Source organism: Eumetopias jubatus, unplaced genomic scaffold (assembly GCF_037043125.1).
Source record: "Eumetopias jubatus isolate StellerSeaLion01/CBP00866 unplaced genomic scaffold, mEumJub1_p1.0 scaffold_8, whole genome shotgun sequence".
Taxonomy (NCBI): Eukaryota; Metazoa; Chordata; class Mammalia; order Carnivora; family Otariidae; genus Eumetopias; species Eumetopias jubatus.
The window spans coordinates 67,454,476-67,598,654 of NW_028274814.1; the positions used below are offsets into that span (position 1 = coordinate 67,454,476).

Below are 144,179 nucleotides of genomic sequence, written 5' to 3' on the forward strand. Positions count from 1 at the left end.
ACCCAGGAGCCCTCAGATGATTTCTGTACTCTTTTCTGTTTTCAGCCAAAATAGACCCTTTCTGCCTCTCTCGAACTTTCCCATTATTGCATAATCTAGGAGGTCCCTGCAGAGCTTCCCTTGTTGTTAAGCAGAACTGACAGAAGAGTGATATTTTCTAGTTAAGGCAGAGCTTGGAAGTTACCAGCTGATTCTCAAAGAGCCCTGAGAAACAAATGCTGCTATCATGCACAAGATGTTTTGTCCCTTTGACTTTTACTTTCTTGCCTCTTAATATCGGCTCTTAAGCAGCAGGTTGGTGGTTACTGACATGGGATCATTGGCATTGCTATTAGTTCTTTAGAAGGCAAAATTTAAGCTTTTATATTTTGTTTTCATTACATTTGAGAAAGAACGCCTCACGTCCGCATAAACAAACCTGGAAATCTCATCTTGGAGTTTCATATTCAAAATGTTATAGTATCTTTCTTCCTTTAAGAGGCCCCTGATTAAAAAAAAAAATATCTCTAAACAAACAAAGAAAGAAAAAACAGCCCACACCTCACAAGGTGATGAAGAGGTTCTGGACAGTATACAATTTTGATAATACGTCATTTTATAGAGTGATATCTGTTTTCAATATCTAACTGGCATTTTTTCTCAATTAACCTAAATTGTTTCTAATATTTTTCATAATTATTTAAAACATGTTCCTATCATCACATTTAAATCCTATGAAGGGCAAAGGGACTTCGCCTTTATATAAGCAAACCTCAGAGACACTGAGGTTTAGTTCCAGACCCCACCACAGTAAAGTGAATATTGCAATGAATTTTTTGGTTTCCCAATGCATACAAAAGTTAGGTTTAGTCTATTAAGTGTGCAACAGCATTCTGTCTAAAAGAACCCCAGTGTACATACCTTAATTTAAAAATATTTTATTGCTAAAAAGTGCTGACCATCATCTGAGCATTGAGAGAGTGGTTATCTTTCTCCTGGCGGAGGGTCTTGCCTCAGCGTTCATGGCTGAGGACTGATGAGTGATGGTTGCTAAAGGCTGGGGTGGCTGTGGCAATCTCACTCTTTCCCCCCCCTTTTTTTTTTTGATGTAGTGTTCCATGATTCATTGTTTGCATAGAACACCCAGTGCTCCATGCAATACATGCCCTCCTTAATACCCATCACCAGGATAAGCCATCCCCCCACCCCCTTCCCCTCTAGAACCCTCCGTTTGTTTCTCGGAGTCCATAGTCTCTCATGGTTCGTCTCCACCAGCAATCTCTTAAAATAAGACAACAATGAAGTCTGCCCCATTAATTGACAAATTCCTTTCACATTTGATTTCTATGCAGCATGTGACGTTGTTTGATAGCATTTTACTCCCTCTCAAAATTGGCTTCATTCCTCTCAAACCCTGCTGCTGCTTTATCTGCTAAGTTGATGTAATATTCTAAATCCTTTGTTGTTTTTTCAACAATCTTCACAGCATCTTCACCGGCAGTAGATTCCATTTCAAGAAACCACTTTCTTTGTTCATCTGTAATATAAAACTCCTCATCCATCTTATTATGAGATTGCTGTAATTCAGTCCCATCTTAGGCTCCACTTCTGATTCTAGCTTTCTGGCTATTTCCACCACATCTGCAGTTACTTCCTCTATTGAAGTCCTGAACCCCTCAAAGTCATCTGTGAGGGTTGGAATCTTTCAACTTCTTTCAAACTCTTGTTCATGTTGATATTCTGATCTCTTCCCATGAATCATGAATGTTCTTAATGGCATCTAGAATGGTGAATCCTTTCCAGAAGGTTTTCAGTTTGCTTTGCCCAGATCCCTCAGAGGAATCATTATCTATGGCAGCTAAAACCTTACACAATGTAATTTTTAAATAATAAGACTTGAAAGTCAAAATTACTCCTTGATCCATGGGCTGCAGAATGAATGTTGCGTTAGCATGTATGAAAACAACATTAATCTTGTATGTTTCCATCAGTTCTGTTGGGGGATCAGGCACACTGTCAATGAACAGTAATATTTTGAAAGGAATTCTTTTTTTCTGAGCAGATCTCAACAGTGAGCTTAAAATATTCAGTAAACCATGTTGCAAACAAATGTGCTACTATCCAAAGTTTGTTGTTCTGTTGATAAGAGCACAGGCAAAGTCGATTTAGTGTAATTCTTAAGGGCCCTAGGATTTTGGAAATGGGCAGTGAGCATTGTTTTCAATTTGTCACCAGCTACATTAGCCCCTAACAAAAGAGCCTGTTTTTTGAAGCCAGGCATTGGTTTCTCCTCTCTAGCTATGAATGTCCTAGCTTCTTCTAATATAAAGCTGCTTTGTCTACGTTGAAAACCTGTTGTTTAGTGTAGCTCCTTTCATTAATTATCTTTTTTTTTATTTCAAGATTTTATTTATTTGAGTGAGCGAGCAAGAGCATGAGCAGGGGCAGGGGGAGAGGGAGAAGCAGGTTCCCTGCTGGGCAGGAAGCTGGACCCCAGGACCCTGGGGTCATGATCTGAGCCGGAGGCAGACGCTTAACCAACTGAGGCACCCAGGCGCCGCTTTTTTAAAGATTTTATTTATTTGAAAAAGAGAGAGAGAGAGCATGAGCAGGGAGGAGGGGCAGAGGGAGAGGGAGAAGCAGACTCCCCGCTGAGCAGGGAGCCTGACCCAGGGCCCCATCCCAGGACCCTGAGATCATGACCTGATCCGAAGTCAGGTGCATAACCAACTGAGCCACCCAGGCGCCACTTTTCTAAAGATTTTATTTGTTTGAAAGAGAGAGAGAGAGAGAGCATGAGCAGGGAGGAGGGGCAGAGGGAGAGGGAGAAGCAGACTCCCCACTGAGCAGGGAGTCTGTCACAGGGCTCAGTCCCATGACCCCCAGATCATGACCCAAGCCAAAGTCAGACACTTAGCCGACTGAGCCACCCAGGTAACCCTTAGGTAGATCTTGATAACTTGCTGCTTCACCTTACACTGCTGTTATGGTGAGGGCTTCTTTCCTTAAACCTCATGAACGAAACTCTGCTAACTTCCAACTTTTCTTCTGCAGGTTCCCGACCTCTCTCAGACTTCACAGAATTGAAGAGAGTTGGGGACTTCCTGTGGATTAGGCTTTGGCTTAAGGGAATGTTGTGGCTGCTTTGATCTATCCAGGTCACTGAAACTTTCTCCATATCAGCAATAAGGCTGTTTTTCTTATCATTTGAGTTTCACTGGAGTGAATTTTCAGTTTCCTTCAAGACCTTTTCCTTTGTGTTCACAACTTGGCTAACTGGTGCAAGAGGCCTGGCTTTAAACCTGTCTTGGCTTTCAACGTGCTTTCCTCACTGAGCTTAATAATTTCTAGTTTTTGATTTAAAGTGAGGGACGTGCAACTCTTCCTTTCACTTGAACACTTAGAGGCCATTGTAGGGTTATTAAGTGGCCTAATTTAACCTGTGTCTAAGGAAATAAGGAGGCCTCAAGGTGAGGGAGAGAGATGGAGGGAACAGCCAATTGGTGAAGCAGTCAGAACACACACATTTATCAATTAAGTTTGCTGTCCTATGTGGGTATGGTTCACAGTGCCCTAAAACAATGACGATAGTAACATCAAAGATGACTGATCACAGATCAACCAAACAAGTATAATAAAAACCCTGAAATATTGTGAGAATTATCAAATATGGCACAGAGGTATGAAGTGAACAGAATGCTATTGAAAAAAAGTGCTGATCAACTTGCTCGATACAGGGTTGCCAGTACCTTCAATTTGTAAAAAGCACAGTATCTGGAAAGTGCAATAAAGCAAAGTGCAAAAAAGAGGTATTCCTGTAATCTCAATTTAACCAGTCTGTGGATATGAGTTTTCCCAGGGAAGGGGGCATGATCTCGGGTTTATGGCTGTCTTCAGTCAAAGGCAAGTCCCAGAGAGGGACTCAGCTCAGAGACAGTGATTGCTAACACTCCCAGAAGCTGGAAGTGTGTGCTCCAAACCTGAGGTAGGGGATGCTGGTGGTACACCCTGGCCTCTAAGTAGAGATGGAAGTGGGACAAGCATGCGCAACTCTGCTCAGAGTTCTGGCCCTGTCCATTTTTAAATCATGGCAGATCATCTTTAATTTTTTTTTAAAGATTTTATTTATTTATTTGTCAGAGAGAGAGACAGATAGCACAAGCAAGGGGAGCAGCAAGCAGAGGAAGAAGCAGGCTCCCTGCTGAGCAAGGAGCCCCATGTGGGACTTGATTCCAGGACCCTGGGATCATGACCTGAGCCGAAAGCAGACACTTAACTCACTGAGCTACCCAGGCATCCCGAGATCATCTTTAATTTTTAAATCAGTTTTAAACTTTCATTTTTTTGGTAAAGATTTTATTTATTTATTTGACAGAGAGAGAGATAGCAAGAGCAGGAACACAAGCAGGGGGAGTGGGAGAGGGAGAAGCAGGCTTCCTTCCGAGCGGGGAGCCCAATGCGGGGCTCGATCCCAGGACCCTGGGACCATGACCTGAGCCGAAGGCAGACGCTTAACAACTGAGCCACCCAGGTGTCCCCTAGTTTTAAACTTTTAATCGTGACATATGTCACGCTAGAGAACTCACAATATTTGTATTACTAAATAGACCATTTCCAATACCTTGGGAGCCCCCACATAAATCTCCTTAAATGTATCCTCTCCAGAGGTAACTGCTGAGCCAAGTTGGATGTTAATCATTTATTGACTACTCTTTATAGCCTTTTTTTTTTTAAATTAAGACACCAGTGGGATTGGGTTAGAGGAAACCATTCAACCTACATGATTTTTTTTTTCTTACAAACATTTTATTTCAAGTGTGCTTAAACACATCTCTACACCAATTACAGAATAGTTGTCCCATCCATTCACAGATATGGCACTGTTCTCGACATGGCAAACAGGGAGCACCCCTACAAATATCTTCTTTATATGTGTTCTTAAACACTTCTCTCATGCATTCTTTTTATGGCTTCTTAAAGACACATAATTATCTATTCCTAATCAATATTTTTTAGTTTAGTTTAAATGGAATCATTCTACTTTAGTCTCTTCCTGCTTAACATGATCTAATTTAGTTTTTTTATCGATTAAAGCTGCAGCTTGTTCTTTTTTATTGTATATTATTCCATTGTATGATGAGTTATTATGCAATGCCATTGATTTCTTTTGTATTGTTTGATGTTGTTGGTTGGAACTTTGGGTGCTAACTTATCTATGAGAGTTTGTTTTTTAAGAGAGGTTTTATATCTAACCAAAGCCTTAATCTCTAGTTGTTGACTTCCATACAATGGCACAAAACAGATATAAATATCCTTTTCAAATAGGAACTTTTTGTTTTGATAAAAATGTCTTCCATTTAATCATTAGAGTCTGTTGACCTATGATGGTTTGTTTTAGTTAGAGCATAACTAATATTATAAAAAATTCTCAAAAATAAAAATCAATGTTTTATAATTGATAAACTGTGATTCTACAGTAGAAAGACTAAAGAAATGCTGTCTTTAAAAATAATGATGTTAAAAGAATCAGCAAAGTCAATAATAACTGTGGTACATAAAAACAAATTTTGTGTATGAGCATCTCACGAATAACTCTGATCATTTGAGTTTTATTGCTGCGAATATCAAACATGGGGCCTCAGCCCCGAACACACCTATTCAAGATGATGAATCATGGGCAGTGAATTAAGAAATGTTGAACCCAGCCTACAACTCTAACAATAAGGAATTTGGCTAATTGCTTGGGTTTCTACAGTACACTAATGTGAATAGTTCTTCAAAAAAGATTAATTTGCTAAATATAGCATTGCTGGAAATGACCTTTCTCTAATGGTTTTCCTGATGAAGAAGCAATTCCTACAAAACACTTTGGCCCTCAGTATAATTTCAAGTAGCTAACGACAGAACAAATCAATGGCTTTAATTATCTACTTGCCAAAATTAAGCTAAAACTCTTGAGAGCAAAAGCCCCAGCAGGGGTTTGTTCAAAAATGATTTTAAAACATCTAAAACAGCGAAATATTCTTGATTCAGAAAAATTTCTTTGAAGGAGGATATAAATTCAAGATCTGGAAGTGCCTTTCATTTTCCATGAGTTCAGATCCATTAAGCTCTAAGGGGCAATGGTTTTTTTCCCCAGGAGGGAAAAAGGAAGGTGTGTGTGTGTGTGTGTGTGTGTGTGTGTTTCCCGCCCCCCCAAACGAATGCTGTTCTCTAATTTTTAATTATTTTATTTTAATTTTTTTAAAATTTTAATTATTGTAGACTTTTTGTATCAGGGCCAAAAGTCAGCACTGTCCTTACGATGTTTACAGAATGATGGCTTTGTAAGTGATAAACACATAAGGACATTAATTATTCTGTGTATGCTTGCAGGATTGTTTAATCAGGCAGGAGAGATTTGCTGCCATCCTGCTTGGCGTGTGAGACTCTGTGCGTGTGTGAGTAAGTAGTTCACCCCACCCAAGCAAGACAATAAAATGTTGTTAGAGGTTGGGGAAGGGGACCAGGTAGCAGAAAAAGCACGTGCTTCCAAAGTCCTATTACTGTAAGAAGGATAATCTGTGAGAAAGGGCAGAGGGAGGTCATCTGTGGTTTGGTGGCTCGGGTAGAATCAAATAGAACCAGCATCTAGACCCCTTGTCCACATCAGGAATCTCTGACTATAATCACACCTGAGAAAGCATTTTGGCCCTGGATTTCATACCAGTGAACTTAGGCATTCTGAGATGGTTGTCTGCTTTCTTTGTTTTTATTTATATAACTCATTTAAAGATTTTATTTATTTGAGAGGGAGAGAGAGAGAGAGACAGTATGCACGCATGTGTGATCACAAACAGGGGGAGGGGCAGAGGGAAAAGCATACTCCCCACTGAGCAGGGGGGTCCGAGGAGATGAGGCAGGGCTAGATCCCAGGACCCCGGATCACAGCCTGAGTGGAAGGCAGACGCTTAACCAACTGAGCCACCCAGGTGCTCCTATATAACTTATTTTATTATTTCTTAAAATTCTAGTATAGTTTAATACAGTGTTATATTAGTCTCAGGTGTACTGCTTTCTTTAGTAATACAGGTGACTTTGTAACCTTGCAAAGACTCTAGCCATCATAGAAATGATGACATAAATCAAAATAATTTTAAGGCTTCTATGTACACCTAGAGGTAAGTTTTAAAATCACATTATAATCTGCCTCTATTTGTTATTTAACACATTTAATACAATTAAGGAGATCTGGCATTTTGTACTTGTGATTTTATTTATTTTTTTAAGTTTTATTTATTTTTTAGTAATCTCTACACCCAACATGGAGCTCAAACTCATGACCCCGAGATCAAGAATCCCATGCTCTTCCAACTGGGCCAGCCAGACACCCCTGTACTTGTGATTTTAATTTGAAATGCTTAATTAATATTAGTCTTGTGATTTTTATGAGGAAGGTATTTGATATAGTTTGAAAATAGTATTTGACTATCTAAAGGAATTGGATATTTCAAGTCTTTATGCTCAGGTTTCCTTTTTTTTTTTTTAAGATTTTATTTATTTATTTGACAGAGAGAGAGACAGCAAGAGAGGGAACACAAGCAGGGGGAGTGGGAGAGGGAGAAGCAGACTTCCCGCTGAGCAGGGAGCCCAATGCAGGGCTCGATCCCAGAACCCTGGGATCATGACCTGAGCCGAAGGCAGACGCTTAACGACTGAGCCACCCAGGCACCCCTATGCTCAGGTTTCTTAGCACCACTTAACTTAGGAAAGTTTAAATATTTGGATCTAATATGTTGGATGTATGAAGCCCTTGAGATACACTGAATTTCTGCGATTATTATTTAACATGCTTAACTGAAATACAATTAGTTGAAGTGTTAATTATTTGGAGTAAATTACTGTTAAACTTATTAATTATTGGAATATTAATCAAAGATCAAGTAAAAATTTTATAGAAAAATTACATGTGTATTGAAAACCAAATATTTAAGTTGAGCTCAATGTTTAAGAAACACAAATCTTTATGATATGCCAAAGCTCCCTTTTTAACATGAAAGAACTAAGCAAACAATTAGGCTCTTCTGGGAAACTAATTTCCCTAATTCCTGGCAAATATGAGTGACTGGACTACTCTCAGCCTTCGGCACAGTAAACAGAATTCTAACAGAGTAGAATTTCTACTCGTGCAACAGTGTACGAGTAGAAGGGACTTTGGGCGCTCACACCGTTGTGCAAGAGCTGGAAGAGCCGAAGTCCGGAGGCCCAGCTGCTGCTGGTCCTACCATCACACCTGCTGCTATCACTGAGGGACTGGGTGCTGGGTGCCCAAAGACAAGATCTGTGAAGCAAAAAGGCCACAAATCTATGGCCTATTTATTACGACTCGGCATTATTTTCTAACACCACAGAATGCAGGTCAGAAATTGGATGCCTTTTATCAAATAGAGCTCCTGGGGGATATAGAGTATTGGTCAATCGTGGGTGGTTTTCCAGTAGAAATTTTATAAAATGCTTGTGACCTAAATTAGGCTACTTAATGGCTTTTTTCATTTTGTAGAGACTATTTCCTCTTGACATTGTAGAAAACAGGCTTCTCTAGTCACATAGTTTTACAAGGATTACATTTCAGGCACTACATTCCCCCCACCTCCCACCCCAGGCAATATGCCCGAGAGTGCGCTTCCCAGAGGAAATATGACACCATTAGGTCAAACCTGTGTCTTCCAGTTCCCTCTTGGAAATATATGTATTTTTCTATTGAGTAGAATTAATTTCACAATGTGCCTGAAGACTGCTTTGAAAAGTCTTATCAACAGAATAAATGGATCTGAAGTCCAAAATTAACTCACCAAATTTACTTCTCATTTTTTTGTATTCTTGCTAGCAGCTTAGTCTTCTAGTTGGCATTTTGATCTAGGACAGAAGCACTGTATCTTCTGATTTGGAAATTTTCTTAATTTGATTTTGCTCTATATAATAGTGTCAAGAAGTGATAGTTAGAATTAAGTTTGCGAGATATAAAAACTAAAATAATAATAGCTTACACCCAATAAAATTTTCTCTCTCTCCTGTGTGCAGTGTCTGAAGGTAAGTGGCCCTGAACTGGTATGACCAGGTTCCACTGAGATCACTGTCCTACCATACCTGAGTATGGCCTTCATCCTTGTGGCCCAGGCACGTAACGTCAGCTTTCCAGGCAGAATGGAGAAAGGGGGAAAATGAGGGCAAAGGGCATGCATGTGCCCATTGTGTTAAGGAAGGTTTTGAGAGGCTGGGGGCTTATACTTTACTTCCATGCTGCTGGCTAGCATTTACTCACATGCCTTCAACTTAGTTGCCACGTGAGTCAGGGAAATACAGTCTTTACACCAGGCACCGCGTGTCCTGTCAAAAATTCTGTGTTGGGAGATGAGAAAGGATGTAGTGGGGGCAATGAGCAGCCTATGCCACACCCATACTTTCATACACACACACACAAAACATATACTTCAGGAAAGTATCAGAATACTCTAAAAAAAACAAATCACTTTTTTTTCAGTAAATTAAGCTCTACCATTTGACCCGATGCATTATTTGCCCTAAGTAGCACAAATGCCTTTTTTTTTTAAAGATTTTATTTTTTGACAGAGAGAGACACAGCGAGAGAGGGAACACAAGCAGGGAGAGTGGGAGAGGGAGAAGCAGGCTTCCCGCTGAGCAGGGAGCCCGATGCGGGGCTCGATCCCAGGACCCTGGGATCATGACCTGAGCCGAAGGCAGATGCTTAGCCGACTGAGCCACTCAGGCGCCCCAAATGCCTTTCTTTAATAGAAAAACTTATTCAATATTTCCTCCTGGGTTAGCAAGAACATATTATCTCCCGCTGCAACCCTAGCAGCCCAGGGAGTCCTTTCACTTGTCCCCCTAGAAGGTTTCCCTGATTTGAGTTCTTCAGGAGGACAGAGTTTGGTGTGGATTATGGATCAGCAGAAGAAAAGTGAGCAGAACCAGGAGGCATGAGGAGGGGCCGGACGGGATGAGGAGATTCAGCAGGGAAGTTTTCTCTCTCTCTCTCTCATCATTTCCTGTTTCAACACTATGGAATCTGCTTTCTGAGCTAAGATGATTCCTGGGCCACTGTGAAAAGCAGGGGAATGAAACTGGAGGCAGAAGCTGAAGGCTGGGGAACCCCTGGGCTGCAGCCCGATCTACAGGAGGTCGTCAAGGCTACTTTGCGTTGAGAGTGCCCAGGCGCCAAGCATGATGAAAACATCACCTCATTTTATTCCCTGAACAATCCAATGAAGCAGTAATTGTCAACTCCATTTTACCAGGGACTCAGAAAGTTAAAATAACTCCCCAGAGTCACACAGCCAGGGAGAGGTAAAGTCAGAATTCCAATCCGTGTTTTAGTCTACTGGCTAAACTGATGGCTCACTGAGAAAATGAGATTATCCAAACACCTCAGGCACAGACCAAACGTTCTTCTAAGATGATATGGTCCATGAAGGTAAAACTTGGGTTCCATAATTGACTGGTTAAAGGTGAGGAATGGTAGATGTCAAGAAAATGAAAAAGAGGCACAGTACTTCTGAAATGATTTTATTCTACCCCTCCCGTGCAGCTGAGCATCATCTTCTTTCCTTATTCTCCTTGAAATCATGATTATTGGTTTAACTGCAGTTCCCAGCTCTTCCACCATTCTTTATCCACGAGACCTTACAGACTTTGTCCTAAATGCAATGCAACTGCCAAACTCGTTCTTTCCCCTGCGACATTTGAGACAACACTTCTCTTACAGGCCAAATGAAGTCAGGTTGCTAAAAAATGTTGAATTCTTAAAAAAAAAAGTTGAATTCTTTCTTCTTCAAATGTCCTTACAGACAGCAGGCGATGTTGGTTGACTACTCTGCAGCCCCTTTTGTCCTTGCTCAATAAAACCCCGACTTTGTTCAAGTATTCTCCATCCATGCGTCTCAGGGGAGGTAGGCCCAGCCTTGGGTGAAATGTGACTGGTTTGAGAAAGGAACAGTTTTATTTTTCTCACCAGGAGTTGATTTAGGAATGGACAGGTGATAGAATTCCAGGCAGTATGAAATGAGGGATATCTGATGGAGGCTTCTGGGAAATTTTTCTTTACTTATTAAAAAAAGGATGCAAGAAAGGATTGCTTCCTCTTCTGGTCTTTAGACACGGCACTGTAAAGGTGGCATGTTTGGAGCTGCTGCAACTATTTTGTCAACATGGAGAAATCAACCAGGGGACAAAATCAAAAATGCTGAGGATGGCAGAGCAGAAAGACCGAAGGAACCTAGATTTTTTTTTTAAAAGATTTTATTTGAGAGAGTGAGAAAGAGAGAGCACAACTGGGGGAAGGGAGGAGGCAGAGGGAGAGGGAGAAGTAGCCTCCCCACTGAGCAGGGAGCCCCATGCGGGTTTGATCCCAGAACCCTGGGATCATGACCTGAGCCGAAGGCAGCCAATTAACTGAACCACCCAGGCACCCCAGGAATCTAGATTCTTGATGACTTCAATGAGCTGCTGGAATAACCAAGCCTGAGCCTAAACCTGGTCTTCCTGTTACACAAAATAAATACATTTATTGTTTAAGCCACTTGAGTTGAACTTTTTTGTTACTCAGATGCAAATGAAGCATCTTAAGTGATAAACTAAAGCAGGAGAAACAGAACCATGGGATGAGGAAGTGGGTCACTTTAGGTATGAGCCACCACAAGTGGGAATGTGCTACTTTATATGTTCACACATAATTATAAAAAGCTGTTCAGGCAATACCACAAAAATAGATTACTTCTATTCTTTAAATTAGGAACTGCAAAAACCTCCAATTAGAGCAAGAGGCAAAACAAATTTGAGAAAAAAATTTTGTCAATTTTCTATATACTAAAATTTTCACACACTCTTATTAAAGGATATAAGTTCTAACTCCTTCTGGCTAAACATGCAGGTATCTTCTTAACAATCTTCTGCATCTCAGGCTAACCATTTCTTGTTTTAGGAGAGACCTATTCCAGAAGGTCTGTATGGGTCTAGAGTTACCAAACTCTCACCCTATCGGATGATGACGTTCATTTCCCAGGAAATGACTTTTCATTTCCCAGATAACGCAAAGGATACTGTAAACTGTACAAGTGTCCATCACAGAAACGTCCGTTTTGCTCAGACGTGTGAGCACTTTCTCATAAAGGTGCATCTCACTGGTCCTCAGCTCCAGGAATAAATGTTCAATACATGGATGTTGAAAGATAATTAAAAGTGGAACTCCCCCTTTTTTTCTAAAACAAAACTCCCAAAGGATTACTTGTTACTGGGAAGAACATCATACTACAGTTGTAGGAAAATCTGCAAGTTTGAACTTGTTTTTTATTCCTTGCCAGATGGATTGTAATGTTAGAAGCTTACGGTGAAATTTCGGCCTGTGAAAGATATAACTGCTTCTTGATGTGAGATTTATGACAAGGTTGATGTGAGATTTATGACAATTTTGATTAGCTGGATGTAGGAATGTCTGTTGTTGCCTCAACCTGCTCCTCTGGGCTAATAACTGCCTTCTGAGTTGCCTTCCTGCCTGTAGATGAGCACACTCCAGGTGGGAAGGAAACAAAATATTCAGGAACTAGTCCTTAATCTATTGAAATCATTTTCAGATTTCCCTAAATCATTGCTAAGCCCAGGTATGGTTTCTGAGTAGTCCAGGCCTCCAGAGATGAGCTGGACTAGGCTGCCAAGCAGATAAATGCCTCTTGTCCTCCTGCCTCTGGCCCAGATCACACTTGACTACAACAGAAGCATAGCTTCAAGCGCCATCTAAGAGAAAAGGGTGTATTGATTCAAACAAAAATCTCCCATTCTTGGGAGATTTCACAACGCACAGTGCATGTTAGGGACTCTGAGAAGTCTTGCACAGTCTTTGTATAACTCAGCCCTTCTCAAACTTACTGGATTTAGGGATATTTCTTTTCAGATAACACTTATAAATACCTCACAAAAGACTTGTTTCCTGAGGAACAGACATTCAGAATCACTTGATTGGGCCATATTTGTTTTCCCCATTTTTACCTGACCTTCTAAGGGATGAATGTGTGTGTGTGTGTGTGTGTGTGTGTGTGTGTGTGTGTGTGTGTGTGTGTAAAATGGGTAGCTGGGGGGGAAGGGGTTAGGGCATTTAACTGAACCAACCATATCTGAAAAGAGAAACTCAAGAGATGGAGTAGAAAGAAAAGTAAAGAAGTGTCAAGCCAGGGAATTCCAAGTAATGTAGTTAGCATTTATTGGGTACATACTGTCAGGCACTGTTATAAGTGCTTTGCAATTATGAAAACATTTAATCCTCAAAACCACCCAATGAAGTAACTACTACTATCATTCCCACCTAACAGATAAAGAAGGCTGAGACTCAGAGTAAGAAAGAAACTCACCTCAGAGGGAGCCTGGGTGGCTCAGTTGGTTAAGCGACTGACTTTGGCTCAGGTCATGATCCTGGAGTTCCGCGATCGAGTCCCAAATCAGGCTCCCTGCTCAGCAGGGCATCTGCTTCTCCCTCTGACCCTCCCCCTTCTCATGTGCTCTCTCTCTCTCTCAAATAAATAAAATCTTTAAGAAAAAAAAAAAAAAGAAACTCACCTCAGCTATTAAATGGAGAAATCACGCTTTGAGCTCAGACCGGCTGGTTCTAGAATCAGTCCTCTCCAACATTACGTCAGACTGCCCTCTTAACTCTCCAAAGAGAGATAAGCCAAAGAGATCCCCCACATTGCCCCAGCATGGTGACACGTCTTCCATTCTTGGTCTCCAAGGAGCCCCCTATGAGGAGCTATCCCACATGGCTTCCTAAGGCTTCTCTGCACTTTCTGGCTGTACTCCTTTGGAACGTGAGCTCTCTCTGCTTCACATTATTTTCATGTGTAAAATGTAAAAAAAGAGGGACGCGGAGCAAGATGGTGGAGGAGTAGGAGACCTGGATTTCGTCTGGTCTCAGGAATTCAGATGAATAGGGATCAAACCATTCTGAACACCTACAAACTCAACAGGAGACCGAAGAGAAGAATAGCAACAACTCTGAACAGAAAAGCGAACACTTTCTGGAAGGTAGGACGTGCGGAGAAGTGAATCCGAGGCGATATTCGGGAGGATAGACGGCGGGGGAGGGGGCCTCCGTCGGCCGCTTCTGGCAAGTGATAGAGCCGCGGAGCACAAAATCGGACCTTTTACAAGCTGGCTCCGCTGAGGAACGTCGCTCCAGTGGCTAAGTTGGGGGTGGAACCCTCGTGGGACAGTGTGGTCTCAGGACCCTCGGGGTCACAGAAAGACCGGGGGTGCCTGAGTGCGGCAGAGCTCCCAGGTATCGGAGCGGGGAAGCCGGCTGCAGAGACGGAGCCGAGTGGGCTCTCAGCTCGGGGTTGCCATAAACTGTGATCCGCGGCCCAGTCGGGCCACTGCTCCTCCAGCAGGGACCCAACAAGTGGCAGATCCAGGGAGACTCCCCATCCTCCCCCAGGAGGAGCCGTGCAGGAACACACCGCAGGGATCTGCTGGATTTGGAGACTCCAAATGGGGTCGTGTGCCAGAGATAGAAACACTCGGTCACAGGCGGGATGAGCACAGAGTGCGGCCGGAGACCGGGGAGACGGGAGTGATTGACTGCTTTTCTCTGGGGGCGCACTGAGGAGTGGGGCCCCAAGTTCTTGGATCCTCCAGGCAGAGATTGGGAGGCAACCATTTTCATTCTCATCCTCCAAAGCTGTACCGAGAGCTTGCAGGGAACAAAAGCTCCCGAGAGCAAACCTGAGCAGATTGCTTAGCCTGGACCGACAAGGGCGGGGCAATTCTGCCTCCGGCAGAGACATTTGGGAACATGGCAACAGGCCCCTCCCCCAGAAGATCAGCACGAACAGCCAGCCAAGACCAAGTTTACCGATCAATGAGAACGGGAGAACTCCAGCGCTAGGGGAATACTGCACATAGAATTCATGGCTTTTTTACCATGATTCTCATTAGTTTTTCAAAGTTAATTTTTTTAACTGTTTTTTTTTTGAATTTTTCTTTTTCCCCTTTTCAACCAACATCTTATCAATCCTTTTTTAAAAAAAAGTTTATTTTTCATTTTTAGAGTCATATTCTATCCCTTCATAGTAGTTACCCTTATTTTTGGCATATATATATGTTGTTCTCTCTTTAAAATTTTGAGATACAATTTCTTCTAACAGATCAAAATGTACCCTAAATCACTAGTGTATGGCTTTGTTCTAGTCTCCTGCCTGATTGCATTCTCTCCCTTTTTTTTTAATCTTCTTTCTTTCAACTTATCAATTCCTTTTATAAAATCTTTTATAATTTTCATCTTTACAGTCATATTCCATCCCTTCATTGTACCAACCCTTATTTTGTACATATATGTCTTTCTTTCTTTAAAATTTTAGGAGGCACTTTCTTCTAGCAGACTGAAATCCACCCAAAATCTATGGTGTGGCGCTGATCTATGCACTAGCCTGATCATATGTGATCATATTCTGTTTTTTTGTTTTGTTTTGTTCTGTTTTTGTTTTTATCTTTTTCTTTTTTTTCTCTTTCTTTTTTCTTTCTTTCCCTCTGGTTTCAGATCTTGTCTGATTTGTTTAGAGTATATTTGCTGGGGACGTTGTTAACCTGTTAGCATTTTGTTCTCTCATTCATCTCTTCTCCTCTGGACAAAATGACAAAATGAAAAAAATCACCTCAGCAAAAAGAACAAGAGGTAGTACCATCTGCCAGGGACCTACTCAATACGGACATTAGTACGTCAGACCTAGAGTTCAGAATCATGATTTTAAAGATACTAGCTGGGCTTGAAAAAAGCATGGAAGTTATTAGAGGCACCCTTCCTGGAGAAATAAAAGAACTAAAATCTAACCAAATCGAAATAGAAAAGGCTATTAATGAGGTGCAGTCAAAAATGGGACACTAACTGCTAGGATAAATGAGGCAGAAGAGAGAATTAGTGATATAGAAGACCAAATGATGGAAAATAAAGAAGCTGAGAAAAAGAGAGATAAACAACTACTGGATCACGAGGGCAGAATTTGAGAGATAAGCGATACGATAAGACGAAACAACATTAGAATAATTGGGATCCCAGAAGAAGAAGAAAGAGAGAGAGGAGCAGAAGGTATATTGGAGCAAATTATAGCAGAGAACTTCCCTAATGTGGGGAAGGAAACAGGCATCAAAATCCAGGAGGCACAGAGAACCCCTCTCAAAATCAATAAAAATAGGTCAACATCCCGACATCTAATAGTAAAACTTACGAGTCTCAGAGACAAAGAGAAAATCTTGAAAGCAGCTTGAGAGGAGATATGTAACCTATAACGGTAGAAACATTAGATTGGCAACAGACCTATCCACAGAGACCTGGCAGGCCAGAAAGGACTGGCTTGATATCTTCAGAGCACTAAACGAGAAAAATATGCAGCCAAGAATACTATATCCAGCTAGGCTGTCAATGAAAATAGAAGGAGAGATAAAAAGCTTCCAGGACAAAGAAAAACTAAAGGAATTTGCAAACACGAAAACAGCCCTCCAAGAAATATTGAAAGGGGTCCTCTAAGCAAAGAGAGAGCCTAAAAGCAGCATAGACCAGAAAGGAACACAGACAATATACAGTAACAGTCACCTTACAGGCAATACAATGGCACTAAATTCATATCTTTCAAGAGTTACCTTGAATGTAAATGGGCTAAATGCCCCAATCAAAAGACAGAGGCTATCAGATTGGATTAAAAAACAAGACCCATCAATATGCTGTCTGCAAGAGACTCATTTTAGACCCAAAGACATCCCCACATTGAAAGTGAGGGGGTGGAAAACCATTTACCATGCTAATGGACACCAAAAGAAAGCTGGGGTGGCAATCCTTATATCAGACAAGTTAGATTTTAAACCAAAGACTGTAATAAGAGATGAGGAAGGACAGTATATCCTACTTAAAGGGTCTATCCAACAAGAAGATTTAACAGTTGTAAATATCTATGCCCCTAAAATGGGAGCAGCCAATTATATAAGGCAATTAATAATGAAAGCAAAGAAACACATTGACAACAATACAATAATAGTAGGGGACTTTAACACCCCCCTGAGTGAAATGGACAGGTCATCTAAGCAAAAGATCAACAAGGAAATAAAGACTTTAAATGACACCCTGGACCAAATGGATTTCACAGACATATTCAGAACATTCCATCCCAAAGCAATGGAATACACATTCTTCTCTAGTGCCCATGGAACATTCTCCAGAATAGATCACATCCTAGGACACAAATCAGGTCTCAACCGGTACCAAAAGATTGGGATCATTCCCTGCATATTTTCAGACCACAGTGCTTTGAAACTAGAACTCAATCACAAGAGGAAAGTCGGAAAGAACTCGAATACCTGGAGGCTAAAGAGCATCCTACTAAAGAATGAATGGGTCAACCAGGAAATTAAAGAAGAATTAAAAAAATTCATGGAAACCAATGAAAATGAAAACACAACTGTTCAAAATCTTTGGGATGCAGCAAAGGCAGTCCTAAGAGGAAAGTATATAGCAATACAAGCCTTTCTCAAGAAACAAGAAAGGTCTCAAATACACAACCTAACCCTACACCTAAAGGAGCTAGAGAAAAAACAGCAAATAAAGCCTAAACCCAGCAGGAGAAGAGAAATAATAAAGATCAGAGCAGAAATCAATGAAATAGAAACCAAAAGAAGAGTAGAACAAATCAATGAAACTAGGAGCTGGTCTTTGAAAGAATTAACAAAATTGATAAACCCCTGGCCAGACTTACCAAAAAGAAAAGAGAAATGACTCAAATCAACAAAATCATGAATGAAAGAAGAGAGATCACAACCAACACCAGAGAAATACGAACAATTATAAGAACAGATTATGAGCAACTCTATGCCAGCAAATTAGATAACTTGGAAGAAATGGATGCATTCCTGGAGATGTATCAACTCCAAAAATTGAACCAGGAAGAAATAGAAAACCTGAATAGACCTATAACCACTAAGGAAATGGAAGCAGTCATCAAAAATCTCCCAACAAACAAAAGCCCAGGGCCAGATGGCTTCCCAGGGGAATTCTACCAAACATTTCAAGAAGAATTAATATCTATTCTCCTGAAACTGTTCCAAAAAATAGAAATGGAAGGAAAACTTCCAAACTCGTTTTATGAGGCCACCATTACCTTGATCCCCAAAACAGACAAAGACCCCATCAAAAATGAGAATTACAGACTGATATCCTTGATGAACATGGATGTAAAAATTCTCACCAAAATCCTAGCCAATAGGATCCAACAGTACATTAAAGGATTATTCACCATGACCAAGTGGGATTTATCCCTGGGCTGCAAGGCTGGTTCAACATCCGCAAATCAATCAACGTGATACAATACAGTAACAAAAGAAAGAACAAGAATCATATGATCCTCTCAATGGATGCAGAAAAAGCATTTGACAAAGTACAGCATCCTTTCTTGATCAAAACTCTTCAGAGTATAGGGATAGAGGGTACATACCTCAATATCATAAAAGCCATCTACGAAAAACCTACAGCGAATATCATTCTCAATGGGGAAAAGCTGAGAGCTTTCCCTCTAAGGTCAGGAACGCGGCAGGGATGTCCACTCTCACCACAGCTATTCAACATAGTATTAGAAGTCCTAGCCACAGCAATCAGACAACAAAAAGAAATCAAAGGCATCGAAATCGGCAAGGAGGAAGTCAAACTCTCTCACTCTTTGCAGATGATATGATACTTTATGTGGAAAACCCAAAAGACTCCACCCCAAAACTGCTAGAACTCATACAGGAATTCAGTCAAGTGGCAGGATATAAAATCAATGCACAGAAATCAGTGGCATTCCTATACACCAACAAGACAGAAGAGAGACAAATCAAGGAGTTGATCCCATTTACAACTGCACCCAAAACCATAAGATACCTAGGAATAAATCTAACCAAAGAGGCAAAGGATCTGTACTCAGAAAACTATAAAATACTCATGAAAGAAATTGAAGAAGACATAAAGAAATGGAAAAACATTCCATGCTCATGGATTGGAAGAACAAACATTGTGAAGATGTCAATGCTACCTAGAGCAATCTACACATTCAATGCAATCCCCATCAAAATACCATCCACTTTTTTCAAAGAAATGGAACAAATAATCCTAAAATTTGTATGGAACCAGAAGAGACCCCGAATAGTCAGAGGAATCTTGAAAAAGAAAAGCAAAGCTGGTGGCATCACAATTCCGGACTTCCAGCTCTATTACAAAGCTGTCATCATCAAGACAGTATGGTACTGGCACAAAAACAGACACATCGATCAATGGAACAGAATAGAGAGCCCAGAAATGGACCCTCAACTCTATGGTCAACTCATCTTTGACAAAGCAGGAAAGAATGTCCAATGGCAAAAAGACAGTCTCTTCAACAAATGGTGTTGGGAAAATTGGACAGCCACATGCAGAAGAATGAAACTGGACCATTTCCTTACACCACACACAAAAATAGACTCCAAATGGTTGAAAGACCTAAACGTGAGACAGGAGTCCATCAAAATCCTGGACTCCTAAAGGAGAACACAGGCAGCAACCTCTTCAATCTCAGCCACAGCAACTTCTTCCTAGAAACATCGCCAAAGGCAAGGGAAGCAAGGGCAAAAATGAACTATTGGGATTTCATCAAGATAAAAAGCTTTTGCACAGCAAAAGAAATAGTCAACAAAACCAAAAGACAACCAACAGAATGGGAGAAAATATTTGCAAATGACATATCAGATAAAGGGCTAGTATCCAAAATCTATAAAGAACTTATCAAACTCAACACCCAAAGAACAAATAATCCAATCAAGAAATGGGCAGACGACACGAACAGACATTTTTCCAAAGAAGACATTCAAATGGCCAACAGACACATGAAAAAGTGCTCAACATTGCTCGGCATCAGGGAAATCCAAATCAAAACCTCAATGAGATACCACCTCACACCAGTCAGAATGGCTAAAATTAACAAGTCAGGAAATGAGAGATGTTGGTGGGGATGCAGAGAAAGGGGAAGCCTCCTACACTATTGGTGGGAATGCAAGCTGGTGCAACCACTCTGGAAAACAGTATGGAGGTTCCTCAAACAGTTGAAAATAGAGCTACCATACGATCCAGCAATTGCACTACTGGGTATTTACCACAAAGATGCAAATGTAGGGATCTGAAGGGGTACGTGCACCCTAGTGTTTATAGCAGCAATGTCCACAATAGCCAAACTGTGGAAAGAGCCAAGATGTCCATCGACAGATGAATGGATAAAGAAGATTTGGTATATATACACAATGGAATATTATGCAGCCATCAAAAGGAAGGAGATCTTGCCATTTGCAACGATGTGGATGGAACTGGAGGGTGTTATACTGAGTGAATGTCAATCAGAGAAAGACATGTATCATATGACCTCACTGATATGAGGAATTCTTAATCTCAGGAAACAAACTGAGGGTTGCTGGAGTGGTGGGGGGGTGGGCGGGATGGGGTGGCTGGGTGATAGATATTGGGGAGGGTATGTGCTATGGTGTGTACTGTGAAATGTGCAAGACTGTTGAATCCGATCTGTACCTCTGAAACAAATAATGCAATATATGTTAAGAAAAAAAAAAAGAAGAAAGGAGGGGAGGAATGAAGGCAAGTAACTTGGAGGGGGAGACGAACCATGAGAGACAATGGACTCTGAAAAACACTGAAGGTTCTAGAGGGCAGGGGGCTGGGGGGATGTGTTATCCTGGTGACAGGTATTAAAGAGGGCACATTCTGCATGGAGCACTAGGTGTTATGAACAAACAATGAATCATGGAACACTACATCAAAAACTAATGATGTAATGTATGGTGATTAACATAACAATAAAAAATTTAAATGTAAAAAAAGAAAGAAAAAGGAAAAAGTATATCCTTCATGAGGAGACTGTGAGGAGCACTCAATATATGTTCACTATTGTTCAGTCAAAGCTAGTCTCACAAGTCTCTACCTATTGGCACTGGTCTGTCTTCTACTCAGAATAAGACTGTCATCTTTTATAGAAAGGTCCTTCAGATATTTAAAGACAGGTAACACGGCACCTTTCTTCCAGGATAACTATTGCTGGATTCTTACGTGTGTCTCCCAGACTATGGCTTCAGAATGCTTTCCCTTCCACTCATACTTTAAACAGCTCTTTTACCAACATACAGCATTTTGATATCTCTTTCCTGAATATATCATAAAAAGAGTGTTTTCCTTTCTTTCTGGTCCTTAAAAGGTTGAAGTTTATTTCCTAAGAGATGAAACTGTCAGTACCGCTATAAACTAAAACATTAAATCTAAAGGATTTTATTTTGAAAAGTTTGTTTCCTTTTTTATTTTCTCTTCCACAACAAATATTTTAGTGTAACAGTTACTGACTCTTAAAATGAGTGAATTACAGGGTTATGCTGAGCATCAGCTGAACGAATGATTGCAAATTTTCTCCTCTGTTCCTTTGATAAGAACTGCGTCTTTTCTGATGCAAGATGATACTTTAAGGAGGACTTGACCAGATGTCCTCTAAATTGTCCCCTAATCCTCAGATCCCGTGATTTGAGGCTTCTGCAATTTTGTTGAAAGTACAAACATACTGAAGTCGTCCTCATTCCAAAGCATAGTAAGTTCATGACACATTTTAGAGGAAATTTCATTTATAACTATAGTACAAATAAATTATATGTATATAGAGATATATTTAAATATATTTATATCCTATTTCCTTTTTTTATTCTAAGAAATTGCTTCTTCAGAGGGTGATTAAATTCATTTTAAAGTGGTTTATCTACTCATGCTGCTTATTTTCCCATTTGACATGTTAATCCCCTATCTTCCCAGATAACCCTTTGGTTATTTCCATCACGTATAAACAAATGTTCCCAGTGACAGAAAGCCAGGGCAGCGACCTCCCATATGCCACAACACCATTAAGAATTCTTGACAAGGAAGCAGCCCTTTGAAGCTCTTAGCCCAAATACACAAAAAGGCCCCGCTCAGCTTGTCAACTGTCCTGATGACATGGGCAAGGTTGGGACACATATTTTTTTAAAAAAAGGGCTTTTTGTGTGGATCTATGATCAAAAACTGATATTCAACACACAAGGACCTCCTCCCTCAGAGGTCTTCACAGATAGTAAAGTAGTGAGGTTTTTTTGGTAAGCAAAGTGAACAAAGCAGGACATGGGGATCAAACCCTACCTTATCAGGGTCACAGACCAACTCATTTCACTAAAATCTACCACATTTGTATGTCTCTCCATGGTTATATGCTTTAGTCATTAGCTAATTCCAGTTTTCTTACAGGAAGTGTTTCTTGGTAAAGAATTTAGGGCTTTAGGGAAGAAATAGAAATATTTACAAGGTATTAAACCCTTAGCAACCAAAGTTTAATCATATCACATATACCACGATACACAAATAAATCAGATATACACAGATACCAATGCAGGCAACATTATTTTGCCCTCTTTTTGTGTTTAAGATTGAAGGCTCTCCTAAGGCCTTAAAAAACACAGAAGCTTCTTGAACATCCATCAGTTACCTGGAGGAATAAAAATGTTCCAAATGTTATTCATCAAAACTCTAGAAAAAGAGATGATTTCTCTCTTCAGTATTTAAAAATTGGTATCTAACTAATTTCATTTTGAACTAGGTTAGTAATCTAAATCTTCTCCAACAAGCTCTTAAAATTCAAAGAATTTTATCTTCTAAATATAATAAAGACTTAAGTACACATTCAAATTGAAAATGGGAATTTATTTTTCTATTACACTTTTCTGGTGAAAAGGAGCTGAAGGATTTTTTCCTTCTTATTTTCTTATAGCAAACATTGTCAGATTTAAAAAAAAAAGCAAAATGTAACAATTGTAGTTGAGAAGACTAATTTTATGTAAATGGTATTAATCACAGCTCAGTTAAAAGGACACTTGATATAAATTCGCTTCAGCAGATGATGTCAACTTTTCAATATTAGTATTTCTCATATAATTTCTGGGTGGCCTTGACATATTTTTCCTCAACATAATGTCTTCATTTTTTTTTGCTCTAGAATTTCCTTGCCTTAAAATAATGGCTTGAGGAAGATCACATGAGATTGAGAGGCTCTGTGCTATTTTTTAAATGTTGGACAAAGTTCAGCTGATTGATATGTAATTCATTAAAATGAGCTGTATTTTCAGTGCCCTGGGCTCACGCAACAGTTTGAGAGGTTCTGGTTCCTTTTGTAGCTGAAGAGTGTAGAGTCCATTTTTCTACCAGCCCACAGAAGTTGCTGAAAAAGTCCAGGCAATAGATCACATTGAGTCCTACTATTCAGAAGAGATTTGCTTTTCATGGTATTGTCACAGGGCAGGTATTTCCTTGAGCAAGACTCATACTTACCCAGTGTTAGAGGGAACATTGAATTTCATAACCATAGTCTCCTTTGTCTGTGAAAAGATTTTTAAATTTGCTGTGATCGCTTCATTTCTATTTCATTTTCTTAGAGTCACGCATGCTCCGTGATCTAAATTTCTTAAGTTCATTTCACATCAGAGAAAAAAATTCAAGAGGATAAAAACAAGCACAAAGTAAACAAACATATAATTTTGTCATTAAATTTTCTCCTGGATAACTCTGCAAATATTTCTTGTCGTTTCCATTCTGTTTCAACACTGCAGAACAGTACACTCGTGGCTCAAAGGCGAAGCAATGTGCGTATGAGTGACAAAACATGGAAACCAGAAAAGGAATATAAACGTAAATAAAACTTTTAAAATCCTAGTAAGACAACCACCTCCTTCCTTACTTGTTGTTAATGTTCATTCCACATGAATTCACATTTTGGTTCCGGAAGGCCCCTGCACCATAAGCCCAGATCATAAGGACCACAATCTGTGGAGGGTAAAAGCGAGCCTGTTGCCAGTGTCTACTGGTAGCAAACTTGCAAAAGTTTTTTAGAAGACTAATAAAATTATATTCTGCGTATTTGTTTTCTGGATTCTAGGGACCTTGGAAATAGAAAAGGCTAAGAAACAGGGCATGCTTTTTTGAGGTTTCTTGGGCGGGGAAGTAGAAAAATAGGTGTTTTCCTTTGGAGATTTTTTGTGGCTGAGAATGGTGAGGTTGAGATTTCTGAGAGCATGATTTTTCATTTTCCTCAGTCTTTAAGGGAGTGGTAGGCTTTGGTAGTCCGGCTGTTGACAAAATCTGTCTTCTTAAACTGAGCCTTTGGAGTAAGCAAACAGAAATGTGAAAGGTAACATTTTCACACAAGAAAATGGAGTTTTGAGTGATGTCTCGCCAGGGGCAGACAAGCAGGACATTATGATCTGGTTGTTAACTGCAACCCATACCTTTTTAGTGTTCTTACCTTCTTGTAGGCATTATGGAGCTCCGTGTGTGTCCACAGAGAATAGAGGAGAACAGAAGCAGCTTTACTTGCTTTGTTGGAGGCATAGCTGAAAAAAGGAAAAAGGCATTCCGAGATCAGTGAGAACATGTCAGGCTTCTGGGTGCTGTCTTTGGACGTTCCATACATCTTCTTTAACTGCTGTTGCTCCGTGGCCATCCACTAAGTCAGGCCACTCACCATGACAAGAGAATTAGGTGGTGAGCCTTGAAGGCCAGGGGCCACAATGGGTTTAAAAAAAAAAAAAAATTATAAAAAAAATCTTTTAAAACCACTAGCACAGGCCAACAAATAGTTTATAGAGCATATTCCTGATATTTATAAGGAATATATCCTTAGATTTCATAGATCCTTGATTTATAGAATACAATTTGTATATTTATATACACTATTTACATTTATTTTGTATTACAAAAAAATAAAATTAAATATGTATATATACACTATAGAATAGAAATGTATTTGTACATTTATAATGCATATATGTAGAATACAAATTCAGGAAAGCATGACTGAAAAATATATCTATCTCCTAGACTTAGTGACTCTACGAGTGTAAGAGTAATATTTTCAAGCTAATATAATAAATTCTTGTTGAAATATTTGTTAAAATAGCTTCAAAGTTTCTTTGTTTTTGTATAAAGTGAATGGAAATGCACTCCTGTTATAAATCCAAGTCACTACAGAATTGGACACTATATTTAGTTTTTTTCTTCAATTTTTTAAAAAGATTTTATTTATTTATTTATTTGAGAGCGAGTGAGAGACAGAGAGAGGAGGAGGGGCAGAGGGAGGAGACTCCCCGTGGAGCAGGAGGCTGACATGGGGCTGGAACCCAGGACCCTGGGATCATGACCTGAGTCAAAGGCAGACTCTTACCCAGCTGAGCCACCCAGGCGCCTCTTATTTTTTAAGTAATCTCTAAACCCAACGTGGGGCTCAAACTCACAACCCTGAGATCAAAAGTCACATGTTCCACTCACTGAGCCAGCCACGTGCCCCGACACTATACTTAGTTTTTGATGTTTTGCTTTTAAATTTGTCCTAAAACAAGGTGAGTGGTGGGGATGAGGTAACTGGGTGATGGGCATTAAAGGAGGGCACTGAAGTAATGGGCACTGGGTGTTGTATGCAACTGATGAATCACTAAATTCTACCCCTGAAACTAATAATACATTATATGTTAACTAAATTGAATTTAAATAAAAAACAAAACAAGAAGTTTGTCCTAAAACATCCTATTTCTGGCTAAGGATCTATGGTTTCTCAGAATTCTTTCTCTTCCATCACCTGAACTAGCATACGGCTGGATTTTTTCTTTTAACAAGAAACAAAGATTTAATTTTTCATATCATAGGAGGTTATAAACAGGCAACCACGAATAAAAAATGCAATACTGTATGGAAAAGCACATCTTGAGTTCATTCATTAGCTAAAAGCCTTTCTCTTCCATGCCAGCCTTGCACTAAGAGTAAGTCGAATTAGCACTTTACAGATTTTTTTTTTGTACTTCATGGACTTTTCAAAGTCACCTGCTAATACTGAAATACTAATAAAGCCATGAAAGCTATGGGTCTCTAATATTTAAAATTGGAAAATGTTTTTGAATTGCAAGGGTTTTATATCACAGTTTCTTTATAAGTTGGTTGTTTGGCACTTGGAAATCATTTATTCAAAGAAAAAAATGCTATAAATGGCAACTAATTTCCAGGCTAGCCCCTAAATTACAGGTCGGCTATACAACACTCTAGCAAGGAAGGAATAGCGGCATGACTGGTAGACGCTCCTTTTGATTTTTTTTTTTTTTTTTTTTTTTTTGAGACAGGGCAAATGGACACTCAGGGCAAAAAAGAAGAGTAGCACATCCCCATATGTTACTAAGCTATAAGAAGTTTCCAAAAGTGAGGGCATATTCTCATGCACTTCTGATGCCTGAATACTCAAATAATTAAAATCATATGGTCTTACAGAGATTTGCTTATAAGCATGGATGACTACTTGAAATAGTCATTTCTGTTCTACAGCAATCATTCAATCTTTCCATAGAGATCGAGCAACCGCTCTCTGCCAGACTCTGGGGGCAGGTGAATATTCTGACTTGGTGACCTGACATTCCAACCAGTGCTCCTTTTAACCCTGACTCTGAATATGGTCTTCCTTCCCCATGAGGTCTGCCAGAGTGGGGCTGCAAAGTATAAGGGCCTGCCTGAATGGGGCTGTGGGGAAGGAGATGTGTGTTTACTCCAGGACACCAGAGACCGCTATGCTTTCCCGTGCGGCCAGGCACACATTTGTCTACCAGGGGTAAAGTCGTTTGCTTTACAACTCATTAGAATTGGGGTATAACATTTCATCTCTTTCTTAGTTGTTTACAAAAGTAACTTGTATTTAACAAGTCAAACAATTCAGAATTGTATAAAGAGAAAAAGATGCCCTCTTTGGATTCCATGTCTCTAAATTAACTAATAGTAATAATTTTGTTACACAAGGTTTTTCATTCTCTTTATCACTTTTTTTTTTTTTAAGTGGGGAAAAATTAAAGACACAGAAATAGGGATGTAGGATGACTTCTATACATTAGACCATCTATTCTCAAAAGGGAATAAGAGATGGAAGAGATGTGATAGAGAAAACCGAGAAAGCAAGAATTTCTGATTATGTTGCCTCCTACTTGTATTATCCCTGCTTCTTCTAAGCCACCTGGGGTGACACTGACTCCAGATCTAAGTGGGGAAAGGGGCAGTCCTTGTCCGTAGGGCTCCTACTTTGCCTACGTTTTGCTGGTTTTGATTCACAGCTGTGGCTCTGGGAAATAAATTAATTCATTAAGTTGATAAAAGGCTGGAGTGTACTACCCAGGGAAACTATTGAGTTGGACTACCTGGATATTTTAGAAGTGAATGGGCAACTATTTGGCTTGGAGAATTCAGTTTTTCACTTGCTTGATTATCAAGGATTGAACCAGAAGATCTGGCCCAACTTTACAATCTTGTTTTTTGGCCATAATACCCCTGGCACTCAATGTGTCGACGTTCAAAACTAGATTTACATATGGGAGTGGTGGTGAGGAATGAGCAGAAAGCCAACAGGCAGATACTACAGGACTTACACATCGCCTGAGCTGATGGTCATGATTTTCTGCAGGCCTCCAGTGTTTAGCAGATCCCGTGCATTCTGGTAACTATTTTGGATTATATTGTTCAGAGTGTAGCAGGCAGAGGCTGTCGTCTCAATAAGAAGATCAGTACTCGGGACTGTGTCAGGAATTATGGAAACCAGATCTGGTAGAGTTTCTTTGGCTACAAAATGAACAAAATCAACACTTGATTAGGACTGTTCCTTAATCTCAAGATCCCAATACATTTTGGGTAAAGAACATTTTTTTTTAAGATTTTATTTATTTATTTGACAGAGAGAGAGAGAGACAGCGAGAGAGGGAACACAAGCAGGGGGAGTGGGAGAGGGAGAAGCAGGCTTCCCGCGGAGCAGGGAGCGTGATGTGGGGTTCGATCCCAGCATCCTGAGATCATGACCTGAGCCGGAGGCAGATGTTTAACTGAATGAGCCACCCAGGCACCCTGGTAAAGAACATTTTAAAAAGAAACACAACCGGTTAATGAACATATGGAAAGATGTAATCTCTGATACTCAAATTTAAAAAAGATCCTTAAAAAGATGATATTCTTTTTTTTTTTTTTTTTAAGATTTATTTGAGAGGGAGAGAGCACATGTAGGTACACATGCCTGTGAGTGGGGAGAGGGGCAGAGGGAGAGGGAGAATCTCCAGCAGACTCTCTGCTGAGCATGGAGTCCAATGTGGGGCTCGATCCCATGACCCTGAGAGAATGACCTGAGCTGAAATCAAGAGCTGGATGCTCAACCAACTTAGCCACCCAGGTGCCCCCAAAAAGATGATATTCTGTGCTCAGTACATTGGAAATCTTTTGATAGAAATGACAATGACAATTTGACAGAAGTGTGAAGAATTAAAAAAAATTTTCACATCCTTTATTCAGTAATTCCACTTCTGGAAATTCATCCTAAAGACATTACTTTAAAAACTGAAAAAGCTTTATGCAGAGGCTTTTATAAGTAAAAAATTATAAAAAGCTTAAATAATTCAATAGGAATATGATTATCTAAAACACATCTGCAAAGATTATGTATCCCCAAAATATTTATGAAACATGTATAACAAGAAAATACTTATGTTAGTATTCTGTGGGAAAATTCAGTACAGTTATTTATAAAGAATATATAACATTTGGAAAAAAATATTCAAAAGAAACCTGAGAAGAAATACATTAAAATATTAATAGGACTTGTTTTTCTACAATACTATTGATGGTCATTTAAAAAGTCTTAAAAAATTATCTGTACTGCTTAGTTTCTTCAATGTACAAATAATACTATTATTTATTTATTTATTTATTTAAAGATTTTATTTATTTGACAGAGAGAGACACAGCGAGAGAGGGAACACAAGCAGGGGGAGTGGGAGAGGGAGAAGCAGGCCTCCCGCGGAGCAGGGAGCCCAATGTGGGGCTCAATCCCAGGACCCTGGGACCATGACCCGAGCCGAAGGCAGACGCTTAACGACTGAGCCACCCAGGTGCCCCCAAATAATACTATTATTTAAAAAAGAAAAAAACCCCACTATTTCAAATTTATGTTTTCACCCTATATGTAAGTTCTTGATTGTAGGGTTTTAATTTGGCTTTTTTTGTGGTAACAAAAGAGGTATTAATATTTGATGATTTGATTATAAATTGTCAAATATATTTTAGGCAATATGAATTTATACTGGATTTTTCGCAATAATTCTTTTCATGTATGTTTTCTTCTTTTTCTCTTACTACTTTGGACTCTTCTTAAATGATTGAGAGCATGCTCCTACTGCTCCTCACAACTCTTTAATACAGTGTTGTGTTTATCATGGTTGTATAACAAATATTTCTGCCTAATTTTATTGTTTCTTCATCTCAGTTTATGTGTGACGATGAACTGCACTCCTCTCTAGGGCACTGCATTGTAATTAGTCATGGGCCTGTCTGAATTCCAAAGGGGGCTATGGGTTCCTTGAAGACAATTATCATATTCATTTCTGGACTTCCAGCATCGATTGCTATCCCTAAAACGGAGAGGGATGCAATAAAAGGAACTGAGCAACTATCATCTTTTGATAATACGTGGACATGATTGACAGGAAAGACACACCTTCTGCTCAAAGACCTGAACTCTGGCTTTAACTCTCATTGAAACATCATGGCCCAGTGTTCAGAGCTCAGAGCTCAGCCTCTGAAGTCACACTTCTTCAGTTTCACTCCTGTCTCTGCCACTCAGTGGCTGTGTGGTCTGGGCAAGCTACTTAACCTCTCCATGCTGCATTTTCCTAATGTGTAAAATGAGGAAATAATAGTATCTACTTCAAGGAGTTGGTAATATATATACATGCATAATTGCATACACATAACATTAGGAAAGAAAATATGCAAAAGAAGCCTGAGAAGAAAGAGCATATGTAGGGGCGCCTGGGTGGCTCAGTCGTTAAGCGTCTGCCTTCGGCTCAGGTCATGATCCCAGGGTCCTGGGATCGAGCCCCGCATCGGGCTCCCTGCTCGGCGGGAAGCCTGCTTCTCCCTCTCCCATTCCCCTTGCTTGTGTTCCTTCTCGCGCTTTGTCTGTCAAATAAATAAATAAGATCTTTAAAAAAAAAAAAGAGCATATGTATGTATGCATACATACATATGCACATAACTGGGCCTGGATAAATATATTTATTCTGGGACAATTAAAATGGGATCTTTAATAGTGAAATATAAAATTAAAGGCCTTATCATCATATTGGAGGGTTAGAGCTCAATGTCATATTGTTGAGGGAGATTTTATTTAATCTTTAAATTCAATGCCTTAAAAAGTTAAGACATTAGTTGGATGTCTGAAAACATTTGTAACTATGGAAATAAATGGGAACTGAGAATCTAAAGATGTCTCCAAATACTTCCTTATAAATACACTATTTTATCTGATCCTTGTAAAAACACTGTGAGGTAGTGACTGGATGACTAGCCAAGGTGGTGTATGTGACGAATTGGCGTTGTAGGACGCAGATCCGTTGTCTTCTGCATGGGATCTATTATGCTGTCACCATACCAAGTGTGCCTATCTTTAAATTTGTAAGAAAATATAAGTTTTTAAAAAAGATTTTATTCATTTATTTGAGAGAGACAGTGTGCGTGCATGAGCCAGGGTGAGGGGCAGAAGGAGAAGCAGACTCCCCACTGAGCAGGGAGCCCAACACAGGGCTCAATTCCAGGACCCTGGGATCATGACCTGACCCGAAGGCAGATGCTTAACCAACTGAGCCACCCAGGCACCCCAACAAAACATAAGTTTTAAGTTTATTTCTGTAAATCTGAGTAATATGTGAGGATTTCATTCCAGGTCAGCATATGGAAAGTTTTAGTCTAGAAGTCTCTCATGAAAATGAGATTCATGTATTTCAAACTGATTTTCATTTATTCCTGGCTATGAATACTTTGAATCAAGATGGGTCCTGTCACTCAAATTACATATCTGACATAAAGCTGATTTGGAATTTAAAAATTGCATTTATCTTGCAGAAGCCTCTTCTTGATACTGTCTTTGAAATGAGAGAAGCTTTATCAGGGGATCATCTTATGAAAGCATGGGGCTACAGAGAAGTAAACCCATAATTATATGGTCAATTAATCTTTGACAAGGGAGGTAAGAATATGCTATGGGAAAATACCAGTCTCTTCAACAAATGGTGTTGGGAAAACTGGACAGCAACATGCAAAAGAATGAAACTGGACCACTTCCTTACACCATATGCAAAAATAAGATCGATTAAGGACCTCAGTGTGAGAACTCAAACCATAAAATTCCTAGAAAAGAGCACAGGCAGTAATTTCTCTGACATCGACTGTAGCAACATTTTTCTAGATCTGTCCATTGAGGCAAAGGAAACAAAGCAAAAGTAAACTATTGGGACTATATCAAATGAAAAAGCTTCTGTTCAGCAAAAAACAACTAGCAAAACTAAAAGATAACCTACTGAATGGAAGGAGACAGTTGCAAATGACATATCTGATAAAGGGTTATTATCCAAAATATGTGAAGAACTTATACAACTCAACACCCATAAAACAAATAATCCAATTAAAAAATGAGAAGAACAGATGTTTCTCCAAAGAAGACAGATGGCCAACAGACACATAAAAAGATGCTCATTATCACTTATCATCAAGAAAATGCAGATCAAAGCCACAATGAGATATTACCTCACACCTGTCAGATGGCTTAAAAAAAAAACAAACAAAAAAACCCAAAAAAACTCAAGAAACAACAAGTGTTGGCAAGAATATGGAAAAAAAGGAACCCTCGTTGCATTGTTGGTGCGAATGAAAACACAGTGGTGCAGCCACTGTGGAAGACATATGGAAATTCTTCAAAAAATTAAAAATAGGACTACCCTACCATCTAGTAATTGCACTACTGGGTATTTACCCGAAGAATACAAAAACACAAATTCAAAGGGATATATCCACCACTATGTTTACTGCAGCATTATTTACAGTAGCCAAATTATGGAAGCAGCCCAAGTGCCCATGGATAGATGAGTAGATAAAGAAAGTGTGGTGTGTGTGTGTGTGTGTGTGTGTGTGTGTGTGTGTGTGTGTGTGTGTATGCATTATATGGAATATTATTCAGCCATTAAAAAAAGAATGAAGGGGCACCTGGGTGGCTCAGTTGGTTAAGCAACTGCCTTCGGCTCAGGTCATGATCCCAGGGTCCTGGGATGGAGCCCTGCATCGGGCTCCCTGCTCAGCAGAGAGCCTGCTTCTCCCTTTCCCTCTGCCTGCCCCTCTGCCTACCTGTGCTCTCTGTCTCTCTGTCAAATAAATAAATCTTTAAAAAAAATAAAATAAAAAAGTAAAAAAAGAATGAAATCTTGTCATTTGCAACAACATGGTTGGAGCTAGAGAGCGTGACACGAAGTGAAATAAGTCACTCAGGGAAAGACAAATACCATATGATTTCCCTCATATGTAGATTTTTTTAAAAAAGATTTTATTTATTTGAGAGAGAGAGAGAGAGCACAAGCAGGGGGAACAGCTGAAGGAGAGGAGGAGCAGTCTCCCTGTTGAACAGGGAGCCCGATATGGGGCTCGATCCCAGGACCCTAGGATCATGACCTGAGCCGAAGGCAGGTACTTAACTGACTGAGCCACCCAGGTGCCCCTCATATGTAGAATTTAAGAAACAAAATAAACAAACAAAGGGGGAAAAAAAGGCAATCCAAAAAACAGACTCTTAACTATAGAGAACAAAGTGATATTTATCAGAGGGGAGGTAGGTGGGGGGGTGATGCATGAAACAGGTGAAGAGGATTAAGAGTACACATACTGTGATGAGCACTGAATACTGTATAGAATTGTTGAATGACCACATTGTACACCTGAAACGAATGTAACACTGCATGTTAACTACACTAGAATTAAAATTTTAAAAATTGCAAAGAATCTAATAAAGATGATCTCATTAGAATTTTATGGATAAAACCCCACTACAATAATAGGCTCCATAAAATAAATTGAACAAAACTAGACTTTTGGTGCAAAGTACTTCATTAGTGAGAGGATTTGGATCAGGCTGGTTATAATAAATCCTGATGTGACTGTACCATAATGGTCCTTTGGACCTACTCCATAATAAAGGAGAAGGCCAGACCTATTTAACAAAACACTGGCCCTCCCTATAATGTTGAGTGGGCATCACCTACAATTTACATGGCACTTTAATTAAGAGGACCACTAAAATGACAAACTGGAATACAGACATTGGAATAGAAACTTCCCTCTCTCTTTCCGTCTCTCTCTTCCTTCCCCTTCTTCTTTCCTTTCTTTGTTTCTTTCCATTTTATGTTTTTACAGGCTAGTGACAAAAATATATGTTATACATGTTACACACATGTCATACGCATGTTGCAAAAAAGGAAATTTTAGAGATCGAGGAGACTAATGTTGCTGCAGGGGCAATCAAGACATTTTTCTAGGTTTGGCCAAGAGTTGGAAATCAGGACTGAGACAAACTTGAGTACACATTACCACAGTCTCTAAAACATGCCTGAAATGTAGTGACAAATTTATCCAAAGTTCAGTGATTCTATATCATTTAGTTGCTTTTGTTAAAACTAACTCTAATGATTAGCCACTAGATGTAATATGATCCAATTTTAATATCATTTATCTTTCTGTTTGTCTAAACTTTTATGTCCATAGACACAAAGAGATGTCTGGAATAATATTCAACTAAGGTTAACAATGGTTGTTTTCTGAGTGGTAAGAGAAAGTACTTTTGCTTTATTTGTGGTGCTTTTCTTAATTGCTTGAATTTTTAAAATGAGCATATGTCTTTTAAAAACAATTGAAGTTGTTCTTTAATAAAATCATCCAAAACAATGATTTTCCATTTACCTAGCTTCTGGTTAAAAGTGACAAATATGGGATGAGAAGTCACATTGTTAAGCCATTAAAAATTAAGAGGAAAAAAAGTGTAATTATTATAATTATCAAGGTGAGCCAAGAAAATTTCAGATGTAATGTATCAAAGCCAGAACTCACTCAAAGTTGGCAAACAAAGAAAATAAACATTAAGTATAGTGAAATGCAAAAAACATCTTGTCTCTGCTAAGGCCATTTTCTGCTCAACTGAAGAATTAAATAGAGGGTTTATATATATATTAAAAAAAAAAAAAGAAAGTGTGGGGCTACATTTGTATCTTCCCAACAGTTAGAAGATGGTAGAACATGGAAACAACAGCATTTCTACCCTGAAGGCACGTGTAGAACGCGTCCAGTGCGGTTACCTCCATCAGCTCTGTTTAAAGATGGAGTCGGGGCGCCTGGGTGGCTCAGTTGTTAAGCGTCTGCCTTCGGCTCAGGTCGTGACCCCAGGGTCCTGGGATGGAGCCTCACATCGGGCTCCCTGCTCCACAGGGAAGCCTGCTTCTCCCTCTCCTACTCCCCCTGCTTGTGTTCCCTCTCTCGCTATGTCTCTGTCAAATAAATATAAATAAAATCTTAAAAAAAAAAAAAAAAAGGAGTCAACATTTCCTTTGGGGGCAAAAAAAAAAGTCAAAGGATGATACACCTGATTCAAGTGCAGCACAAAAGTCCACAAAGGACAATGAGGAGAACACTTCCATAATTTTCCGAGCGCCTAGGGCAAGGTTTCTTTTAGATTCATGAAAAATTTCCAGGCTCTTTCTATATTTATAATGGGCAGGAAACCATTGCATGAAACCACCTCTCCAATATCGTGCGGCTGGCTGGCTTTGGAAATGACATAATTAAAACATAACCAGACTTCAGTATCTCTGGTGCTGTGTGTCTGTGCGTGTATCCCAAATTCACCCAATCCCCTAAAACCAAACAAAAATTTGTTTATAATATTAGTGGAATTTTGTGAAAAACTGAACTTCGAGTTGTCAGGAATGACTAATTTATGGAGCATTAGGAAGCATGACTGATTTTGGTGTTACCTTCCTATTATCTCATTTTATAGTTTTTGACCTGATTCACATTTATCAGACATTTCTGTGTATAAAGCAAATGAATAAAACATTGTATTATTTGATAGTGTAACACAGTTATCTTTGTCAATAGACTCTCAAAAAAAAGGAGCAAATGTTTCAATGTATTCATTTTAAAACTGCCTATGCCAAATTTTTTTTTTTAATTTTTAAAATTTTTTATTTAAATTCAATTTAGTTAACATATAGTGTATTATTAGTTTCAGGGGTAGAATTCAGTGATTCATCGGTTGTATATCCCATCAAGTGCCCTCCTTAATGCCCATCACCCAGTTACCCCATCCCCACCCACCTCCCCTCAAGCAACCCTCAGTTTGTTCTCTATAGTTAGGAGTCTCTTATGGTTTGCTTCCCTCTCTGTTTTTATCTTATTTTTCCTTTCCTTCCTTTATGTTAATGTGTTTTGTTTCTTAAATTCCACATATGAGTGAGATCATATGATAACTGTCTTTCTCTGACAGACTTATTTCGCTTAGCATAATCCCCTCTAGTTCCATTCATGTCGTTGCAAATGTATGCCGAATTCAATATATATTCAGTGACTTCTCCTTCTTGTCTTTTTGCATGTCCATCCATTTTTTTCTAGTGCAACAGGGACAAAGACCTCATTCTAAAATGAGGACTGCCGTGTGTATATTTTCAATGTTTTAGAAGAGTAGTGCTTAAGCAGGTTAAACTAACTGCGTGGGTTAAAAAGACCCCTGACCGCACAGCCAATGGCTGAAAAACATCAGACACGTTACCTACCTTGTTAATTATAATTAGGTCTAAAATTTTTCTTCTGCAGTAATTAAAACAAACAAAAAAATGCTGGATATTAAGAAAAATCCCATTTAAGACCCAGGGAGAAAGCCTACCTGGGTGCCTGGGTGCAAAGGCCAGGTCTATTTCTCACATTTTGCTCCTTTTGTCATTTTCAGTTCATCATTGTAGAAAACATGATAAAGACAATGGTTCCCTGCATTTGTATTTTCAATATGTATTCACAACATCGAGACACGTTTGTTGACTCACCAATTTCATTCTGCAGAGAAAGATTCCGAGACAAATTTCTCAGCAGGGAGACCGCCGTCTTTTTCACACTTGGATCACCAACATGCAGCATCTTGCGGATGTGCTGAAGGCCATTTTCCTTCTGGACAACTGTCTGAGCTACTGACGTCGGCATCTGTTGCATGAGACAAGTCTTATCAGTACTATTGCCATTTGACTTCACGCTAATATTAAATTTCTGTAGATTATTAGAGACTGAGCAAGATGTTTTGAAAACTAGGGCTGTGATGAAACTAGTCTGAAGATATTTCTTTTAAATTCTTAGTGTGTTTTCAGGGGCAGCTGGGTGGCTCAGTTCATTAAGCGTCTGCCTTTGGCTCAGGTCATGATCCCAAGGTCCCAGGAGCCTGCTTCTCCCTCTCCTTCTGCCCCTCTCCCTGTTCATGCTCTCTCTGTCTCTCTCAAATAAATAAATAAAATTTAAAAAAATAATTATTACATTTTCAATTTTATTACAGGATAAAAACAGCTTATTTGGTATTTTTAAATAGAATACTGGATTTGGTTAGTTTCTATATTTTTGCATGTTTATAAATAAAATGGGCCTGTCTTTTCCTTTCTTTCCTCTTTATTCCCATTTTCAGCTCAGCATTGTGAAAAGGATATAAGGACGATGTTAATAGAATCAAATACTAGTGTCATGAAATTAGTTGCATAATGTTTTCCCTTTTTCTATTTTCTTGAACTATTTGTTTAATATAAGAATAATCCCAACTTTGTGGGCCTCATGGAATTTACCTATAAAGACAGGTAGAGCTGAGAAAAATTTTAAAGGGAGATGTCTTTAATATTTCAGCGTATTTGCTTGCTGTTGCTTTGGTCACCTTCTTGCTCACATTTTGGCATTTTACATATTTTAATAAACTTAGTCATTTCTAAGAAGCCAGCTTATTCTAAAAGAGATACTGGGCTTTTAAAGAAAAGAATGTATGGCTAGTTAGATTTAATTTTACATTCTCAGTCGGAGGTTGTATGTGCAAATCATATTTGGAATCAGGTTGGCCACCTACTTTCAGGGGGTCTGAGTACCGACCAGAACCTTCCTAGCATCAATATACTTCTAATACTGGGGTCTCAGCTTGTGTCTAAAACTTTATAGATTTGTATTTGAAGCTAACTTGAAGCCACCTGACAGAAATTCCTGTAATTCTTGACCATTCTTCAGGGTGTCTATCTTCTCTGTTTCTCTTATCTAAACACTGCTTATTTCCCCCACCTCCTGCAGACTGCTCTCCTTACATTCTCCAAGATACCTTTTAGAACAGGGGTTCTTAATATAGGGCCCAGGATAGGTTTCAGGGAGGAGACAGGAAGTCCTTAAAACTGTTTCAGTATTGGGGCACCTGGCTGGCTCAGCTGGTGGAGCCTGCAGCTCTTAATCTTTGAGTTGTGACTTTGAGCTCCACTTTGGGTATAGAGATTACTTAAAAATTTTAAAAAATCGGGGGTGCCTGGGTGGCTCAGTCGTTAAGTGTTTGCCTTGGGCTCAGGTCATGATCCCGAGATCCTGGGGTCAAGCCCCGCATCGGGCTCCCCGCTCGGCGGGAAGTCTGCTTCTCCCTCTCCCACTCCCCCTGCTTGTGTTCCCGCTCTTGCTATCTCTCTCTCTGTCAAATAAATAAATAAAAATCGTAAAAATCGTAAAAAACAAGACAAAAGAAAGCCTATTTTTGTGTTTATAATAAACTTTCTCAGGGAAAGGATATATAATTTTTATTAGATACTCAAAGTGTCTACAACTCCAAAGAAGTTTAATAATCACTATTTTAGAATGTTTTATTGTAAACAAGTTACACTTTGTCTTTCACTAATTTGCAGAGCACTCCATTAAACTATTTTGCTCAATTCTGAGAAGAATCCTTCCTCTGTAGCCATCCAGAGAGGAGGCTATTTATTCTCTACCACTCCTGTGACTTGGGTACAGAGGCAGGTTAGCATTCCTTTCTCTTCCCAATGGCCTGTCTAGATAAATGTCTTCCCTCACATGCAAAAGCTCTGCTCTTCTGAGTCACTGTCATCCAGCTCTACTACCTACATAGAGTTTTCTTTGTCATCTCAAGGCCTACTGGTCCTTTCCCAACAACCACTGGAGGCTTCAAGAGCCTGGCTCAGAGCCTTCTCCACCTCCCATTCACTGTAGATGACCACATCATAGTTCCTAGCCTTCCTAAGTGTCACTGACCTTCATCTCTCCCCTACATCAGGCATTCACTTCCATGGTCATACAAAACCTGTATTCACCCCAAAATACCTTGATTCTGAAAACATAAACTCCAATGTTAGACTCTGAACACAACTTCCTGTTCTCTTTGTTCTCTCTCCCTCACTCCTACCATACTACTTCTTCAGCCTCATCAACAACTCCAGGGCCTTTATCTCACCTTTACTCCCCATACCTCAAGTTGTCAATCCTCTTCTGCCTTACCTTTCTTTCTTATTTAGACTAAGGTACATGAACCAACACATCAAAAACCATCTTTCAATACCCTTAACTCTCTTATCATTCCAGCTTATTTCTACCCACCCATTAAAACTGCAAAACTCATTTGATACCTGGCCACCAAATACTGCTAGAGTAAATAGGGCATTCATGGAATGATCTTTTTCTGCAAATTTATGGTCTCCAGTCTTCACTAGAAACCAAATGTTGCCAGTCAACTTGCTGTTTTTTAAATGCCTGCTGGGGCTTCAAAGCCTTACACCAGAATGATCCTCTTAAAATTTAATCTGATTATGTTCTACCTCAGGAGTAAGCTGTGTAATGACTCTCCATTGTCTCCAGAATGTTCAGATGTCTTCATATGGCCTGGCATCCACTTTCCTCTCTTTCCTTATCCTTACTCCCTAATTCTCTAGGTTACAACTATACCAAGCTGCTATTTCTTCTATTAGAACACAGCTCCTTTAAAGGAGGACATGGATCTTATCCATCCCTTTTTCCCCCCTCAGGGCCTTGTATGGTGCCTAGAACATGAGAGGTCCTATGTAAATGTTTACTGAACTGAACTATATGAATAATATGTTATCAAGTTTTCCCAAAGATTTACTATCATCTCAGGAGATCAAGATGGAGTAAAAAGTCACAAGATATTTATTTCTTAAAATTTTTAAGACATAAGATGCTTTTAAAATTAAAAATCTTGCTTTGTATGTATATCATACTGTACCACCTAATGATATATTGTTATATATAATAAAGCACTTTGGTGTTAGTATATAAAAAAGATCATTGAAACATAGAAGTCCTGATGAAGTCTGGATCCTCAAATGATGTTTAATCAACCAGGGGAAAGCACAGCGTATTAGTCTTCTGATTCATTGAGGGAAATGACAAAGTCCGAAGTGAGATGACCTTTACAATTTGCTCAAAAAGGAAAGTAAACAGTCAGATTTACTAAACAGAGATTTTTGTATTCCAGCTCCAGGGAATATGTGAGAATGACTATTAATTAGTTGGTCAGCTATTTGCAAATAGCACTTCTAGTTCATACTGTTGTGATTACTAATGAGGTTTTAAGCACCTCTTCAAACGTTTATTGGCCATTTCTATATTATCGTTTGTGAAGGGCCTGTTCAAGTCTCTTGCCCGTTTTTCTATTGGGTTACCTTATGATTGTTAACTTGATGAGTTTTTTTAATATTTTCCAGACAATCTTTGTTACTTATATATGTCGCAAAAATTTTTTTCTACTCTGTGGTTTGCCTTTTTACTATCTTAACAATGTCTTTTGATAGCATAACAGCATAAGTTAATTTTAATGTAGTCAATTTATAAAATACGTATAGTACTTTTTGTGTCCACTTTAAAAAAATCTTCCCCTATTCCCAGGTCATGAAGATCTTCCACAAGCTTTACTGTCTTGTCTTTCATATTTAAATCTCATCGCTGTTAGAACTTACTTTCTAGTAAGGTGTGAGGGTAAGGGATATGTTTTGTTTTTTTTCCAACAGATATTAAATACTTTTAAAGTGTTTAGAGGGAGCCTGAGTGGCTCAGTTGGTTAAGCGACTGCCTTCGGCTCAGGTCATGATCCTGGACTCCAGGGATCGAGTGCCGCACTGGGCTTCCTGCTCAGCAGGGAGTCTACTTCTCCCTCTGACCACCCCCCCCTCATGCTCTCCCTCTCTTGTTCCCTCTCTCTCAAATGAATAAATAAAATCTTTAAGAAAATAAAATAAAGTGTTTTAGAAATTTGTTAAAGTGCTTATTTCAATGACTTTTAACTTTGGCTACGTGATGTTTAACTTATTTCTATTGATACATAACTGACAGATAACATTGTAATAGTTTTAGGTGTAAAACATAATGATTTGATATACCTATATACTGCAAAATAATTACAATAAGTTAATATTCATCACTGCACATGATTACAACTTTTTTTCTTCTTATAATGAGAACTTTTAAGATTTATTCTCCTAGTAACTTTCAAATATACAATACAGTATTAAGTATGGTCACAATGCTGTGCATTATATCCTTGGGACTTACTTATCTTCTAACAAAAATTTCTACCTTAATCTTTTGATTTCTGTACTTAGAGAGTTTGCTAAATGGGTAAATATTATTCTTTCTCTTTCCTCATTTATTATTAGAATGACCACTGTATCTAAACCAATAAAGTTTAATACTGACTAGAAATTACTGTCATAATTTTATACTTAAATTACATAACCAATCTTTTAGGATGCTACTCATTTCAGTTTAGCTTCTTTGCCATTTCAGGCACAGGGCCATCAACTGCTCAGCGCTATCTCAGTTATGAACACAAGGTTAATGGACTGGATGTTTTCTGAAACTATTTTAAATCTTTTTTTTTTTAATGAGTTTTATTTATTTATTGAGAGAGAGAGAGAGAGAATGGTAGAGAGAGAGCATGAGAGGGAAGAAGGTCAGAGGGAGAGGCAGACTCCCTGCTGAGCAGGGAGCCTGATGCGGGACTCGATCCTGGGACTCCAGGATCATGACCTGAGCCGAAGGCAGTTGCTTAACCAACTGAGTCACCCAGGCACCCCTGAAACTATTTTAAATGCTTTGCTTTTCGTGTTTTCCTATTCAATGATTCTTCTTGGAAATTATAAAAACAAGTATTTTTTATCATACAATTTAAGCATAACAAAATTAGGAAAAGTAATAATTAGAAGGGATATATATATAAGTCAAAAGTTTTAATAAAAAGCATCTTGTAACTTAAAAGAACATATCACTGTCTCATGGTGCTAATGATTTTCTCCTATAAATCTCCAGTCAAATTAAACTCTAACAACTTGAGTACAGATTCATACCAGTTCAGCACAGGCCTCCTTTCAGGGGACCAGACTGGTTTAACGTTAGGTATGATTTTAAATGCCTTGACACAATGAGGATAGTTATGAGGGTATCTCCAATGCTTGGATTCCTTTTGGACTTGGAATTGCCTAGTACCTTAGATTTCTGTTTATTTATTTATCCCCAGTTAGATTATTACCAAGCACAGGGATTTTGTCTTATTCACTGCTACATACTTAGCACTAGGCTAGTTAGTACTTGCTATATAGTAGGCACTCAAAAAATGAATAAAGGAACTTAAGATCATATTCAGAACTTAAGTGGCACAAATATTTCTATCCTTAGGAACATGGAAACATCTCTGGACTGTTTGGATTCCATGAGAGATCTTGGAATGGAAGAGGCTAAAATGCAGGCTTAATGGGTTAGCTCGATCTGAACCATACTCAGAGCACAGGGACCTCAGATACGCACACATATAGCTGCACGCCGCGTTAATTCCTGACGTTTTCTTTTAAGTTGGCTGGGAGTTAATAAGAGGGCTTCCGGGAAACATAGCCTGGGAAAATGGGAAGGTACAATGACTCTGAATCATTCAGGGCTCCCTGGTAGTTTCTTGTTCCCTCCTCTTTGTACACAAGTAAATTTTGCAGAAAATCAAAGAGATAAAAAAAAAAACTTTTAAGATTTTATTTATTTATATATATATTTTTAAAGATTTTATTTATTTATTTGACAGAGAGAGACAACACAAGCAGGGGGAGTGTGAGAGGGAGAGGCAGGCTTCCCGCTGAGCAGGGAGCCCAAGATGGGGCTCGATCCCAGGACCCTGGGATCATGCCCTCAGCTGAAGGCAGATGCTTAATGACCGGGCCACTCAGGCGCCCCTAAGATTTTATTTTTAAGTAATCTCTACACCCAACGTGGGGCTCAAATGTACAACTCCAAGATCAAGAGTCCCATGATCTACTGAATGAGTCAAGACAGGCGCCCTAAGTTTGGTCATATTCTTAACCACAGTGCTAAGATAAGAGAAATACTGGTTTTAGTATTTCACAGTTTTGTTCAAAACAGGGCAAGCTTCTGTGTAAACACATTAAAGAATGAATATGGTTTCTCAAGAATAAATAATATTTTTGTTATCCACAAGAGTATTCTTCTCTATGGGGATGGCTAATTGGAAACTGGACATATAATGACCAACTTTGTGTGTGTGTATTTATTCTAATAATTTTATGATCAAGACAAAGAATATAAGCTTAGTTCAAATAACTGAATATTTATAGAATCCCTAACTGTGTAGTAAGGTATAAAATACATAGGGAGAGGAATAAGCTTTTACTGTTTTATGTATTTTGACTTTGCTGGTATAAAGTAAATGCATCAGGAAGAGAAGCAGCTCTTTATTTTGTAGTTGAATTTCTGGGACGTAAAAGCACAGATGTCCTCTCCAACTCCATACACAGTGGACATCTGTTGTTTTTGCCTGGGCAGCACTCATTCTTCCTTCTGCTAATGAGCAGCTCCTTTAACCTTTCAGTCCATGTGGTCCCAGTGGCAATGACCCTGCCTGCTCAAACCCATGCCCTTGAAATTCACAGGTGGGCCTATCACCCAGACCTGGCCAGTCAGAACATCAACTGGCTCCTAGCCACAGGTTCAGATATGGGCAAGTGAGACTCTTGAGTTCCAAATGGAAGCTATTGAGAAAATAGGAGTTTCTTTTCTGTGGGGACATTGGGTGGATAAAATGTAAGTCTGAAATCATTGGTGACCTTTGCTATCATATGAGAAGAGCCTTTGAGAATAAAAAAGGGGAAGAGGGAACCAGAGATAGAGTTATAATTACAACTGCTAGGATACCCACCTACCATGACAGAAAGAAGACTCACCTTGACAGAAAGAAGACTCACCTTGACCTTCCAGTTAAACGGGCCAAAACATTCCTCTTTTTTTGCCCAGGCCAGTTTAGGTAGGATTCTGAGACTTATAACTGAAAGAGCTCTAATATAAATATCTAGGAGCCTTTCACTCACAGCCTGACTTGGCTCTGCAGAAACTGAGGCTGAAAGTCCCAGAAAGCTGGACCTCTTGCTGGCAATTACTGAGCACTGTCTTGACTGAAGAGAAAAAACTTTTGCCTTACTGCACTGTCTCATTTCTGAAACTAATGTAGGTATGTCCTACAATGTCATTATTTTTATAAAGCAGAAGAACAGGGGTGATACTCACTGGTCCACTTCCTGCAGTAAGATTCTGCAAAGCTCCCAAAGATGCTTCCTGAGTGTAGTTTCGGACACTCTTCGCGATCAAGGACAAATACATCCGTATCACGATGGAATGCCATAGCCATTCCACACCCTTCGGGTTGCTCTTTTCTTCCGGCATCGGCATGTCCTGATATTGCTAACCACGTACACAGTGAAATCCAGAATTAATGCCTTCAAGTGATTTCTAGAATTCCACACCCAAACTAAGGGACCAGAAAAACCATTTAGTCTAGAGAGACTGACAATTTGCCTAATAACAAGCCCCTGATATGGAAATGAAAAAGCAAATATGTATGATTTCCAAGCAGTTAACTTTTAGCTCATAATGTCTATTTCTCCTTAACAACACCCCAACTTTATATTTCATAGTGAGAGAAAACTCGAGAATGAAGCATAGGCTATTCTAGAACAGTTTTCAGGCTGCTGTTAAGCTAAAAGCTAAATTAGTCACAACCACCGTGGAGATAAGAAAAAGAGGCCTCTTCCCTCAGTCTTGTGAAGTTGTCTGGGATAACATCAGGATTCTAAATTTACCAGTTACTCTCCAAGTTCACAAATATGTACCATGATAGTCTGAGGAATAGGAGGGGTTACATTCTTCCAGTTTTCATGAATTGCCAGTAGGGACAGTATTCCTTCATATGGATGTACTTTTAGGATACCCAGAGCTAAACATCAGGGTTGCTTTTAATGTTAAACAATTTATACACCATTGGCTATGCTGTATTAAGCTTATTTCCTAACTTATAAAGCATACAGCAGTGTGGTACAGTGGCTAACAATGCAAATCTGCAGCCAGACCACCTGGGATCGAATTCCATCCCCTCTATTATAATTTCCTGGATTTTTTGGGGGGCAAATAAGCCATTCTGTACTTTTGTTTCCTTGTCAATAAATGAGGCTATTAATAATACATACCTCGTAAGGTTGATGTAAGGATTAAAACAACTTAAAAAATAGTGCCTGACATATGCTAAGTACTCAGAAATATACACATACACACTTTTTCTTTCAAAGTCCTTCCAACATACCTCTTTTATTTTCCTGCTTCGACTGCCAAAACACCCAATACTTTTGTTGTCAGTCTGGATAGTCCGGTTTTGAATATAGATACTCTGGGAATATCTATCTGGGAGCTCTGCCTCCAGCTGGTAGGAGAGGTTATGAAGAATGCACACACAGTTCTCTGTGGCCTGAGAAAACAGGAGATGAATACTGATCATATACATATAGACATCCCTTTGGAAGTGTGCTACCAGAGGATGTACTACGCTTTCGATCTTACACAGTTTAGTGGATGCAGTGGGGTGTGCTTGGACTGTGTCTAGGGGAGTGGAATGAGTGTGGCTAGATCATGAATGGTCATGAGCACAATGCTAAGAAGTAGAGGCTGAATTTCTTAAACCACTGGAGCCTTTCTAGTTTACATTGAAGAGTGTGTTCAGAAGATTCTATATTTTACGATACGTAATTTAGCAGCCACATGGAGCTGGAAAACAGAAGAACTGTTTGCAGGACCCGTTAGGAAGCTATTGCATGGTAAGTATGAAAGATACACAAACCAGGGCAGCAGTCACAGCATGAGGGAGGAGAAGTGGACCAACTGGAGGGCGTTTCCAAGGTGGAACGCATATGGTTTACTGCCTGATGGATACAGGATGTGAGGGAAGGCAAGGAGGCAGTCGGAGATTATACAGATTTCTGCTTTCATTTGGTGGGTGGGGATAATTATTAAGAAGGATTATTCAGGGGCGCCTGGGTGGCTCAGTCGTTAAGCATCTGCCTTCGGCTCAGGTCATAATCCCAGGGTCCTGGGATAGAGCCACGCATCAGGTTCCCTGCTCCGCGGGAAGCCTGCTTCTCCCTCTTGTGTTCCCTCTTGTGTTCCCCTGCTTGTGTTCCCTCTCTTGCTGTGTCTCTCTCTGTCAAATAAATAAATAAAATCTTAAAAAAAAAAAAAAAAGAAGAAGGATTATTCAGAGAAGGAGCAAGTTTGGGAATAAGGGAATAGATGAACTTAAGTTCATTATTGCACACGGAACTCTTGGGCTCCTTTCAAATACCTACATAGAGTTGTTAAACAGGTAGTTGTAAACTGGGGTCTGGAAAGTAGACAGAAAAATGGGGCTAGGTAGATCTTAATATTTCTAAGCATGGATGGGAAACTTTAAGCTTAGCAAGTGAGTTAATGAATAAAGCTAAACCCAAACAGAATACTTCCAGAATCCTCTGAAGCGTCTTAGTAAGACAAAGTAAGTAATTCAAATGAGAGCTATTTAACCCACGAATCACCTTGTCATCTGGCTGGTAGTCTGCGATGGTTCCTCTGACATAATGGACCAGCGAGTCGATCAGTCCGTCACACCTTCTCATCACTTTCCTCCCATCAGGGCCAGCCGAACTCATGTTTCTATCAGGAAAAACAAACCACCATAAGATTTAAGCTGTGTATCTAATAGGCCTTCGTTTCAAAGCTTTATTTGATTGATGCTTCTTCCAAGTGTTTGGAAAACTGAAAAATTTGTAAAAGAGTGGCAGACAGGTCCTGGGGTCAGTTCATTATCAATTGCCTGATGGTCATCAAATCTGGACACAACCTCTAACTATATTCCTATAACATGTCATCGGGTCAATAAAAGCTTTCTGTCTACTTCACTTCAAGCACCAAGGTCACAGCATCATTCACTTAATCTGCAATCTGTTTTTGAGAGGGTAGATATGAAGCAAACACTCTGCAACTAAAAGAACAAATGGAACATTCGACGTAGCACTATACTAGATGTCCAAGTCCCAACTTGTTCCGTGTCTTAACTCTACGTAAGTTAAAGTGACTTAAATTCTCTGGGCCTCAGTTTCCTCATTTGTAAAGACACAATGTTGGACTCTACTATTTTGGGGTTTTGTAGCTTTCAGTGTAAACAATTATTGACAAATATCAAACCAGATGTTCTAAAATGTGATGATTCTATAATTAAAATGGCAGAGAGATGTGACAAGAATGTAAAGTTCCACAGTGTGTAAGACCTAAGTCAAAAGCATGACCTATAAATATCTTTGCACTTAGTCTATTTCTAATTTTGCTAGTCCATGACACCTTTCTATAAACAGTTAACTACCTCTATAAGTGGAGGTTCCTTCCTTATAGAAAATTGAAACTTATCACATCCAGCAAAGTAATTTATTTGGGGATCAAATTTCAAATTCAGAACCTTAATTGCTAAGAACTATTCCTATAAAATTTATCAGACCAGTTTTGTTTTTGTTTTTTTTTTTTTTTTACTGGTAGGTAGAGTATTCAAAGTATATTCAAAAGTTTTTGTTTATAACGTCTCTGTCAGACTGAACATCAAAAGAACTACAATTCTGAGAACTTTTTGGGTCTTATTTTCATCTTTAAAACAATATATTGCATTAAGTAATTTCAAAAAGGCTTTCTGCCCCAAAATACTGCTTTCAGTACATACTATATGAGAGAACAAATGTACCCAGCATGGTATCAAGAACTGATGGGAACCAAAAAGGAACACACAGCATGGTACCCTGCTTCCCATGAAAATCACATCCATAGGATGAACTTGATGATACAAGACTGTTTTTAACCCACAGAAATGTAATTTCATGATTCAACCTAATTGTTGAGATGAGACTAATATATTTAAACTAAGGATATACAAAAATTTAATGGTTGTTGGACTGATGCAATGAATTTTTAATTTTAACAAAATCCTTTGTGACTTTGGTTTTCATTCGACTATTCCAATTAAAGATTTACCTCCTTAATTTTTACTGTACCTAAAAAACTGACACTTCGTCCATTAAAAAAAGATAATGCATAGGTTTACAAAGTAAATTGAACCATTTTCACTATAGCTTTTCTTCTCAAGAAATGATCATTTGAACCAAGATCCTGTATCTATTCTCTGAAGAAGCCTGACAGAAACTGAAAAAGCGTCTTTTCCAGTCATCTTCTTTTACACATTGGAGAAACGGAGGTCCAAAGAATTTAAAAGTTACTTTTCTCGGTGACAACATAGTGGTAAAGTCAGAATAGGAGAGCTGCTCTTTATTGTTGTTCTTAGGGTCAGCTCCAGAATAGAGCACACCTCTTCAACATTCATTCACTCCGTCATTTGTTTAGCAAATACCAGATGTCCCCCAACTCCAAGACAACGTTATCACATCTTTTAAAGCTTCCCCTTGATCTTTCAACCTCTGGCTTGGAGAAATGGCAGTAGTTTAAAACTGCTTTGACAAATCAAAAGGTTTCTGACTAGCTAAAGCTGCCACATACCTTGCAGATGGATGACCTAGCTTTGTTAAACTTCAGGGTGTTTATTTTCGGTGCGAATGATAATTCGCTTTGGTGGGACTGCCAGTTCACATGCACGGACTCTTGTCTCGTAGTTTGGTATTATCCAGACTCTACTTGCTTGAAATGGGACTTATCAGGGTTTTCTGGCACTTGACACCTTTGTTGACAGAAAGTGTAACCCCACTGCTTCAGTATTTGCTCCTGCATATCAAAAATAGTTCCTACCTTACTCAACTGCCCAGAAATATGAATGATAAGGGTGGATTATTTTATAGCACTACATCCATGAATAGAAGTCACTAGTCAGAAAGGAATTTGTTATTGTACCACTGTGAAAATAAGCAGTAATTATGAAAGTGATAGATCTATCTCAAGGGACTAAAACATTTTTTTCAACAGCTAGTACTTAAGTTTGTGGAAATCAGAGAATTACCATGGCTAATCTTAGGCAGAATGGAAGCTTTTACAATGTATCTCTCAAATCCTGAGAAATACCTATTTATAACTATTTCCTCTATGTAGCCCAAAAGAGGTTTAATATGAAAAATATCCCACAGTTATAAATGAAACTATCAAATATTGATATATGGAAACAATTATCTTATTGAAAAGTAAAAAAGAATGAGCATATACACACACTACTCAATAAAAATTGATTATCAGAGTTACCAATGAATATATTAGAAATGTTTAATTTAGTGTCTATGATTTTAACTCAGTTAGATGATGGTTTTACTTCCCCTGGTATAATTTGGCCAAAGGCTGAGTAAATATGTGGGTAACTTCCAGGAAACCAAAATATGCATGCTGTTGTACACTGAAATTTAAAAACCAGATCCCTGGACTGGGGGGTTGGAGGCTGGTGGGAGAAGTGGGGAATATAAACTCTTCCCACAAAGGCAGGATTGTTTTGGAGCTCTTCACCTTCCCTGAGCCAGAATAGGGGGAACACCAGCTTGATCAGTTATTTATGCTTAATATGAGGTAGAATTTTTCTGGTAATAGGACTTGTTAAGGGTGGGGGGGGGGAAGAGAATCTGAACCTCTGCATGTCTCTGAACAAAACTTTACAGATTTAGGAAGATTCAGGTGTTTTATCTAAAAGCAAATCAATGATTGATGACTGTCTCTAGGACCGCTTTTCTCACACATTCCTGTATGTCATAAAGAAAAGGAGAAAAGAAAACCAAACACCCAGGACTTTGCTAGAATTGAAAGAAGAATCGTATGTCTTTGTTGAGATTAATGACAGGGTGACTAAACCTTAAGGTCATAGGGCAAACCAAAGAATGGACAATGTCAAATGATAAAGACAACCGCAAGTCAAGTGTGTGTGATAGACAATGGCAGTAGGCACTTTACAAATACTGTTATCTGTAATTTTCACAAAATTCTCCAAATTAGGGCATGCTAAAATTTCATTTGGAATCCTGACCTGTGACTCTTGTTTCAAATCAGAATTCCCTGCTTCTAGTAGGCTTTTTACTGGCCCTTCCATAAAAAGTTATGTGTGTGTGGCTGCGTGCAGGCCGTTACAGCTACGTGGCCAGCACCGAAGGGAAGTTTGTCACAACACAGAACGGCCAAAGCTCGGTGTGTGCTGTACGGTCAGCTAGCGTGGGGAAATGAACACTGTATGTTAACTATCCTGGAGTTAAAATTAAAAAAAAAAAAAAAAAAAGTTAAAGGCTACAATTACTTACCAGATCTGAGAATGGCAGACAACACAATAATACGGTTAAAGTGAGTCTTTCCAAGACACTTCACCAACAAGTAATTCTAAGAGGCAGAGATTTTTTTTTAAATGGGGCGATACCTACTACTAATAGGTGTAGTTTCCTCCTAACACACAGTTGACATGTGTGTCACATACAAGACCTACTGCCTATGGGGCCAATCTTCAAGGTCTAGCTAGCATACCGAAAGAGTGATCACCCTGATGGTTTTACAAGTATCATAGGTACATCTTCACGTTCACCAACAGCTATAGGATTTCTAATATTGTGTATCGTAAACTGTGCAAAAAGGCCCCAGTCCACTAAGTGCTTGGTCAGAGTCCATTCTAAGACCCAATAGGCACTTGACAAAGAGATTGGTGGATAAGGAGGCATCCTTCTTCCTCTTGTTATTTGAGATTTAGGGCTGGGCTTTTGTTTATCTCTCAGCTGATATATATCAAACAGTTAGGCCTTGTCTGTGAGTAACCCAAAGAAAGCAGCAGAAGCAGCTTGTTATTGCACAGAACAAAAGGGAAGCCTCATTTGAACTAGCAGAGGGACAAAAACTCTTTGCCAAGAAAAGGGATTGTCTGTTACCCTAAAGTCAACATCAGTTCCTGAAGGTATCTGCAAACATCAGTCAAAGTCAACTGTTTGGTCTGCAAACAGAAGCATCATTGGGAGGTAGAACAAAGCTCTCCCACGTACACGTCTTGTTCCTTCCAAAACAAGGAACATTAACCGAACAAAGATATGTCAGCATCTATTACACATCAAGAAACCAGAAGGCAGAGGAAGAGAAAATCTATCCTTAAAAATCCTTTGGTTTTGCTTTCCTGTATTTTTCAGATCTTCTAAAAGTGTTCTGAATAATCAATGTAGCCAGCAATCATCTGGTTGGTAGGTAACAGTCACTTCCTTTGGATTTAGCTGGCTGTTCAAGGTAGAATGCCAAATTCCATTTCAAATCAATTATAAACAGCAAACTAATTTTTATAATATGCCTGGGAGCCACTGGAACTTGAACATTCTTGACACCTAAAGGAGATGTCTCAGATGCCAGACAAGGACTGATGAAGATGCTTAAAACTTAGAGTAAAATCATATGATGCTCAGATGGTCTGCACCTCCAATATAGGCACAGATTTTAACCACAGGATAGCAACAAAGTCATCAGCTACTTTATTCAAATATATCAATGTGCTCATTTTTTTTATCATGATGAATTACAAAATTTTTAATAGTTCTGTGAGAATAATCAAGCTTTTTTAGAAAAAGATTTTCAGTGACATAAGGTACAGTTAATAATAAACTACTTCCAATTTAAGTTGTACACAGATTTTTTTTTTTTAAACATGAGGATGTTAAGAGAGTAAATCTTAAAAGGTCTCACACAAGAAAAAAAATCTCTGTTAACTGTGTAAGGTGACAGATGTTAACTAGATCAACTATGGTGATCATTTCACAATGTCTACAAATATCAAATCATTATGTTGTAATGAAACTAATGTGTCAATTGTACCTCAACAAACATAGGATGCTTTTAAAAAAAATCTCTGACAAAGTCATTCTTGGGAATTTTTGTTCAGGACCCAAGTCACATACTGACTGATACAGAAAGACAAGCAAATACAGTCCTCTTGATATAATAGAAATTATCCTTCTGTCACCTTCATTGATTTTTCTTCCTCCATATTAGTCCTATTCATGTATCCTTAATAATTATCCCAGGGCTGAGCCCAAAGCAGGTAGCCAATATTTATGCATTGATTGATAAGAGTAAAGAGTTTCTTTGGCAAAGAGATATGTCATATAATTACTGAGAAGTACAACTCCTAATCTGAGCCTATCTAATAAGGGCATGAATAGGATATTAGAAAATTTAGTTTGAAGAACTGAGACATTTGCAAGGTTTGTAATTGTGCTGTTTGACAATTCTAATGCGACCTATACTCTTAAGAACACTGGGTTCAGGAAGATCAGAGAGAGGTGGGGTGATCAGGTAAGCACAACCGGATTTGCTTGGTTTGATGTTTGATTTGTTTGCTTTACTAACTTAATTACTGTTGAGAGATTTCAACCAGGTGACCTCAAACTCCTGAGATTTCACTTATAAACAATCATTTTTTTAAAATCAAGATTTTATATATCCATTTAAATACCACGTACATCTTTTAAATTTACTTGAGAAAATTACAAAATACTTTAATTCATTAAACATCTGTTTGTATTTTATTAGGGATCAAGAATTCCTGTCCCTGTTGAGGTCCTTCTATCTAGCTGGACTAAAAATCAAATTGACAAGATTAAGAGGAGAAAATCAAATAGCGTATGTACAGAGAGTCCACACAGTCATGGAAATTCTAAAGACAGGCAAAATGAGGTATATATATTATTCTAAACTAAGGATAGAAGGGTAGGGGTCTGGCACTTCAGAAGAAAGGAATGCGATTCACAGGGTGAAAAGAAGAGCAAATGTTTGGTAATTAGATGTTTGTCCTGCCATACAGATAGGACACTCAGATAAAATTTATCTCAGCTAATAAACCTTATTCTGGGAAAGAGCCCCCAATTTAGAGTTTTCTATGTAGTTAACGAAGGGGCAAAAATTTCTCTTGAGCACACAGGGTCTTGATTGCCTTCAGCTCAAAATAATCACGTCAAAGTGGCCCATCTTAGCGTGGCCTATCCTTGGCTCCCAAAATATCTAAAATACACAACATATAAAATACAATTATGATGGATAGTGTAACATTGCTAGAAATATTGCCAATTCCATTATTTATGGTGTAGGGAGAACAAATTTTGCCACCCCAAGATATGCCTCTTTGACATGTTATTTTAAGCTGGTTATTTTTAAGAAATAGCAAACACAGAAGAAGTTCTGAAAACCAAGTGGAAGTTACCCTTTTGTAAGAGACACTTACGTTACTTACGTTGTAAGAAGACATTTACATTCCCTTACAATTTGTAAGGGAAATCTCCATTCGTAAGGGTGACCCTCTGCTATATCAGGAAGAGAGGAAAGACTAAATCTCTAGAAATTTATCAAAGGAGAAAGCATGGATTTAAAACTGCCTAACAGCCTTATTCTTGTTTACTGTGCTTTGCCTGGTATCCTCCCTTAACTGACTCCCCACCTTCAACATCTTTGTCTTCAGCTGAAGATGATATTTAAGGTGATGGCTTGGAGCACTTGGGTGGCTCAATCTGTTAAGCTTCTGCCTCTGGTCCCGATCCTTGGGTCCTGGGATCCAGCCCTGAGGCAGGCCTGCTCATTGGGGAGTCTGCTTCTCTCTCTCCATCTGCCCTTCCCTCTGCTTGTGCTTTCTCTCTCTCAAATAAATAAATAAAATCTTAAAAAAATATATAAGGTGATGGCTTTAGTTATTTTGGGGAGTTACTCAGTTTTCCTGGTTTCTCCCATGTTTACAGGAGGTATACATATTATTAAGCTTTTGTTAGACTTTCTCCTGCTAATCTAAGTCAATTTGATTATTAAACCAGCCAGAAGAGGGCGCCTGGGTGGCTCAGATGGTTAAGCGTCTGCCTTCGGCTCAGGTCATGATCCCAGAGTCCTGGGATCGAGTCCTGCATCGGGCTCCCTGCTCCTTGGGAGCCTGCTTCTCCCTCTGCTTCTCTCTCTCTCTCTCTCTCCCTCTCTCTCTGTCTCTCATGAATAAATAAATAAAATCTTTAAAAAAAAAAAAAAAAAACCAGCCAGAAGAACTCCGAAGGGTAGAGAAAAAATTTTCCTCTCCAACAACAGACTTCATATTGCTTATGTTTACATATCAAATGAAGAGTTTAAATAATTAACCAAATAACTATGTTTGAAGTTGATGATCCAATTGTCTTTATATTTCTGGAAAAATCACTCTTTAGGTTGAATTATGTGAATACTTCTGTCGGGTTCTGGTATTGTTTACACTATTTTAATTAACATTCTTCTAGTTTTATATAAGTTATTTTCCAGAAATAAAAACTACATTTAGATTACAGTTTTAAAATGTAGTTCTGGCCTGCTTTGGACCTACAATCTGACAAAAAATTGTTATTTGATACTCAGGGAAATTATCAGACCCTCATTTAATTAAGTATCTTCTTAATTATTGAATTTTTAATTATTTAAATAGTCATCTGGCATTATGTGTATGGTTAAACCAAATAAATCCTTTTCTGTCATAAGTATTCAGAACAAGGGATGAATGAGCACAAGTAAATAGAATGAAAATATACAAATAAGGACATGCAGACTCAGGAAACTTCTGAAGTTTGATATCCAGATATGTGTAAAAAAATTAGATTTAGTAACATTATACATATACATATATATACATATATGCACATATATATGTATTTGTATTGGACAAGATAGAAGTATTTGAATATACTAAAATTTTACATGGAGACACTCTTTTTCCAGAGAGTGGGTATATTGATATTCAAGACCCCCTCTCCCACCCTGTGACATTACTCTTAAACCTGTAGCTAATTAGGAACAAGATTAATAGTTACATCTTTTTTTTTTTTACACCTTTTCTTTCTAAAGGTAGTTTGCTTTATCAGACCATTCAAATCCACCCCAGTTAGATTTCTAGTGATGACAATGGAAGTTTCTTTTAAGACAGTCATAAATTTTAGTACATATATTATATATTCATCAAAACACATTTACTACACCATGACATGTGGGGGGAAAAATGAAGTTTAAGTAACTTGCAAGAGAAATGTATTATCAATTGCTTTTCTTCTTTAACTGGCATCTATAGGCACAAAATACAAGAATAAGAAAAATCACCCTAAACAAAGTAGCAAAATTCTAGGGTGGCCTTCAATTATGGCAATAAGATGAAGGTGCCAATTTTATATGCATTTCTCATTATGACTATATTGAATGACAGAGGTGAACCAGTAATAGAATGAAGAGCTGAAGACAGGGACATTCAAACACCTACTCATCCTTCAACAGTTCCTTAAATATGACTCTCCAGTTAACTCTTCCCAACCCTCAGGCAACATCAGTTAGGCAACTCAATGCCTCCGGGACAGTCTTTCGTACCTTTTACTTCTTATCAAATGGATTGTGATTCCCTTCAGGTGCCTGTCTTTCCCACTAAAACTGGAGTTCCTCCAGGGCAAAGGTAGGCCCCATTCCCCTTGGAAATTTCAGAAATTTAAACTGTGCTTTGAATAATAGCAGGCATTCAAGGAACAAATACAGTGTTAGATAAGAGGAAGAGGAAAGACAGACCAAATGGTAAAACCAAGAAAGCTGGACTAGTTTCCTTTTGCAAATTTCTGATAATGGTTCTATAACTGTGAGAGAGTCACTGTCAATTTCTTCAGAATGAAGAAGGAGACTGCTAACAGAGGCTGCCGAGATGTGTTTGGTCAGAAGTGTCTTCCAGAACTCTGAATCTCACTGCTTTTGGAAAAAGCATATTTTTCCCATTCTCTTACTCTGACAGCTTCCACCATTGCCCATGGTCTTATACCTGTCCACCTAAGTCCAACTGGAACCCTGGAGGCATTCTAATTTCTGACCTCTAAGTTGTTTCCACCCCTTCTTCTTTAAGAGAACAAAGACTCAGGGAAGAGAAGGGAAGACAATTCAGGAAGAAAGGAGGAGGGTGGAAGGAAAGAAAGGGGAAGAAGCCATGAGAACGACATGGAGGAATGGGGAAATAATGATAAATCTTTGGTAGAAATTTCAAACTTCCTCCTAAATGAAACAAGTTGAAACCAGAGAGGGAGACAAACTATAAGAGACTCTTAATCTCAGGAAACAAACTGAGGGTTACTGGAGTGGAGGGGGTGGGAGGGATGGGGTGGCTGGGTGATGGACATTGGGGAGGGTATGTATATGGTGAGCGCTGTGAATTGTTTAAGACTGAAGAATCACAGCCCTGTACCCCAGAAACAGATAATACATTATATGTTAATTAAAAGATTAAAAAAAATTAAAAAAAAAAGAAATTTCAACTTCCTCCTGATAATAACCATTGGTTTTATTTGTCACATCCAAAGGTGTTCCAAAGGTGTACCAATCAGTGACGTGGAACATACAGACTTGACAGCCATGTCACATCAATTCCTAAGAAGTTACCCATACTAAATAGAAAAGCTGGGGCTCATCACAATGAGTGTGCATGTAGGAGGGGTGTTAAATCAAAGAAGGCAGTTCATGCTTTTTGGTAATTTACAATTCTATGATTGTCACATAAGTCTTTTGGAATCTGAACTATCTGAAAGAGTATCCTACTGATTGCAATAAATTATCAAATATCAAATACTGTTACACTTCTCGCCCTAAGTAAATGAAAATAACTTGGAAAAAAAAATAATGGGTCATTTTAGCATGTTTTCTCCATTCAAAAAAAAGGAAAATGATGAAGCTTTGTAATACCTTCCAAGAAAACAAAGGAATTGTTTCTTCTTTGAAAAGGGATGTGTATAGAAAAAAATATGCTTATACCCTAATTACCCACATTTTGATGTTAATATTAACTAACAAATTCAGTGCCAGTGGTGTGCTGGTAAATTTTTATTTAACTATCAGTTTTCTTTTTTTTTTTTGTTTGAAAGATTTTATTTATTTACTTGTCAGAGAGAGAGACAGCACAAGCAGGAGGAGTGGCAGGCAGAGGGAGAAGCAGACTCCCCGCCGAGCGGGGAGTCCTATGTGGGACTCCATCCCAGGGCCCTGGGATCATAACCTGAGCCGAAGGCAGATGCTCAACCGACTGAGCCACCCAGGCGTCCCAACAATCAGTTTTCTAGGGGCAAGGGAGTGGGGAGACCTCTGACTTGTAGCATTTGCCAATTTCTGTGGTGTAAACACTCCCACCGTGGCTGATTTCAACCTACCAATATGATGTCATTGCCTGTGGAGTTATTAAGAGATGCTGACAATTCCATTTGCTGGCTCTAGCACAAACTGGAGTGTACCATTTTATTTTTCCTCTCCTAACTTGGGTTTTACTACTCATTATTGCTAGCATAATATTGTTTAAGATGTTTTCCTCATTGCAAAATTTGTATCATCTTCCAGTGAGTAACTTCAGTCATTAAAAGTATGTTAATTCCAAAGGGACCTCAAAAAAGCACCAAGGCCCATGCACAGTAAAGCTGCTGTGGACAGATGCTAATCCTGTAGATAAATGATCTGATACCTGACAAATATGCTGTACCTGACAGCAATGGTCCTTTCGAAGGATAAACTCTGCATGTTCTCCTGTGTGAATGCAATCTCACTGTACCAGGTCCAGATGGGGAGAGCCGGGGTCACTGCCGCAAAGCAAGTTCACTAAGAAAGGAAACATCTTACCTGAGGAGCAAACTCACTCTACACCACTGCTATATGCAGACCAAGGGAAGTCCCTCTCAAAACTGATCTCAGTGTCAAGTTAGTAAAGGAAAAAAGCCACTGGTGTATGCAGTTTTTCTCCAAAGGAGATTGAAAAAATTTAGCTACACTAACCTGAGTCAACCACAGTGCCAAAGATATTGTTCATGTTGCCAATTTCATTGTTGGCTCTACACCCCACTGGGGGAGAGAATACCTAAAATAAACTTACAGCAATTAAGATATTTGCTAACATTTGTGACCTTCTTATTCAGCAAGATTCACTTTTGTTAGAACCAGTCAACACCTGTCTTAAAATCTGTTTAGAGAAGCTGTGGTCATAAATAAGCAACTACACAGCAGACACCTCTATTGTTATGGAAATTGAGACTATTTGATCGCAGGTCCCCTAGAGGTCTTTTCTTGCATTCTGTGCATATCTCCTACTGGCTTTTATACTCATTGTGACAACATCCAACCTGACGTTGCCTACAATGCCCTCTCCTTTCCTGGAAATGTCTCCCACTTCATAGGCTTCATTCTTTGTATCTTCTCTGTTTATATGAAATGCAGTACAGAGTTCCATTTGCATAGAACTTCTAAAACAAAAACAATGAGACAATGTTAGGTTGCAAGGATGTGAAGGGCAGAGGTTTTATCCATATCAGCACAGTCTGTAGGAGTGTGACAAACCCATGAATGTATGAATGTGCTTGGCTTTGGAGAAAGGCTTCCTGGATTTGAACTTCAGCTTTGTTTCTTACTAGCTGCATGATGTTGGAAATATCACTTAATCTCCTTGAACCCCTCAACTATAAAACGGGGAAAGCTTACTTTACAAGGGCTGCTGTAAGAATAAACTGAGAAAATCCTCATCAAGAAGTTAGAACAGTTTCTAGAACATAATACACAATAAATGTCAACTATTATTATTGTGATTTAGATACATAGGTGAAATAAGAACAGATATTTAAGCATATACCATGGCATTCAAATTTTGTAGATGTTTTGCTATATTCCGCTTCTAAAAGTAGTTCAAGTCAGTGGTTTGGATTGGCTTTGCAAACACTGTTTAAAATGGTGTCATATTGATGGGAGTGTATTCAGCTATTACATCTTCTGGAAAATGTGTGTCAACTAAGGCACTGCTTCACTCAAAACATCTAAGTCTTTTATTCCTCGTTCATAAGGGGGAAGCAGCAGGAAGAGATTTGTAACTAATATTTTTATCTTTATTATTCACCTTCTCAATACACCTTTCCTGTTAATATTATAATTATTCTTCACACAGAACTTACCATATTTCTATCCTCCCACACTAGCTAATCTTGCTTACAGAAGAAAAAAATTAACCCCTTAACATGACCTTCAAGGCCCCCACTATCTGGCCTTAGCCTATGTTTCCAACTTGTTTGATTACTTCCCATCACAAATTTGATACTCTCGCCAGACTTGATTATTCACCCAGTTCATCATGTATTTTCATTTGCTCACCCCTTCATTTATTTTTTTCATTCAGATACTTTATAATTGCTTACTGTACACCAGAAACTTTGCTAGGTGTTAGGGATTAAAGATAAAAAGAATGCACAGGCTTGTTTGTATTTGTAGAGAATGAGCCCAACATGTGAAAGAAGAAGAGCAAGTGGAGAGGAGATACAAATTTAAAAACAGAGTGAGTCCCATGGACACTGAGTTTCTGTCGGAGTCCCTGAGGTCATGGTTCCTGGTGCACTTCCTTCACTTCCACAAGTGACCGTCAACAGCTCACCCACAGGAGCCAATGAATCCCTACTTGGCTTTAGCGACTTTGAGTTGAGTATCTCATTTTGAGTTGAAAGAGTCCCTACTGATAATTTAAGAACGCTGATGTAACACGGTCAGGCAATGGGAGCTACAGGGAAATTCTGAGATGCAAAATGTTTTTAAATAGATCAAAATGTGTTATTAGGTCAAAAGTGTAATAAAAAAGCAGTTCTAGTGAACTGTACAGAAGACGGATTCAAAGAGACCATTTAGGCACTTCTGCTGTTCAAGGATTGAGTGCCTAGTCCTTAGAGAATTTCTGACTATTGAAATAATCCACCGAGGCCTAGTTCATTTGGCACCTCTTCTATAGCGTCTTTCTGATCCCACTCTGCTGGCATGAATGGTCCTTTGTTCTGCATTCCTCCAGCACTTACTTCCCTTGTACCTCTGACACCATGGCTCTCATAATTCAGCTGCATCAAATCACCTGGAGGGCTTGTTAAAACTAGACTGCTGGGCCCCACCCTGAGAGTTTCTGATTCCGAAGGTCTGGGGTGGGACCTGAGGATTTTAACAGGTTCCGGGTGATGCAGATGCTAATGCTCCAGGAGATATTGCTCTAACATATTTCACTGTAAGCTGTGTTCTCTTTCCTTTGCTCATCTGCATCCCCCGTTAGGTTAACGGTTCCCTAAGGATTTTCTTATTCATCTTTGTGAAATTTCCATAAAAGCTTACACAAAACTGGTATTTGATATGATGTGTGATTAACTATGGAGAGAAGATAAACATTTCACCATAATAAATTCTCTTAGTTACCATCTAGATTCCCCCAAAAACTGAACTATAACTACAGAAAATATCAAAAGGCAGAATATATTCTGACCTCTCATGGGCTGCCTAATTTTGATAACTTTTTTTTTTTTTTGAGAGAGAGATAGAGAGAGAGAGAGTGTGTGCATGCGGAGCCTGATGCTGGGCTCAATCTCACTACCCTGAGATCATGATGTGAGCCAAAATCAAGAGTCGGATGCTTAACTGACTGAGCCACCCAGGCACCCCCTGATTATATCTTCCATTTGATTTCTTTTAATCCTTGCACATAAAGCACAATGATTATTTTCAAATATAAGAAAGCTTGAGATGCATGATCTTAGAGATGACTAGCACTTTTCTTTCTCCTGCATGTATTTCTATTTCCTCTTGATTTAGCTGGCATCTGACAGCCCAAGGAAGAAAACCTTTCAAGCATTTTTTCATCCCACTATTTAGAAATGCTGATCAAACTAACTTCCTTTGTAGCTGTTCTTATGGCAAAACTTTCTGTCCCTTTAGGCTTTGTTGCCTTACAGCTATTTAAAAACATCTAGGAATAAATTTAACTAAATAGTCAAAAGACCTGTATACAACAACATGACACTGATGAAACAAACTGAAGGCATAAATAAAGGGAAAGATATACCATACTCATGGATTGGAAGAATTAATATAGTTAAAATGTCCAAGGCAATCTACAGAGTCAACACAATCCCTATTAAATTTCTAATGGCAGTTTTCACAGAAACAGAACAAACAGTTCTACAATTTGTTTGGAATCACAAAAGACCCCAAATAAAGAAAGTAATCTTGAGAAAGAAGAGCAAAGCTGGAGGCATCACACTCTGCTTGCAAACTATATCACAAAGCTATAGTAATTAAAACAGCATGTGGACACATAGATCATTGCAACAGAATAAAGAGCCCAGAAACAAACTTGAGCATATATGGTCAATTAATTTGCAACAAAGAAGTCAAGAATACTTGGGGAAAGTGGGGAAAGGAGAAAGGAAAGTCTCTTTAATAAATGGTGCTGGGAAAACTGTATAGCCACATGCAAAAGAATGAAACTAGACCACTATCTCACACCATGCACAAAAATTAACTCAAAATGGATTAAAGATGAATATAAGACCTGAAACCATAAAACTGCTAGAAGAAAGCATAGGCAGTAAGCTTCTTGACATCAATCTTGGTGATTATTTTTTGGATCTGACACCAAAAGAAAAGGTAACAAGAGCAAAAATAATCAAGTGGGATGATATCAAACTAAAAAAGCTTCTGCACAGCAAAGAAAACCATCAACAAAATGAAAAGTCCATCTGTGGAATGGGAGAAAATACCTGCAAATCATGTATCTGATAAGGGGTTAATATCCAAAATATATGAAAAACATACAATTCAATAGTAAACACAATCTGATTTAAAAATAAGCAGAAGATCTGAATAGACATTTTTCTTTTTCTTTTTTTTTTAAAGATTTCATTTATTTATCTGACAGAGAGAGACACAGCGAGAGAGGGAACACAAGCAGGGGGAGTGGGAGAGGGAGAAGCAGGCTTCCCACCAGGCAGGGAGCCCAATGTGGGGCTCGATCCCAGGACCCTGGGATCATGACCTGAGCCGAAGGCAGTCGCTTAACGACTGAGCCACCCAGGCGCCCCTGAATAGACATTTTTCTAAAGAAGATACAGAGATGGCTAACAGGCACATGAAAAAATGCTCAACATCATTAATCACCAAGGAAATGAAAATCAAAACCACAAGGAGATATCACTTCACACCTGTTAGAATGGCTATCCTCAAAAAGACAAGATAAACAAAAGTGTTGGTGAGGATATGGAGAAAAGGCAAACCTCGTGCAGTGCTTGTGGGAATGTTAAGTTGACACAACCACTATGGAAAACATTACAGAGGTTCCTCAAAAAATTAAACATAGAACTACCATATGATCCAGCAATTCCACTTCTGGGTATTTATCAAAAGAAAATGAAAACACCAACTTTGAAAAGATATATATATGCACCCTCATGTTCATTGAAGCATTATTCATAATAGCCAAGAAATGGAAACAAGCTAAGTGTCTATAGATAAGTGAATGGATAAAATCTGGTATATATATATGTAGAATAATATTCAGCAACAGCAAAGAATGAAATATTGCCACTGGCAACATCATGGATGGACCTTGAGGGCATTATGCTAAGTGAAATAAATCAGACAGAGAAAGACAAATACTGTATGATCTCACTTATAATTGGAATTTAAAAGAAACAAAACAAAACAAAAATAAAAACCAAGGTCGTAGGGGCGCCTGGCTGGCTCAGTCAGTAGAGCATGTGACTTTGATCTCGGGGTTATGAGTTTGAGCCCCATGTTGGGTACAGAGATTACTTAAATCAATAACAGCAACAAAAACAAGCTCATAGGTAACAGAGAACAGACTGGTGGGATTGTCAGAGGCAGGAGGGGTGGGCAAAATGGGTGAAAGTGGTCAGAAGGTACAAATTTCTAGTCATAAAATAAGTAAGTCCAAAGAAACCATAATGGAAATAAATTTTTCATATGCCATAAACAAACAAGCAAACAAGTCGGTCAGTCCTGGTGAGGTAATGTACAGCCTGGCAACTATAGTTAATGATACTGTATTACATATTTAAAAGTTGCTAAGAGAGAAAAGTCTTAAAAGTACTCATCACAAGAAAAAAGAAATTCTGTAACTCTGCATAGTGATGAATGTCATCTCGACTTACTGTGGTGACCGTCTGCAATATACACAAATACCGAATCATTATGTTGTACATCTGAAACTAATATAATGTATAGGATAAAAGAATAAAAACCCTAGGTTTAAAATTATTTTTTAACCATGTCAGTAAATTAGATTTTTGTGAATTAAAAAATAGCATGGAGCCTACCTTAAACCCTGGGAGACAGGAAAGGCCAGTTTGCATGGGATTCTGGGCATTCAGATCAGCTCTTTGTTTTCTTTATTGGAAATGACATCCTCTCTTTTGTGAGCTAATGTGGGTAGATGATAAAATCAAATATGCCTAGAAACAATATTCTGTTCTTACTTTCCTTTCTCATTGTCTCTACACGCCCCATTGGTAACAATGGGTAATGACACACTTCTTGCGTTTCTTGTATTTAGACTGATCTTTATAATTCTTATTGCATCTCCAGGTAATGGAGTAGAGTTTTAGAAACCTGGATGCAGTATGTAAGGTATAGAGAGAAAAGATCTGTAGAGTGGCATTACCTTAAGCATCCTGTGACGTTGTAAAATATATCAAAATCAAGCAAACCGTTAGCTTTAGGGTAATCTCCTTCTGGCCACCCCGAGAAGGGAATGATGATATTCTCAGTCAGGATAAGCAAGGCTTCTGTTATCATGAGATTCTTGAGTTTGTCATTAGATGACAAATTCCACAGCAAACCTAGAAAAGCAAAGAGTACTATCAAAACAGTGCAGGGATGGGTCAAATGACTGCTGAAAAGATGAATTAGGGCCAGCATCCCCCCGGGCTGTGGCTAGCTATTTGGAAAAAAGGGGGAGGGAGAGAGCCCCTTTCCCAACCAAAAGAATCGGTTTAGAGTTTGTTAGATGGCAATGAAGCTGATCCATAATGAGAGAGAGAGAGAGAGAGAGAATATAAAATTATGACGGTTTAAATCAATCAGGAATGTGAATGAAAGTTAGAAATCCTTTAACATTTATGTTGTTTCTCTTAAAAGATCCTACCATTAAGCTGAACTCACTGAGATAATAAATTCTGGTCTCATCAACATGGAGGCTGGAAACAATGCTATTTTATTAAAGACTTCAATGTTTTTATTTTTATTTTATTTTTTAAAAAGTATTTTATTTTATTTTTTTTTAGTAATCTCTATACCAAACATGGGGCTCGAACTCACAACCATGAGATCAAGACTTGCACGCTCTACCGACTAAGCCAGCCAGGCACCTCAAGTGTTTCTTCTGTAGAAACAGGAGAGAATATCTCCCTCTGCCTCCAGCTCCCCACTACTGCAACTTCCACCTGATATTTCCCTCCCAGTGAGAGCAGAACGGCCCACAGAAAGCCTTTGCCTGTACCCACGCCTGTTACCAGTAGGCTGATCAACACCACCAATTAATACTTATTAAATCCTATCCAATGTTAGACTTTCTGTCCTCCTGGAATTTATGCTAGCTACCTCACGTATTTCCTATATTACAGTTTGGCAGTGAAGGAGATACAAGACTATCTGATCCATCTGCCAACGTGTATGGCCTAAAGTATTGGCCTAAGGCTGGTACCACTGTCCTCATTCAACTTTCCCTTTCCTCTTGAAACATCTCCCCGGACCTGCCATTAAAGAGAAAGGCTATATAAGCCAACGCAGAAAGAAATTAAGATAACAGCATACTGTACTTTCCAGGGCCTCTGTGAGAGAGAGCCTGAAGCTAGGTATCTCAGAGAGAATACAAAGTGGCACCATACATTTAGGATTTGCTTTTCTTAAAAATTTGGCATTCAAATACTTCCGATTCAGTGGAAGGACTATGCACCTCTCGCTCGCTATTCCAGTGACTCCCAGCAGGTGTCAAGTTGCCTTAGCTTCCTTCATCCCTCAGTGAATAACTCTAACTCACAAGCATCCAGGAAGGCAGAAAGAGAAGGGAATCTTCATTTTCTTCCCTATTCATTCCCCTACCACCCAATCGGTAATTCTTACTTTTAAAATGTACTGCTTTGTCTGCATAAAAGAAAGCAGCAGCACAGGTATGCAGGACAGTCTACCTTGTGAAAAAAGCAAAGGTTTGTTTTTTTTTTTTTTGCTGAATTATGTGGTGATATCATCAGCCCCGATTTTAATGACTGAAATAATGATCTGTGCAGTTAAAGCTTGCTAATTATTCGACCATACTAATACTTGGCTCACCATTTTGAACACTCGAGGCCAAACACAGTCTTTTGACCTTCATCAGTTCACTTTGGCTGTGTACCAGTACGTAACTTCTGAAACAATAACCAAATTCCCACTGCAGCCTACACTGAGCTTCCGTCAGATAGAGCGACACTGGGTCTGGTGTCTTGTGAGGACCAGCATTCTGGCTCAGGAAGAGGTCTTCTCCTGATCCAACTCGCACTAGGGATTAGTGAGGAGCAGCGTCCCTCAGCCACCGGTTTTGTAACACAGTGACTTCATTCCTCCCACTTCATCGTGAGGGGCGCTGGACTGGGGAGTGACAGAGTAGAACTCCAAAGGTGGTTGAAAACAATTTAGAGGCAAGTCTGAGGTTGAGTGGTCTGGTTACTAAGCTACTAAAGGAAGTTAAAAAGAAAAGAGAGAAAAGGGAAAAAAATAGCTTCCTGTTTTAAATAAACAAACAAATGAACAGTCTCTGCTTACCAGAGGCTTAAAAATGTAAAGTATAATGACATTTCCTCTTTTTAAAAGGGACCACACAGGGCACTCAAAGGAAAAGTATACCTTACAATAAAAACCAGAAGAGGATTAATTTTAAACAAAGGGAGTGGAATTTTCCTTCAACCATCGGATGTCCTTTATAGCCCTTTATAGCTCGGCATGCAGTATTACTTCCATAAAAGAATCTGGTTTGGGAGTGTCAGTTTAATTTTTTGAATTTTTAATGTAGGATATTGTATAGAAATGTCATGCCTGCCAAACTTTTGTATGGCACGAAGCTAGGAAGGAGCTTAAGTGTTCACTAGAGATTCGGGATTATACATAGACACTCCCCCTACATGTACGTACAAAATCAATAAAGGACCAATTACAAATTGGGAAAATATGTATCACAATACGAGGTTAATATCCTCAATATATAGAGTTCTTATAAATCACTAAAGATTCAATTGCTAGAAAAATTAACCCAAGCTAAAAAATGTTAGAATCTAATACACATAGGAATGCATTTTCTCTAGTAATAAAAGAAATGCAGGTTTAATAGGAAGATATAATTTTTTGTGACCCTAAGAAGGCAAAACCAGAACTAATGAGTGGAAATTCTAGGGAAAAAGATTCTGGCTCACTGAAAATATAAACTTCTAAGAGAGCTTTGAAGACAACAGAAGATCTGCTTGTAAGATCCAGCTCTATCGCTGGAGCTGATAAAAAAATGAGCTCATCCTTTATGAAAACATTGACAAGGAGTTTTTTTTACCCCCAAGCTAGAGTGGTACACTAGACTAGCAGTTTCCAAATGAACCTAGTGGCATATCTGAATCACATATTTCTGGGCCACATCCCAAATCTCAGGATGGCTCTTAGGAATCTGTATTTTTATAAAAATGATTTCCAGGGCACCTGGCTGGCTCAGTCGGTAGAGTGCATGACTCTTGATCCCAGGGTCATGAGTTTGAGCCCCACGCTGGGTGTAAAGATTACTTAAAAAAATGATTCCCATTTCTGGCATTGAGAAACGAATGGGCCAGATGACCCTTAATAGAGGTTCCTTTCGATGATTTGATTCTAGATGCCTTGAGCTAGTATTAGGGTTTAGGTTTTCATTGGTCTAACCTTTAACTTCTAGTTAATTTATTCATAGTGCCTAGATCTCTATTATAGTTCTTTGTGGCAGCTGATAAGCCTGTCATTTTCTATCACTAAGTTCTCATTTGAGCCAAAAAGAAAGAGAAATGGATTCTGGTAAGGGATATACTTTGAATAATTAGCACTTGTAACAGAGATAATAATAACTGCATTATCCAGAAATTTATTGCCAACTGTGATACTTGCAAAAAGTAGCTAACTTTAGTAAAGGGATCTTATAAGATATTAAAATCCATGTTTTATTAGTATTGCCCTTTAGGACTAGAAATACAGTTATTTAACAAAGTCTGCATGACACTTTGGTAGCAAAAACTGCAAGGATTAGGACTAAATAAATCCCTATTATCAGTACAGAAGGAGAAGGAGACACAGGAGGAGGAAAAGGAGAACCGGTATGTTTTAACCTCATTTTGCAAAGTGATCACAGAACAGGAGGATTTTTTTTTTTTTTTAAATAATTTCCCTTGCATGGATCTACTCCTCTCACCTAAGTTTTGCAAATCTCGCCTGAAATACTACACTGTTGCAAAGGACATTTAGTCCGAGTTATATATGAATCCAAGGTAACTTGTTGCACATTACAAATGCAGAAAAAAAACAGAATTATTTTTAAAAGGTGCATAATGAATATTTTACAGTAAAATGTTTCTGCTATTAAAATACAGCAATCCAATTAAATATTCCCATTAAACCTGCAGAGGTGAATACGCATTTTCAACAAATTCCATCAACAATCATGCCGACCCTTCCTTATGTGACATGCAGGACAAGAATCTCCTGCTTCATTCTTGCCAAGGCAGAGCCCTACTGCAAGCCCGAATGAAAATGCTCATTACTCAGTGACCCTGAAGATGAATCTCTGATATCAGCATGTACTGTTCTCATTTCAATTAAAGTACACTACCACGCTTACTTGGTAAGGGAGGGGAACAACCTCCTAGAGGGAAAGTCTTTGATCCTGAAGTCTTTTCATCTGAAAAGGAAAGAGCTTCCCTTCTCGGCTGGTACTGAAAATGCCAGGAGGGTCAGTGAACAAAGCTCTGGTGCTTCTTTTATGCATATATAGAAATCTGATGGTTAATGGTTTTATATCTTGGCCAGAAAAATCAGGGTCTCACCTGAAAACACATTTGATTCTCTTATTTGTGTGTAATCTAGATATTCCCAGGTCACAAATCTCTTTTTTTAACAAAGATTTTATTTATTTATTTTAAATGTATTTATTTGAGAGAGAGCACGAGAGAGATCAAGCATGAGTGAGGGGGAGGGGCAGAGGGAGAGGAAGAAGCAGGCTCCCCACTGAGCAGAGAGCTGGGTCTCAGGACCCTGAGTCATGACCTGAGCTGAAGGGAGACACTTAACCAACTGAGCCACCCAGGTGCCCCAAAGATTTTATTTATTTGAGAGAGTGGGAGTGGGAGGGAGAGGGAGAGAGAATCTGAGGCAGACTCCATGTTAAGCACAGAGCTTGATGCGGAGCTCGATCCCAGGCACTGAGATCATGACCTTGAGTGCAACCAAGAGTCAGACACGTAACTGACTGAGCCACCCGGGCGCCCCCACAAGTCTCTTTTACCTTTTCAATCAGACAGCCACAGTTGTTGAGAAACTTGGAGGCATAGCACTGTTGTTACTGCAATAAACATACAGGCATGAAATAAGTGGCATCCTAATATTAAAGGGTGCAAAAGTAGTTCATTAAAAGCCCCTTCTTTCAAAACTCCGCTGGGGGGATGGCGGGAGACAGGGAGTAAAGTATGAGAGGATCGCATCTGAAAATGCTTCCGAGGAAAAGACGGCTTTCACAGGAGGAGAGGGCTCACCACGTGGTCAAGGTGTGGAGGAGGAGGCTATCTAGTCCGAGAAACAGCAGAGACAAAGATACCAAGATGTGGAACAGACCAGCTAATCCTCTAGGATTTCAGAACCTGGACTGGGAGGGTATGAGAGGAGACACTGCTGCCCATGGTCACCGGGCTCACATCATATCTTAGGGGTAATGGGGAGCCCAATGGGGCAGTATTTTCATATTAGAAAAAAATCACTAGGTGCAGAGTGATGGATCGAGTGCGAATGCACAATACTGAATCAGAGGGGGGGTAAGAAGTGAGTGCAACAGTAGACCAGAGGCGTGAAGAGGATCAAAGCACGTCAGTGTTAAGTGGGAAGAGAGGAAGGTTCAGAGAGGAGTGAAGGAGCTCTCTGACCTGAGATTCTTAAAGACAAGCCCTTTCCCAAAGAAGTGTAAAAATGAGTCACTCTCTGTCCCCAGAGCAGTAGGTGTGAGCCACTTTCATAGAGCAAAACATCCAGATAAAGCTAGGTTCGAGTCTGGGCCTTGTGCTCTGCTAGCTGTGTAATCCTGGGCAATCTACTCTCCCCCTCCCCTCGCTGTGTGTTACGCTGATCGTGAGGAAATCATCAATAATGCGTCAGGGAGATGTCGGGGGGGGGGGGCGTAAAGATGAAAAATGGAAAGTCCTAACTTAGTGACTAGCATGTAAAAGGGGCTCAATAAAAAGATGTTCACCAAATAGACAAGATTCACATATACGGTTGCTCGCTTGTGTTTCCTTACAAGGATACAAACATGTCTACATTAAGTCAACAGTTTATTTCTGAGGCCCTGAAAGCACTTAGCTGTTCTATTAATAGAGCCAAAGGAAGTTATTTGGAAGGATTTGTATCAAACATTCAAGTATCAACTCAATTCAATTAGCATGTAATGAGCACCCTCTGGTAGGGGTGCTTGGCTTGTTCTAGAAATCCTGAGAATTGCACAATAAACCTCCATTTATCAGCTCTGTAGATTATCTAAAGATAACTGAATGGTTTCTATGGCATTAATACCACAGAATGTTCTCTGACCATAGTTTCCTATTGCCTAAACAAAAGAAGAAGAAGAGAGGTTCAATGGATTACTTCCTTGACACAACCCACAAATCCTTCCAAGCTCTCTAGCTACAATACATCCGGACCTCAATACTCTATTATCCAACTCCTTCTCAACGACCAGCAGCTTCTTTTTGCTTCTTTGCTTTGCTAATGATGTTCACTTTCCTGGGAATAACTTTCATTCTCCTTCAAAACACCAGTCCAAAGTGTATCCTATCCTTTTTTAAAAGTCCACAAGGAACCATATCTCCTTTGTGAAGTCTTTTTTCGACTGTAAAACAGTGTATCTGTTTGATTCTCTCTTATGGTTGTCATTACTATATTTTAATGAAGGAAATGTTAGGTTTTAACTATGAGGTTTGGTCTTTTTTTTTTTTTTTTTAAGTGCCAACCATCACATAATTGTTCATGTTTTAGTAGAGGGAAAAGAACATCTACAATCTCTCTAGACTGATTCTCACTGCCTGGCACTTGAAGGCAGCCCTGTGAACGCTGGCTGAATGCATGAATGAATCAATGAATGAGTGAGATCACCCTTAATTTCTGTAGGTATTTTAATATGTCATAAATATGGAAGGAAATTTCTCATGGGACAAGACAGCATGCTGGCCGAAGGGCAGCATGGTACGACCCTTCATATAGTTTTATAAAATTAAAATATATCAAGATAGAAAAATATGTGATTATTTTAAGATATAAATGGGCAGAGAAGGTTGAATGGCAACATTTCTACAGAAAAAAAGAACTGGTGGGGGCACCTGAGTGGCTCAGTCGGTTAAGCGACGGCTCAGGTCATGATCCCAGGGTCCTAGGATAGAGCCCCGCGTCGGGCTCCCTGCTCAGCCTCAGGGAGTCTGCTCCTCCCTCTCCATCTCCCTCTCCCCACCTCCAGCTTGTGCTCTATCTTGCTATCTCTCTCTCTCTTTCTCTCAAATAAATTAAAAAAAATCTTTAAATAAAAAAAGAAAAAACTGCTTTATGGTAAAGTGGACATGGCAGAAGTGCAGAATATATTCAATTTAAAATAGTATTTGTGAAATACCTCCTTTTAAATAAATAACACTGTCAAGCATTAGTACTTTAAAATACTTTTATAGGATATATTAAAAAGGGTTAACTTCTTTGGGCTTTACTTTTCTCATCTATAAAAGTGAGATTTAATCACCCAACAATACCTAAAAATACCTCAGAACCTTTCCGTGATAATTAAATTAAAATTGTATGTTTACCACCTGGGCCACTGAAGCTACTTAATTAAAGTTTCCCCAGGGCAATCCTACTGACAATCACAGTCTGTAATGTGTGCAGGGAGCACCAGCGGGGAGCTGAAGGTGACGGCGAGGAGGGTGAGCTTGAACATCAATGCACCATTTTCTCCTCTACCGTATGTACTATTCATTTAAATGAAACTAGGTCTCTCTTCTCCACGTTTCAAGGATTACTAAAACTGTTGCTTTAATGCTATCAGATTATTTCATCCTTCTAATCGCTTGGGCAGAAAGAAGATATTTATTTGTACAAATCAGTATTTTGAAATATGAAGTAGAGAACTAAAAACCACTTTCATCTTTTTTTCTTTTTTTAGGGTGCAGGGATGGGTGGGCTAGGGAGCAGGTATTTTGAGGGGTCCAGGTAATGGAAGGATTGGGAAACAACATTTCCTGTATTTTGACTATTTGATTGAATTGACCCTCTACATTCGGGCACTATTTGACTCCCTGATTCGCTTTCTTCGCATAGATCCAGCGAGTGGATTACCAAGTATATAATAAAAATAACTGGGTGTGGTTCCTATTCTCTTCCGAATGAATGCCTTGGACACCCAAGGCAATACTGAAACCTCACACATCCTCAAACTACACAATTGGCTGTTAGTAAACTGATGCAGGATTTCTAGTCTGTGAGTCTTGTAAAGTTGTTTTAAAAACATGTTTTTAATGAAAATGTAAAGTTTTTCATGAAAAATACTGAGCAATGCCTCAAAATAATTTCCCCTTCAGAAAAAAAGGAATTCCAACTTGACCTGAATCTGGGGTCTAACTCAGCAGGATGACAATATTCCTTGAAAGCCACCTCAGATAATGATGAGCCCATCAACCACGGTTCCGGGAAGCTTAAGAAAAAACAGGTAACATACCCAGCTGGGGTACCCTGTCCTATGTCCTATGTCCTAAAATTCTGTAAGCACTACCTGTTATTTGCTTTTTAGTCTCCAAGTCTCTGGTTTGCTTCAGCACCTGCAGCAGCCGAGGTACCCCATTGAGTTCAGCTACCTCCAATTTGTTGTCATTGTCTTCAAATACCAAGTTTCTCAAGGCCCCACATACGGCTCGCTGAACATCTTCATTCTGAACTTTTAGGAGCTGCAGCAGCTTCGGGATGCCACGAAGCTGATTAACCTGGGAAAGAAATGCATGTGTACTTCAGACATTTATTCTGATGTGGCATTAAAGACATTGGTTGTAATATGAATGAACGGATGAAGTTCACTAATGTGGATTAGAACTCCCATCAAACAACAATGGAGACACAACCTGAGACTCACGGCATACAATATACACCTGCTATTAAGGCAGTACCTCTCATCAAGGAGCTAACAATAAATTTGTGAAGACTGAAACCTATGAGATAATTGAAGGGGAAAATGAAGTGACAGAAGGTGGGTAAGTGATAGTGAAGTGGACTGAAAGAGTTTAGTTAAAAAAGCCTTGAGCATAATGAAGATGAACAGACCTGGGAATGCGAGGAATGAGGCGTTTTATGGAAGAACAGCACATTACATGAGTGTTTTTTCCAGGAAAGAATTTTACAGTCAATACAAACAGATCTCAATTTCATTAACAGTAGAAATAAAGATTCATTTACCATAGCAACGGTAGTAGCAATGCAAACTAATCCTAAATGCCAGCTATTTTTATGATCAATTGCTTTGGGTATTTAAAAAGATTTATATAAAAATTATGCAAGCATTTTAATTTAAGTAAATAATGTAACTTTACACTTTTTGAGATGCTATTTTAAAAACATTTCTCCTATCCAAATATGCAAGAAAGAGTGTGCTGTTTGAGAAAGGGCCAGAACGAGGAATAGAAAAATAGATGGTTTAGATTCTGAAACGGATGGTTGTTCAAGAAGAGGTCAAATAACGGCAATCTGAGCAAAGTGATTTTATATTTCAGGCTGCAAATATTATCTAAAAAAATCAAGAGGTGGACATGGGTTGCTGAAGAGAAATGTTAATTTGCAGACTGAGGGCTTTCCTTCTCATAGACTTCCACTGGCATCTGATGCAGAAAAATTTGTTTTTTAGAGAGAGTGAGACAGAGTGTGAGTGGGGAGGAGCAGAGGGAAAAGGAAAGAGAAATCCCAAGCACGCTGAGCGTGGAGCCTGAGGCAGGGCCCGATCTCATGACCCTGAGATCATGACCTGAGACAAAATCAAGAGTCTGATGCTTAACTGACTGAGCCACCCAGGCACCCTCAGAAATTTTTAGTAAGAACTTTTGGTAAAGATCTCAGTCATTTTCACCATCTTAATGCAGAAATTTTTAGGATACAACTATTGTTGTGAATGGGCAGGCGTTTCCCTTTCAGATCAAGTTCATCACCTACAAACGATGCTTCAACAGTTCGTGCTCTGGGCCTCGTAACACCTTTTCATATCTTCTATGTATCATCAAACTCCATTTTCCCTTTCATAGACAGATAAATGGTATTTAAGACAATCTTCCAACTTGACATCTTCCTTTGTTAGGACTGGGAAGAAGACTAGCAAGGCAAGAATAAAAGTCAAGGTTTAAAAATAATAACTATATACATCAAAAATTAATGATGTAATATATGGTGATTAACATAATAAAAATTTAAAAAAAATAGTAACTATAATAACAATAAAACACAGATAATGACTCCTCCATCCACTTCCAGGTATTGGCACAGTGTTAAGAGTTTCATATGTTATCTGATTAATAGCTTCTTAAGAACCTTAAGAGATTAAGTACTCTTGGGGCACCTGGGTGACTCAGTTGGTTAAGTATACAACTCTTGATTTCGGCTCAGGTCATGATCTCAGGGATGTGGGATCCTGCCTCCCCATCAGGCTCCATGTTGGGCATGGAGCCCTGCTTAAGATTCTCTCTTTCTCCTTCTCCCTCTGCCCACCCCCCTTCCTTCTCTTAAAAAGAAAGAGAGAGAGAGAGAGAGAGAAAGTCTTTTGGAGCCTTTAAGGCTTTGCTGGTAGTAATGAGGAGTGCCACTTCCATTTATTGCTCCCTTCAGAGGAGACATTCATTTGCAGAACAGGACACAACTGGTAGACTGCTCACAGCAATTTTGTTGGGCTATGTCTAGAGCCATTCTAATATATTTGTGCCACAATGCTAATGAGAAAGATTACTTAGCTATCAATTCTGGTCCAGCAGATCATCTATTTCCATTATTACACTTCCTTAAAAGCAGAAAAGCACAATTTATTTTAAAACAGTCTGTAACTCCCATGTTTCCCTAATTCCACCAATTTCTATTTCATAGTTAGGTTTTAAGGTGGTTAAATTTACACTTTGTAAACTTCATAAATGCCACCTACACTAAATCTTCACACCAGCAGTATAAACATCAGATGCAAAAAGAAAATCCTGTTTGTCCTGAAGGTACTTTGCAAACTTTAGTAATATTTTATTGCTTAATTTATAAGTTGCCTTCTTCAAAATATGATGCAAAGGGGCTTACTGACCATATTTCATTTCCAGATGTGATTACAGAATTAGCGAGAAGTGGCATGTGGAAGCCTCCACTGCCCTGACTGGGGGAAAAGGAGGGGGGTGGCTCAGACGGCGGGCTTCCCTTACCCTGTCACCTCTACCCCTTTGGCTTTCAGCCCTTGTGCCAGCCCGGAAAGAAGGCACTGCAGACACACCATGCTCAGATAAAGGCTGAAATCTGCTACAGCTGTAGTTACTGGAGAATTTGACTCTCTAGTGTCTAGCACCTAGCCCAAATTAAAAAATAGACTTTAGTAACTTTCATCCATTTTATCAAGCAGATTGAAACAAAATCAGTATCAAATCCAAGAAGTTGATGACATTCCCCTTACTGCATGTAACTAGAAGGACGGTTGCTGATGGATCCTATATACCTTAGGGCCAATGTCAAATGTACTGTACTTGCCCTCTTTAAATTCAGGGAAGCAGATGGGACCAGAGAGGTTGCCTGCATTTCCCAGTGATACCGAATCCTCAGGGGATTTGTTCTCCCTTTGGGGAAAGGAAAAAAGAAACAGACTAACATGAATGTCTCAGAACTTCAAAAGAGCTTTCATTTGAGATGGTTTCTAAACATATGGAAGGGCTCTATTCTGATTCTCTTTCCTGAGAACTATAAAACAAATGATGAGGATTTCTGGTGGCAAATAAGCAGAGGGTACAGACGGACTCCTTTGGGGCAAGGGCTCCCTTGTGCCCTGGTGCCTTTGCTCTTTCTTTCCTGTCTGGAATGCTCTGAGCACTATGCCTCACTTCCGGCAAAGCCCTACTCATTTTGCATGAGCTGGCTCACATGTCACCTCTGTGAAATGTCACCCCCTTCTCTCTTTTCCTTCCCATTAGAATTAATCACTCCCTGTAAACTGGTATAACCTTTCAGGAAGGCAATTGGCAATATGTGTCAAAAATTTTAAAAATATTCTCTTCTAATAAACTTCACTAGGAAATAAATTGAAATGCACACACATGTAATTGTCACTACATTGTTTATAATAGTGAAAAATTTGAAACCATAAGTGTCCAACAACAGGGGAAGACTGACTAATGATTGTCACATATCTTTATGGTGAGGTTTCCATGGAAGAGGCAGAGCAATGTTAGAACTGATCAACATTTTATTAGTCATTACAGTTCCCTCACCAGTCAAATGGAAATTATCTAAGATTAACAATCTGCATGCTACGTATATAGTATTCACTCAAAACATGGTAGCTACTATCACTGTTAATATGCCACCATTAATATGAGGTATGCAAAATATTGGTAGTGTTATGACAAAGCGCTTATGATATAGTGTTACTGAAAAAAAACTGTATAAAATATCTATGTATTTCCATTCAAACAGTCATAAAGGAGGAAATGAAATTAGGGAGCTTGGAAGAAATGATGGGGGTATAAGTTATGAAAATAGTTTGTTACTTTGTATTTTTTAAAAAAAAACAAGCATATATTTGTGCATGTTTTTAAAAATCAAACAAAAAAAATCCCTACACACAAAGCTACATATTCAATTTGATTACAGCTATGTACATATACGCATTTAAAAAGTCAGGGGACAAAACCAAAATGATAACAAGAGTGGGAATTGTAGGTATGTTTTTCTTTTTGTTTCTTTCTCAAATTCTGCATAATGAATTTGTATGAGTTTATAATAAGATTCTGCAAGACAGTTATGGCAGTCAATACTCCAGTGATGAGATATGAAGCAGGCATGGAAATAAGGCCAGTTTTAAAAGGGACTTGCAGATTAAATTAAGGGGTTTGTCCTTTCTCCCAGAGGCAAGTTGAGCAGCTACTGGAAAGGTCTCCCTCCGTGCTGTGAGGCGACTGTATCAGAAGTGGTTAAGAATGGAGGAAGGTAAATTAACCAGGAAGCAGCTGGATTAACAGAAAACATCGTGATAGGGATTAGCATAGTAGCACTGAGTGGGGAGGGAAAGGTGTGGGTAGATTCAAGACACTTTTAGTAGCAGTACTAATAGGTCTTCAAAACTGCATGAATATGAGTATCTTGAGAGGTAAGAATAAAAGAAAGTTCAAAGTCTCTGTTCAAGTTTTTGTGTCACACCACCTGGGTGCACTACCACTCACCTACACAGGCAATAATACGCTCTGAATACTTCGGGGCAGGCATTGTACCATTATCTGACTGCACCAACTGCATTCTCACAATTCCTTCTAGTAGGACTATTATTTCAACTTTAAAGGTAGGAATGCCGAGACTCGGAGAGGTTAAATATCTTGCCCAAGGTCACTGAGGTAATTAGGACACTGGGTTCACCCTGCCCTGAGTGACTCCTTAGAGTTAATGCTCAAACCACCAAGGGTCCTGCCTTTCAGTCCAGTAGGAAGAACGAGTTTAAAACGAGGGTTGGATACTAGAGAAGAAAAACAAAAGAAGATAATGTGTTCATTTTTTGAAATGTTGATGTTGAGTTCAGTGGGATGTCCAGGAAATAGATGGACACATGGTTTGGAGCCCAGGGCAGAGATAGAGATTGGAGATGCAGCGAGTCATCAGGATCTTTGACACATGGGAATGGAAGTTGTAGGAGTGGGTGAAGCAGGTCAGGAGATGGTGTCGAGGGAGAAAAGTTCCAGGAAGGTATCTAAGGAACACAAACACTTAAGGACAGGTTGAAGATAATTTTTCACAGCAGAAATCCGAAGGTGCCAGAGAGATGGAAAAAGAACCAGGAGACCCTGGGCCAAAAGAAGAAAGTTTCAAAAAGAAGAAAGAGATCAACCATGTTAAATGGGCTGAGTCCTAATCAAATAAAATAAGGATTAAAAAGTTGCTGCTGGTTTTAAAAGCTTATGATTTAAAATTGTGATCTTTATTTACACATTGTAATTACTTTTTTAAGATTTAATTTATTTTTTAGAAAGAAAGAGCATGTGCACACGTGCGAATGGGGGGATGGGCAGAGGGGAGAGAATCTCAAGCAGACTCCCTGCTGAGTGTGTGGAGCCCAAGGTGGGGCTTGATCTCAGGATCCATGAGATCATTATCTGAGCCAAAACCGAGAGTCAGTTGCTTAACTGACTGAGCCACCCAGGCGCCCCTAAGATTTTAAGTAATTTCTACACCCAATGTAGGGCTCGGACCCACAACCCCGAGATCAAGAGTTGCATGCTCTATGAACTGAACCAGCCAGGCACCCCTGTAACTGTCTTTTATACATAAATTCAAACACTATTGCACTATGCTTAATATTAGCAGGATTTTGTTAATGTTCTCGGGTTATAACATAATTCTTCAATTTTTCTACCATGCATATATATTTTTAGGTTTCAGTGTGATTTTCATGTTTCATTATTCTCAAAACCAGTGTTTGTCCTAGCTTTAGAATAGGAGCCAAGAAGGCAAGCACAGCATTAATCCTGTATGTAAGCAAAATCATAGTTATAATGAAATTAGTAACTTAAGAGACAGTGGAAATCTAGCCCAACTTGAGTAACAAAAGAAAAATTCAAGTATTAGAAGATGAAAGCATGCAAAATAATGCCCAGCTTTTTAAAACTGGAAATAAAAAAAGATTTAAACATGTATCTGATTTAGTCATAGAAAGGACTAATTTTTAGTCCAATTTTCTTCACCTATATGTATAAAGAAAGTTCATTACTAGTTAAATATATTATTTTTTAAAATCCTTACTTATTCCCCCCATGGAACAAACATATAGGCAAAGGGGCAATGAGAAATACCCAATAATTATACAGCTTTTAAAACCAAAAATATTCTCGACATGGGGATAGGTTTTTTAAAGAAACACCTAAAATACAGATGCCGTGAATAGAAATATTGACAGATTTGACTTCAGAAGAATTTTTAAATCCTGCATGATGGGGTACCTGGGTGGCTCAGTCATTAAGCGTCTGCCTTCGGCTCAGGTCATGATCCCAGGGTCCCGGGATCGAGTCCCATATTGGGCTCCCTGCTCAGCGGGAAGCCTGCTTCTCCCTCTCCTGCTCCCCCTGCTTATGTTCCCTCTCTCGCTGTGTTGCTGTCAAATAAATAAATAAAATCTTAAAAAAAAAAATCCTGCATGATGAAAGATACCATAAGATGGGTTAACACTGTGGATTATATTTAATATTATGCATAATAGGTAAAGAACTCCTACAAATCATTACGGAAATACAGATCTTAGTAGAAAAAAAAGTCAACAGAACTCTTTTGTCTGACTCTACTTAACTGACCTGCAGGATTACCTACATTCTCTTTATTCCCTCTGCGAATCTTATGGATTCCCTGAGTACTATCAAAGCTGGTAGGTTACTCTATGTCGGGCTTTGCACTCCCATTTCTACTAGGTGAGTCACATGTTTTCCAAGAATAACTTAGGTGTGTTTCCCAATGTATTTAGGCCAACTATACTTGTTACTGTAATCATGTAATTTATTTACCTGTTCTAAATATGAATGAATTATAAATGTGAAAAGAGTTCTGTCTCTCTGAAAACTAATCTGCATGCTTTGGAAAGACTAGATAAAGGTACACAGCTCTATAAAGCTCTGTAATTATTTTTGGACAAAATTAATGTAAAAGACTAGGGAAAATGTAAAAATCCAGAAGGATTTGAACTCGGATGAATTAGTGCCACTAAGTTCTCATTTCACTTTAAAGAAACTAAAAATTGCAGATGACACATAATGGGCATAGTTTATGAAAAATTATGACAAACTGTGTAATTGTGTGTGTGTGGTATGTGTGTATAATTAATTTTTTTTCTCTGTAACTCTGATTAAATGACCAACTATTAGTCTTGATTTCAAAAAACAGGAAAAATTTCCCACCATAAAGAGATGGCTTTTTTTTTTTGCTTATTAGATAAAACAAAACCAAACAAAGAATAATCTCGTGATGGTACAGGTAAATGGGCACTGGGATACAGTGTTACTGGGGTGTAAATTTACACAATTTCAGGGAGAATTTATTAGGGAATTATTTATCAAAACTGATAATGACTCAACAGTGAGGACTGGATTTGCCTACCACCTGAAACAATTTTTAAAACAGATAAAACATGCAATGGTTTCAAGAACCGGACATGTAGCAATGATGGATAGTGATCCCTCAGGGGTGAAAAACAAGCAAGGGGAGCCCCACTGCTGTCAAAGATCACTGTCTCGAGAGAGTTCTCAGGCCATAGTGTGGTGAGGGGAAAACCCAAACGGAATTCAACAAGCAGAGTTAATTAGTCCTAGAATAAATGTTGCTCTGGTCCCACCTAACAAATCTCAAAAGCAAGATTTGAAAGGATCAAACTGTTTTCAAGCAACTACATCCTAGAACAAAGCTCAAGAATATTTACAGAAATATAAAAATACCCCAGCATCCAACAAGGTAAAATTCATAATACCTGGCATTCAATGAAAAATTTCGAGGTATGCAAATAAGAAATGGGCACAGATATTAGAATTAGCAGACAGGGTCATTCAAGCAGCTATTTTAACAGTCTTTCCTATGTTCAGAAATCTCGAGGAAGGATGGAACATGTCAGGTACAGAATGAAGATTTAAAAAAAAAACCCCAAGTGAGACTAATGGCATATTAAACATTGAAGAATGGCATATTAAACACTGAAGAAAGGATTAGTGACTTGAAAGCACAGCAATTAAACATATCTAAAAGGAAACATACAGGAAAAAAAAAAAGCCTAAGGAAAAGAAGAGAGTATGGATAAGGTATGAGACAACTTCAAGCAGCAAAATATGTATGTAACAAGTTCCCAAAGGACAGAAAAAATATTTGAAGAATTAATGGTTGAAAAATCCAACCAAAACTCCAAAATTTAATGAAAAGTAAAAATCTACAAATTTAAGAAACTCAGTGAATTCTCAAGCACAAGAAACCTAAGGAAAGCGATACCAAAACACATTGCGACCAAACTGCTCAACGCTAGTGATAAAGAGAAAATCTGAAAAGCAGCTTGGGTGGGCAGAGAGAGAAACAGTATGTAGAGAGGAACAATAAAGATGATAGATCGTTTCTTGTCTGAAGCAACGCAAGTAAGAAGACAGGGAAGCAACAACTTTCAAGTACTGGAATAAAAAACTCTCAACCTAGGATTCTACTGCGAGTGAAAAACTCTCAAAAGCAAAGACAAATTCCTTTTCAGACATACAAAAGCTGAAAAAGTTAATCACCAGGAGACCTGCACTAGAATAAATGTTAAAGAAAATTCTTTAGGCAATGGGAAATAACAGATAACATCTACACAAACAAATGAAGAGCCCCGGAACAACTTAGATGAAATGGACAAAGTCTTTGAAAGACACAAACCACCAAAGTTCACTAGGAAGAATACATAGCCCAAAAAGCCCTGTATCATAAAGAAACTGAATTCATAGTTAAGAACCTAGCTAGCCTCCTTAGTACAGTAGGCAGTGTGTCTGTCAGTCTCATGATCTGAAGGCCCTGAGGATAGTTAAGAACTTCTCACAAGAAAACTTCAGGTCCAACTGGCTTCACTGGTGAATTCTACCAAACATTTAAGATAGAATTAGTATCAATTACAATCAGACTTTCAGAGAATTGAAGAGGAGAGAACACTTTCCAGTGTGAAGCTAGTATTACTCTCAATCAAAAATTGGACTAAGACATTATAAGAAAAGAGAATTATAGATCAATATCCTTTATAAATATAGCTGCATAATTGCTTTAACAGAATTTTAGCATATCTAATTTTAAAAAGTAACAGTACATCATGACCAAGTGAGATTTATCCCAGGAATGGGATAACATTTAAAAATCAAAGTAATTTATCATATTAGCAAAATTAAGATAAAAACCATAGAAATATTTTAATGGGCAAATAAAACATTTGATAAAATCCAACAACCATTCCTGAGTAAAAAACTAAAACAAAAACTCTGTAAAATTAGGGATAAAGGTAGTTCTTCAACTTGAACGGTGATTTATGAAAAACCTACGGCCAACATCATGCTCAATGATTAAAAGTTAACAGCTTTTCTTCTGAAGATCAGGAACAAAAGAAGGATGTCCATTCTGACCACTTTTATTCTAAATAGTATTGAAGTTTTAGCTGGTACAATTAGACAAGAAAAAGAAATAAGTGGCATCCAAATTGGTAAGGAAAAAGTAAAATTGTCACTATTTTCAGATGACATAGAAAACCCTGAAGACTCCACCAAAACTCTACTAGAACTAATCAATAAATTCAGTAAAGTTGTAGGATACAACATGCAAAAATCTAATCAATGAAGTCAGTAAAGTTGTAGGATACAATATGCAAAAATCTGTTGCATTTCTGTATACCAATAATAAACTATCATTTACATGCATAAAAGCATGCAAATAAGAAATGGACACAGATATTAGAATTAGCAATTTACAATTGCATAAAAAAATATCTAGGAATAAATTTAACCAAGGAGGAGAAAGACCTGTACACTAAAAAGTATAAGATACTGATGAAAGAAACTGAAGACACAAATAAATGGAAAGATATTCCATGTTTATGGATTAGAAAAATTAATATTGTTAAAATGTCCATACTACCCAAAGCAATCTACAGATTCCATGCAATTCCTATCAAAATTCCAATGGTATTTTTCACAAAAATAGACCATACAATACTAAAATTTATACGGAACCACAAAAAGACCCTAGCTAAATCAATCTTTTTTTTTTTTTTTTTAATGATAGGAGAAGTATTCTCAAGACCCAAAGGTAAAAAACAAAAACAAAAGACCCTTATCTTTTTTTTTTTTTTGCCAGATGGTGACATAGGCATTTTATTTATTTTTTAAACTTTAAAAAAATTTTTAATTTCTGTATAGTTGATATACGGTGTTATATTAGTTTCAGATGTACAATACAGTGATTCAACAATTCTGTATATCACCCAGTGCTCATCAGGACACGTGCGCTTTTTAATCCCCATCACCTATTTCACCAATTACTCCCACCCACCTCCCCTCTAGTAACCATCAGTTTGTTCTCTAGAGTTAAGCGTCTGTTTCCTTAGCCAAATCAATCTTAAGAAAAATAAAACTGGAGGCATCATACTTCCTGGTTTCAAAACTACATTAAAAAGCTATAGTAATAAAAACAGTATATTGGCATAAAAAGATGCACAGATCAACGGAACAGAATAAACACTCCAGAAACAAACCCACACATATATGGTCAATTAATTTACAACAAAGAAGCTGAGAATACAACAATGGGGAAAGAAGAGTCTCTTCAAGAAACGGTGTTGGGAAAACTGAACAGCCACATGCAAAAAAAATGAAACTAGACCACTACCTTTCACCATACACAAAAATTAACTCAAAATGGATTAAGTCTTTAATATGAGACCTGAAACCATAAAACTCCTAGAAAAAAACATAGGCAGTAAGCTCTTTGACGTCAGTCTTTGCAATGAGTTTTTGGATATGACACCAAAAGAAAAGGCAACAAAAGCAAAAATAAGCAAGTGGGACTAGGTCAAATAGCAAAGGAAACCATCACAAAATGAAAAGGGCAACCTATGGAACAGGAAAAAATATTTGCAAATCATATATCTGATAAGGGGTTAATATTCAAAATATATAAAGAACTCACATGACTCAATAGCAAAACGCAACAATCCGATTAAAAAATGAGAAGAGGATTTGAACAGATATTTTTCCAAAGAAGACATACAGACGGCTGACATACAGAAAAGGTGTTCAGCATTCTTAATCATCAGGGAAATGCAAATCAAAACCACAATGAGATCTCATATCACACCTGTCAGAATGGCTATGACCAAAAAGACAAGAAATAACAAGTATTGGCAAGGACGTGGCAAAAAGGGAACTCCTGTGCATTGTTGGTGGGAATGTAAATTGGTACACTCTGAAAACATTATGGAGGTTCCTCAAAAAGTTAAGAATAGAACTACCTTATGACTCAGTAATTCTACTTCTGGGTACTTATCAGAAGGAAATGAAAACACTAACTCAAAAAGATAAACTACCATGTTTACCACAGCATTATTTACAAGACCCAAGACATGGAAACAACCTAAGTAGCCACTGATGGATGAATGCATAAGGAAAATGTGGTATATATACACAACGGGATATTATGCAGTCATAAATAAGAAGGAAATCCTGCTATTTGCAACAACATGGATGGATCTTGAGGGTATTATACTGAGTGAAAAAGACAGCGAACAAATACTATATAATTCCACTTATATATGGAATCCAAAAACAAGCAAACAAACAAAAAACAAAATCAAAGATACAAAGAACAGACTGGTGGTTGCCAGAGATGCGGGGTTTGGCATGGGTGAAATGGGTGAAGGCGGTCAAAAGATACATATTTCCAGTTAGAAAACAAGTCATGAAGATGTAATGCACATCATGATGACTAGTTATTAATACTGTATTGTATATTTGAAATTGCTAAGAGAGTAGAATTTAAAAGTTCTCATTACAAGAAAAAAAATTATAACTGTATGGTGATAGATGGTAACCAGACTTGTGATTTCACAATATATATATATATATATATATCATATCACGTTGTACACCTGAAAATAATGCTTATCTATATTATTATCAATATAATTCAATTATAATGCTAAAAAAGCAGGAAAAAGAAATGGTGTTAAAAATACTAAAATATAAAACTTCTTCCTTCCTTCCAAAAAGAACCACATAAAAACCCCCCAGATTAAATTCCTAAAAACAAACAAAAACTTACAGGTTGCACCATACTTAATAGTGAAAGAACAACCAAATGCTTCCCCCTATGATCAAGAACAAGACATGTCCACTCACTTCTTTTTAACATTGCACTAGAGGTTCTAGCCAATACACTAAGTAAAAAAGAAAAAAAGAAATAGAAGTTATCCAGATTGAAAAGAAACAAAACTGTCTTTATTAGCAGACGGCATGCTCTATGTAGAAAATCTGATGAGTCTACAAATACTCTACTACAGCTAAAAGTGAATTTAGTAATATTGCAGTAAAACTACAAAATACAGCTGAGAGCAATTAAAGAAGACCTAAATAAAAGGTGAACTATACCACGGTCAGGGGTCAGAAGACTCAATATTGTTTAGATGAAAATTTTCCATATATTGATCTATAGATTCAGTGCAATCTCAAACAAAATCTCAGCAGTTTTTTCATAAAGAAATATTCTAAAATTCATGAGATGGCAAAAGACCTAGAAGAGCCAAAATCACTTGAAAAGAATAAAGTCAGAGGACTAACACTAGCAATCTTCAATATAAAACTATATTAATATATAAAATTATAGTAATCAAGATAGTATGAGATTAGCATGAAGACAGACCAATAGATCAATGAAATAGAATACATAGTGCAGAAAAAGACTCACATATATGTGATCAATTCATTTTCAACAAAGGCAGAAATACAGTTTAGACCCAATAGTCTTTTCAACAAATGGCACCTAAACAATTGCTCATATAAATATATTTATATCTTTTAAAAGAAACTTCAGTCCACATCTTGCAATATATACAAAATTCATCCCAAGTGGATGGTAGACCAACTATAAAATCTGACACTTATAAAACTTCTGGAAGAATATGTAATCTTTGTGACCTTAGAGTGAGTGACCAGAAAGATTTCTTGGATAACCATGAAAAGCACAATCCATAAAGAAAAAATTTATAATTAGACTCCATCAAAATTAAAAACTGTTAAAAGAATGAAGAGATAGAATACAACTGGGAGAAACTATTTCCAAATCATGTATCTGGAAAAAAAATTAAAAAAGACTTATACCCAGAATACATAAATGTCAAAATTCAATGACAAGAGAACAAAAACCCAAATAAAAATGGGCAAAAGAACTATAATGAGCTATCACCTCACACCTGTCGGAATGGCTAAAATCAACAGCACAAGAAACAACAGGTGTTGATGAGGATGTGGAGAAAAAGGAACCCCCATACACTGTTGGTGGGACTGAACACAAACTGGTGCAGCCACTGTGGAAAACAGTATGGAGGCTCCTCAAAAAATTGAAAATAAAACTATCCTACAATCCAGCAACTGCATTATGGGGTATTTACCCAAAGAATACAAAAATACTAATTCAAAGGAGTACATGCACCCCTATGTTCACAGCAGCATTATTTACAACAGCCAAACTATAGAAATGGCCCAAGTGTCCGTTGGCTGATGAACGGATAAAGAAGAGATGGTATATACACACAATGGAGTATTACTTTGCCATAAAAAAGAATGAAATCTTGCCATTTGCAATGACATGGATGGAGCTAGAGGGTATTATGCTAACAAAGTCAGTCAATCAGAGAAAGACAAATACCATATGATTTCATTCACATGTGCAATTTAAGAAATAACACAAGTGAGCATGGGGAAAAAAGAGAGAGAGGCAAACCAAGAAACAGACACTTAACTATAGAGAACAAACTGATGGTTACCAGAGGGGAGGTGGATGGGCAGACGGGTTAAATAGGTCATGGGGATGAAGGAGGGCACTTGTTGTGATGAGTGCCAGGTGTTGTAAGTGTTGAATCACTCTTTTGTGCACCTGAAACTAATGTTACACTGTATGCTAACTAACTGGAATTTTAAATTATTTTTAAGGGCGCCAGGGTGGCTTGGTTAAGCGTCTGCCTTTGGCTCAGGTGTTGATCCCGGGGTCCTCAGATCGAGTCCCACATCAGGCTCCCTGCTCAGTGGGGAGTCTGCGTCTCCCTCTGCTTCTGCCCCTCCCCCCTGCTTGTGTGCTCTCTTGCTCTCTCGCTCTCAAATACACAAAATCTTTAAAAGTATTTTTTTAAAAAGAAAAAATGGGCAAAAGATCTGAACACATATTTCACTAAAGAAAACATAGGGATGGAAAATAAGCACATGAAAAGATGTTCAACATCATTAGTCATTTGGAAATGTAAGTTAAAACCACAATAAAATACTACTATAAACCAATAGGCTAAAATTCAGATTGATCAAATATTAGGATGTGGAGGAACAAGAACTCTCATACATTGCTGGTGGGAATGTAAAATGGCTCAGCTATTTTGTAAATAGTTTGGCAGTTTCTTAAAAAGTCAAACATACAACTACCATATCATCCAGGCATTCCACTCCTAGGTATTTATTTACCCAACAGAAATGAAAACATGTTTGTACGCATATGATCATAGCAGTTTTATTTGTAATAGCCAAAACTCAAATGTCCATGACCAGTTGAGTGAATAAACAAATTAAGGTGTATCCATACAATGAAATACTAGTCAGCTATACTCAAACACACACCCCCCACACACCTTTTGATACACACGACATGGATGAATCTCAAAAGATTAAAGCTCAGTAAAAGAATCCAGAGGAAAAGCATATATACTATATAATTTATATAAAACTCTAGTTAAAGTTCAATATAATCTATAGTAACAGAAAGCAGATCACCGGTTACCTGGGGACTAGAAGACGGTTGGGGAGGGGTCAGAAGTACGGATTACAAAGAGGCACAAGGAAACTTTGAAGGTAATGAATATATTCATTATCTTGATTGTGATGATTTCATGATGTCAAAACAAGGCAAAACTTAAATGGCCCTTAATAAAGCTGTTAAAAAATGAATAAACAAAACTGGTACATTTATACAATAGAAATCTATGTAGCAATTTTAAAGAATGAAGCAGGGTTAATATATACCAAACATTTCCAAGATGCAGGGCTAAAGGAAAACAAAGTGCAGGGCACTATACATAATCTGCTACCATTTGCAATTTTGTTTTAAAAAAGGATACCGAACCAACCCATCTCATAATTGTTTCCATATGCATAGAATATCTCTGGAAAGAGACCCGAAAATTGATGAGAAAGAGAGATAGGGAGAGAAGGAGGGAGGGAGGAGGAGAGAGGACAGGAGAGTGAGAGAGAAGGAAAGAGGGAGAGGGGGAGTAGGCTGAGATTTGGTGTGGAAGGGAAACAGTTTCCACTACATACCTTTCTGAACTAGGATTTTTTCCTGCACAAATGTACCACTTTTTCAACAAACATAAAATGACCTATTGATTCCATTTTGGTGAGCTCTGTCCTATAGAACACTTATGCCAGGGCCCCTGGGTGGCTCAGTGAATTAAGTGTCTGGCTCCTGATTTCGGCTCAGGTCATGATCTCAGGATCATGAGATCGAGCCCCACACCGGGCTCCATGCTCAGTGCAGAGTCTGCTTGAGATTCATTCTCCCTCCCTCTCCCTTCCCCCACTCATGTGCATACGCGCATGCTCTCTCTAAAATAAATAAAATCTTTTTTTAAAAAGTCTCAGGACTATTAATGTATTTAAAATTGACCTATAATTGACATATAACTCAACAAAGATTTTTTAAAAAATTATTTATTTATTAAAATATTTTGTTTATTTATTTGAGAGAGAGCAAGAGTGGGAGAGAACGCAGAGGGAAAGAAGAGAGAGAAGCAGGCACCCCGCTGAGCAGAGAGCCCTATGCCGGGTTCTATCCCAGGACCCTGTGATCATGACCCGAGCTGAAGGCAGACGCTTAACCCACTGAGCCACCCAGGCGCCCCAAGATTTTTTAAAATTTAAATAAACTATGTTTCAGTTTGTATGGCCACTGTAATAGATGTGAAAGCATGATAATTTTAAACTGGACTTAAGATGACACTCACCCTTTTCCGCGCTTCAGATTTCTGGAAGCACTCGTGCTGTATGAAAGTAGCTGCAGCAGAAATTCTGGGGGGCGGTGTGTGGTCTGCATCGAGCATACTCACTGCTCGCTCCAGAGTCATCTCCATGTCTGCATTCCTAGACAAACAGTCACAGATTCAGCAGAATTCCAAACCTGCTCCCTCCCGCCTACCAACCTGATTCTCCAGAAATGACTCCGCTAATATCCGAAAGCACCTAGAACATCTGAGCATTGGCTTCTCTTCCCCCAAAAGAAAAATCAGCACCTGAAGATCAGAAGGTACAGGAAGCTAGCAGAAGAAATATTCCAGCTCTGGTCAGACTGGCCTCTGAAAATGTCACCGAATTGAGCAGAATCATAATATATACCAAAGAAAGAAGATGAAGTCTGTTTAAGATAAATATGTGTAGTATGATAATTACATACTAAAAGGTCACTTTAAAGGCACAATGTGTGGGGTACCTGGGTGGCTCAGTCAGTGGAGCCACTTATAAATACATACATACATAAATACACACATACATAAGTAAGGCACAAGAAGACTTTATGTGGAACTTAAATTTGATCTTAGAAATTAAAAATTATTTCTACCATGGTAATGTTACATCTGTGGACGAAACACCTTCCCTCAATAATCATTAGATTTTTCTCAAAGCTGCTCAGAATCTGTTATTTCACCTAATAATGAGTTTTAAAATAAGCATTCAAAAAGTTTTCTAATAAAAATAATAGTATGTAAACAGTAAAAGCCAGTAAAATTGAGTTTGTTTTGTTCAAATAAGGCATGCTGTGACAGAATCCATCAGGAAAAGTAATGATTAAACATAATTATAATATGCTTTTTTTTTTTAAGATTTTATTTATTTATTTGACAGAGAGAAACACAGCGAGAGAGGAACACAAGCAGGGGGAGTGGGAGAGGGAGAAGCAGGCTTCCCGCAGAGCAGGGAGCCTGATGCGGGGCTCAATCCCAGGACCCTGGGATCATGACCCAAGCCAAAGGCAGACGCTTAACGACTGAGCCACCCAGGCGCCCCTATAATATGCTTTTTCTTAAAGAAAACAATTTTGTATCCATTCTGTCACCATTTGCTTTGCCACTGCAATGACATTTGGTTTATGTCTATCTAGTAGTGTACTTTTGTCCTTTACTAATTGTGGGTATTTATAGTGATGATGAAATCTGATGCAGTCTGACACAAGAGAGGATAATTTATAGAGGACAAATAAAATTGCCACTTGTAAAACAGTAACTCCCAAATGCCTCATCGAACTGGTTTTTTCTTCCCTTTTATTTCTGCCTGGAGGGTAACTAAGTTAAGCAACCTATTATAACTGTGGATGTTAACACATTCATGCTTCCTTAAGCACTGACTCAGAGAAAGCAGACTCAGGATGGCAACATCTTAGAATTGTGGCTAAAAACTTGCCTTAAAGGTATCCTAGGACTTTGGCTTCAAAGAGAGTTACACCTAATTCATTCCTGGTAATGGAGAACAAAAAGATAGCTTGGCAGGGTACTTTCCAGTACTTGCTAACAAGCACAATGAATACAGGCATACCATGTTTTATTGTACCTTACTCTACGATGCTTTGCAATATTGCTTTTTTATTTTTTTATTTTTATTTTTTTTTAAAGATTTTATTTATTCATCTGAGACACAGAGATAGAGAAAGCATGAGCAGAGGGAGAGGGAGAAGCAGGCTCTCCGCTGAGCCAGGAGCCCAATGTGGGGCTCGATCCCAGGACCCTGAGATCATGACCTGAGCCAAAGGCAGACGCTTAACCATCTGAGCCACCCAGGCGCCCCACAATATTGCTTTTTTAAAAATTTGAAGGTTGTGGCAACCCTGTGTCAAGCATGCCTATCAGTGCCATTTTTCCAACAGCATTTTCTCACCTCATGTGTCTGTGTCACATTTTGGTAATTCTCACAACATTTCAAATTTTTTTGCTATGGTGTTCGGTGATCAATGATCTTTGATGTTACTACTGTATTTATTTGGGGGGGGTGTCATGAACCACACCCACATAAGATGGTGAACTTGACTGATAAATGTGTGTATTCTGACTGCTCCACCAACCGGCTATTGCCCCATCTCTCTCCTTCTCCGTAGGGCCTCCATATTCCCTGAGACACAGATTGAGCCACTTAATAACCCTACAATGGCCTCTAAGTGTTCAAGTGAAAGGAAGAGTTGCACGTCCCTCACTTTAAATCAAAAGCTAGAAATTATTACGCTCAGTGAGGAAGGCACATTGAAAGCCAAGAAAGGCTAAAAGCCAGGCCTCTTGCACCAAACAGCTGGCCAAATTGTGAATGCAAAGGAAAAGTTCTTCAAGGAAACAGAAATTTCACTCTAGTGAACAGGCAAATGATAAGAGAGTGAAACAACCGGGGCACCTGGGTGACTCAGTCGGTCAAGTATCTGCCTTTGGCTCTGGTTGTGATCCCGGGGTTCTAGGACTGAGCCCGGGGAATGGGGCTCCACACTCAACGGGGCGTCTGCTTATCCCTTGCTCTCTGCCCCTCCCCCCCAACCCCGCTCATGCTGTCTCTAGCTTGCTCTCTCTCAAGTAAATAAATCTTAAAAAAAAAAAAAAAAGGTGAAACAACCTTATTGCTGATATGGAGAAAGTTTCAGTGGTCTGGAAAGATGATCAAACCAGCCACAACATTCCCTTAAGCCAAAGCCAAAACCACAGCAAGGCCCTGACTCTCTTTAATTCTGTAAAGTCTGAGAGGTGAGGAAGCTGCAGAAGAAAAATATGAAGCTAGCAGAGGTTGATTCATAAGGTTTAAAGAAAGAAGCCATTTCCATAACATATAAGTGCAAGGGTGAAGCACATTTTAAAAAAAAACAAACCTATTTATTTATTTGAGGGAGTGCGTGCAGGGTGGGGGCGGGGAGGGCAAAGGGAGAGGGAGAGAGTGTCTTAAGCAGACCCCTCACTAAGCGCAGAGCCTAAGCAGGGCTCAATCTCACAACCCTGAGATCAGGACCTGAGCCGAAATCAAGAGTTGGATGCTTGACTGCGCCACTCAGGCGTCCCTCAAGGTGAAGCACTTTTAAAGATATACATTTTTTTATTTTTTATTTTGTTTTATCTTTTATGAGAGAGAGAGAGTGCATGCAAGTTGGGGGGGGGGGAGGGAAAGAGGGAGAGAGACAATCTCAAGCAGACTCCATGCCCCGGCATGGAGCGTGGTACAGGGTTTGATCTCACGACCCTGAGATCGTGACCTGAGCCAAAATCAAGAGTCAGATGCTCAACTGACTGAGCCACCCAGGCACCCCTAGGTGAAGTACTTTTATAGAAGCCACAGCAAGTCATCCAGATCTTGCTAAGATAATTAATGAAGGTGGCTACACTAAACAACAGATTTTCAAGGCAGACAAACCAGCTTTATAGTAGAAGAAGATGCCATCTGAGACTTTCATAGCTAGGGAGGAGAAGCCAATGTCTGGCTTCAAAAACAGGCTGACTCTTTTGTTAGGTGCTATTGCAGCTGGTGACTCTTAAGTTGAAGCCAATGCTCACTGGCCATTTCCAAAATTCTACGGCCCTTAAGAATTACGCTAAATCTACTTTGCCTGTGCTCCATCAATGGGACAACAAACCCTGGATGACAGCACATTTGTTTGCAACATGGTTTACTGAATATTTAGCCCACTGTTGAGACCCACTGCTCAGAAGGAAAAGATACCTTTCAAAATATTACTGTTCATTGACAATGCACATGATCACCCAAGAAATCAGATGAAGACATACGATGAGATTAATGTTGTTTTTATGCTTACTATCACAATATCCATTCTGCAGCCCGTGGATCAATGAGTAATTTTGGCTTTCAAGTCTTACTATTTAAGAAATACATCGCTTTGGCGGTACATATACTAAAATTGGAACCATACAGTGAAGATTAGCATGGCCTTGCATGAAGCGATCTACAGTTTTTATAAGTCGGGAATAAAAGGCACAGCATAAGTACAGCCAATGGTACTGTAATAGGGTTGTATGGTGACAGATGGAGCTACACTCGTGAGGAGCACAGCAGAATGTATAAACTTGTTGAATCAGTATGTTATATACCTGGAACTAATGTAACATTGTGTGTCAACTACACACACTCAGATAAAAAAAATTAAAAAAAAAATACACTGCACAAGGCTATAGCTTCCATAGATAGTAATTCCTCTGATGGATTTGGACAAAGTAAATTGAAAAGCTTCTAGAAAGGATTCACTATTCTAAGTGCCATTTAAGAGCATTCCTGATTCAAGGTGCCTGGCTGGCTCAGTTGAAAGAGCAAGTGACTCTTGATCTTGGGATCGTGAGTTTGAGCCCCACGATGGGTGTAGAGATTATGTAGATAAATAAAACTAAAAAATAAAATAAAATAAAGAGCATCCTGATTCACAGGAAGAGATCAAAATATCAAAATTAACAGAAGTTTGGAAGAAGTTGATCCCAAACCTCAGGATGACTTTGAGGGGTTCAGGGCTTCAGTAGAGGAAGTAACTGCAGATGTGGTGGAAATAACCAGAGAGCTAGAATTAGAAGTGAAGCCTGAAGATAGGACTGAATTGCTGCAATCTCATGATAAAATTTTAAAAGAAGAGGAGTTGCTTCATATGGATAAGCAAAGAAAATGGTTTCTTGAAATGGAATCTACTGCTGGTGAAGATGCTGTGAAGACTGTTGAAATGACAATAAAGTGTTTAGAATATTACATCAACTTAGTTGCTAAAGAAGCTACAGGGTTTGGGAGAATTGTTTCCAATTTTGAAAGAAGTTCTCCTGTGGGTAAAATGCTATCAAACAGCATCACATGCTAAAGAGAAATCATTCATGAAAGGAAAAGTCAATCAATGGGGCAAACTTCATTGTCTTTTTTTTTTTTTTAAGATTTTATTTATTTGACAGAGAGAGACACACAGTGAGAGAGGGAACACAAGCAGGGGGAGCGCAGAGGGAGAAACAGGTTTCCTGCCAAGCAGGGAGCCCGATGCGGGGCTCGATCCCAGGACCCTGGGACCATGACCTGAGCTGAAGGCAGACGCCTAACGACTGAGCCACCCAGGTGCCCTGTAAACTTCATTGTTTTATTTTAAGAAATTGCCACACCCCAACCTTCGGCAACCACCACCCTGATCAGTCAGCTGCCATGAACAATGAGGTAAGACCCTCCACCAGGAAAAAGATGACCACTCTCTGCTCAGATGACGGTTAGCATTTTTTAGCAATAAAGTAGTTTTACATTAAGGTATGTACATTGTTTTAGACATAATGTTATTGCATATTTAATAGATTGTGGTGTAAACATAACTTTTATGTCCACTGGGAAAACAAAATATTCATATTTGCCCCACTTTACTATGATATTCACTCTCTTGTAGCCGGCTGGAACCCAACCCACCATACCTTCGAGGTATGCCTGTAAATTCTCTCATATCAGGCTAGCCCACTAATACATGTGTAGATACGAGCGTATGTATGTGTAGTGTTGTGAATGGTGTGTTTGTGTGTGGGTGGATGTGACACAGGTGAGGAGGTAAGAGTAATGGGACTCATGACTAAAAACCAATACCCAGTGCTTCTGATACACCATGTTCAAACATACCAGTGTTAACTCATGAGTATAAGAGTATTAAGAAGGAAGTAGAACAGTTCTGGCATCTGTACTGAGAATTATATAATGATCTCATGTTTTAAAGTTATGCCTCAGGAGCCAATTTAATGGATAAAAATGTAGGTTATTACTATTTGAGTCACTTTTATTTGGTATAAACACAGCTTTTAAAAGAGATGAAGGGGCGCCTGGGTGGCTCACTTGGTTAAGCAGTTAAGCGTCTACCTTCAGCTCAGGGCATGATCTTGGTCCTGGGATCAAGCCACATGCTGGGCTCCTGGTTCAGCGGGGAGCCTGCTTCTCCCGCTCCCTCGGCCCCTCCCCCCACTTGTTCGTGTGCTCTCTCTCTCTCTCTAATATATAAACACAGTCTTTAAAAAAAATAAATGAGACGGAAATATTTTATATGCATGGACTCCAGTGCCTTTACAGAGAAATCAAAACTCTAATACTCTCCATCTCGTGGCAATTTTAAGTGTTTACCCTCTAACACTACAGGTGTTTTAACTGATGAAGGATCACTTGTAAGAATAGCCTTCTTATGCAGTCTTTTTTTTTTTTTAAAGATTAAGCCTTTAATCCATTTCATAAGTCATACATGACTCAGGAAAGTTTGAATTTCCCAACACTTGTAACACCCACAAATAATTCCATTATTCTAATCCTTTATTTTCCTGAACATGATTCACAAAGCGGCTCTGCATCCACGGCTAGTCAACCCTGCGCTACTTCACTTTATCACTAAAAACAACTCCCAAACCAAAGGGAGACTTCCTCTTTAAGAGGGTCTGCTACAGCTGTGAGGGTGTCGATTTTCCATTTTGCGAGCATCTGTGAAGTCCAGCTCTGGAACACAGCATACATTCTGACCCCAGTCTGGCTCCATCTTCTTGCCATCTGCACCCACTCCTTTCCCTCCTCTGACCGCCTACCCCATCCTCCAGCTACACTGAGCTTTAATCCTTCTCTAAACACTGCATGCCTCCTGATGAGCTGCTCTGATTTTTCCAGAAAGCCCACCGTTCTACCCCATTCTTATCCATTCTTCACGACTCAATTCAAGTACCAACAGCTCTGCGAAATCTTTCCTGTGTCCCTGTCCCCAGCTAGAGCTTTTCTGAATTTCCTCCTCTATCCTCCCACAGCATTCCTCCCCTCCTTCCCTCTCTCTCTTCTTCCCTCCTTCCTACTTCCCTTCCCACTCAATCACAAAACACTTCTTGAAGCCTGCGGAAACGTGGCTTGTGAGATGGGGCCGGAGGGGGGGTGGTGGTGGAGAGGACAGTCAGGAAGAGTAGTTGCCCCTGGGCCCCCTTATTACCTGAACACATTCTCCAGAATTGAGTCTTTTTAACAACTTTAGATAATGTTAAAATGATGTCAGTGTAAGTTGAAAAATGCCAAGAGGAAGCAGTGTAAAGTATCTTTGGTCAGAATAGATGATACAGGAAAAAAATAAAAAATGGTACTTTTTTGTGTGTGCAATCCTTCAGCAACCAGCGTTCTTGCTGGCTAACAATGCAGCCCTGCCCCGGCATGGTTCCCAGATATTATATATATTAATAGGGCTACATCTCAGAGGGCCAAACGAATGTGAGATGATGAATGGAAAGCTCCTGGGTGTTGTCAGATGCTCAGGAAATACAAATTCACCCACTTCACAAAGATTTAAGTGTGATGAAAGAGCACTGCTTTGGGAATATGCCTCTGGCGTGGGTATGTGTTCCCAGAGAACATTTTGAGGGAACTAGAAGAGTCTTAGTGGGGCAATAAAGCCTTGAACTGGGCCATTAAAAATGGAAATGGAAAGAAAGATATAGTTCAAAGATATCTGAAGAAACAAAGAACTAAAGACATTGGTAATTAAGAGAATGTAGAAGATTTTTTTCTGCTCTGTGCCTCTCTATGTCATGAACTTGATCGGTAATCCTACTAGGGATCCAATCTCTCTCCATGGGCTCCATCTACTAATCTTAGAGCACAATGCTCTTTTGTTTTCTGAATTCCCATCAGCCAGCACTTGATGATGTGACTTATTTTCTTTTTCACCAATCCTGTCCTAGACCTACATATAGTCCATTCCATTTTCTATCTCTTGCAGCGCTGGGTACACTGGAGGAGCCTGACATTCATTTGCTGCACCACCAGTCCCCGACAGGTACAAAAATCGTATTTTCAGAAGAACAGATCTGGAATGTTTCACTTGGTAATTTCTTAAACCTTTTTTGTCAGTCTGATTTAGACCAGATATTGATTTTCTTTTCACTCCAATGTCTTGGTTTTCAGCTGCCTTAGTAACTGTCTGACCGGCCATTCTTCTTTTGGAAAGAAAGATCCATTGTTTAATACTTGATGTTATTATGTAGGTTTATGATTGTACCTACCTACGCTGTAGGAATGTTCCACATATAGGAAAGAACTCTTCTTTACATGTGGGACTTTCACTAGACATTTAAAAAAAAAAAAAAGTAGATTCCAAAAACAGGGGCTGGATAGGTTTGAAATGGGAGAGAATACAGGGCAAAGGAGAACACAGGGTCCCGGAAACCAGGACTCTCAGGAGGCGGCCCCGGGAGCTGAATTGCCATGGGGCACACCTCAAAGGGAAGAGACGCGGACACCAGAGACATAGGCGTCAGGCAGAGATTCCACCTTGAGGACTTACTTTCCTCATTATTGGAAATACCGCTGACCCCCTTTCTCCTTTTACAGAGAGAGCAAAAATTTCAAGAAGAGTTCATTTTTATGAATTCTGGTCTCTAGTATGGCAACTTTGGGAATTGTCAAGAATAGATTTCTTACTCTTTATTTTAAATTTCTTGACCTTCAAGTGTTCCTTCTATCATCTCTCACCATGCATTTATTTAGTGCCTATAATGGGCCTGCCTCTGTTCTAGGGTACTGAGAATATAAAGACAAGACATTCACAACAGGTTCAAAGTCCAGCGGGAAAGGCGTAAGAAACGAACAACCACAATGCATTAGTCTGGCAGACACACCCACACCACGCAGTTATCTGGGGCACCTAGATTGTGAGGGGAGTGATCAGGAAATAGGCAGGACCTGAGCTACATCCAGAACCATGAGCCAGGCAAAACCAGAGCTACTGCGGGAGTGGGGGCGGGGGGGAAGAGAGACAGACAGACAGAGACAGATGGAAATAGATATAGATAGGTGGGAGGAAGGAAGAAAGAAGGGACAAAGGCAATACACGAATGAATACCTGTTAAGTGAAGAGGTTCCAAGTGGTTTGTTTGTATAGGGGGTGTGTGGGGGGATGGTGGTGAGAAAACATGGAGGGGAACGGACTGGAGTGATAAGCAGAGGTGAAAACTCGGGCTGAGCCACGTGTGCCATGCTGGAAAGTATGAAAACTTGGTGGAATTATGCAAAGGTTACAATTGAGGCAGAGAAAGAATTAGATTTGGAAAGATCATTCCAAGGGTCAGAGAAGAGTTCTGAGGGAGCAAGACCAGAGGCACAGAGATGTGTGCAATGGAGACGGACAGAAGGTAATAGTTTAAGGCCCGTTAGGGAGGCTGAAACACAGTGATGCGGGACTGGGGGGCGTTGAACATAAGCATGACTTCCAGGTTTGTAAGGGACAGGACTTCAGCTGGAGGAGATGGTTAGGAGTAGAGGGTAGGGAGGAAATAATACATTTATTTTTTGATATACTGAGTTTGGGATGCCCAGGAGGTTGCTAGAAATACATGCAGATCTCAGTAGAGCTCAGGATAGAGGACAGTTCTGAAAAAAAAAAACTTGGGGAATCACAAGGGTACGAATGTAATAAATGGACCTCTCCGGAAGAGAGCCTAGGCTCAGCCAAGGGTTACTGAAGATGACCTCTCTGGGCATGCAGAAAAGGGGCACGCAGAGAAGACGGAGACACAGCTTGAGAGGCGGGTGGAAAACCGGAAGAGGCTGGTGCCCTGGAAGCCGAGGGAAGAGAGAACTTCACAGACAGTGCTGTCAACTGCTACCCAAAGGCTGAGGAACATAGGGACGGAATATGCGTCTGCTTTGGATGTAGCAAAAAAGCAGTCACTGGTACATCTGTGAGGACGATGCTTCGGTTAAATGGTGGGGATGGAAGCCAAAGTGCAGCAGAGTGATGAGAGATTGGGAAGTGACAGGTGCCTCAAGAAGCACGGGGGCACAGAGGTGGAGGAAGAGAAGAATGACAATTGTCAGAGGATGTGGCATGAGAGTTGTTACTGCTAAAATCACTTTGTGAAAACTGTGCCAAGCACAAATCCTAGAACATGGCAGGTGTTTAAGAAATTTTAAATTATCCACTTATAGGCCTTGATTAGCTTTTTCCTCCATAAATAATGACCTCATGCATTTTCTTCTTTATAAGTATGTCCATAGTGACAAAGATCTACATTCTATAAAAGGCTTTAGGACTTAAAAAAAAAAAGATCTGCATTCTATAATAAATGTTAGAAGTCTCATGCTCAGTTTTGTTTCATAAAAAATATTTCCTGGGGCGCCTGGGTAGCTCAGTCCGTTAAGCATCCGACTCTTAATTTCAGCTCAGGTCATGATCTCAGGGTCATGAGGTCGAGCCCCACCCCCCGCCCCCAATCAGGCTTTGTGCTCACCAGGAAGTCTGCTTGAGATTCTCCCTCTCCCTCTGCCCCTACCCACTCCCCAACCCCCGCCGCATGCTCACTCTCTCAAATAAATAAAAAAAATCTTTAAAAATTTCCTGCTTAAAGATTAGATGAGTCCTAACATCTTTTATCACCAGTGCCTGCCCAGTCAATGAATACACTGCACAATTTCACATAAAGGGATGAGACGTGACAACATGCAACAAGCAACTTTAGAAATAAAACAAAAATCATGTATTTAATGTTTTACCATAATGATACTACATCATTATTTCAGGAGTTACTAATTTAATAATCAATTTCTCAACCTTTCTCTTAGTAACTTCCTCAGTTCAAGAACTCTGTACTCTAGCATTAAACCTGAGTAAGACTTAGGTTCCAAAGATCAGATTGGTCGTGCCAGAAAGTCAATATGAGAGGCAAAAGAATGACTTCAAAACTCTGGTTAATTATTCAGTATTGCCAAAAAAAAAAAAAAAAAAAAACCCTCCAAATCACTGCTGCTAGAATCAAAAAGTAAAAGCATCAGCTATCAAAAGAAGGAAAGAGACACCTAGAGATTAAGCTGCCTTTGCTTACTTAGCTCTCCAGCTCTCCATCTTTTTACAGCAGTAGTTATCAAAATAGCACATGAACTTCACTCTTAGCACCAGCAATTCGCATTTTTTCCTCTTTTCCTTCCTTTATTTTGAAGACTGATTGAGACAATACGTGCAATTACCCGTTTCTTGGCCTACTTTGGAGTTAGCTCTCGTTCGGAGCCGATTTTTCACACAGCCAGGGGGTGGCCAACCACCATCTAATTTGGAACAGATGGACTCCATGTCACATTTCTCCATAACCTGCCACAGAAGCAGGTAGCTTGGCCCCTGTCCCTGAGGTAGACAGGCTCATCTGTCAATCAGGCAGCCGCCTGAGAAGTCACTGCTGTAATCACTTATCTCTGGAAGCCTCTCTCAGCAGCCCCAGAAGTGCCAGCTCACCCTGAAGGGCTGTGGCAACAGAATGTGCGGGCACCGGCCGTCCCACCGGCGGAGAGGGGAACTCACCCGAGCTGGGAGTCGGTGAAAGTGCTTCTCTCCAGGAGCAGGTTCCCACTTCCACAGGCTGCCACTTGGCTAGCGGTCATGTGCGTCCTCCTCCCGCCTGCACCCACAGTGACGCTGGACCCCGCTTCCTGCCCCATGCGGGTGCTGTGGAAGGAGCTCTGGTGCCAGGACTGAGCAGCCCTGTTCTGACTGGCGGCCTGCAGGGGCACCAGTGGCCGGAGGTGCCCAGGGGCAGGCCCTGAAGTCAGACAGTTCTCTTTCTCCAAGAGGTTTCCCATGCTGTGACTGGTCCCGGGCCTGGGGTACGTGAGCACCACCGGGTTGACAGGGGCATTGTCAAACACGGTGTCATTCACAGAGCCGTACTGGTACTGTCTGTGGTAAGTGTCATAGTGGCGATGTCTGCTTGTGGCCCCGGAGTGACTGAAACCAACGATTTCTGAGCGAGCATATCGAGGCGGCAGAAGGAGGGTGGATCTCCTGCTGTCTTGGTGCCGCAAAGCCTGCCCAGCCTGGCTTCTCTGGCCGTACTGGTAATCGCTGTGCGAGTAATGAATCCTCTCTGGGCTGCTGTCTGGAGAAATCTCAAGTCTCCTCAGAGGCTGCCTCAAGGATCTTTCTTCCACTGACTTCTGTGAACTGTACTGTGCCGTTCCTCTCCCCCAGCGACTTTCGTAAGTGCCAGTGGTGCCTGTCTGCAGAGAAACAAAGTTTAAATGAGGCCTAAGTCAGTTTTCATCTTTGTTAAAGACCAAGGACTACAGGACTATTACATAAGGTGTCCATTTTTCTGAACCACATGAAGAAGTTGGCCCCTTTTCTTAAAAAAAAAAAAAAAAAAAAAAAAAGAGTTGGCTGACTAGGTATTTGTACTAGGATTTATACTACTTAAAGTCCTGAGTTTTGGGGCGCCTGGGTGGCTCAGTCATTAAGCGTCTGCCTTCACCTCAGGTCATGATCCCAGGGTCCTGGGATCGAGTTCTGCATCGGGCTCCTTGCTCAGCGGGGAGCCTGCTTCTCCCTCTCCCTTCCCTCCCCCTACTCGTGCTTGCTCGCTCTCTAATAAATAAAATCTTTCCAAAGAAATAAAGTCTCCAGTTTTCCCTGAGGTCCACACAAAATCAATCCTCATATAATTCATTTAGGAAATGGCAATATTTGGGAAAGGTAAACATTAAAAATAATCTATAGAAGGGGCACCTGGCTGGCTCAATCGGTGGAGCATGTGACTCTTGATCTCGGGGTCATGAGTTCAAGCCCCATGTTAGACATAGAGCTTACTTAAAAAAAATAAAAATCTACAGAATTAAAAAAAAAAACTATGTAAGTTTAAAAATGTTTTCATGGTAATCTGATAACTAGGGTTATTCTTTGGTATCCTACCTTTAGCATGTCATAGGATTTAGTACCAGGCGAACGTCCGCCAGCAAAGTCATTTTCAACCAAGTGTAGGTTATAGACATACTCAGGAACACTACTGGTTCGGTGAAGATTTCCTGCAGTCAAGCATACAGTAAAACATTAAGTGGGCCAATCAGTAGTTAAAGATTATATAACAATAGTGTATTTTAAATTTAAGTAATTAAGACCAGTAAGAAGTATCAGGTTTACATCAGTCTTTTTAAGTGCTTGTTTAACATCACCCTTGGATATGGGAAATGACCAAATGTTATCACAACATTCTTTATGAGATTTCAAAATAAAAGCTGAATTAAGAATAAAAATGTATTTTTAAAAATTAGTTAAATTTTTTTTGTAAGAAAAAGGAACAATGAGGAGAGACGATTTTCACAAAGATCCAAAAATGGGGGCACCTGGGTGGCTCAGTCGATTGAGCGTCCGTCTTCAGCTCAGGTCATGATCCCGGGGTCCTGTGCCTGAGCCCCACATCCAGCTTCCTGCTCAGTGGGGAGCCTGCTTCTCCCTCTCCTCCTTGCTCGAGTTCTCTCTCGCTATCTCTGCCTCTCTCTCTCAAATAAATACAATCTTTCAACAACAACAACAGCAGAAAAACCCCAAAGATCCAAAAATGTTTGTTATAACACTGAGAAATTTGGGAGTCACTTATTGGCTTAGGTGGTCCATACCATAAACCTTCCGTTAAACTTAAGTCAGGAAGAGAGAACTCTACACCCGGGGTGGGAATTCAGAAGCTTCCTGAGAAGGAAGTACGTGCTTCAATATAATGGTGACAAACAGAATAGTGACTCAATACTAGTAGGTAAGACAGCTTGTAAAACAGTTAAGGTGGGTCAGTGCGGTCAAGAAAACATCCACTTGAAAGGGGCCAAGCCTGGGGTTGAGGTATTTGGCACTCTGAGTTAGTCAGGAGAAGAAACCATTGTCTGCACTACAGATGAGTGCTTTTGCAGAATTACCAGACTCACTCTTAGTCTGGTAGTCTAATCCAGCCCACTCCCCTTCCTGCTCAGCTCTGTGGGGTCTACAGGGACTCTCAATGGATGCATGTCTCTTAAAACACTCCTTTTTGGGGCGCCTGGGTGGCTCAGTCGTTAAGCGTCTGCCTTCAGCTCAGGTCATGATCCCAGGGTCCCGGGATCCAGCCCCACATTGGGCTCCCTGCTCCGTGGGAAGCCTGCTTCTCCCTCTCCCGCTCACTCCCCCTGCTTGTGTTCCTTCTCTCGCTGTCCCTCTCTCTGTCAAATAAATAAAATCTTAAAAAAAAAAACCCCACAAGCACTCCTTTTTGAGGAAGGGGGTGGTAGAAGACACTGTTGTGACCCTCTTCTACTTCCTTTACCCTTCTCTCAGCTTTCTATTTGCTCTTCTTTATATATACTCTCCCACTGCCTTACCAAAAATAAAACAAAAAAATTAATCAAAATAATCACAGATCAAGGGGCGCCTGGGTGGCTCAGTTGGTTAGATGTCTGCCTTTGGCTCAGGTCATGATCCTGGAGTCCCGGGACTGAGCACGTGGGGCTCCCTGCTCCGTGCGGAGGCTGCTTCTCCCTCTCCCTCTGCCCCCCCCCACCCCCGCTCATGCTCTTTCTCTCTCTCAGGTAGATAAATGTAATCTTTAAAAAAATAATAATAATCACAGATCTCTAAAACCTTGGTAATTTCTGGTTCCCAGATTTTAATAAAAATTTCTTTATCCTTTAAAAATCAGAGGAAAAAATACTCAATGAACTCTCCTAGGTTTCAGACTTGTGAAGGATGTGGAGAATAAAACAACACAGGCAATTCCTTTCCAACACGATTGGAACATACCAACATACTCTCCCAGCAAGATTGTTATAAAGTCAAAATTTCAAAGGCTCGCGATAGATTCACATTTTTTTAATAGAATCACATATTTTGAGGGGGAGGGGAGATGGTTGTGGGGAGAGGACTAAAAAGTATGAATCCATCCCAAATTATGTTTGTACACGTGTCTTAACTTCCTGGAGCCAAACAACCTGGCCGGTAAACAGTTTCAGGCCTCAAAGGGTTCTGGGGGGAGGCAGGCTTGTAACTGTCACCTTTCTATAGACCAGGGAGGTTGAGGTAAGCCAGGTATCTCCTGTTTCTAGAGGTCTGATTTCTCTATAAGGTCAGGCAAAAGGTCAGGTAGCCCCTTAAGTTTTAACCTCAATGATAGAGAACGTCTGGAACCTACACACAGAATGAGGGAAAGGAATTCTTTACAACCCCAGAGCAAAGGCGGCAATGCCTTAAGGACTTAAATCTCCATGCCCGCCTGGGGCTCCTGCCCAACGTGCCGGCTAGCTGAGGCTGTCCTAGGCCCCAACTCTGCCCCTGATCAGTGGTCCTTCTGTCACCCCGACTCCCCACCCCAGGCTGTCAGAAAAGCAAGGCAGCAGGCCATACTGGCTGGTGTGGAAAAGGTGGCTGGCTGGGCAGGTCCAGGGAACATCTTGGCTCTCATACCGAAAGGTCTGGGGACTAGGGTGCTCTCAGCACTGGAGATGTAGAAATCAAATTTATGGTCTCCCAAAAAAGTCGTTTCAGAATTTTAGATTATATGAAAACTGAATATATGAGTCAGGGACAATCTAGAATGGGAAAATACTAATGACATATGTGGATGGTAGCTAGAACTATTAATTCCAGTTACATGACAGATGATGTAAGGGTGCAATTTTAAAAACCCACGGAAGTTTTTTTCCTGGGCCCCTCTAGCCCATCATCGCCTGCAGTATTAAGGATTACCCCTGCCCTACTTCCAGGCAGACGTTCAGGAACAGTTAATAGGGGACAACTTCCATTTTCAAGCTGAGATTCCTGCAAGGATTTTTTTAAATGTGTAAGAATCTTTGGAAAAGATCCAGTGAAACAACGTATCCTATCAAAATAGCTAATCAGTGAGTTTTATAATCAGACCTATTGAAGTAAAAGGTTTAACTCACATTGTTGCTGGAGGCTGTAAGGCTTTTTAAAGCAACTTATATGAATTCCTTGTATCTCAATATTACTTTTCTTTAAAGAGCTCAGATTATTTTGTTTCTTTCCAATATTCTGTGATGCAGAGCCAGCTCCTATCATCTCCTTTATAAACAGGGAAACCTAATTACTTGCTTTAGATTGCAAAGCAATTTTGTATCACGTTTGAACTCCGGGTTCCTCATTGCCACTGGTCTCTGCTGTTTGACTGCACTGCAGTTTTTCTGAAACTGCCATTTACCAAAGCCCTGGAGGGATCATTATCATAGGTTTTGATAGGAAAACCAAAAGCAATCATTCTCTTTCCTCTAGAATCTTCACCTGGGCAATCCCAAATACTCTATTAATTCTTTATTTGCTGACATAGTCCTTATAAGGAAGTTTTCAGATGAATGAACCGAGACCAGTTTACTGGTTCTCAAAATAACTATAACACAGTTGGGAACAAGGAATAAAATAAGCTTGGATCTTTAAACCACAGACTCTCTTCCTGTGCTAGAAAGGCTATGACTCCTGATATTTAGCTTGCCAGTTTCTCTGGTTAAAAGGCCAATCTCAAACAACAAGCAATGCACACTGTTGCCTAGGCAGTCATGAGCTTGCCATCAGTATAGTGGCTTAAAGATGAATTAGCAAATGTATTCTAAGATTTTATTTTTCTTTTAAAAGATTTTATCTATTTATTTGAGAGAGAGAGAGAGAGAGAGAGAGAGAGGGAGAGCACAGAGGAAGTGCGAAGGAAAAGCAGACTCCCCGCTGAGTAGAGAGCCTGATGTGGGGCTTGATCTCAGGACCCTGAGATCATGACCTGAGCCGAAGGCAGACACTTAAGTGACTGAGACACCCAGTCGTCCCTCTATTCTAAGATTTTAAAGAAATTTTGAACTGGGTGGAAATTTTAAATATATATATAAATATATTAATCAGGATGGAAACTAATCTCATCTAAGGCAAGTCATTTTTCTCTTCAGAGGATAAAATATATAATAAACATATGCAATAACTACTAAACATATGTAATAACTCAGCCATGCCCTTCTCCAAAAACAGAAAAAAGAAAGCAAACAAAAAACATAGCCTACTTACAGGCATATCCTACTTTAAATAAACCAACATGAAAACTCAAGATTTTCTAACATGGAAAATTAGGGTATCATTGTATTTCAAAGAATTTCTTTATATCACAAAATGAGGCAGGTATCTTCCCTAAACAGAAGAAATCTGTGGACTTGGCCTGGAGCCTCCACTCCCCTACTCTCTGTGTGCCTAGACAAATCACTTATATGCTTCAGTTTCCCATAATTCTCGTCACTAGCAGAGATGCTGAGAGAGAGGTTTACCTGAGAAGCATATTCAAATGCTTTTAAAAGTGTAAAACAATATGCAAAAATGAGACATTGTTTTTTAGAATTTGGGTTACGAAAATTTGTTTTTTACCCTTTCCCATGAAGTAATCTGTTCTAGAAAGAGGGATAAACTAGAGCACATGCCTTAATTTACACTGTGTTATATCTCAGAATTTTTATTCTGGTAAATTTACCAGTGATCTGGAATTTAACTTTCTCTGGTTATTTGTGACTGACCCAGCCACTGAGGATCACAATGACAGTATTGTGGTTTTTGCAGTCATTTCATTTGCACAGTATGCAAATGTGCTTGTTTCCTAAAGATGGTGATGATTTATAGGAACTATTTCAAATTAATATAAATTGGGCAACATTATCCATACCTTTCAATCTAAGAATGCCAGAGACATTGTATGGAGCCCACTTTAAGGGAGATGAAGAAGATAATTACAGAACAACTTTAAGCTCCACCTCCTCAAATAATAAGCAATTCCAGTCAAAGCAATGATAGAGTAGGGGTGAGAGATGGGAGTTGGGTTTTGATGGTGGGAGGATTCCAAGCTGCGCAGAAGCCTGCAGAGGCGTCGACCTCACAGGATAATGTGATTTTCTCTCTTTCCTGGTCTGAACGTGAATCTTACTCCCTGAGGAGCTGCGAGGGGGAAACTCTCTTGGTTTCTGGTTATGTACGCCGGTATTGTCCAAAATAATGGATTATTGTCAGGGTTAAAAATAAACTGACTTCCATAATCAGTCTTTTGTTTCTGGGTTTTGTGAGCAGCTTTATTACCTAACTGGTTAAATTTAATACACTTATAAAATCAAACTGACAGGCCTCTGTGACTCTCACCTATATCTGAGCGTGTTTAAAAAACCAACTACGGCTTCCCGTATGGGAAACAGATGATTGAGAACTGTGTATATAACCTGCTTCTAACAGAGTAGCATTCACATTCAGAAAAGCACCTTTTCTTTCAAGCTTCTAGTACTCTCTGCTCATGGTTAAAAAAACGGATTTGGTTTACCCTAAGCTCTAAGAAGAGAATTTGTAGAGCTGGAGAAGAAATTCCCATGAAAACAGGTAAAGTTAGATACATACATAGACATCAGCAGGCGTTCACGGCTGGTATTGATTTTTTTTTTTTTTTTTTAAAGATCTTATCCATTTATTCATGGGAGACAGAGAGGCAGAGGGAGAAGCAGGCTCCCAAGGAGCAGGGAGCCCAATGCGGGACTCGATCCCAGGACTCTGGGATCACAGCCCGAGCAGAAGGCAGACGCCCAACCATCTGAGCCACCCAGGCGCCCCTGCTGGTATTGATTTAAATGCTACACTTAATTGTGCTGCCGGTCACAAGATGTTGCCTTCACAGTGTGGGCTGACAGTGGTCTTTTGGTGGAAAGAGAGCCCAGAAGTCTAAGAGCTATCATCTTCTTGTATTTGGCCTTTCTGCAGCAACCTCTTGGTAATAGCAGTTCTCTTTCTTCACATATCTTAAAAAAGATTTAACTTTTTCCCTAAGGGTGAAATTGGGGGCCTGTTATTACAGGTGAGAAAGGGCATCCTGAACCTTCTTGGAAAAAATCCATATAGAGAAATTCATTTTTAAATGGCTCCTTAGAATCATTTACTAACAAAAGTAGGAGCTTAAAACATGAATACATTAGGACCTATCAAGAACCGTACAACAGGACTCCAGAACTAGTGAAGGATTTTTCTTTGCCTGTGTGGGCCTATGACACAAGGTTCATTACCCTGGATTTACATTGGAAAAAAAAAAATACTTCTTTTATCTTCGGTTCTTACCTTCTAAGAAAAATAACCAGATATTTGTGGAAAACGCAATTCTACAGCATGCATACAATTCAGGTGAGTACTTGCTCAGGCTGGAAAATGAATGGAATTTGGTTTGAAAACGATAGCAAAGGTTTATTTTAAAGTAGGTCAAAGTCTTTTCATGCTTTACCTTATTGAAAAATTATCAAAAAGTGTGCAGTACTGCTTATTGTGACCAGTTAACACAACTTACATAATCGACTATGAGAAACAACTGATACAATGGGTATATGGTTGGAAAGTGTGAGCTGGGACTTTCTTACAAAGCTGATATTCCAGGAGTCGGCACCGGATGTAGTGGGAAGGTGACTATGCCAGGGACAGAACGGCTCTCCTCACACGATGGGCCACAGGCGCCATCTAGTCCGGGGCTATTGTCCCTCACACAAGATACCAACCAGCCACTGGAAGGCCTTATTTTTCAGAAGCCCCCTAAGCAGCTTGAGGCTATCCTTGGATAGATCTGTTTATGGCATCTGGGGGACAATCCTCACATTACTGCTTGAGATAACCACGAAAATACATATTAAAAAGGACCTTTACATACTGCGGGTGTCTACAGCACGCATTTCGTTTGGGTAGCCAGATTATGTCATTATAGAATATGTGATTTTAAGCTCACTGATGAAGTCCTATGTTGATACAACCTGGAAGTTTCTAAATCTATTAATTCCTGTCACTTGTCTCCTTATTTTGGCATTCCTGCCAATTCATTCGCGGAGATATCCGATAATGATTACTTTAGAACTGCAATGACAAATACCACGTTACACTCACAATAGTGCAACTAATGGTCAAAAAGATGAATTTACAGAACTCACAAACTTAATTATTTTTCTTTTAAAAACACACTGCAGGGGTGCCTGGGTGGCTCAGTCGTTAAGCGTCTGCCTTTGGCTCAGGCCATGATCCCAGGGTCCTGGGATCGAGCCCCACATCAGGCTCCCTGTTCAGCAGGAAGCCTGCTTCTCCCTCTCCCATCCCCCCTGCTTGTGTTCCCTCTCTCGCTGTCTCTCTGTCAAATAAATAAATAAAATCTTAAAAAAAAAAACTCACTACAGGTTTTTGTAATGAGTCTCAAGTCATTATATCCCCAACCCTCTCAGGTGCCAGAGCCAATCTTTTCCCTCCCAACTCATTCATAGCTGCTGTCCCTTCTCCTTTAAAATCCTCCTTGTACCAAATCTTCCAAATGCATTTTCAGAAAGCCCCTGCATTTTTCACATTTCTCTCTTGCTGAAACATCTTCTGTGACTTGCAAAGATTTGATATTTGATATCTTGAACTTGTGTTCAAGATCTCTCTCTACCCTCTGAGATAGTGTCTATCCAACACCACAACTTTTACTGAGTTTTGAGGGGGAGGGTAAGAGGTTAACCAGGCCAGGAGAAGGGAGGAATGAGCGTGGCAGGAATAGGAACACCAAGTAAGATAAGTCACACGTGTTTGTTTGGTGGGGCATGGGAGCAGGGGTGATAAGATGAAGTTTGAGAAGTTGCAGGCATCAGACCATGAAGAACTTGGAATGCCATGCTGAATGAGAATTTTACTCAGAGTGGAATAACTATGTTGATAACTAACAGCAAGGAACTGAAGGAATTTAAATCAAGAAATGATGCAGTGAGACTTTATAAAGTTTACTCTAGTGGTGAGGTGAGGAATGAGTTGGAGTGAGGCCAGATTCAAGCGGGAAGAGTTTGTCTTATCTTCTAGGTAAGTTTTTACATCCTGACGTAAAGAATCACATCTTTTACTGCTGCTTCTAGCACAGTCGTGCATCAGCACTTGACGAGTTGTTAATTAGTCGTATTTCTTCATCCATTTGAAATATCCTAGTTACACAAATTCTGTTTGCACTTAGCGCTTCAGGCCCACATCCATCCCGTGGATCACCACAGTGGAGCCAAAATGTAACGAGGGCAGTCACATGTGTGCTCTTGCCTTGGTGTGGATGGAAGGTGCTCAAATATTTTCTACTGTGTCTGTTATTCTGGGAATACAGAGAGTAGAGAAAATTTCTTTCCCCCTAACATAGGCAGACTCTTTCTTCCTGAGTGAGCAGACAGGCTATGTTCCTTTTAGCAAGGTTGATTCTACATCTGGATGCTAAATATTTATTGTCATTCTCTTACTGTATGGCTGGAGTATTTACCTGTAATATTTTGGTGGTCTCTAGTAAGTTCCTATTATCTGTCAAGAAAAGTTCCCATTTGTTTTCCTCCTTAAAGACATAAGGTAAGCCAATACTGTAATTCTGATGTGATCCTCCTTACTCCCATCCTATGGATGTGTTAGCGAGATTTAAGATTTAGCGGGAATAATTTATTAAGCTTCTAATGAGCAACATCTTCTTCTAGAAATCAAGAGATTTCAGTACTTTGATCATGACGCTTTCACCAATTAACAGTGTTAAGCCTAAATCTGATTATTCCAAGAATATAAGTATGTGGATTCTTCTAAGAGTAATGGCGAGTTACTGTTTTCAAACGCTCGAGGCTCTTTTCTTCAAAATACGCATTTCTATCTAAGTCGACATATTGGGTTCCCTACCTCATTTTAAGCCCTTAAGAACATAACTATTTTTATGTCCAATATCCAATCACCACTAACGGCATTACACAAAAGATATAAAATAGATTTTTAAATACTTCTATTGTAAGAGGATCTGAAATTCTGTTATTCCTACCATAAAGAGTCAGGCAAGTGAGATGGTTCACTCTAATACAAAGATTTTCTCCTCATTTTTTCTATTTCCACCTGCAATACTGCCTTCTACTGTTTACTTCCCCAGGTGAAATACGGTATTTGTGTCTTCATACATTTTTGTACATGCACCAAATAGCTGGAGTCCAGCATTTATCTCAGAATTGTGTAATTTTAAATTCTTGAATATCATCTGAGATGGAACCAAATGATCTTTTATGGGACTTATTAGTCCAGAGGTTCTAGCAACATATTTGTTATTATATTTCATTACTATCATAGATAGGTTGCCAATAATATGCTTATTTCTCTTAGAAAAGAAAAAATAAAGCTTTCACTGATCAGGCCAGAACCTCAGTTTTACTGTAAAATCAATGTTAACTACATCTGAAGATAAAATAATGCAAATATGTATATCCTTATTTTCATACATGAGAAAAAAGCTTTAAAGACGATAACCAAAACAGCACTTTAGAAAAATGAGCCAATGTGAACAACAAATACCTCGAATATCTGAGTCAAGTGAACTCCCCTCTGTTTCCATCATTGGAACTACTAGTACAGGGCACAGATAACATTAAAGGAGGCTTTTAAAAAACCTTAATAACAGTCTTCTCTTGAAGGGAATGTCCTGCATTTTATCTACGACACATAGAGCAATGAATTTTTATAATCAAAACCAAACATTGTTATAGTTCCACTAATTCTGAAAGATCCCTAGCGCACTCTCATTCAAGACCTTATCCATAAGGAATGTGTTCTCACTATTTCTAAAGGTGTGGAATATAGTTTTTGTAGTCACATTTTGCTAACATTCTATTTCCTTTTATTAACTATCATCAGAAGAATTTCTAAAAAACAAAACAAGGGGCGCCTGGGTGGCTCAGTTGGTTAAAAGTCTGCCCTCGGCTCAGGTCACGATCCCAGGGTCCTGGGGTGGATGGGGCTCCCTGCTCAGCGGGGAGCCTGCTTCTCCCTTTCCCTCTGCTGCTCCCCCAGCTTGCGCGTGCTCACGCTCTCTCTCTCGCAAATAAATAAATAAAATCTTTTTTAAAAAACCCACAAAACTAAACGAAAACCCCACACACACTTTTTCTGTACTCACTGCAATCGATCTGCTACACACCAGACAAAAAGTAGCCCCTGGGCAATACTAGGCGCACACAGAGGTACATTAAATCAGGTGCCACTACTGACCTATCACACTCAGAACAGCCTGGGCACGTGTCTGCCACCCCACCATCGGACTCTTTTTTTTTCCCCCCTCTCCTGATCCCTCCCACTTTCTGAAGGACTAGCCACCTCATTCCCAGAATTGCTTCATTCCTGGAATTCCTTTTTGGCAAACAAATAATGCATCAGGATTTGAATACCCTCCCCCCCCACTCTCTCCAATAACACCTATTAATAATAACCTTTTTTTGTTTCCTTAACCAATTTTCAGCCCTTTCTCCAGAATTTCCTCTGATCACAGATAATCCAAAACATCTTGGCCAGGGAAACTAAGTAAATGACATGCTTCAAGTTTTTTGGTGGTTTTCCAAAGAAGTTGCAAATTTTATTAGGGTATTGTTCACTGTGTTTTACAAGTATTACCTATAACAATTTAAAACAGGATTTTCTTCCCATTCAAGCACCTGGGGGAACTGTGTAATAAGTATAGTAGTACTTTCAAAGTAAGTGTAATAAATAGGATATGGACACTTTAAATTTTTTCATTTGCTAATACTTGCAGTTCTTAAATGTCTTCTCTGTGATGTTTATAAAGTGATTTTTTAAAACTCCCGACAATACACTCACTCATTTCACAATGCTGCTACATGCCTCTGACCCCCTGTCCCTCTAACCCACCCCCCCCCACACACGCCCCTCCCAAGAGTTACAGTGAACTTTGAAATGTTCAGCACAGTTTAAAACAGCAACAAAGGTTAGAATGATTTACAATGAAAACCACCCACCTATACCCTGAAGCATTCAAGACCCTTGCAGGGTATTTATCAACAAATCGGCCTCATTTATCACATCTCTGTTTTCAGCAGATTATCTGCTGCCCCAATCTTGCAGGTATGTCAACAATTCCGAATTCTCCAGGGCTCTGGAACTAACAGCAGTTAACACCAGGGTCCTTTCTTCCCAGACTTGTGTTGATACAGGATTCTTTCCAGACCAGCCCTATTGTAACAATTGCTTGTCTGTTTCAACTTTAGAGACATGATAGTAATACGGAAATAATAAAAACAATACTCACAACCATCACAAGCCCCCAGGCCTTTTCAAAGAACTTTAATTAACATACACGAACCACCCTTGGTAATTGTTCCATGGCATGTTAATGTTAAATTCCTTTGAAGCCGATTTCCTTTTTAAGTCTCAGAAAACTAAGGCTTTAGAATAAGTAGGTGTTGTTAGCTGCCTTATCTCTCTGCCTGAGAGGCTGCTGAGCGCATTTCAGCTTGCAGGGAAGCTGCTGTTGTAATCAAAATATTTCAAACACTTTGTTTCTTAGTAGGCAGAGCCATTCAAGTAGTTGCCCTAAGCATTAGAGCAGAAGCACAGTGGCACGATTTGTTCCTACCACATCAATTCTGTGAACTATGGAATATCCCCACTGCTCTCCCCTAGAATGCTCTTCCTCCAACCACGGCCCCTGTCCAGTCCTACTGAATTTTTAAGATCTAAGATCCCAATTCCTCTAAGAAGCTTTTCAAAATTCCCTTCAGCTAGTAGTCTAACTAGTACTTCCAAACTCCGTAATGTGTTAGCTGTTCTTCTTTTGGGTTGCTTACTATTTTTTGTGTGGTAACACATATTTTTAGAGGGAGGTTTCCTTCTACAGACTTTAAACTTCTTGCCTGAAAGCAAGCACAGGCTTTGTTTTAATGCAGCACCTGCACAGTGCCCTGCATGAAGAACAGACTCATTTCATAGTTCTTGAATTCACCAAGCAATATGAATTTACCATGTTGTAAGGAGGACAGATCATGTATGGGTTTGGGGCAAAGAAACCAGTAAATGTTGAGAGACTGATGCATTCTTCATACGTGAAATGGAGCTTCATATCCATCTTATGCAATTGTTTTAAAGATTTAATGAAATCAAACATATGAAGATTTTAGAACAGGGTTAGGCACACAGATGCTCAGCAATGCTCCCTTTCCTTTTGCTGATTTTCCCCATTTATTGAATAGTGGCTGTCTAGTTGCTCTTCTGGTTAGCCATTTTCAGAGGGTAAGAAATAACATTTAAGGTGCATCTCCTGTGTCCCCCAAGCAGAACACCCTAGTTTGGTTTCAGCTGAACACTGGATCTGCACAGATCCAGTGCAAGGACACCACTGATCAAAAATTGGCCTCAGATGTCACACTCTCAAATGTAAATTTAGGTTTTCTCCATGTACAGTGGCAGTTCAGTGTTGTCTGAACTGGGTGCAATGACACCACTGATCAAAAATTGGCCTCAGCTGTCACACTCTCAAATGTAAATTTAGGTTCTTTTTCTCCATGTAGAGTGGCAGTTCAGTGTTGTCTGAACTGGGTGCAATGACACCACTGATCAAAAATTGGCCTCAGCTGTCACACTCTCAAATGTAAATTTAGGTTCTTTTTCTCCATGTAGAGTGGCAGTTCAGTGTTGTCCAGACCTCCCTACTCTCAGAACTACCTCAATTTTACTTACAGGAAAATGAGAGGAGACCAGGAAGGCCCCAGGGTCTAATAAAAATCCCATTGTGTATTAATAACCAAAAAGCTTAACAATGTAACTGATGAGTGGTTTAAAAATTGAGGCTTGGTGGTTTCAATACCAATTCTGCTACTTACTGTCTGTGGGAACTTCAGTGTTACTTAACTCCTTAGTTTCATTTGTAAAATGGGGATTAAAACACCTAGGACAAAAGTTTTTTTTGTTTTTTTTTTTTAATATAATACAATGAATGCAAACCACGGAGATCAATTCCTGGCACACAGTAGGGAATTGCATTAACTACAATCATTAAATATCTTCTCTTTACCTTTCAAGTATGTAAATATTGACTGCCTGATCCTTTAAGATTCTTTTACACAAACTGAAAACAATATAGCCTCCCAAGGTCTGCTGTTTTAAATCTTTGTTCTGGGCTGCATTCTCTTTTTTTTCCTAATGGGTTCTACATTTGCCATTGCCCAAGTTATGTCCCAAAGAAACTGTTCAACAATGCAGGAAACAAACGGATATCACAACTTAATCGTTCAATTAGTTTCCTCTTTTCTGTAATAAGCTTATAATTCTTTTATAATAAAGAAAATAAATCAAATAACTAATAAAAGAGTTACTGTGTGGCTCTGATTATCTGAGGGGAGATCATTATCTCAGGGGAGAAAATGATACATCATGTTCTCTAATTTTCACAGCTGGTTTGCCATCTTCCCTTCCACCTCCCCTATCAATTACTAATATAGTGTTAGTGTCGTTTTTTGATCCCCTTTCACTTCCAAGTCTAACCTTTTTGGAGAGACCAGGGCTGTGCCCAAGAGGACGTCCGCTCTCGCCTTAGCAAGGCGGGCGAGGCTGCTGCGGGCTGGGCCAAAGTTCCCTTCCTCCACCTCCTCCGCGGGGTGGTGTGGTTGTTCCCTGGCCCAAAGCCTCCCACTCAAATTTTTTCACTTCCTAGATCAACCACTCGCTCCGTACACAGGGTGGAGCGCCCCTAAATACCTGGGCGAGGCACCTCAATCTCAATTTACAGGTTGTAAGAGGGAGGGCCAGTACTTTCAGGTTTTCTCTTTCAAAAAACTTATAGAGAGGTCATAGACTTAAAAATCTAATAAAAGCTAGATTTTTCTCCAGAAAAAATGATCATACCAATTTCCTGCATAGAATCTCAAAGTGTTTATAGACTCCCAGAGCCTCCAGATTAAGTCCACGATATTGGTGGTGGGGGTGGTGGGGAGGGTGTTAAGGAAGGGGTGAAAATTGAATTCTTTCACATATGTGCATTTATATATGTAGATGCATATACGAAGAAGCTGAGAAAGAGGTTATTTTAGGAGAGTGCTTTCCCCAAGTAAGTCGGTCTGAGTCTGGAGGCGCGGCGGGTCGTACAAAGAGCCCGGGAGCAACAGGTGGGCAGAACACCAGGTCCCGCAACCTAAGGAAGCAGCGAGTCGAAGCAACAGGGCGCGAGAATGAGGGAGGGGAAGGGATAAGGGGTGGGATGCGGGCGGTGCGGGGCGGGGGGCGGCTGGGCTCCACTCACCGTTGCCCACCAAGCTGCGGCTCTTCCGGGCCAGGGTCTGCTGCACCTGCTCCTGGATCCGCAGGCTCTTGGCCGCCTGACCGCTGCGGCTGCTGCTCCCCGCCAGCTTCAGCTTGGCCTCGGAGGGCAGAGCCAGGCTGGAGCTGTCCAGCTGCCCCAGGATCTGCTGGCCCAGGACTGTCCGGATGTAGCCGCACTCAGCAGGGGAGCCGGGGGCTGCCATGGGGCCGGAGGGGGCGACGAAACCGCTTGCCTGCCGCGAGACCTGCAGACGAAACTGCAGCAGAGCCCGGGGCACTGGCGCCAGCCCCGCCCCGCCGTCCCGGCCCCGCCTCCGGCCCCGCCCCCACGCCTGGTTTGAGGCCCGAGCCGGGGGAGAGCGCGGCCTCGGGAGCAGAGGCCCAGCTTTCCCCCCACCCCCCACCCTTCCCGGGCAGGGGGCGCGGATCCGGCCAGGCACGCGCACTCGGCCCGGGAGCGGGGGCGGGGCCGGCCGCGCGCAGACACCTGGCGAGTTACGCCCCGCGGGGAAGACCGCTGACAGGCGCGGTCCGCCCGGGGCCGCGCAAACCCGGCGAGTCACCTCGGATACCGCCGGCCGGGGCCGCGCCCGGCTCGGTTTGCGGTGCTCCGCGTCCGCGCAGCCCTGGCAGGGGATGTGATTTCCGCTTAATTGCAGAAGCAGCCGCTCTCTAGGCAGGTGCGCCCTGGAGAGTCACTGCTGATCCTGGGCTAAGATTTGCTTGTGGGATCCCCGAGTGAGTGGTTTATCCGGTTAGGCAGCCTCTGTCAGATTGTTCAACATTTCATGGTTTTCCTGGACCTGAGGGTCAGAAAGGTCAGGCAGAAAGGACAGTAGGAGGGAAATGTGCCAAGAAGATGTGTGTGAAATAAAACTTTAAAAGGTTTTTTTTTATTTCGTACTTCAGGGGCTGTGTACTTTTTGCACAGATGCAGTCCCAGAAACATATGTTCTTCCTCATTCAGAGCTTCTGTTTTCTCTTGTAAATACACAAATTGTACCCAGTAAGCTCTTGCTCACCCACTCCCTTACGAACACACCCACACAGAGAAACCCCAATAAGAGGTTCTAGAGAAGACCTAGGTGATACTGTTTAATAGCCCTGCTAATGTTGATTAAGTCTTGTTTATGATAGGCTTTTTGTAGGGGGTCCATGGAAGTGGCTCTGACTTTCAATTGCATCTTCCACAACTTATATTTATCTTGCTATTAATTATGTTTCACGCGCAGTTGACTACTGAGAACTTGAGAGCCAAGCTCAACAGAAAGGGTCCTTGACCTTAAAGTTTACAAGTCACTTGTCCTGATTTTCCTTTTTGGACTTGAGAGGCAGAAAGAAAAACTTCTATCCCTGGTATTAAGTAAGATCATCTTCCCTTTAACTGCTTGGGTCTGTATGTTTACTTTCCCTCAAATCACTCAGTTACTGCAAAACTCCATTTGTTCAGGTCTGGAGTGGCTGGAGAATGCAGCTTCCCCCTTCTCCTGTGCATTCACCTCTATCCTTACACACACACTTCATGCACAGGTACACGTGCTTCCAGGGAGTGAAGACGAAATCCAGGGGCCCAAAGCCTAGACAATAGAGTGGTGATAGTTCAGCCAGCTTTTTTCAGCTGGCCACAAGTCTAAGGCCTTGCAGAATGTAATGCTTAAATGAAGTCATGTGGATTGCGGATCTTAATTCCTCACAGCAGGACCAGTCCTGAAGTAGATTATACCTTGTGAAGAGTTCAATTACACAGCCAGATGTAAACGTTCACCCTGATGCTGAGATTCAATTGAAAAGATCAGTGAACTGAAGGGGAAGTGATGATAGAGACTTCCAACATCAGACTCAGTTCCTGTACTCTCCTTTTTTCTCTCCCCCTCTCCCTACTCATGGCCTCTTCTTGCAGCCCTGATACTGCTGCATTGAAAGACATTTCAGTGCCAGCCCCCATGGGGCAGGCTGAGGTATCCTTGCTTTTGTGCCTGGAGACCCATAACTTACAAGGTCAGATCTGCCTTTATCTAGACCCCTAACCAGGGGCCTGGAGAGGAATTTTTTTCAGTTTATTCGACTGAGCCAAACTTCGTTTACCTATTTCCTCTCAAGTCAGTTTTTTTACTTTTTAAATTGATGTTGTAATTGACTATCCTCTTAGGTAGGTACCAATATTGAGCATGTAGAAATCTTGTTATAGGATAGGTAGGTGATTTGTCAGGAGGAAGGTGGTTAAAAGCCTCACTCACATTTTGTGAGGGAGGCAGATCTGGGCTCAGATTTGATCTTGCCCTTTGTGAATAGTGTGGCCTTAGGCAAGTTTCTTTACATTTTTTGAGACTTGATTCTCTTACCTGTAAAATGAGAGCAATAAAAGTACCTACCGTAAAAAAAAAAAGTACCTACTGTAAAGTGCTGTTGTGAGGATTAAATAAGTGGTTCATAAGCATACTCAATAAGGGGGCACCAGGGTGGCTCAGTTGTTAAGTGTCTGCCTTCAGCTCAGGTCATGGTCCCAGGGTCCTGGGATTGAGCCCCGCATTGGGCTAGCAGCTCCGCGGGAAGCCTGCTTCTCCCTCTCCCACTCCCCCTGCTTGTGTTCCCTCTTTCGCTGTTTCTCTCTGTCAAATAAAAATTAAAAAAAAACTTTAAAAAGTCACTTAGATATTATTATATATTCTAGGTATTCTGCCAATTAGCTGTGTAATATTCCCTGTAAATAAAAAACAAACTAAACTGAAATAATTTTTGAATACTTTCGTAATTCAATGGTTCAGTAGAACAACTTCTTTGAAAATAAGATAAACATATAAACTCATTAAAAGGATCTCTTTGGGCGTGAGAATCCTATTGCAATAGCAATAGTTAACTAGGAAGTATGCAGACTCTGGTATTGTGCCCCCAAAACACAGAATAGATGGGTTTCTACTCCAACAGAGTGCAAGTCCTGTCATGCTCTTTGCATTTCCTGGGAATGCTGCCTAGCTGACTTCCTAAATTGTGAGCAAGCCCTCAGATTAAATGCTAAAGGCAGCTTCTGGCCAACAAATTGTGACATGGAAATAAAATGCTGTGAATACCTTTGTGGTATTTGGCTGTTCTACAATCAGCTACTTTTTAGTATTTTGGTTCAGTTTTGAAAATGCTTTCATTTCTTTTGTTTTTCATTTATCAACAGAAACTAATCGAAGGGGGAAAAAGTAAAACCACAGAAATGCTGAAGTGGATTGTAAATAACAGATAACAAATTATGAGGTTACTTCTGTTGGAAATCTGCAACAAGGATTCAAAAAATTCTTGAGTTTTAAATTTGCATTTTTATCTGATTTATACATTATAGCCTTAAAGCACTAATCTTTTATTGTTTTCAAATCTACAGTGTTTCCTCAGAGTAACCTTTATTTTCTTTAACTATTTATAAATTCCAGTATGGGGAATTCCAATATGCACAAAATTCAGGAAGTTACTAGAAGACTATAGTATAAATTTCCGAGCAGAAATGTTCTTCATTAAAATATTAATGGCATCAAAACTCTTTGATTCACATTCAAAAAAATAAACTTTAATACATTTTCATGAGTGTCTTCTCTCTTGAAACATTTTCCTGTTACTATTTGTAGGCTATTAATATCTATTACTTTTATTGGCTTAGTTTTAGAGATTCTATTTATTTATTTGAGAGCACAAGGGCAGGAGCAGAGGGAGAAGCAAACTCCCTGTTGAGTGCGGAGCCTGACTCAGGGCTTGATCCCAGGACCCCAGGATCATGACCTGAGCCAAAGTCAGCCACTCAACTGGGTGAGCCACTCAGGTGCCCCAACATCTATTGTTTTTTAAAAAATATTTCCTAAATTAGCGTAAGAGACCTGGCAGATAGAAAATTTAAAATAAACCTCAGGTTTTATTTCTCCTTTTAGCAAATGGGTATGTTGCCAAGGCAATGGGTAACAGTTTTATCATTAGCCACATACAATGAAACTGAATCAGGAGAGGAAAAGGAAGCTCTAAATGTGTACGTGCTGGACACCACTCTGTGATGGGGACTTTCAATGGCAGTGAGGTTTAAGGTGTTTATCTCTAATGCAAATGTTCATCTTGTCTGCTATTTTGGATACATTGTCAGTATGTAGGTCTGAAAATTATTCTTTTTAAAAGACTCCAAATGTGATGTGGGAGGTGGAAACCAGGTGGGCAACCATGAGGGCTGGCAATGAGCGATTTGTTCATAGTTACTGAGGCTTTCAAGACAGTTCCTTTAGGGGCGATTGGCTGGCTCCATTGGTAGAGCATGAGACTCTTGATCTGAGGATTGTGAGCTGAAGCCCCACATTGGATACAGAGTTTACTTAAAAAAAAAAAGAGAGAGAGACAGTTCCTTTAATCATGGCTCAATGGCATGTATAAGCCCAATACCTTCCGGGGGGATGACTGCAGCTGTTACATTAATGGCTGTCAGCACTTCGATCTTACAGCCAGGGAGGCTGAAGGGAGGGAAGAACTTGGTGGATTTCCACTGTACATTCTTGATTACAAAAGAGACCATGTTCCTCACTTCTTTGTCTCTGCCACAGAACCTAGCAATGAGATAGATGCAAGTGCTCAATAAATAGCTTATTGAGTATAACCTCTCACCTACAAGCATTTTGATTAATTTGCCTCTGAGTGGGCCCAGGTGCAGCTGGGCAAAAGGAACCTGGAGGAGGTGGCTTGGCCTGAAACAAAATCTCAATGTGATTTGAATGCCTAGGAGGGAACAATGGTTTTTTGTTGTTGCTGTTTTGGTTTGTTTGTTTTATTTAATTTAAATTCAATTAATTAACTTAAAATGTATTATTTGTTTCAAGGGTACAGGTCTGTGATTCATCAGTCTTACATAACTCACAGCGCTCACCACAGCACATACCCTCCCCAATGTCCAAAACCCAGCCACCCCATCCCTCCCACCCCCCACCCCAGCACCTCCAGCAACCCTCAGTTTTTTTCCTAAGATTAAGAGTCTCTTATGGTTTTTCTTCCTCTCTGGTTTTATCTTGTTTCATTTTTTCCTCTCTTCCCATATGATCCTCTGCCTTGTTTCTTAAATGCTTCATATCAGTGAGATCATATGATAATTGTCTTTCTCTGATGGACTTACCTCGCTTAGCATCATACCCTCTAGTTCCATCCACGTTGTTGTAAATGGCAAGATTTCATTCTTTTCATGACTGCATAATATTCCATTATATATATACACCACTTCTTCTTTATCCATTCATCTGTCAATGGACATCTGGGCTCTTTCCATACTTTGGCTATTGTGGACATTGCTGCTATAAACATTGGGGTGCACCTGCCTCTTCAGATCATTACATTTGTATCTTTGGGGTAAATACCCAGTAGTGCAATTGCTGGGTTGTAGGGTAGCTCTATTTTCAACTTTTTGAGGAACCTCCATAGTGTTTTCCAGAGTGGCTGCACCAGCTTGCATTCCCACCAACAGTGTAGGAGGGTTCCCCTTTCTCCGCATCCTCGCCAACATCTGTTGTTTTCTGACTTGTTAATTTTAGCCATTCTGACTGGTGTGAGGTGGTATCTCATTGTGGTTTTGATTTGTATTTCCCTGATGCCAAGTGATGTGGAGTACTTTTTCATCTGTCTGTTAGCCATTTGGATGTCTTCTTTGGAGAAATGTCTGTTCATGTCTTCTGCCCATTTCTTGATTGGATTATTCTTTGGGTGTTGAGTTTGATAAGTTTGTTATAGATTTTGGATACTAGCCCTTTATCTGATATGTCATTTACAAATATCTTCTCCCATTCTGTCAGTTGTCTTTTGGTATTGTTGACTGTTTCCTTTGCTGTGCAAAAGCTTTTTATCTTGATGAAGTCCTAATAATTCATTTTTGCTTTTGTTTCCCTTGCCTTTGGTGACATGTAGAGCAGGAAGTTGCTGGGACTGAGGTTGAAAAGGTTGCTGCCTGTGTTCTCCTCAAGGATTTTGATGGATTCCTGTCTCACATTTAGTTAGGTCTTTCATCCATTTTGAGTCTATTTTTGTGTGTGGTGTAAGGAAATGGTCCAGTTTCATTCTTCTGCTTGTGGCTGTCCAATTTTCCCAACACCATTTGTGGAAGAGACTGTCTTTTTTCCATTGGACATTCTTTCCTGCTTTGTCAAAGATGAGTTGACCATAGAGCTGAGGGTCCATTTCTGGGCTCTCTATTCTGTTCCATTGATCTATGTGTCTGTTTTTGTGCCGGTACCATACTGTCTTGATGATGACAGCTTTGTAATAGAGCTGGAAGTCCGGGATTGTGATGCCGCCAGCTTGGTTTTCTTTTTCAACATTCCTCCGGCTATTTGAGTTCTTTTCTGGTTCCATACAAATTTTAGGATTATTTGTTCCAGTTCTGTGAAAAAAGATGATGGTATTTTGATAGGGATTCATTGAATGTAGTGTAGATTTCTTTAAGTAGCATAGACATTTTGACAATGTTTATTCTTCCAATCCATGAGCATGGAACATTTTTCCATTTCTTTGTGTCTTCCTCAATTTCTTTCATGAGTATTCTATAGTTTTCTGAGTACAGATCCTTTGCCTCTTTGGTTAGACTTATTCCTGGGTATCTTATGGTTTTGGGTGCATTGTAAATGGGATTGATGGGAACAATGTTTAGTGATTTTTAACCTTATGAAATTATCAGAGAAATTCAGAAAAAATCATTTTCTATAACTTTGTAGAGGATCTAACACCACATGGATCTAACAGTGTCATGCATTGTTTAAATTAAAAAAAATTACTGCATTATATACACTTTTTGGATTGTTTGGAAATTATTTGAATATAAGATATTGATTGATACAAGTGTATTTTAATTCACAAATAAATTATCTTTATTTTTAGTTTGTGTCCTTTTCCCATGTATATAATTTCCTTGAAATTCTATGAATGGAAGTATTACATTCTGTGTAAAAAAATAATACTAATTATCTGGCTTGGATTTTAAAATCTGCATATCCCCCTACTTTTTTCCTTTTGTAAACATCATCGTAGAATGATATTTTAAACATTCTCATAGAATGGTAGAGGGATGTAATGTGTGATTGAGGCCAGACAGTACTGGATTTGATTTTTTGTTTTACTGTGTGATCTTAGGCAAGTTACTTAAATTCACTGAGTTTCAAGTTCTTTATTTGGAATGTCCTGTCATTAATAGTACTGGCTTCTCAGTGTTGTTGAGAAGATTCATTTAGATACTAAATATAAAACACTTAGGGGCTCCTGGGTGGCTCAGGTCATGATCCCAGAGCCCTGGATCAAGCCCCGCATCGGGCTCCCTGCTCAGCGGGAAGCCTACTTCTCCCTCTCCACTCCCCCTGCTTGTGTTCCCTCTCTCGTTGTCTCTCTCTCAGTCAAATAAATAAAATCTTAAAAAAAAATAAAAAATATAAAACACTTAGATCTCCTAGTCCACACTTAGTTCAGTTATCCACAGTTGCAAATCCAACATTTTGGAGTTTGTATTTATTTATTTATTTATTTATTTATTTATTTATTTATTTAAAGATTTTATGTATTTATTTGACAGATTGAGCCACCCAGGCGCCCCCATTTTGGAGTTTAAAACAACAGTGATTTCTTTCTCATGATCTGGTGGTTGACTTGAGAGTTCTATGGGTTTAGCCTGGGTTCACTCATGGCTGAGGTCAGCTGGTGGCTCGGCTGGAGCTAGATAGTCTAAGACAACCATACTTCTGAGTCTGGGAACAGCTAGGATGGTTGAACCTCTTTCCATATGGCCTCCCATCTTCTAGGAGGCTAGTTAGGCTTCTTTCCAGGGTAGTCTTGAGTAGCATTCTATGAGAACAAGAGCAGAAGTAATAGGCCTTTTTAGGCCTAGTCTCTGGCACTTGCTCAGTGTTGTTTTGACCACATTATTTTGGTTAAAGCAAGTTACAAAACCAGCCCAGATACAAGGAATGGGGGAAGAGATGCCACCTCTTAAGGGAGAGACTACAAGGTTGTATTACAAGGGGCATGCAGGCAGGGATGGGAGGAGATGTGGTGGACATCTTCGCAAACCATCCCAAACCCTTAGTGCTCAATAAATGGTAGCTGCTGTTATTATTTATCATTGTCAAGAATTGGTATTCTTCTCAGAACTTAGCAGGATTGTTATTATCTTTGATGGCTGGAGTAGCAAAGCCAAAGGAAATCAATCTTGATTTACCTATGATGAGAGGATCCATGTAGCTCTCTGCCTGTTACATCAGTGGAGTTTAAACTCTATTCAGAGAAAACTTGGCTATCTTTAGAAATCAAGTGCAGTTAATCTAGACATGTTTCACTAGATGTGGGAAGCATTCCCTGCTGGTCCTTCACTGGTTCAAAAGTGGATGGAGTTCCAGTGTGTTCACCATCTCGGTGATGTCACTGGTGCTTGAATGATCATCATCTTGGATTTTATTCAGAGTACACTCATTAATAACCTTAAAAATACATAATTGAATCTTAAAAGTGATTAATAGTATAGTTTCACTGTATTGTGTCATTCCTACTTATAATGGTAAGAGAAAAATACATAATACCTTTCCAATAGTAAGAAGAAATGTTTGCTATTCACTTGGAATATAGTTGCTGTAGTACAAAAGAACAGCAATTGCCAAGAAAGAATATGAATGAGAAAGAATAGACAATTGTTATTCCAACCCCATTATTTTACATTTATATTCCATCATCATCTTAGTATAAGCCGCTATACAAAATACCATAAAAAGTGTGGCTTAAGGGGCACCTGGGTGGCTCAGTCTGTTAAGTGGGATCCTAGGATCAAGCCCCTGCCCCCACCTCCCTGCCGAGCAGGGAACTTGATGGCTCTGCTTCTCTCTCTCCCTCTAACCCTCTTCCCTGCCTGTACTCTCGCTCACTCTCTCTCTTTCTCAAGTGAATAAATAAAAAAATCTTTAAAAAGAAAGTGTGGCTTAATGGCAACAAACATTTATTTCTCACAGTTCTGGGGGCTGGAAATCCGAGATCAAGACACCAGCAGATTCAGTGTCTGATGAGAACCCACTTCGTGGATCACAGAAGGCATCGTTTTGCTGTGTCCTCACATGGCAGATGGAGAAGAGATCTTTCTGGGGTCTTTTTTATAAGAGCACTACTCCCATCCATGAAGGCTCTGTCCTCATGACCCAACCACCTCTCAAAGGCCTCACCTCCTAACACCATCACATTGGGCTTTAGGTTTCACATATTAGGAAACACAAACATTCAGACCATACCAGTTATGTTCTGTTCTCTTTTATTAGGTCTGCAGCCTCAATTTAAAACTTGTCCAGGTAAGGCTTAGGTGGTGAGGCTAAGTATCCTTTCTCATATCTTGATGAAATACACCTGTGCCTTTGTTCTTTCCTCTTCCTGGAAGATGCTTTCCCCAAATTGTCATCAGGTTGATTTCTTTCTGTCATTCAGATCTGCTTAAATATCTCCTCCTCAGAAAAAATTTCCCTAGCTGGCTGGCTCAGTTGGTGGAGCATGCTATACTTGATTTGGGGTCATGAGTTTGAGCCCCACATTTGGTATAGAGCTTACTTTAAAAAAAAAAAAAAAAGAATTTCCCTGGCCAAGCAGTCTGAAGTAGCTACTCTGCCACTCTCTACAAACCACTTACCTTGTCCTGATAGTTGTCTTCTTTATAGAGGTATATATGTTCGTATGTGTTATTGTCCTGCTAGAATGTAAGAGCCCTGCGAGCAGAAACTTTTTGTTCACCAATTCATTTGTAGTGCTGAGAATCCATATGTATAGTAAGCTTACAGGATTTGTTAAATGAACGCATAATAGAAATATATTTTAATTTTAGTTCCTCTCTCTTCTTTAATACAGTTTATTTATTTTTAACGATTTTGTTTATTTATTTATTTGTTTGACAGAGGGTGGAGGGGGGAACACAAGCAGGGGGAGTGGCACTGAGAGAGGGAGAAGCAGGCTCCCTGATGAGCAGGGAGCCCGATGCGGGGCTCAATCCCAGGACCCTGGGATCATGATCTGAACTGAAGGCAGACATTTAACGACTGAGCCACCCAGGTAACCCCTGTAATACAGTTTAAATGTGAGGACAAATTTTTTGTATCTTTTTCTCATGAAAAAAAAAAAAGCTTTATAATGAAAGATGGGATTCTGCTCTTTTTAAGCTTAAAGTGTTATACTTCAGATAGTAGGAAACTTTTTGAAGAAATATTCTGGCCATAGAACCGAAGTCAACTAGGAATCCTAGTGATTGTCCTGTGATACAGAAGAGAAGGTAAGAAAGGAAGTCCCTCTGAAGTTATGACTGTGCAATAGCTTCCATGAAAATGGTTTAGAATGACTGGCTCTGTATTTTGAATGGCCTTGCTGATATTTTAACGTCAGTCTATTTCAGTAGAAACATCAAGCTTTGAGGCGATGAATAACAAGCCAGTTATTGACTCGATAAACCAAATTTCAAAGACATTATCAGGAAAGTACTTAAGTGGGAAAGTGACCGCATCAGCAATCAGTTGCATAAAGGATCAAGCCAGCCTTAATTTTCCTGTCATTCAAGATCTTTCTCATCAGTCTCACCCTACCAAGCTGACTTTATCTCACAGTATGGAACTCTCCAGAACAAACATTCTAAAGCAGGCAGGCTAAAATTCTTTTCACACCCTGAATTGTTGGTGTTCATTTCCTCCTATTTTCAATGACTGCCTAGTTTGTCTACACTGTCTTTTAAGGTCCAATTTATGTTTCCTCTCCCTAACAAGGCTGACTTCATCTGTTCTTATGGGTTCCCCTATGCCCCACCCCCAGACTCCTTAGAATCATTTGGTTTTGCCTCCTGAGAATTAAATGAGATGACAAATTTAAAAGAGCTCTGCCTAGTGTTCAGAATAAACTTGCTTGTTTTATGTTTGCTTGCATATCTGGGGTACTGAAAATAAAAATTAGTAGATGAAAAATTAATAGTAAATGCACAATGAATAAAGAACTACAGCATAATGGTTAAGAGGTTAGCCTCTGGAATTAGATAAACGTGAATTCTTTTCTCTATCTGCCATTTAATACATTTAACCTTGGTCAGGTTACTAGACTTCTCTAAGCCTTAGTTTTTGGCTTGAAGATGTAGGGTTAATATGACAAGTGAAATAACAGAAAAATTCTTTATAAACCGTAAAGCACTATGTGAATGTTAAATATTATCTTGCATATTTTAGAATTTTTAGATACATGCCATCAAAGTAACAGATTGTTTTAAAACTAGCAATATGCAAGATAGTAGCTAGGAACTTGGTATGCAAAAAGAATAAGGCACATTCTTGCCCTAGAGGCCCTTCCGTCATAGATAGGGAGATAAAACAAAAATAAGTCAAAAGTTAAATAGCAGTAGCATGTCAAAAATTATTCACAGCAACAATACAGGAGGTGGTACAGGATGATCTGCCAAATAAATTGGAAAGATAAACAGTATTCCCAAAGTCCCAGGCATAAGAGATTGCTTTCCAGTTGGTGCACTAAGTATAGAGACTGTGGTAGGGTATTCATTGAGCTGGATCTTGAGGGTAGGTAGGATTTAATTAGGTGGAAAGTGGTAGAGGGTTTTAAGAAGGTGGGCAGCAGAAGTGTGGAGATAGAAAAGTGTGATTGTTGGAAGGCTGATAAGGAAACTAGTCTGACTAGAGTAATTCTAGCTAGTGTTCCCAAACCAGTTGAACATTAGAATCAAAGAGGAGGGGCACCTGGGTGGCTCAGTGTGTTAAGCAGGTAAGCATCTGCCTCTGGCTTGGTTCATGATCCCAGACTCCTGGGATAGAGCCCCAGGTCGGGCTCCCTGCTCAGCAGGGAGTCTGCTTCTCCCTCTCTCCCTACCCCTCCCCCTTCTCTCTCTCTCAGTCACTCTCTCCCTCACTCTCAAGTAAATAAATAATAAAAATCTAATCTAAAAAAAATAACATCAAAGAGGAAACTTAAAAAATTATACAGATTCCTGGGCTCAAGTTCAGACCAATTAAATCAGAATCTGTAGGCTGAAAAAGGCTTTCAAGGAGATTCTGATCAACAGCTGGGCTTGTAAACCACAGATAAAAAGGATTAGTGGGCCATAAAAGGAGAAATTTAGGTGAGGTCCGAATCACAGAGGCCTTAATGTTAGGAGCAGATTTTGTACCTTACACAACATCACATCTCAAACTTTAATGATGTACAAATTTTTTTTAAAAAAGAAAAGTGTCTCTGGGGACCCTAGGAGAAAACTGCAGAAGTCAGTGAAGAGTCATGGAAAGTTTTGGGGAGTCAACGTGCTCTGAGGTATGAATCTGAGATTCTGATCTTTATTTATAGTCTCTGGAATGGCCTGGGAGGGAAAAGAAAAGTAGAGATGAGTTGGTAAACTAAGAGTCTTCAGCTGCGGTGCAAGGGTCATGGGGGTCCTAGGTGATTCTGGGGCTCTAGAGCGTGTGTTTTCTTAGCCAGATGCAGAGGAAGGAATGGTAGCAGAAGAATTTGTTCTGTAGAAGAGATGTTTAGCAGTTTTCAAAAGGCCCCTAAAAAGTTTGGCTGTTTAGAAGGTTAAGACTGCTTCTTTTCTTTTCTCCTTTGGCTCTCAACACAAACAACTCTTGGGACACTTTTGCAACTGATTTGCTTGAGAATTCCAAATTTCCAGTCCTGCCTTTAAAAAGCTATTCCTGTATAACTTTTTGGTGGTCAGCTTATACATTTAGAGTAGTGGTTTTTAAAGCATAGTCTACAGACCCTTAGGGATCCCCGAGACCCTTTTATTTTTTTTTTAAGATTTTTAAATTTATTTATTTGACAGAGGGAGAGAGACAGTGAGAGAGGGACTACAAGCAGGGAAAGAGGGAGAGGGAGAAGCAGGCTTCCCGCTGAGCAGGGAGCCCAATGTGGGACTCGATGCCAGGACCCTGGGATCATGACCTGAGCGGAAGGCAGATGACAGAGCCACCCAGGTGCCCCCGCCCTGCCGCCTGGACCCTTTTAGAGTTCTGCAAAGTAACACTATTTTCATAATAATAGTGAAACTCTCTCTGTCTTTTCTGCTATGTTCACATTTGTCCTGACTGTGGAAAGCAATGGTGGGTGAAAGAGCACAAGGCAGTGGTCCTGCCCCGTGCTAGGAGTCATGGCCATCTCCACCACCACACACTTGCAGGAGAGAAGAGAATACAAGTTTCACTTAGGAATATTATTCATGGAAGGCTTACAATTATTAATTCTTTAAATCTTGATCCTTGAATACATGTCTCTTAGAAATTATGTATGCTGGAGTGCCCAGCTGGCTCAGTAGGTAGAGCATGTGACTCTTGATCTCAGGGTCATGACTTCAAGCCCCACGTTGGGTGTAGAGTTGACTTAAAAAAAAAAAAGTTCTGTATGACGAATTGGATAGGACTGCTGCTGTGTACAGAAGTCTGAGGATTGTCATGAGGAAAAGCATTTGTGCATCTGTTCGAGTTATGAGTGAAACAAGTCCTATTTTTTAGGAGATAGCATTTTTCACTTGTAAGAAGGACTAACAAAATATGACTGCAGATTTGGGTATTCGGCAGTATTTTCTAAAAATAAATGAAGGCTATCAATTCAAAGACACCAACTACAAGTATTTGCTGCAAACGACAAGATTCAAACTTTTCAGTAAAAATGAGAACTTTGGAAAAATGTGTCACCATTGTGACCTTAAAATGCTGGAATGGTGGGGGGTGGAAGGGATGGGGTGGCTGGGTGATAGACATTGGGGAGGGTGTGTGCTATGGTGAACGCTGTGAATTGTGTAAGACTGTTGAATCACAGACCTGTACCTCTGAAACAAATAATACATTATATGTTAAAAAAAGAAAAAAAGAAGAAGAAGAAGATAGCAGGAAGGGAAAAGTGAAGGGGGGAAATCGGAGGGGGAGATGAACCATGAGAGACTATGGACTCTGAGAAACAAACTGAGGGTTCTAGAGGGGAGGGGGGTGGGGGGATGGGTTAGCCTGGTGAGGGGTATTAAAGAGGGCACATATATTGAATGGAGCACTGGGTGTTATACACAAACAATGAATCATGGAACACTACATCAAAAACTAATGATGTAATGTATGGCGATTAACATAACATAATAAAAGAAAAGAAAAAAAGCTTTCCATATTTTTCTGAGATTGATGGTGATATTAACAAATATGATTTTTTTGTTATAGTATAATAAGATGTATCAACATTTAGAAGAGATACATAACTCAGTGAACCAACATTTCTGTTACAATCATGCATGGATGAAAGAGCTAGTCAGAGTGCTAAATAGACAAATGGATTTTAGTGTGGACAGTAAGAAAAATTCATTAATGTAATTTCAGATTCCACATCACAACTAACCTTTAAGATCCTACCATTTAACCTTTCATGTAGTATCAAATAAAATGTTCATAAATATCCCGAAAGGCTACTAAACCACTCCATGCTTTTCCAACTACATATCTGTGTGAGGCTGATTTTTTTCCTACACGTCAATAAAACAACTTAATCACAACAGATTGACTGTAGAAGCAGATATTAGAATCCAGCTGTATTATTATTATTATTATTGCTTTTTATTAAAGTAATCTCTATACCCAGTGTGGGGCCTGAACTCACAACCCTGAGATCAAGAGTTGCATACTCTACTGACTGAGCCAGCCAGGGACCCAGAGAATCTAGCTGTCTTACATTAGTTTCAAATTTATGAAAATTGCACTCTTGTCACTAAATTTTTTCATTTTGGAAAATACAGTTATTTTTCCAAGAAATATGCCATTTATGCTAATATATAATGGTTCCATTATTTTAAAAAATTCTCAGTTTTAATTTCTAATACAATAAATAGTGATAGACATGGCCAGCACAATCAAAAGCACTTTGGGTTCTTTAAAAATGTTTGAGAGTGTAAAGAGTTATGGAGGCCAAAAAGGTTGAGAACTGCTGCTTTAATTGACATTGTCCCACCTACTTCTGTAGGTTTCTATCTAAATGAAAGCTGATGGCAGGAGAAGAGATGTGCTACAAATAGTATCATGGTTGTTCCTCAAAAAGTTAAACATAAAATTACCATGCGATCCAGCAATTCCACTTTTAGGTATACCAAAAAGAAAACTGCTTTTCAATGGAGTGAATAAGTCATGGGGACTACACATACAGCATGGGGAATATAGTCAATGTCATTATAATAGTGTTGTATAGTGACAGGTGGTAGCTACACTTGTTATGAGCACAGCATAATGTATAGAGAAGTTGAATCACTATGTTGTACACCTGAAACTAATGTAACATTGTTTGTCAACTACACTTCAAAAAAAAAAGAAAGAAAAAGAAAACCCTGCTATTCAAATAAATACATGTACATACATGTTCATAGCAGCACTATTCAAATTAGCCAAAGATAGAAATACCCCAAATGGCCATCAACAGGTGAATGATAAACAAATCATGATGTATACATATAGTAAAATGTTATTCAGCCATAAAGAGGAATGAAATACTGATACATGCTACAACTGGATGCACCTTGAAACCATTACGCTAACTGAAAGGAGCCAGGCACAAAATGTCATTTATTGTATGATTCCATTTGTATGAAATATCTAGGATATGTAAATCCATAGAGACAGAAAGCAGATTGGTGGTTGCCAGGAGCTAGGTTTCCCTTCAGAGTGATAAAAATGTTGAGACTAAAAAAAAAAAAAAAAAAAGAAAGACTTTGAAATTTAGTTAGAAGTGGTGCTTGTACAATATTGTGAATGTAATTTATGCCACTGAATTATTCACTTTAAATCAGTTAATTTTGTTATGTGACTTTCACTTTAAAAAAAAATCACATCTGAGTGAGCTGGTATCTAGCATAGATTCAGAATTTCTTTTTCAATTTTAGTCAAGTTAGCAAAATGAATGATATCTGTTTTCTTTCTGTTGGCGGTGTTTCAAGTATCTGGTGCTAGTATAATCATTGTTTTGGCTACTCACAGACTTAGCAATGCAATTTTTGCTTTGATATTCTTCCCAGTTGTTATGTCAGGAAAAAGGCAGAATTAGGCAGTATGCTAAAATTGAATCAGTATTTCTTACATAAATGATCTGTTTTTAGTCACAAATCTCCTTTGAAGTCTAAAAGCAAACAAAAAACTTGAGATTGTTGACATGTTCTACAGAAGAGCTGAAAGGCACTGACTTGTGGAAAGAACACAAGAAGGCATCACAATCATCAATTTATCAGCTAACAACAGGGCCACTAACTGTGTTCTTTGTCCAGGGTGTGGGTTTTTCTGTCCCTCACTCTGCAAAATTTTAGGAAATGTCCTAAATGTGTTGCATTGTCACACAGCGGTGGACTCACAGTTCTGGGGTTTGCCATTGACTTCTCTTTCCTAGTAACTAGAAATGATATGACTCATCAAGAAGATTGCATATTATGTCATTATGCAGAGCTCTTATATTTAACTTGTAGTCTAATTTTCCTTGAAGTTGGCACACCGTGTGCTTAATACATTGGTCAGTAGTATGGTAAACATATTTTTGATAAGATAAAACAGCATCTACAAGAGAGCAAAAACCAGGGTGTCTGGGTGGCTCAGTTGGTTAAGTGTCTCACTTTGGCTCAGGTCATGATCTCAGGGTCCTGGGATTGAGCCCCACGTGGGGCTCCCTGCTCGGAGGGGAGGCTGCTTCTCCCTCTGCCATGCCCCCTGCTTGTGCTCTCTCTCTCTCTCTCACTCTATCTTTCACATAAATAAATAAAATCTTAAAAAAAAAAAGAGAGAGAGAGCAAAAACCAAAGAAGGCATTAGAATTTCTGACTTTAAGTTTGGGGTGTGTGGGTGGAGGAGGAAAATTCTGGCTTCAATTTCCTCATTTGTAAAGATCCGTTAATGGTACTAGTCATATAGGCTTTTATGAGAGAATGTACAAATGTGTGTGAAATGTCTTACGTGGGATCAGGCATATAATTGGCTAGGAAAGGGAGTTATTTTTCTAAAAAATACACTTGACATATGACAATGTGTTAATTTAGTAAGGGATTTTGTTTTTATTACTAGGAATAATGCTGGAACTAGTTTAGTGCTTGTCATAAAAGGGAGGACTAAACAGCAAAGGGAGATAGCTCAGCTTGCCTTCAGTTGAAAAATAGACATGTAAATAAAGCAAAATATATAATTATTGCAATTACAAGCATGTATACTGTATAATACTTGAGGAAAAGAGAAAAATAAAGAGGTGATATCAAGGTAAAGAGATGAAAGAAAGTTTTGAATGAGGGATAGGGTGCATCCCAAACGTTTGTTCTAAGTGACATATGAGGATGTGAAAATGTGAAATTATTTAGTTACATAGAACACCAGGTCAGCTTACATTCCCTAATGTTATAAATCAGAAGTGTAGCACAAAGTGGAACAGACATTTCCAAACCTTGCTGATACTCAGATCACTTTGAGAGACTTAAAAAATGTAAATGCCTATGCTTCACTCCAGAGATTCTGATCCTATAATTCTTGGGTAGAGTCCAGTGACCCGTGTTTTTAAAAAGATCCCCAGATGAATTTTGATACATGGCTAATTTGAGAACAGTAGACATGGGAATGAAATATTTGTCTTTGTCCAGTAATATCTGCTCAGTCCCTACACAGAATTCCCTTTTCTCTGCAGAGCAAGGAAAAAAAGCATGGTGGAATAACCCAATTTAAAACTGAAACAATCATTGGCTTTTAAAAAAATGTCCATGAAAAAAGATTAAAAGTCCATTTGTCTTTTTTTTTTTAAGATTTTATTTATTTATTTGACAGAGAGAGACACAGCAAGAGAGGGGAAATAAGCAGGGGGAGTGGGAGAGGGAGAAGCCCGCCTCCCACTGAGCAGGGAGCTCAATGCGGGGGCTGGATCTGGGATCATGACCTGAGCCAAAGGCAGACTAACGACTAAGCCATCATTTTTCTTTTCTAGTGACTTCACAAAGGAGCCAACTTCTAGTCTCCTCCAAAGCTGGAGATAAGCTACAGCAGTGACATCAAGTGGTTGTTATGGGGTATCTCCCTTTTTATTTGGGACTTTGATACTTAGGAGAATTAACTTCAACAAGGTGTTGTTTTCTTACTCCCTTCCCCCACCTTACCAGTTAGAGAATATGTTCTTTAGTTTCTGCATACCTCATTCACCAGGAATGCTGAAAGAATGAAAAAACAACAAACAAAATCTGACCCTGACATGTGATTCTTTGAGTGCTATCCAATACATACACCTTTGTTCAGTTGTTTCTAGAATCAGGTGGTTTCAGTGAAGTGAAAAAAAAGCCTAAACTAAACTCTACACGCAGAAGCTATGATAATGCTGATGAAACTATCAGCATATTTAAAACAACGTGACTCGGGGCACCTGGGTGGCCCAATCAGTTGGGTGTCTGCTTTTGGCTCAGGTCATGATCCTAAGGTCCTGGGATCAAGTCCCGTGTGTTGCGTTGGGCTCCCTGCTCAGCAGGGAGTCTTATTCTGCCTCTGCCCCTCCCACTCTGCTCCTGTTCTCTCTCTCTCTCACAAAAATAAATAAAATCTTAAAACAAAAACAAAAACAAAAACAGAATGTCTTAGAACAATGTGACTCATGAAACGAGGAACCACTATAAACTTGACCAAAGTGAGAATACTTTGGGTGCATGCCAAGTAAACGCATGAGACTAAGATGAAGGTCAAAGCTCCTTTCATAAACATCAGTGGTGAGCTGACACTTAGGTATCCAAAGGATAACAGCATTCAAAATGTCTTGATTAAAAACAAACAACAAAGTAAAAGTAGATTTGGAAAGCTTTCTTACTCTAAAGACCAAAAATGTTTATTGATCTATCCCACTTTATGCGACTCAATAAGTGGAAATCAGATTTTATTTATCTGAAATTAATTTCAGAAATTAAGAGGTGGCTCTCAGGATTTTTACCAAGTAGTAGCATTCATCAAAGATTTTCTTTAAATGGTGACCTCACCAGTATATTTATACTATGACTGGGTTTATAAAAATTTGCTATACACAGTTTAAAAGAAATGCATTTGCTAAGCAGAATGAGACACACCCAAATTACAAACAAAAGAAGAGGAAGCTGGGCAATTAGTTGGCATGTGGACAAGAGAAGTGTATTTAGTTACTTGGACTGTGGTGCTTTAACAGACTGGTAGAAGAAGAACATTTAATTGCAAAGAAAGAAAAAATAGAAAAAATAGGATTACCCTTGGTCCCAGGGGCCATCTTTTTGAATGTGAAGCTAACTGCTGTGGTTGAAGACCATCTGTGTGCAACTAGATTAGCCACTATTCTCAGGTCACCCATGCTGAGGTGAGAACTGCACAACAAAGTCACCAGTCACAGGAAAGTGCTCTTTACCTTTCTTCCTGTGTCTCTCAGATGTCATTTTCCTTATTTTCTATTCTTTATGTCTAGCCTACGCTTTTAAATTGTGAAAATAAAAGGAAATATGTTGCATTTTCAAATTCTAGATTTAGCAAACTTCTAAGTAGGGGCAAAAACTGGTCCTCAGTTTAGCTCCTTGATGCTTACTCATTTTAAGTCATAAGTAGAAAGTGATATATTTAGACAATTGGCAGAAGGAAAATTTATATGAAAACAAAACAACTGTCAGCTGATACGGTGGGTCATGGATTTGTTGCCACAGACAATTTAATGATCAGAAATAACAAACAGGGAGAGAACTTGTATGAGTTATCATCTATTTTTGAGATAAATGTTCTAAAATCTGTGAATGACTAAGTGATGAGGCATCCTCTACATTTGCCATTGGTAGGTGAATAATAGGGAGAGACTGATGAGTAGTTTTCTTTAGCCTCTCAGTAATAAACAATTCCAAAATGAGGAAGAATAGGTTGCTTTGCCTTAAACAGAGCATGTCCCTGGATTGAAATACTGGGAACTTTATAAATCTCAGTGAAATTATCTAAAGGCTCCAATTGAGAGGATTGTTTTCACTTATTTTACCCAATTGGATGTTAAAATGGATTGAGCAAAACTGTGTCTGTTTAGGCCACAGACATAGCATAAACACTTACATTGTAGTCAATAATAATTGTCCTGTTCCTAATTCATTCCATACTTTTTTCCCCCGATGAGGATATATTAAGGATCCACTAAGCATGAAATAAAGCTGGAAGAGTAGAGCAGGGCCAGAACATGGATGACTCTTACCTTTTCTTCAGCAATAAGTGGATATTGTCAAGAAAATAAAAGACACGATCAGGTCTGTGTCTTGGGGAGATATAACTGGTAGTGGTATGGAAGACATACCCATGGAGGATGAGACCAAAGACAGGGAGACAGACAAATACCGTGGCTGGAGAAATGGAGAGGAGGGTAGAATTAATAGGGTTGGCTTGTATGAACTACTACTTTTTTTTTTAATTTAAAAAGAGTGAATGCTCAAAAAAAGGTTAATTAAATATATGCTGGCTATTTGTTGAGGAAAAGAAATAGTCAAAGATGACAGTAAAGTTTCAATTCCTAATAGCTGGGCTAAGACTGAACTCATTCTGTTCCATCAACACAGGCATTGCTGCCAGTGTCCTGCCAGCCTATGAATTGCATGAATTAGAAAAAGTTATCTTTAAAGAAAAATTGTCATAATACAGTGGTATTTTTTGACAAGATGCATAACTGTGATGTCTTTGATTGAAATAATGCTCATTGGATGTAGTAGGTTGGGCAATACCCAGCCTACACAACCATATGCAGTGCTCTTAATTGTTGCTTGTTCTTAAGGAAATCACAACCTTTCATTTACGTCACAAGAAAGAAGAAAATGTGGTCAAGAGTGCCAAATGCTATAGAGGCAAAACAAAATTAAAAAAAGATCAAAGAATACTAGATGTAACAGTTAAAAGGGTTATTGATGATTTTTTGAGATAGAACTTTGATACAATTATAAACCTTTGGGCTGAAAAATCCTATAGAGATCTATTTAACTCCTTTTCCCTTCCAGTTTTAAATGTGGTAAGACTGAGACCCAAGAATTTGAGGGATTTACTCAATCTCTTGGAGCGCTATCTAATACTCCACATTTCTTTTGGTCTTGGGCTTGTGTCTTGTATTCTTCCATCTTTATGATGGTTTTCCTTTAAGAATCTTCTGAGCTAATAGTCTTTCCTAATTACTTCAATTTAGGAAATGTGAAAGACTAATGGGTGAATTTTGGTAAGTAAAACTGGCACTGGGGATGAAGAACGTTACTGACAGCGTGGGATATACTAAGGATCAACTACATTTTTTAAAGGAAAACTCAGAATTTCTTCCAGTACCTATTTTCATTCAGAGGAAGGCTCTTCTGTGCATCTTATCACTGGCATAAGTCTCCATGTCTTGGGGTATATGAGTAGTAGGAGGAGAGATGGGTTTAGACCAGGTAATGAGAGTGTTTCTTTTCTATTCTGCATACCACAGTGATGACGGTAAAAGCTAAATTGCCCAGAGTTGAACAATTACTAGGAGGTGAGGAGTGGAGCAGTGTGGGGGACTCTTTATAAAAGAAGTTTGGCAGAGAATGACAAGAGGTTGCTAGGAGAGGAAAATAATGACATTAAGGAAAAATATAAAAGGGGTAAAAACACAGTCTTTACTGGCATTTCTGATTCAGTCTCTTCCCTGGATGCTCTTCTCACTCATTTCCTTATTTGTTTTTTCCTTCCTTTGGACTTAGAAAATTCATTTTCTTTAGAAGTTCTTCCTAAAAATAATCATCACATCATATACTACTCTATACTCATATGTGACTCTTTAAAGTTATAAGTATTGTTATATACTTTTGTATATGTTCAATTTTTAAAAATTCAGTCTTTCAGAAATCAGTGTGACTCATATTTCCTGTATCCAACCCTAATACCTCTTGCCACACCCCCCCCAACATATGCAGGCAGTGAAATATCGTTCTTGTTTTTTGCTATCCTCTTCAAGTCATTCCTAAGCCTTTCATCCACTCAAAATATTACTGAGTACTCAGGGGGATGAAGTGATGGATACAAAGTGAGGTTGATATGATTCTGGCTGCCCTGCTGCTGGTTCCTGCTCCTGGAGGCTTGGGTGGCTTTGTGGCCAATGCAGCTGTTCATCTCCCCAACAATTGTTGCCTCTCTTCCTTCCTGCTAATTGAACCTTGCTTTTGTTGAGGTATTGGACAAGCAGCAAGGAGCTCAGGGAAGTGAGGCCCACCCATCGGTACAAGAGGTGAACCATAACTCACTAAGCCAATCTCATTAATCTCATTCTTCTTTGCTAGTGGGAAGATGGGCTTAATTCTAGTTAGGGCAAAGGACTATAAGGGAAACCATCTGAAAATATGTGAGAAACATGTTCTTCCTTGGTAAAAGAGAGACTACTTGGTGGGAAGTGACTAGGGTCTATCTTGCTCAGCATACCAGTGGGAGGAAGTACTAACTGAAACAATACTAGCCATCTTGTGACCTTACCATAAAAGCCAAGAAAATCTCAGAGATTCTAACCTGGAACGCTGATAACTTTAAGTCACTAAACTGCTTGGATCCGCTTACACCTAGACTTTTTGTTGACTATGAGTTATATCTTTTTGGTTTAAGCCTCCATTAATCAGTTTTGTTCTTGTTATTCATACTTGTATCTGAAATCATCCTAGTAGAAGGTCTGATAGAAGCCCTGACCATGAGGGCAGTGTAGCTAGGTGGGAGAAAGTTCTAAAGCTGAATCAATTCAGGGAGGTTGTTTGCTAAGGAAAGTGTAAAATAGTACACCTGGAGAAAGAATAATTATTGGGGGCTGAGAGTAAGGAGATACAGAGAATGCCCCCCAAATCTAGCCAATTTCTGGAATGGAAGATCAGAATAAATACTTATTAAATGTTGCATAAAGGATGGTGCTCATTGTCAAATGTAGCTTACGTGATAAGGGTAAGGAAAGTCAGAGACCAGGAGGATAGAGATCAGGATGAAATGTATTTTAAGGACTCTCCTTACAGGGATAGTAATCCCATCATGTGGGCCCCACTCTCTCAAGTTCACCCAAACTTAATTACCTTCCAAAGGCCCTACCTCCAAATACCTTCACACTGGAGGTTAGGGCTTCAACATATGAAAGCTGAGGAATGAAAACATTCGGTCCACAACACTCTTTAAGCTTTGATTTTCTCATCTGTAAAAAGAAGAAGCTAATGTAGGGGCCAAGTCAGGCCACCCCAAGACGGGCCACTTTGGCATGAACATTATTATTATTATTTTTAAAGATTTTATTTGTGAGCAGGGGGAGGAACAGAAGGAGAGGGAGAGAGAGAATCTCAAGCAGACTCCATGCAGAGTACAAAGCCTGAGGCAGGGCTCAATCCCAGGACCCTGAGATCATGACCTCAGTTGAAATCAAGAGTCGGATGCTTAACTGACTGAGCCACACAGGCGCCCCAGCATGAACATTATTTTGAGTTAAAAGCAATTAATACCCAGCAGATTCAGGAAAAGTTCCTTACCTCCCCCTCAACTGCCTGATTGTATCAGGAAGAGAACTATTAACAGAGATTCCTCTTTACCTGAGAAACTCATCTGTGTAATAGGGCAACATTTTTTTCCAAACATCTCCTTTCACCCTCTCCCCTTTGTATCCTCAGACCCCTCCCCCATCTTTAGCTCATATAAGCATCATGTTGCCTGACTGTCTTTGGAATTTCCATGTTTGTGTGGATTCCCGATACATATACTATTAAGTTTGATTTCCTCTAGTAACTCTGTCTCATGCCAATTTGATTTTTCTTCCAGCTTGAAGGACCTTTGAATGGCAGAGGGAATTCTTCCTCCCTGACGCTAATAACTATCTCATAAAGTTATGAGATAACCTTATGGTTATGGGATTAATGAGAGATTAATATACATAGGGCATTCAACCAAGTAGTAAACAGTTGATAAGTGATAGTTACTATTATTATTATTATTTTATTATTATTGTAGTCTTTTTATATTATTGTATCATTATTATTTTAACCTTTGGTGTTGCCTTTTTGGTACCTGGGCCCTTCTTAACTCCCTAATGGCTAACATATCTCAGGATGGGTTAGCCATTGGCAGGTCAGTGAGCTGGGAGTCTGAGATCTGATTCTAATACTAACACTAGTGTTCTGAATGCTTACTTATTGTGGACATCTTATTCAACATTATCTTTGGGGTCATATCTCTGTACACATTTTGACACAATTGTGTAGGCTGGGCCAGTAACAATGTGTCCCTATCACATGCTGATGACTATGAGACATATATATGTTAAGTGGAGTATGTGCTACATAAAGGATTCAATATATGTGGATGTTATGTGTGAATGAGAACTCAGAACTACATCAAAATAGAATAAAATGAGTAGATTTCAATTCATTTTAATTTAAACAAACCAAATCAACAACAACAAAATTATTGAGTATTTTGTTAACACTCAAAAATGACTTTTGGTGCTTATCTGTAAAGAACAGCAGTCTGATAAAAGAAACATGTAAACAAATAATTATGGTGAAGGATAGCAGGCATAGGGCTAGAAAAAGAATTACAAGGTAGTGACACAACATCATGGGAAAGAGGAATCAGATTAACCAACCGTACAGGCTGGTGAGGGCTTCAGAGGGATGGTGACATCTGAGCTCAGAACCAGATAGCTGGGCATCACGTGAAAGAAATTCCAGAGAGTTTTGTATGTATGTGGGATTAATAGTGAGATGCCAGCTAAGAAATTGGAAATGAGAGAAGTGCATTGTTTTCTGAAACTTTAGTGCTGAGATCTACACATAATGGATTAGGGCATAGATTCAACTTAATACATCTGGGATGGATTCTGAGATTCTGAATTTTGAAAAATCTCTCCAAGTGATAGGAATACTCCCTAGGCTAAAATAATCTGATGTACCTATTTCATCAGGTGATCTGCTCAGTATTTCCCAAGCCAGTGTCCTACAGAAGAAGACTGTTCCTTAAGATGCTTATAGCAGTGTGAGAAAGTTCTGTTCAAATAATTTTGGAAAGTGCTTTGGAAAGCAAATTTAATCATAGATTTAAAAAATTTGGTAAGTCTGTTTGTAAGGATTTTATTGTATATATGTGTCTTTGTATAAGTCTGGGTATGTTCCCCTGTGTTTGTATGTCTATGTCTGCTTATATATTTTGTCTCTACTTGAGTGGTATTTGTGTGTGTTGTGTCTGAATGTATATAGGTATGTCTGGATGTTGAAGGGGAGGAAAAATCTTTTTTACACTACTATCCTAGGTTCAAGGACTGGAAGTCTTGAATCAATGTGATAAAAGACAGATGGTGGGGTGCCTGGGTGGCTCAGTTGGTTAAGCGTCCAACTCTTGATTTCAGCTCAGGTCATGATCTCAGCGTTGCTCAGTGTGAAGTCTGCTTGTCTCTCTCCCTCCCCCTTTACCCCTCCCGCCTCTTGTGCTCTCTCTCTCTCTAAAATAAATTAAGAAATAAAATCTTTCTCTGTGCAGACTACCACTTCTGATATCAAAAAGAAATTTTCTCAGGACTTTTTCTTCCAGTATATTCTGTACTCGAAGCCTCAGTTTTGTTTATCACACATACATACAGAAAATTAAAAAACAATAACCATAGACTAGAGCATTGTAGCTCCCTCATCAAAGGTGAGAGTCTATCTATTTCTAAGCTAGATAAGTAGAGGACCTCTACTTTTTCTTTGAGCGCAAATGTAAAGGCTGAAACAAGTGGGCCATTGACCCCATTGTGACCTTAAATGAGTGAGGTTCCTGCCAGCTCAAACCTGCCTGTGAGCTCTGACTCTGTAATTGCTTTTTGTGCGTTAGGTGCTGAAAATTGTTCACACCAAGGTTAATACATGAAAATAATTCCTGAATAAAAGAATTCGAGTAAGCAGGAGATTAATATGCACCTTTTTATTCAGGCCATTGGTGTCTTGGAAATCAATGTAGAAATTATGCAAGAAGAAATTACTCCCCAGCAGGTACTTTGTGAAAAGGTTGTGCCATATCAAATGGCATTGGTAATAGATACTGCATAAATTTAAGATGAAACTGAGGCTTAGGTCTCACTGGGAAATGGAAATGCCTGGATGACAGAATGATAAGTGACTGTATTAAGCATTTTAAATACTTCATTTTTACCAAGTGCAGTAAGCTAGACAATCATGTCTCCTCAACTGCAACTGGCTGCCATTGATGCCATTATTTTCTGATGATGATTTCACATGAAAGATAAGTTTTCCAGTAAGCATCCATTCTGATAAATAAAAGCATAGCTGAGCAGCAAATCCAAATGAAAAAAGTGGTAAAATAAGTAGCAAAACCATCTCTATTCCTGCCAATAACTGGACTCTCTAGTCAAAGTTGTCGTTTCCTTGTACATACTACCTAATTTAGAATTTTGATAAAATACTGTAGTCTCATAGTTTCTATTGCCAAAATTAATGTTGAATGTATATGTTATGGAAACATGAATATATTCTTAAACAAAAGTCTGTTAACAGGCTGAACTATGTCCCCCAAAATTCATGTATTAAAGTCTTAACCTCCAGTTCCTTAGATGTGACTGTATTTGAATATAGGATATATATTTTTTTAAGATTCTATTTATTTGAGAGAGATAGTGAGTGCAACAGAGCATGGGGGGTGGCGCAGAGGAAGAAGGACAAGCAGACCACCTGCTGAGCAGGGACCCCGACGTGGGACTTGATCCCAGGACCCCGGGATCATGACCTGAGCTGAAGGCAGATGCTTAACCAACTGAGCCACCCAGGGGCCCCTGAATACAGGATCTTTTAAAATGGTAAAATGAGGTCATTAAGGTGGATCCTAATCCAATGTGACTGGTATCCTTATAAGAAGAGGAGATTAGGGGTCACCTGGGTAGCTCAGTCGGTTAGACATCTGATTCTTGATTTCTGCTCAGGTCATGATATCAGGGTTGTGGGATTGGGCCCTCACTGGGCTCTGTGCTGGGAGCATGGAGCCTGCTTGGGATTCTCCCTCTGCTTCTCTCTCTCTCTCTTTCTCTCTCCCTCACCCGCTCTAAAATAATAATAATAATAAAAAGACTTAAAAAAAGAAGAGGAGATTAGGACATGGACATGCACAGAGGAAGGATGATGTGAAGTTACAGGGAAAGGATGTCTATCTGAAAGCCAGGGAAAGAGGTGTCAGAAGAAACAATCCTGCTAATACCCTGATCTTGAATTTCTAGACTTCAGAACTGTGTGGAAATAAATTTCTATTGTTCAAGCCACACAGTTTGTGGCAATTGCTATGGTAGCCCTACTAAACTAATATAAGGTTTCAAATGGCTGCTTTGAGAAAGAATGGGAGATTCTAGCAAAATTGATATTTATTGTCTCTAAAGAGGTATACCTTTTCCTTTTTGTAGAGGGTTGGGCACGAGAGGTTGGGTAGTTGCAAACAGAGTTCTCAAATTTTCGTCAACAGTGTCATGATCTGTCTAAGATCTGTCATTTCCTTTATTCAGAAAATGCTTGGCAAAAATAAGAAAGATCAACATGTACTGAAAGTGAAGAATGTTCATGATATATATCATTATAAGCATAAAGAAAAAATTACAGAACAGTAGTATAAGATGATTCCATTGGTATATAAATCCAGATTCCTGCTAGTGTCCATGTCTACACACTGGAAAAGTATCCCCAATTAAGCATGGAGGGACAGTGTTGAGGAGGAAGATCTCATCTGCTGAATAAAGTCAAACATATACTTCTGAAGTTAAAATTGTTTTGAAAAGAAAATGCTTGAATTTTACTTGTTTTGAACTTGCCTTTAGGGAATTTAAAGCACTATTAAAAAAATTTCTTACTAAAATGAGAAATTGATGTTAAAACCTGGCATCTGTAGTAGAGATGTTATAGAAGTTTATTCAATGTCTTTTTTTTTGGCTGATATTGTTCTTTTTAATATGTGTTTTGGCTTTGAAAAAAAATCTGGTGTTAAACCAAGCTTACATTGGTATCTTCTTTAATTGAGTACTTACTATGGGGTAGGAATGATTATAGACACAATAACACAATGGAGAATAAGATAGACAGGGCCCCTGACTTACATTTTATATTCTACGGATTGATAGTAATCAACCAATACATAAACATGATCCGTCATGCTATCAATGCTCAGAATCCCTGTGTAGGAATCATAAAAAAGGAATGGCATTTTCTAGACTCAGGCATTAGCAGGATGTTGGCCTTATGATGGTTTCCAAATTGGTATTAGGTAAGTTATTTCCCCTCTACCTCAAAGTCTCTTTCTGGGAGTAATTACTTTTCCATTCATTTAATCTTTTTTTTTTTTTAAAGATTTTATTTATTTATTTGAGAGATTGAATGAGATAGAGAGAGAGCATGAGAGGGGGGAGGGTCAGAGGGAGAAGCAGACTCCCCGCTGAGCAGGGAGCCTGATGTGGGACTCGATCTCGGGACTCCAGGATCATGACTTGAGCCAAAGGCAGTCGTCCAAACAACTGAGCCACCCAGGGGCCCTCCATTCATTTAATCTTAAGATGGACTATCATTGGGCCCTTTAATTCTTTAAATTTGTAGTCTGGCCGTAGAGACTTAGTTAGGGTCTATATTAAACGATAGTCTACAGGCCACAGAGTACTTAATTTTTCAATGGTTAGATTTTATTTTATCTTTAATAATCACAATCAGGAGATTTTCTTAAAAATATGTCCATGTCCAGTGGAAAGTAATGGACAGCTAAGACTTGAATAGTTAAAATTATGGTGAGTATGTATTTTTAGAACAAAAAATCATAGAATTTGTTGTAGTTATCTCATTACATTTTCATGAAGCACACATTTATGAGTACCTCATAAAATAATAGCAAAGATAATAATGGTAGGAACTGGAACTTATTGAGTAATTTCTAAGCACTTCAGTTTGTTGAACCTTCACAACCACCATAGAAGGCAGTCACCTTTATCAGCCCTATTAAGTGAAGTGAGGCCCAAAGAGATGAATTAACTTTCTCAAACAGAAAATTTGCTTAATGACATTTCTCATGTGATCTCCTCAAGCTAGTGTACCAATTTTAGGTGACCAACCATCCCACTTTGCCTGGGACATTTCTGGTTTTATCACTGAAAATCCTGCATCCTGGGAAAACCCTCAGTCTCAGGCAAACCAAGACATCCCTCGAATTGGTCACTTGAATGTTTTGAGTAATTATTTAAATGTTTTCAGTAATTATTTATGTTTAAATGATTGAATTATGTCTGACCTCTTCATCTTTCTTCCAATTTATTACAGTGACCCTTTGTTTATAACAAATGCTAACTTTGACATAAAATGTTAAAGAAGGAATATCCCAAAGACACTACTTTGGGGCCTGGGGATACGGAGAGGAAATAGGCAAGGTGAGTCAGTATTAAATGGTGTGATGCAGGAAGTGGGCCCAGGGTCAGAGTGGATAGTGATGGTTCATTTCTGCTGCCTGAAGTAAACCTGACTAGGAATACTTTAGAGATGCTCAAGTGGAGTAACTCCAGACAGAGTCTCAAACATGGCAGGATTGAATTGATGCTACAAGTTTAAACCTGAAATGTGGAATACATTAAGATTTTTAGATGACATGTCAGTAATGGACTACGAGGTTCAGTCCTGGGCTCCCAAGTCCTATTATGATTTAACTCGTGATCAAATCTCAACATCTTTGTTCCACTCTTTATTCATTTGTCAAGTCAGCCAAATTATTTTCCTATTTCACCATCATAGTGTAAACTATAATCTTTGGGTTGCCATAATCAACCTTACTCTTATTTGTCTTATTTATTAATTCAGTCATTTACTTATCCAACCCACAAGTACTTACTAAAATCTAATCTCAGATTAGATTTA

At 39.3% G+C, this 144,179-nt stretch overlaps 1 protein-coding gene across 1 annotated transcript; it reads right to left on the minus strand.

Moving 5' to 3' along the window:
* Nucleotides 1-22,799: 22,799 nt before the first annotated feature.
* PKP2 (plakophilin 2) lies at nucleotides 22,800-114,555 on the minus strand. The gene is made up of 13 exons (XM_028113214.2): nucleotides 114,291-114,555; nucleotides 100,148-100,260; nucleotides 98,765-99,459; nucleotides 87,438-87,573; nucleotides 71,220-71,427; nucleotides 62,832-63,009; nucleotides 45,919-46,036; nucleotides 44,658-44,819; nucleotides 43,589-43,762; nucleotides 36,049-36,202; nucleotides 27,526-27,715; nucleotides 24,378-24,465; nucleotides 22,800-24,233 (listed from the first exon to the last, which is right to left on the minus strand). The coding sequence occupies exons 1-13, from the start codon at nucleotides 114,511-114,513 to the stop codon at nucleotides 24,165-24,167; spliced, it is 2,508 nt and encodes an 835-aa protein (XP_027969015.1). The 5' UTR covers nucleotides 114,514-114,555; the 3' UTR covers nucleotides 22,800-24,164.
* Nucleotides 114,556-144,179: the final 29,624 nt, after the last annotated feature.

What these genes read in the sequence shown, in the direction of transcription:
- PKP2 (XM_028113214.2), bottom strand. Translation starts at nt 114,513, where the DNA reads ATGGCAGCCCCCGGCTCCCCTGCTGAGTGCGGCTACATCCGGACAGTC. An exon ending in AATCCTATGACATGCTAAAG is followed by an intron (nt 99,460 to 100,147) that starts GTAGGATACCAA and finishes GTTTCTCTGCAG; the next exon opens with ACAGGCACCACTGGCACTTA. An exon ending in GACTAAAAAGCAAATAACAG is followed by an intron (nt 63,010 to 71,219) that starts GTAGTGCTTACA and finishes TTGCTTTTCTAG; the next exon opens with GTTTGCTGTGGAATTTGTCA.